The sequence below is a fragment of the Nicotiana tomentosiformis genome, chromosome 4 (assembly GCF_000390325.3).
Source record: "Nicotiana tomentosiformis chromosome 4, ASM39032v3, whole genome shotgun sequence".
NCBI lineage: Eukaryota > Viridiplantae > Streptophyta > Magnoliopsida > Solanales > Solanaceae > Nicotiana > Nicotiana tomentosiformis.
The window spans coordinates 128,109,909-128,254,087 of NC_090815.1; the positions used below are offsets into that span (position 1 = coordinate 128,109,909).

The window sequence follows — 144,179 nt, forward strand, 5'->3', positions numbered from 1 at the left end:
GAGCCGATATAGCAAAATTGGCAAATCAGATGAATAGAATGACAACACAACAAATGCAACATGTACAGCAGATGTCTATTTGTTGAGAACTATGCGGAGACAGTCATATGATTGACATGTGCCCCACGAATCCTGAATCTATATACTATGTGGGACAACAAAACAGAGGTCCTATGAATCAACATGCGCAATATGGGAACACTTACAACCCAAACTGGAGGAATCATCCTAACTTCTCATGGGGCGGAAGTCAACAGAATCAGTATAGGCCTCAAGGGAATTTTACTCAACCTCAGAAGCCACCCCAACAAATGGAAGAAAGTACGAATGACTTGCTGAAAAAGTTGTTACTAGACAATCAACAGCTCAGGACCGATTTCAGAAATCTTGAGAGGCAAATGGGGCAGTTAGCAGCAAACCAAAATACTAGACCTACAGGCTCACTTCCCAGTGATACAGAGAAGAACCCTCAAATTAATGCAGTTACACTTAGAAACGGGAGGGAACTAGAGGAAGCGCCAAGGAAGATAAAAGAAAAACCTATACCTGGGGGGAGTTGACACCTAAGGCAACACAAGAGTCAAAGGAAGATGATGCAAGTTCAGAGTGAATGGAGGTTACAAGGCCACCACCACCTTTCCCCCAAAGATTGCAGAAAAGGAATGACGATCGCATGTTCAACAAATTTCTCTCCATGTTGAGTCAGGTTCAATTAAATATTCCATTAGTGGATGTACTTCGTGAAATTCCAAAGTACGCTAAGTACATAAAAGACATAGTGGCTCATAAGAGGAAATTGACTGAGTTCGAGACGGTTGCACTTACTGAGGAATGCACATCAAGGGTCCAAAACAAGCTTCCCCAAAAGCTTAAGGACCCTGGCAGCTTCACTATTCCAGTACAAATCGGTAATATTAACGTGGGACGTGCTCTGTGTGATTTGGGTGCAAGCATAAATCTGATGCCGTTATCCTTGTTTAAGCAATTAGGTCTGGGAGCTCCGAGACCAACCACCGTGATGTTGCAATTAGCTGATAGGTCCATAGCCTACCCCGAAGGAGTGATTGAAGATGTGCTGCTGCAAATTGGAAAATTCATCTTCCCAGCTGACTTCATTATTCTAGACTTCGAGGCTGATGAACAAGTTCCAATCATATTGGGACGACCTCTCTTGGCTACTGGCGATGCAATAATTAAAGTGAGAGAAGGGAAAATGATTATGAGAGTGGACAACGAGGAGGCAGTCTTCAATGTCTACAAAGCAATCCAACTCCCCCGCCACTATGAGGAGCTCTCTATGATATCTGTGGTGGAGGTGGATGAGAAACTTCTTAACACGAGTGTATATCTAGGCGACTGTTTAGAAAAAGCAATCATGTTGTTTGATAGCTTGGAGATGGATGATGAGGTTGAGGAGATGAAGGGAATCCTAGATACATCATGTGGTTACATGCAAGGAATAATCCCGTTTGAGCCCCTGAATAGGCCAAGTGGCCCCCACCAAAGCCGTCAATTGAAAAAGCTCCAAATTTGGAACTTAAACCCCTACCCCCTCACCTTCAATATGCTTATTTGGGAAGTTCTGACACTTTACCTGTTATTATTTCTGCTCACTTGTCTAAATTACAGGAAGAAAAGCTATTAAGGGTGCTACGTGAGCACAAGCGAGCAATTGGGTGGACAATGTCTGACATTAAAGGCATTAGTCCAGCTTTCTGCATGCACAAAATCCTCATGGAGGACGGACACAAGCCGAGTGTAGAACACCAACGCCGACTAAATCCAATCATGAAAGAAGTGGTAAGGAAAGAAGTGATTAAGTGGCTTGATGCAGGTATTGTATTTCCAATCTCTGATAGTAAATGGGTAAGCCCCGTTCAATGTGTGCCGAAGAAAGGGGGGATAACCGTAGTAGTTAATGAAAATAATGACTTAATTCCTACAAGAACTGTAACTGGATGGAGAATTTGCATAGATTACAGAAAACTAAACAATGCCACCCGGAAAGACCACTTTCCCCTGCCTTTTATTGACCAAATGCTTGATAGATTAGCTGGCCAGGAATACTACTATTTCCTGGACGGTTATTCGGGGTATAATCAGATTGCTATAGCCCCAGAAGACCAAGAGAAAACTACATTTACATGTCCTTATGGCACGTATGCGTTCAAGAGAATGCCCTTCGGTCTTTGTAATGCACCTGCGACTTTTCAAAGGTGTATGATGGCTATTTTCACTGACATGGTTGAAAGATATGTAGAAGTATTCATGGACGATTTTTCTGTGTTTGGATGTTCTTTTGATAGTTGTTTGATGAACCTTGATAAAGTGCTAGCTAGGTGTGAAGAGACGAACTTGGTGCTAAACTGGGAAAAGTGCCATTTCATGGTACGTGAAGGTATAGTTTTGGGGCACAAGGTTTCAAAAGATGGTCTACAGGTGGATAAAGCAAAGGTGGAGACGATCGAAAAATTGCCCCCGCCGACATCCATCAAAGGCATTCGCAGTTTCTTGGGTCATGCAGGTTTTTATCGTCGTTTCATTAAAGATTTTTCGAAAATTTCTTCCCCTTTGTGCAGGCTTCTAGAGAAAGACGTTACCTTCAAGTTTGATAATGCATGTCTGAAAGCATTTGAGGAGCTGAAGGGAAGATTGGTGACTGCACCAATTATCATTGGCCCCGATTGGGCACAACCATTTGAGTTGATGTGCGATGCAAGTGACATAGCAATTGGAGCGGTGTTGGGGCAAAGGAGGGATAAAATCTTTCACTCCATTTATTATGCAAGCAAAACTATGAATCCAGCTCAGATGAATTATACAGTGACTGAAAAGGAGTTGCTTGCAGTGGTGTGGGCGTTTGACAAGTTCAGATCCTATCTAGTGGGAACCAAAGTCATCGTCTACACAGATCATTCAGCTATCAGATACCTATTTGAAAAGAAAGACGCCAAGCCGAGGCTGATTCGTTGGGTCCTCCTCTTGCAAGAATTTGACTTAGAGATCCGAGATCGAAAAGGGACAGAAAATCAAGTGGCCGATCATTTGTCCAGATTAGAGAGCCGGAACCATGTAGCTGAAGGAGGGTCAATTAAAGAAACATTTTCGGATGAGCAAATATTGGCAATCACCTCAGGTGAAGCCCCATGGTATGCAGATTATGTGAATTTTATCGCAAGTGGGGTAACGCCACTAGAATGGACAGCTGACAATAGAAGAAGATTCCTACATGATGTAAGGTTCTACGTGTGGGATGAGCCATTCCTATATAGGCAGTGTGCAGATCAGTTGGTGAGAAGGTGTGTTCCTGAGGAAGAGATGAAGGCTATACTACATGACTGCCATGCGTCACCATATGGAGGTCATCACGGCGGGGATAGAACCGCCCAAAAAGTGCTACAATCAGGTTTTTATTGGCCAAAATTGTTTAAGGATGCACATGCCTTCGTTAAAAATTGTGATAGATGCCAAAGAACTGGAACTATCACGAGGAAGCACGAGATGCCCTTGCAAAATATACTGGCGGTAGAACTTTTTGATGTTTGGGGGATTGATTTTATGGGACCATTCCCATATTCTAACGGACACAGATACATCTTGGTGGCGGTCGACTATGTTTCTAAGTGGGTAGAGGCCATAGCTCTTCCTACTAACGACGCAAAAGTTGTGGTAGGCTTTGTAAAGAAGCACATCTTCACACGTTTTGGGACCCCAAGAGTGTTGATAAGCGACGGGGGAACTCACTTTTGTAACAAACTGCTGAATAATATTCTTGCAAAATACGGAGTCAAGCACAAAGTTTCCACTGCCTATCATCCCCAAACGAGTGGTCAAGTAGAAGTTTCCAACAGAGAGGTCAAGCAGATTTTGGAAAAGACAGTAAGTATGAATAGAAAGGACTGGGCCGGGAAGCTGGATGACGCATTATGGGCATATCGCACTGCGTACAAGACCCCAATAGGCACTTCTCCGTACAGGTTGGTTTATGGGAAGGCCTGCCATCTGCCCGTCGAGCTTGAACACAAAGCATATTGGGCGATTAAAAAGCTAAATATGGAGATGGACTTGGCCGGTGAAAAGAGATTGCTACAACTCAACGAGCTTGATGAGTTTCGATTGCATGCGTATGAAAATGCCAAATTGTATAAAGAGAAGACCAAAAGATGGCATGATAAGCATATCCAACATCGTGAGTTTGAACCAGGTCAACAAATTCTACTGTTTAATTCAAGGCTAAAGCTTTTTCCAGGAAAGCTTAAATCTCGATGGTCGGGTCCGTTTGAAGTGGTTAGTGTGAAACCTCATGGTGCGATAGAATTGTGTGATAAGGGGTCCAATACGACATTCTTGGTAAATGGCCAAAGAGTAAAACACTATTGGGGTGGTGACATTGCACGTCACAAGACCACAATGGATTTAGTGGAGGCATGAAGAACATGTTGCGTCGTGCCGCGACGTTAAATCAGCCGCTTCTTGGGAGGCCACCCAAGTTAGTTAGTTTTTTATTTTTATTTTAATTTTTTTCTCCTTTCTTTTCGTAGGACATAGATTTTATTCAAGAAAACGAGGCGGATGCGTCGCGTCCCCCTCAGCAAAAAACAATTGACGGGTTTTTTTTGACGGGCCAATTGTTCAAGGCAGTGAAGTCTGCCTATCGCGCCCGTATCGCGTCCGAAAATTTTTGAAGGAAGACAAGGGGATGCGTCGCGTCAAAGCTCGCACGCACAGGTAAGTAATATATATTTTAACACATCTTAAGATAACCTATTCGAACAAAAACGTTTCTTGCGACGCATCCACTCGTCTCGTTTTGGCGACGCCTACGAACGCAGAACAGAATTCTCTCATCGAAATTGTAACGCAATAAGCTCAAACGCGACAGGTACGCATCATCCTCTTCGTTCTTCCGTTGGCTTCTCTCCTAATTCGTCTCTCCTCCCTCCTTCAATGGTAGCAACAAGTAGGTTTTGCAATTTCAAGATTTTTAGGGCTGTCGTTCTTGGTAGTTGTAATGGTTGAGAGATGATAAACTATAATTCCCTTCATCTCGTCCAACTTTGGGAGGGTAGTTGCACTGCTCAACTGATAGAATGAACTAGGCACACTTGTTGCATACCACATGTTCGACGAATTGTCCCTGAGAAAAATTTAGGCGTCGGTGAAGTCTGAGTAACCGAGCAACATTGGTGTATGCTTGAGAATAAGTGTGGGGTCGAGTGAGGGGCTATGTGAAATTGAGTTTTTGAAGAGAGTTATCACATACTTGCTGAAAGTCATGAGCTACAATTCCATGAAGAGTGAATGGCATGACTTTACGAATAAATTGAAGTCTGCAAGCTGTCGCAATTGCTTTCAAGCTGAACTTCGCTGTTTCATCTGCTAATTGTTGAATTCTTTGCATTGCAGGTACTTAGATTCGTAAAATGACAGCAGCGAGTAAACCATCCAAGCAACAAGACAAAGATGGTAACAAGCAACCGCCCAAAAAGCCTACCGGAAGGGCAGCGGGCGGTCCAAATCCACAGAAAAAGAGGAAGCGGACGGAGAAGGAAATGGAACTGCTGCCTAGGCAGTTAAGTGATGATTCAGAGCAAGAGGAGGAGGAAACATTGGTCCGGAGGACAGTGAAGAAGGGTATTACACCAAGCAAAGGAATAGAGATACGAGAGCCTGTGACATACCAAAGAAAAGCTTCGAGAATGAGTGCTCCAACTGATAAAGGGAAGGAGAAGATTACTACAGAATCTGAATCCGATTCCGATTCGGACAATGACCACCTACAGATCAACATGAGTGATGAAGACGAGGGTGAACCCATAGACCGAGTTGATTGGGAGAAATACTTTGTTAATGAGAAGGCATTCCGAGCCTATAAGAAGATATTGGTTTCAAAGAAGTACATTCCGGAAAAGCTGATAAACATCGGACCACTTAAGACAAAGTACTCAGAGTTTCTCAAGTCAATTCGAGAGGTGCAAAAATGGGGACCCATTCTGAAAGGTCATGGCAAAGCCAACCTCACCATTGTTAGAGAGCTCTACGCCAATTGGCGTCACGCACGGGGAAACATTGTGCGAGTAAGAGGGGTAGATATTAATGTGTCAGCTGAAGCTCTGAATAACTTCTTAAGGGTGCCACACACACTCACTGACAGGTTTGACGCCATATGCAAAACACCAGATTATGCACACATTAAGTCTGTCCTATGCCCTACCAGGAAGGATGCAGAATGGAAGCATGGGAGTATGGAGTACCACTCTATAGCAAAGGAATTCATGAGTGCGTTAGCACGTGTGGCTCTAAATTTCATTTGTAACCGACTGCTGCCATGCCAACATAAAACTGATGTCCCTCGTTACCGCGCACTCGTATTATATGCTTTATTAGAGGGGATACCACTCAACTTCGGAGCCATCATGCATGATCAAATGCAGCGAACCAGGATGAATTACAAGTGGAGGCTGTTCTTTGCTAATACCCTAACGGCTTTTTAACAGAGAGGGGAGTACTATGGGACAAGGAGAATGATGACATTGAGGCTAAAGCTCCAGGACCATATGATATCACTCATGTTCTAGAGCCGAACAAGGGAAGGTCTTCTAAGCTCACCGTCCAACAATTATTTGAGCATATGCAAGCAGATATGCAAGAGAACAGGGCTGAGCTGATAGCGACTCGTGTCGAGTTGAGTGCCACCAGGGATGAGTTGAGACAGACTCGTGCAGATCTAAGCCGAGTTCAGACCGAGCAGGCCACGATGATGAAGGAGATATCATTACTCCTCAGAGCTCTGGTTCAATGTGCAGGTACAGACATCTCCCAGCTGATTGCATCATCCACTGCCGGACCATCCACTCCTGTTCCTCCCATAGTCACCGAGGCTCCACTCAACAGGCCTATTGAGGTCGCTGTAACACCTGATACAGAATCAGCACCAGTTGTTGATGATAGGAATGCTATGGATGCAGATGCTCCTCCACAGACTGCGGATGAGCCCTCCACCTTGACTTAAGGGAGTCCTTCTCACCCTACTTTACCTTGTTTGTGTGCGTTGGGGACAACGCACAGTCCTAAGTGTGGGGTGGGGGTGATTTATGTTCGATGTATGGATGAATGTACTAATATATTCACTGGATTAATGGCATAAAATAGCAGTAAATTCATCTATATGGAGTAACTATCAGTTTATTTATTAGTTTATTTATTCAAAAAATATATATATATATATATATATATATATATATATATATATATATATAGTATCTTTGTAGATAGTAATAATCCCCTGTGGTTTTTCTTTGTGCCTCGGTTCTTTTTCATGGGATGTAGTTTGAACCGGGTAATTTTGTTTTCTTTTTAGAGTAGAGTAGGAATGTAGGGAATAAAAGGAGGAAGAATGATGAACCTAGGTGACCTTGACTTGGTTGATACTGGCATATTTAAGCTTTTACATATGTAATATCTTCCCTTCTCACTCTGAAACTATTGATGATGCCTTGTTAAAACGGATAGCATGTTTTGTTGCAGCCTATTTCTCATTTTCTTGACTTGTGTTCACCTTGTGTTTAATGCTTAATATCTCGTTGCTCCGTGAATACTTGCATTGTTTGAGAGTCGGAATGTGACCGTCCTTAGCGAGTCATGTGCCATGTGTGGTGAGGTTTTTGTGTTGTCCATGTATTGTACTTGTGTCTAGAACTTGCCCGGTATGTGAGTTGAAGCGAAATTTTAGGTGATGCTCGGTTTGAAAAATGATTTTAGGCTTTCTTTGATCTTTTTGAGCTTATTGCTTATCACAAATAAAATCTATCCCTAGTTAAACCTTTTGAGCCTGTAGACCTTTTATTTGGTACCCACATTACAAGCCTATACCCTTTTTATTCTTAATTGACATTGTTTTGATCCTTTTACCTCTTAAAGCACTTTAAGTGTTAGATGAGCGCTAAAAGAAGTAAGAAGGGACTAAGTGTGGGGTGACTTTTGAGTGGAACCAATGAAAGAAAGAAGGGTGCACTTATTTTGTAAAATAATACACCACTAGCGAAAATTGAAAGAAAGAAAAATATAAATGAATAAATTGTTGTCTTGTTCTTGCTAGTGGGTATGAATTAAAGTAGTGCTTAAAGAAAGAGGAAATATTGTTGGGGTGATATTATTTGTGAAATTGAAGTGGTGTTGAAGAATTTGCGCTTAAGTTATTTGATGATGTGTTAAAGTGCTTAGGAGGGTGAATCACTATTCCTTAAATATATCCTACCCGTCCCTTAGCCCACATTACAACCATGAAAAAGTCCTAATTGATTTTAGATCGAGCGAGCTTACATTAGTAGAGATTTACATTAAGGGCAAGCCTATGGTACCAACTGCATGCATGCGACTTCTTTTGTGAGAGTGAGCGATTTTCTTTGTGAGCATGAGATTCGAATGTGTGGATTGATTTTACTCTCTCTGCTTTTGTTGTGAGGGCACATGGTTTCACGAGGGATAGGTAACGTTATTAGACTTCTCTATGATGTTGGTTGTTCAAGCCATGAGTGCATTGTGACATTGAGTCGGTTTTTGAGGTTAGGATTGTTATGAGCATGTTGTCTTTGTTCGAATATGTTTAAAGAAGGGCCTAAGAAAAGGGAAGTGTGTTGATGCATAGTCTAGAGCCTAATTGTAGCAAATAACCATGGTCATAAATGTAGTGTGCTTTGAATGATCAGAGCTTAATTTTGTTTCGTCTACTATAGGATGGTTTGTTCGAGGACGAACAAAGGTTTAAGTGTGGGGTAGTGATGTTTGGCATATTTCGATGTGTGTTGATGTTACTTTGCCCATGCTTTAACCACTTTTTGATGTTATTTAATCTTTAAAACACCCAACATGGTATAATTATTGGTTTGATGACTAATTAAGTTATGTGTGACGATTTAAGATGTTCGGAGTGCAAAATATGAAGAAAAGGTGGTTTAGCTAGAGGAAGAAGGGTTGGATGCGTCGCATCCAACCTAGGAAAACATCATCCTGCATGCAACCTTAGCAGTGAAGTTGGGCCATCGCGTCCGCCATCGCGTGCGAAATTGGGAAGTAGAAGTGAAGCTGGATGCGTCGCGTCCACCATCGCATGCAAGCTGAGAAATAGAGGACAAGGTGGATGCGTCGCATCCACCTTCGCAGGCAAAAATTGAAATGGAGGACAAGGTGGATGCGTCGCATCCACCTTAGCATCAATCCCTGAAGCCGAATTGGACTAGGAATAGGAGAGCTTTGGCCCACGACTTTTGTACGCAATATATAAGCTAAAAACGCCTCTTTTAGGTTATCTAACATATTGGGAAGGGGGAAAAAGCCACGACAAAGCTGTGGAGGCCGGAATTCATCAAGTTTCATCTTTCTCCTACCAAACTTAGTAATTTTTATGTTTCTTTGTATGATTTGTTGTTTGGCTACTATGTCTATGTGGAGCTAAACTTCACGTTCTAGGGTTGTGGTTCTTTCATGACTATTGTTATTCGGATATTGATTTTGACTTCTTGATTTATCATATTAGTTTATTTATTCAATCTTGCACTTAATTATTTAATTGCTTGATCACCAATTGAATATTATCTACGAATCTAGAATTGAACTCGAAAGTGGGAATTCTATATTGCATATAGGATTGAGTAGGGCAAGTTCTTGAACTCGGGCATCGGGGAACGGATTCGTGGTTAGGATAGACATATACCTAATTGCCTTGCTTGGTTGATTTACAGGAATTATAAATGCGTTCTTGTTGATTCTAACTCCATAGACATATAGGCGTTAGGTTAGCTTGAATAGGCGAGTAAGAACTCGACAGATTCTTATGAGCAATATTAACCCTGTCAACCAATAAGCTAGATAAATTAGTCGGTCAATTCAATTGAAGAATACAATAGGATTGTTAGATAGCCCATAACCCTAGATCGTTTTTCTTACATTGATATCATAAAAATCTGCTCTTTCTCTGTTCAAAGTTCATTATTTATATTTTCTTATTTAATTAGTTTAGAATAAAATATTTTTAGGTTTAATTCTTGTTTAGATAATTAGGATAGTCTAATTTAGTTAATAGTTAATCATAAGTCCTCGTGGGTTCGACATCCGACTTTTAGTCACTTTATTACTTGACGACCGCGTATACTTGCGTGAGTGTGTTTGGTCGCAACACATAGCCTAATTATAATTTATTCGGTCTAAAGTTCAAATGATGCTGTATAAATGCAAAAAATATCGATACTGCAAACTATATTTATGTTTTTTTTTAAAAAACAAATTGCTGAGTAGTCGCGGAAAGGGAAAAAGAAAAAGTAGAGTAGAAGCTCACGAAAATAAAAAGCGGAAGTTAATCCTCTTTCTTCTATCCTCTATATTCTGGCGCCCAACCCATTTTACCACTACTATGGCGTCTATGCTCTCTCACTCTTCTTCTTCCTTTCTGAACCTTAACTTTACTAATGATTTATCGCTCTCCTTCTCCCCTCCTTTGCCACAACTCCCAAAAAGGTACGATTTTTAGCTTTATCTTGGAGTATTCCACATTTGATATATTTGATAAAAAAAAGTGTAATATAAATGATGCTTATTTAAATGCTTATTTAAGGATTTGCCGCTTTTGTACTCTTGGTGTAAGCGTGTAATTTTAAGCTGAATCATGATGTAAATAATACCTTTGAGAATTTTTAGAATTCCCTCCATATTTAAAAGGAATCTTTAGTCCTTTGTACATATTAGCACCTTCTTTGTGCAAATAAATGAAATACTTGTCAAGAAAAGTAAAAATTATGCTTCAATTTTGTTAATTTATACCGTGAACTTCTGCTGAGATATGAATATTCTTTTGACATTTTGCTATTACCGCTCAATCATTTCATGGATTTGATTGTTTTTGTCATTTGTTTTGGTTAGCTCGTGTTCTGATATATTTTTACATTTTTTTGTGTTCTTGTTGCTATAATGTATATTGGTCCTTTTTCTACAGCGCTTCTCGAAAATGGAACAGTTATGAAAATTATAGAAGCTATACTGTAAATTGTGCACTTGCAAAAGCCAGAACGCCTCCTTCGCCCGCTTCTGATGCATTCATAAGAGAACCCCACAAATATTTCGATGAGGTGGTTATCACAGTTCGTGCTGGAGATGGAGGGCATGGTGCCGTTCTTAATATGCCCAACATTAAAGCTCCATCTAAGTCACAAGGAAAATTCGACAGAGAAAAGACTAAGAGGAAACCCTCTTATAAAAGGGACTTTGATGGCTCATTAATCCTTCCAATGGGGGGACATGGTGGCGACGTTGTAATTTATGCAGATGAGAGCAAAGATACACTATTGGAGTTTCACAACAAGAGCAAGCACAAGGCGAAGCGTGGGGGGAATGTTGATGCCATGGGTGTGTTAACATCTTACTTGCAAAATGGACTTGCTGCACCAACATTGCGAATTCCTGTTCCACTAGGTTTGTTCTTTCTCTGGCTCTTCTCTAGTTTAATAGCTCTAACGCACATGGGAAACTCCAACGACAATTTAGACTTATGGATGGTTACCCTGAGATTATGCATCGATATCATCTATTTTCTCTACTTAGACACATCATTTGGAGCTGTTTAAGAATGGTGATTTTGGTACTTTGAAAGGCATATAGCTGTGTGATGCCAACTGTTTTCATCTCATGCTTTTCCATATTTTCCAGGTACTGTTGTGAAACATAAAAGAGGAAAGTTTTTGGCAGATCTAGCTAATCCAGGTGATGAAGTTCTTGTTGCAAGGGGAGGACAAGGAGGGGTAAGAAATCTTTGGGTCTTAAATATAATTACCATGCTTGGCATTTCATGCTTCTATCTATTTTTTTTAGTAGTCGGTATCTTACTTCTACATTGTCCGCAATCAAATATAGGAAAAAGGAAAAAAAATGAAAAGAAAAAAGGAGCGAATTATTTAACTTTTTCTCGGATGTGCTCTTTGGTGCTTCAAGTATTTCATTGCAAGTAATAGATACTGTATCACTTATTTGGAACTGCATGCCTGGTCTTTAATTCTGTATTATGTGGTTGTGGCAGATTAGCTTGTTGGAAGTTCCGGAGCACAAAAAGAAACAAATGACGAGTTTAACCACAAATATGATGAGAGATGACAGCGATAAGGTTTGTGTAAGCCTAATCTTTAAGAGACATCTGATTTTGATATAATCCTTTCGTCGTGTCTGAACCTTATGATGCATGGTGAGGAGATTAGGGAAAATTAATTTTATATACTCAGCTGATACTAGCTTTCTAGTGTTAGTTTCATGTAATCCCGCTAGGGGAATCCTGTAGACTGTCATGCTATATGCTATGCTGCTGCTACTGACAGCTTACTGCACTTAGTGTCAGTTTTGCTGGCAAAAGGTCTCCTTTCAAGTGACTGTATCTGGATGAGCTCAGTGTTATCAAAGGCGAAAAGCGCAAAAAAGCTCTAAGGCCCGTTGGGGCTTTAAGCGCAAAGGGAAAATAAAGCGTGGGCTTTAATAAAAAAAGGCGCAACCGGAGGAAAAAGTAAAAATATGTATATGTAGTCCAAGACCAATAATTATAAGCATGAATAACAAATATATGGACAAAAAAGTTGAAGAAAAAATAACGATAAAGTGAAATATCAATAGTTTAGTGTCGCATTTTCAGGATTACACTCATGGGCAAGGAAAGTATGCCTTAGAGCCTTGATGCGACACTGAAGCGCCCGCAAAGCAAGGCGAAGCGCTCAACATGTTTTGAGCCTCGCTTTAGGGCTTAAGCGCGCCTTTGACAACACTGGATGAGCTAACATGCTAAACTTACTTGGTGAACAGAAAGAAGTGGGCTGAGAACCCAGTATGAATATTGGTAGTGGTTTTTGGTCTTAATACGCTGTAGCTTTCTTAAGCAAATAGCAGCCTTCCTGCATGTTCGCAGTTGGCATGTATTGATTTGTTTCACTTTCTCGCAGGTTTTAGCTATTGGCCAGCCTGGAGAGGAAGTTAGCCTGCAGTTGATACTGAGAGTTGTTGCTGATGTGGGTCTTGTTGTGAGTATCATTATTAAACTTGAAACTTTTTGTGATTTGCAGATATGTGCATAAGCTTTACTAGCATTCTGATATCCATGATTCACTTGACATGTACTAATATATGCTGGTATACTCTGATGCATATTCAAATTGATATTTCATTTCAACCATTTACACATTTAGCTAGGTCGTTTACTCAATTAGTCTGCGAAATCTCCTATAACTTGGTTCGTCACATTGTAAAATGAAATTATGTACCTTCTGAATGCTGTATGGCAGAATTTGAACTGCTTTCAGTCAAAATTGGCTTCTTTGTTGTAAGGAAGGGATTTTGCAATGTTTGTGGCATATCTTTTAGAAACTTTTAAATAATTGTTGAGAGCACCTAAGGGTGTAGCTAAGCTATCGATGAAGTGGAATGAAAACCATAAGAGGCCATGGTTCAAATCCCAACACAGGTAGAAAATGCTAAATGATATCCGGTACCTGTTTGGGTGGGAGGTAGCAGGTACCCAACGACATAGTCGAGGTGCCACAAGTTAGCTCGGACACCCATCACTATCGAAAAGAAATCTTGAGAAAAAAAGAGAGTAATTCTAGAAACCTTAACCCCTTAATCAATTTAAGCATTCGTTATTGCTATTTGTGAACTATATTCATGGATGTTGTGTATGCTTAGATGTCTATGCGTCTTTGCTATTTTTAGAAGTGAAATGATCTCTGAAACGGAGGCTGTAAGAAAAACACTCATTTTGCTTTTTAGCTCTTACCCGTTTGACCTTCTTCATTTCCTTAATTACGCATGTCTGTTTTGCTTAAGTGCGAGGATGGCATGATGTTAGTTTTTTCGATGACTTTTTAGCTTTTAGATCCCCAACAACATATATTGTCATTGGGACAAGTACAAATAAGTAATAACATGTAATAGAGTTTTTGGCCAATATTGTCCCTTATCTTTGAAGGTAGGTCTATTTTGGTCCTACAAATATAGCCCTGAGCATATTTAGTCCCTTAAGTATGCTAAAGTGGATCACCTTTAGTCTCACTGACACAATGTGTTCAAAAACTAACGGTGTTACCCAACTCTGATTCATGGAGCAAATCTTCTGCTCTGAAGCAAAACGTTTTCTCTTCTTTTATTGGATAACGTAAATTATCACTTTAATTCCTCATTTTTAGATAATGTCTTCTAAAATTTTGACCTTGAAAATATCCCTTTATGTGCCAATTTTCAATGAGAAAATGACACTGTATAGCCGCTCTAAAAATAATAGCCGAAAAATGTATAAAATTTCTATATTTTTTGTATATATATATATATATATATATATATATATATAAATACTTTTTCTGCTACCAAATGTATATAGTGTCTGGCACGGGTTAAAAGTGATAATACAACCTGGTTATTCGTTTGCTTCAATAATATGCCTAGAAGTGATCCTGACAACTCTATTTTTTTCAAATTTTAACTTTTCTTTTTGGAAAAATCAATCAAAATTTTTAAATGTATATATATACAAAAAAATATACAAATTTTATACATTTTTTCGGCTATTATTTTTACAGCAACTATACAGTGTCATTTTCTCATTGAAAACTGGCACAGAAGGGGATATTTTCAACGTCAAAATTTTAGAAGACATTATCTAAAAATGAGGAATTAAAGTGAAAATTTGCGTTATCCAATAAAAGGAGAGGAAACGTTTTGATTCATGAATCGGAGTTGGGTAACACCGTTAGTTTTTGAACATATTGTATCAGTGAGACTAAAGGTGCTCCACTTTAGCATACTCAAGGGACTAAATATGCTCAGGGTTATATTTGAGGGATCAAAATACGCCTACCCTCAAAGATAAGGTACAATATTGGTCAAAAACTCACATGTAATATGTGGATTATGAAGGAAAACCTTGGCACAATGGTAAAAGTTGTCGCCGTATGACTAGGAGATCATGGGTTCAAGCGGTGGAAATAACTTCTTGCAGAAATGCAAAGTAAGGCTACATTCATAAGACCCAATGTGGTCCGGCTCTTTCCTAGACCAGTGCATAGCGGGAGCTTAGTGCACCGAGCTACCCTTTTTTTTTATGTAATATGTGGATTATAATGGTCGATCGTAGAATTTGTCTGTAGTGATAGATCTAGATGCTATAACCTGATTGGTTCATCACATTAAATGATCAAATACCGATGCAATTCTGTCTATTATTCTTCAGTTATCTTTAGGCTCTTTGAGTTTTATTTTGAGAATGGTAAAATTTTATAACATAAGCACACAGTTTGTGCCAAAATACACGCAAATTGGTTCCTTTAAATCACTGTAGGAAGCTGAGAAAGTCTAACATCCTATTAACACCATCTAGTCTACACCAAAAAGCCAAAAAAGATATACATCTATATTTCAATGTATGTATACTTTCATATTTGCTTTCAGAACATCGTTGATTCCTTTCCTTCCAAATCTCCCACCATGTGCAAGAAGGAATGATCTCCCAGATTCTTCTTTCTCCTTCCGATACCCTTCTTTGACTTTGCTCTTTCAATTTTCCTCAGGGACTTCCAAATGCTGGAAAATCGACCCTATTGGCTGCCATTACACATGCAAAGCCCGATATTGCTGATTATCCATTCACTACGTTGATGCCAAACCTTGGACGTCTTGATGGCGACCCAAGTTTAGGGGCAGACAAATATTCATCTGAAGCAACTCTAGCGGACCTGCCTGGTCTCATAGAAGGTGCACATTTGGGGAAGGTACTTGTACTATATTCAGCAGTCACTCTAATAATTTGAGGTCTCAAACCTTGTGGTTTTCTCTTTTACTTATTTCGCTCTCAAAAATGAAATCTAGCTATGCATGTTGTCCTAATTATCTTTCAGGGTCTAGGGCGTAATTTCTTGAGGCACTTGAGGAGAACAAGATTGTTGGTCCATGTTGTTGATGCAGCTTCCGAGGACCCAGTCAGTGATTACAGAACTGTGAAAGAAGTAAGTCTAACCCCAATCACCGAACATATTTTTTTGCTCGAGATAGTTATAACACCTTAATTGCTTCTTAACAAAAGAAAATGAGTCTGGAATCACACAGTTGTAAGTTTCATCTTCATTGACCCGGTTTGGTCTGACAAGAAAATAATAACTTTTAAGGATCTCTTAATTTGACCAGTTTACCACAGATGCATCTAAAGGCTAAAGCAACTCTTGATTACTATTGTAGTATTATGGCTTCCGAAGATCATAGGTGGGACGATTGAAAGATCAACTTACCTTATGTGCAACTTTTTCCTACTTATTTCCTTAGAATTATTTCACCATGCAAGTTCCTTCATCTTCATTTTTGGATTGCAACATGATTTTTGTTAATCGTTTTGGACTGATTAAGCGCTAAGGTGGACAAGGAATAAAGTCTCTGGAAGTTACGTGTTACATGAATTCATATGTCCATCTTGGTATTGGTTACCGAGCTGCTATTTTATCTGTTTTTCCAACTAAGAAACATTTTACATTGCAGGTATAATAACCTTTTTCTTTGTTAAATTCCCTTTTTTACAGATAGATCCATGTGATGTGTTTGTCTTACTGGGTAATATTTAATGCCTCATCATAGAGAGATCCAATTTTTATGTTCTCTAACTCATGTCATTCATTAATGTCTTGCCTAATTGCTTTGGGCTTAGCACTTGAGTAGTTTTTACCTTGGTCTGTTTACAACACCATAAAGTTGCTTGTATCACGTGATCGTTTTGTAGTTTGCCTAGTTGTTATAGTATAATTTTGCTGGAGAATAAGTTGTTTCAAAGCTACTTCTGTTGTAGCAAAAATTGCTTACTCTGCTAATCCAGTCTCTGTGTTTTATGGTTAATTCCCAAATGCCGGAGGTTTTTTTTTCTGTAGGGGGGTGGGTCACCTTTCTGAATAAGTCGTCTGACCTATCTATACCCTGGTGTCTTCTTTCCTTAACATTCTGCTGAGGAAAATGACCTCTGATTTTGCAGGAACTGCGGATGTACAATCCTGAGTACCTTGACAGACCATACCTTGTAGTGCTTAACAAGATTGACAAACCTGAGGTATCTGGCTCTTATCTTCTCTGTTTTGCTGTCAGGTTCCTTCTCAACAACTTACTTTCACCTGCAAAAATTGTTGTATCTTAATATGCATCTTGTCGAGGATTATCAAGTTGGTTACATATGAAGGATATGATTATGCTGTTGACAGGCAATAGACAGGCTCCCTACCTTGACTGAAGAAATATGGAGAATTGGGTGTGAAAAAATATCTACCGAGCCCGACTCAAGCTCTGGAGCTGTGGCTGAGTCCATTTCTGTTGACGGGAGCCAAAACAGTGAGCTTTCTTCTGGGTTATCTGCTAGGGATCAGAAGGTTAAAGAACTTGAAGAGTATCCATGCCCTCTTGCTGTTGTTGGTGTTAGTGTACTGTAAGTTCCTCTGTTATCTCTCCTTTTCCAGGTTTACTGTACTCGATGACCTCAATGTTACAGTATTTCTATGCATCAGGCTTTCCTTGAGTAACACATTATTTCAGTCAACTTCTATGCTGCATCAGTGAATTGCAATAGGTGGTATTGTTTCTCGTGATGTATGTTAAGCTGGTTTTAACTTTTAAGCACCTTTTAGTCAGTAGCGGTTTTCAGAAATTCACGCCTCAAAGATCATACACTCTCAGTATGATTTTTAGGCGGTGTGACTGGTGTCTTACTTGGGTTTTAACTTTAAAGGAAAGTTCGTAGAGAGCTCACCTAAACCTGTCCTCCAAATTCTGAGGTTTTCCTGTATAAATGTATGAAGTAGTCTTTACAAACATATCCTGGTAAGAATTGTCTTTTCTGTTGATAAAGATCCTTGTAAAGAGCCCATATGATAACTTTAGTTTTCCTGTTTATTTTTACGAAGTAGTTTTTCTTACTAAGAGTTAAAATCTAGCATAGCAACCCGTTTGGAAACTGTTAAAGCTATTCTCAAACTCCCTCATGTTTTTCCTTGAAATTTTATGCGATAATACGTATTAGGAATATTACATCTAGAAACGCAGATTTGTGCTGCTTATTTCTGGTGTTTCTTCTTAACACAGAGAAAGATGTTTTTGATATGCCCTGTGACTTTTCTCAATCCTGGTTGAGACGTGAATAAATGGTCTTCATGTTGCTAATTGAAAGATATTCTTTTTAGTTTTTACATTTGCAAAGGAAGAAAAAGAATGTCTGCAGTTCCTTAAAAGAGCTTGGTAGCTCAGTTGTCAAAGCTAGTAACACATAAAGAATTCATGGAGTAATGGTAAAGCTTTCGCTTCTTTCCTAATACTTATAAACCCCTTGCATAATATGTAACTAGGAAGTGTATGAATCTTATATGCCTTACTAAAAAGTATAAACCCCTGGAATACGGCGTAACTAGAATGGTCTGTAACAGACACACAGATGTCCCTTCATTTTGGAAATTTAGACATGCGTGTGTGACTTTTGGCCGGTAAAATAAGTTTCTTCCTCCAAATTATTTGTCAGGCACTTAATTCCAAGATATATCTGATGTTGCTGTCATAGGAGAAGTATTTAGGAAGACACTAATATGACCCTCCAGTTTGGAACTTTAGATATCCCTACATACCTTTCTGTGTTTAAGAGAAGTCTTGACTGTCCAAATAATATGTCAGGTTCATTATTTCCATTTATATGGTTGACGCTGTCATATCTGTAATTATGTCATGTCACAACCAAGTTTTCAGGAATTAATCTACTCCATAACACAGAAGAAAAAGAAGGAAAAAAGAAAAAAAGACACTTCATTGTTATATTTTATTTTGTGCTCATCACATATACTTTGCATATTTTATGGATCCCATATTTGATAAATAAATTATGTTATTCTCCAAGACAAAAGAACGGCGCTGGTTTCAGCCAAACCTCTTCAGCCTATATATAGTTATATGTTACTTTGGGGGGCAAATGGTGAAAGTTCTCTTATGTCGTTGCTTGTAGGAAAGGGATTAAAGTCAATGAGATGTTGAAGGAGATACGGACGGCGCTTCGCAAATCCCTGTGATGCAGCATTTGCTACTGTCAAAGTATTTTGTCAGGATTGATGAAGTTTTAAACCGTTAAAATGATTGGCTGCCTTGACATATCATATGCTGTTGTTGCCTGGGTTTTGGATGCATTAAAGACTATATAGAGGCAAAATTTGTCAGCCTACTCTTCAAGTTATCAAAGATTATACTATTACACTGCAGTCTTTGGGATCTGTACCTCGGCCATCTCATGCTGGAAATTAGCGGCTGTGCGCGCGCGAATATTCTTGAGACCCACCTTGATCCTTGCCGCTCATTTGTTCAGTTTAATATTCAAACACCTCCAGCTCCTTAGGCAAGAAGAAGAAGAAGTTGTCTGTTATGATATGATCTTTTCTCTAGTGTATTATAAAGGTAAAAGGAATGCATAGTTTTGCGTTTTAGATTCTCTCACGACTTATGAAGGTGTATGCATCTTTTATCTTGTGATAAAATTCAGGCGTATGAAAAGCCTCAAACCATGCAAACCTTGTACGATGTCAACTATTTTTATAGGCAAGAGCGTGACACATTACGTCTCAGCAATTTAGTTTGATGAAAGTTTAGTCTCAGTTAATTGATGCCAACTTTGTTAGGGATTGAAGCGTAAATGATCAGGACATGACCCGGTATGTAACTTTCATTTTCTTTTCTCAAAAAGGAAAACAGAAACTTATTTTTTAGCTTGTGACATCATATGTCGTGGGCATGACGCATTAAATTTTTTTTTTAAATGACGCGTTACGTTTTTGTTTTTTTCCCTCTTCCGATGATCTTTACAGCCATTTAAGGCTCCTTTTGTGAATAGTGTTCACATGCATGTTCTTACACGATGCAAATCCGAATTAGTCAGTGTTTTCCTATTATGACTAGTGGCCAATCTCATACTACATTTTCCATTATTCACACAGTGCTGTTATTTTGCTTGGGGGGTTTGGGGGGGGGGGGGACAGTAGTACGAGATTTTGTACTTAGCGACAGGAAGGTTCCGACAGGAGGACATATTTTCCTCGGACTCACAAGACTCGTGTGAATAAAAAGAAACTCTTTGGAAAACTGCACTTACTATACCCACAGTCCACAGACTTCAGTTTGTTAATTCTTCAAAGCTTTCTAATCTTCTCTATTTGGCCCATTCATTAGTTTTCCTCTTTTCTACTTTGCCATGAATACCACAAATGAATCTGGACTAACTTCCAATTCTACACAACTGTTATCCATCAGACTTTAAACAGCCACGTATATAAAAAGCTACCTCTTCTTAATTGTCTATATCTCCCCTGCTATGTTTTTGGAGTGATTCCGTACTTATCCACACTCAATTTTTTCCCGGATTTGACGTAAGGATTTACTTCATCCTATTTTTTAATTTGGTTTTCTACTTGCCAGTTTCAAAACAAGGAAAAAAACCTCACTTTTTCTTCAATTTTATATTCACACTCATTCATTTTTAATTTGTTTAAAAAACATGAAACATTTTCATATATTTTAAAAAAAAATTAGAACTTATTTTTATCCTTGATTAGATATTTTCACAACTATAAAAATATTAAGGCATGTTTAATATTATAAATTTCGATAATACTTTTGGAAGGCAACAAATTAAAAGTTTTGTTCTCCTTGTACTCGGAGTTCACTTAACACTGTCTACTCATACACTCTTAATATGAAACGCAGGTTGAAATGAGAAAACTTTAAAAGGAAAAAGAATAAGAAGAAGAAAACCTAAAACAGCATTCTGAGGTGTAACACTCTTCTCTTCGACACCTTTGCTTCAGAACAAAAAAAACGCATAAGCATTTGTATTAACTAGAGACACAAAACATGATCTTCTGAAAACGTAAAAAAATACAAAAAAATTCAAACATGATCAAAAGTTTCACTTGACAAGTATCAACAAGCTAACCATGTAAACAGACACGTATCTTATACCAGTTTCCTCCATTAAAGCAAACCCATTTTCACCTTTCCTCAACTATAAATACTCTCATCTAAAACCAATGTCAATCTACCCAAAAACTCATTTTCTCTTCTGAAAAACTCAGTCCCATTTTCCCTTACAATGTCATCAACTTACTCTGTTGAAAGAAAAACCAAAAAAATAACTCAAGCTACTTCAAGAAAAGGCTGTATGAGAGGTAAAGGCGGGCCTGAAAATGCTAGCTGCACTTATAAAGGTGTCCGTCAGCGTACTTGGGGTAAATGGGTCGCGGAAATCCGCGAGCCCAATCGCGGAGCCCGCTTGTGGCTCGGCACTTTTGAGAATTCTTATGACGCGGCCGTGGCATACGATGCCGCGGCCCGTAAACTCTACGGAGCCGATGCTAAACTCAACTTACCTCATCTCTACAACAAACAGGCCCAGGCCCAAGCTCAGGCCCATAATTCTAGGCCCAATACCATGGGCCTGGACAATGCTGGAGGCCCAGTTTCAGCTCCTCCCACATGCAATCCAGCTGCTGTTTATAATGTGGCATCACCATCAACTTGGAGTATGGGAAATGATCACACATCTTTCTATTTCAACAATGATTTTGGTAACAACAATTTTTCTACTGGGGATCAAGATCTAGTTTCGTTTCAGTTTCTGGACATTAATCAAACAGCTGAAGAGTTTGGTGAAAACAATATTAATCAAAATGAAGGAATTGGTGGAGAAATGTGGAGAGATTTGAATATGAATTTGCCAGAAATTGATGATTCTTCAATATGGGAGGAAGCAAAAGCAACAACTTCATTTCAGGAAGCAGTGAGTGATCCAGGAATATATGCATGCAACTTAGATGATGGGATTAATTATCCTCCATGGTGTGGTTAATTAATTACTTAATTATTATTTTGTTGTTGTTTAGTTAGCTCTTTTTATATGGTAAAGAAAGAAAAAATATGCATGCATGTAAACTTGTAAAGGTATAATTAGCATGTATAGACCTAACGTGTACTATGGTGTGTTGATAGAGTATATGGACTGCAAAATGTTCAGTTATTTTATTAAACAAAATTAACAAAAAAATAAAATAAAAAATTATAGCTCTCTATATATAAATAAACTTAGTGGTTTGTCATTGTCTTTTTCTTCATCCTTTTTCTTGGAATATTTGGCTCAAGCATGTGCTAAGCACATTCTTTCTTAAAATAATCATAGAAAACCTATATAAAAGTATTAACATTCACAAAGCTAATATGTGGAATGTTATTACTTAATATATATATATATATATATATATATATATATATATATATATATATATATATATATATATATATATATGCGCGCGCGCATGTCTATGTCGGAAAACAAATTGATTTGTGCTTAGTTACTAGAATTTTTGTTTTTTAAGTTTAACTTTTGGTTGAGATTGGAAGTCTAAAATATTGACATGCATTCACTAGCTGTGTCTTTTAAAAGCCTTCATGTCAGTATGTCACTATTTTGAGTTTTTGACTGTTTCTTTTTATCTTTATCTTTTCCTTTTCCTTTTCTTCTTCTTCTGGGGTGGGTTCGGGAACTTATGAATTATCACATTGATTATTTTACGTACTACGTAGTAAAAGTACTACTTAGTTAAAATGGTATAAATATCGAAACTAATGTAAATCATACTCTTATTATTTTTTATCATTCAGTTATCAACTTCTTATTTATTATGTCATTTATACAATTCATTTTTTTTAATTTCTAATACAGCAAGTATCTTCTAATAAATGTCTCTTCTGAAACGTACGACACGTCTTGATCTTTGGCACCTTCTCCTTCTTCTCAGATTTGACCGCAACCACCATCTCTCCTCCTCCTCCTCCTTCATTAGATCCAATTTCCATCGTCGTTATCATAGCCGCCACTGCTATCACCTGCTCCTATTTTAGATTCAGCCTCAACCATCATCACCACCATTTCCTTCTCCAAAGTCGCCTATTACCACTAGCACCTCCTCCTCATTTTTATTCTTCAGATTCGTCCGCCACCACGTCATCTTTATTCTTCTTGATATCCGGCCACTACCATTAGTACATCCTCCTCATTCACTACTAAAAACAAGGCAAAAACCGACCACCAAAATCAACCGATGTTGGTCGATAATTGGCAAAAATCAATCAAAAACTGACCGATTCGTGGCGGTCGGTAGAGACAATCGATTGTGACCGACCGACGGTCAATTAAATTTCACAATCGGCCAAAAATATGTATATATAATGGTCCGACTTCGGTAACGTTTTTTAAATTATTATGTAATTAAAATGTACCATTTGGGAATTGAACCGGTGTCAATGACGTGATAAAATACTATTCTACTACTAGACTATTAGTGTGGTTTAAGACTTTATTTTATTTTATTTATACTATTTAATTATATTTTTGCGCGAAAATAACCGATTGATCGGACTATTTTTTACAAAAGAATTTACCGACCGAAATCGATCGATTTTTTTAAAATTACCAACTAAAATAACTGACCAATTTTGGTCGGTTGTTTGAATAATAATTTTATAATGAAAAACTAACCGAAGTTGGTCGATTCTTAAAAATTAAATTTTTTGGAACGCAAAAATAATTTTTCGCATTTGGCGCCAAAAGAACATGACCGAATTCACTCGGTTTGGTAAAAAAAATAATAAAAAAATATCTTTTTTAAGCCGACCGACTCAGGTCGGTTTTTCGGCCGATCGATTGCTATCGATTTTGGCCGAATTTCTAATCGTGCTTCTTCTTTTGACACAGACACCACCACCAGCTTCCCCATTCATTAATGTATGTTTGATCGATACAAATCATACTTTTACTCCTTTTTTAATTCACCTACCGCTTACTCATTTATTACGTCATTTATACCATTGGTTTTTCTCGTGTCTAATAAGTATTTCCTACATTTTTTTTCTACACTTCAACACTTTAATCATAATTCAAGGGATGCTAATAAGGAAAACAAGCCAATATAAACTTTATAACGACGTTGTTGTTTATTTACATACTCTTTATTATTTGTTAATATGAATTTGATAACGAATAACCAGAATGTAATATACGTGCAACTTACGTGTTAAATGAGTCGAAGATAAATTTAGAAACTATTTAGTTAGATTTTTTATTCTTGTTAACATATTTGAAAAGTGGCAAGTTGATATTTTTGTCCCTATCTCAAGAAACTCTACTTTTTCATAGTTTGCTCCCTTTTCCTTTATTACATATCATCAATTTAGTTTCCAAAAGGGTTAAAAAATACATTTTACATGCATTAATCTTTGGTTCGTAAAGTTTATTGTGTAGCATTTACATTGTTTAATGTACGTGCAACACACATGCCAACTATCATAACATAATTTAGGGCATCATTTGTGTTGGCATCTTTTTAATTTCTTGTTCTAGTATTTATTGTACATATAATTGTTTCTTCCTGACAAACATATTTTCTTGCTCAATAGCAGTTGACTAATAATAAGATAGAAAGAGTTTTCTTTCTTTGCGTTCTCGATATAAATATTATCGATCTCTATAACGTCATTCAGAATAAATATTCAATTTTCTCTCCTATTAAGTATAAATGGTAACTTGCGACTTAGGTAAATTGAGAAGCTCTATTAATCTCATATTCGATGTACAGTAAGTTTTCAAAATGACAAGTTCATTATCATAATGGACAGTACAAATTCTTAAATAAGAACAAGTGAAGTCTATTACGTAATCTTTATAAAATACTCTAAGATATTCCACATGGCAATTTTTACCATGAAAAAAATATCAAAAAATGCATAAGCTAAAGTTAAAATTATACATTTTAATACCATCATGTCATCTTTCTTCTTCTTCTTCGAATCCGACCATCACTATCAGTACATTCTCCTTTTTTCTTCAGATTTGGACACTACTAAAAAATCAGGTTTTAGCGACGGACAGATTTTGTAGCTAAACAGAAAAATCCGTCGCTAATCTTAACTAGCAACGGATTATCGAGAAATTCTGCTAGTTACAAGCGTTTTAGCGACAGATTAGCGACGACGTTCGTAGCTAATTCTAGTTTTTTTTTCTTTTGTAGCGGGAAGCCATCAATTTCTCCTCTATGAATGTATTTGTCTTTAACAATACAAATCATATTTTTACTCTTTTTCCTACTTACCTACCGCTTACTCATTTATTACGTTATTTATATCATTAATTTCTTTTGTTTTTCGTGTAAGTGTTTCATATATAGACGCCTCCTATAATTACCGCCTTTTCTAAATTTTTAAATCTTTATTAAAAATTTAAGGGATACTAATAAGCAAATATGAACTTCATAATGACTTTATTGTTTATTCATATACTCATTATTATTTTTAATATAAATTTCATAACGATCGACCTGAATGTAATATACGTGCAACTTACGTGTCCAATAATCAGATAATTAAATTGAGAGACTAATTAGTTAGATTTTTTATTCTTGTTAGCAAATCTTAAAAGTGGCAAGTTGATTATTCCGTCCCTATCTCAGGAGTCACTTTACTTTTTTATCTCTTTTTTTTTCTTTATTACATATCATCGATTTACTTTTCATTAAAAGGGTTAAAAAAATATTTTTCATGCATTAATCTTTGGTTCATGTAGTTTATTATATAGAATTTACAATGTTAACCATTTTATGCGATGACCGTAACAGATTAAGTTGCACAAAATTTAATTTGATGGAAGTTTGGTCTCAGTTAATTGATCCTAACTTGATTTGGAATTGAAACATAAATGATCATGATCAATGACATATGCATGAAGCGGTAACTTTCATTTTCTTTTCTAAAAAGGAAAAAAAAAAAGAAACTTACTTTATAGCTTGTGACATCATCTCACGTGGGCATGACACATTACCTTTTTTTTAAAGACGTGTTACATGAGTCGCGTTTTTTGATTTATTTCTTTTCGGATTATCTTTAAAGACATTTAAGGCTAATCTTTTTGTAAAGCGTTCGCATGCATGCTCTTACACTACTTAGTTACGTAAAAATGGTATAAATATCGAGACTAATGCAAATCATACTCTTATTCTTTTTTATTATTCTGTTATCGACTTCTTATTTATTCCAATGTCATTTATACAAGTCATTTTCTTATTTCTAACACAGTAAGTGTCTTCTACATATATAAATGTCTCTTCTAAAACGTACGACACGTCTTGGCCTTAATCGTTAGAACTTTGATTAATAAGATAGAAAGATTTCTTGTGCGAAGGATGCTAATAAGCCAATATGAACTTCATAATGACTTTATTGTTTATTCATATACTCATTATTATTTTTGTGCAAGACCGTAACAGATTAAGTTGCACAAAATTTAATTTGATGGAAGTTTGGTCTCAGTTAATTGATGCTAACTTGATTTGGAATTGAAATATAAATGATCATGATCAATGACATGAAGCGGTAACTTTCATTTTCTTTTCTAAAAAGAAAAAAAAAGAAACTCACTTTATAGCTTGTAACATCATCTCACGTGGGCATGACACATTACCTTTTTTTTTTTTTTTACAAGACACATTACACGAGTCGCGCTTTTGATTTATTTCTTTTTGGATTATCTTTAAAGACATTTTAGGCTAATCTTTTTGTGAAGTGTTCGCATGCATGCTCTTACACTACTTAATTAGTTACATAAAAATGGTATAAATATCGAGACTAATGCAAATCATACTCTTATTCTTTTTTATCATTCTGTTATCGACTTCTTAATTATTTATTATATCATTTATACAAGTCGTTTTCTTATTTCTAATGCAGTAAGTGTCTTCTACATATATAAATGTCTCTTCTAAAACGTATGACACGTCTTGGCCTTGTTCGTTAGAACTTTGAATAATAAGATAGAAAGAATTCTTGCGCGAGGGATGCTAATAAGCCAATATGAACTTCATAATGACTTTATTGTTTATTCATATACTCATTATTATTTTTAATTTGAATTTCATAACAACTGACCTGAATGTACTATACGTGCAACTTACGTGTCCAATGATCTCGACTCAGATAAATTGAGAGACTAATTAGTTAGATTTTTTATTCTTGTTAGCAAATCTTAAATGTGGCAAGTTGATAATTGTGTCCCTATCTCAAGAATCATTATAGTTTTTTATAGTTTGCTCCTTTTTTCCTTTATTAAATATCTACGATTTACTTTTCATTAAAAGGGTTAAAAACATATTTTTCATGCATTAATATTTGGTTCGTACAGTTTATTATATAGAATTTACAATGTTAACCATTTTAAGCGCAAGACTATAATAGATTAAGCTGCAGAAAATTTAATTTGATGGAAGTTTGGTCTCAGTTAATTGATACTAACTTGATTTGAAATTGAGACGTAAACATGAAGTGCTAACTTTCATTTTCTTTTCTAAGAAGGGAAAAAAAAAACTCAATTTATAGCTTGTGACATCATCTCTCGTGGGCATGACATGTCACCTTTTTGTTTTTACAAAACGCGTTACACGAGTCACGTTTTTTTTTACAAGACGCGTTACACGAGTCACGTTTTTTGATTTATTTCTTTTAGGATTATCTTTAAAGACATTTAAGGCTAATTCTTTTGTGAAGTGTTCACATGCATGCTCTCACACTACTTAGTTACGTAAAAATAGTATAGATATCGAGACTAATTCAAATCATACTCTTATTCTTTTTTATCATTTTGTTATCGACTTGTTATTTATTATGTCATTTTCTTATTTCTAATACAGTAAGTGCCTTCTACATAAATGTCTCTTCTAAAACGTACGACACATCTTGATCTTGTTCATTAGAATCTTTTTCACTAATAAGATTAGAAAGATTTCTTGCGTGAGGGATGCTAATAAGCCAATATGAACTTCATAATGACTTTATTATTTATTCATATACTTATTATTATTTTTAATATAATGTAATATACGTGCAACTTACGTGTCCAATTATCTCGATTTAGATAAATTGAAAGTAATTAGTTAGATTTTTTTATTCTTGTTAGCAAATCTTAAAAGTGGCAAGTTGATAATTGTGTCCCTATCTCAAGAGTCACTTTGCTTTTTATAGTTTGCTCTTTTCCCCCCTTTATTACATATCATCCATTTACTTTTCACTAAAAGGGTTAAGAAATTTTTTTCATGCATTAATCTTTGGTTCGTGTAGTTTAATATATAGTATTTACAATGTTAACCATTTTATACACAAGACCATAACAGTCAGAAAATTTAATTTGATGAAAATTTGATCTCAGTTAACTGATGCTACCTTGATTTGGAATTGAGACAAAATGATCATGATCAATAAAATGAAGCGGTAACTTTTATTTTCTTTTCTAAAAAGGAAAAAATAGAAACTCAATTTTTAGCTTGTGACATTATCTCTCGTGGGCATGACACATTACCTTTTTTTTTTTTTACAAGACGCGTTACACGAGTCACGTTTGGTTTATTTCTTTTCGGATTATCTTTAAAGACATTTAAGGCTAATCCTTTTGTGCAGTGTTCACATGCATGCCCTTACACTACTTAGTTACGTAAAAAAAAAAAAGGTATAGATATCAAGACTAATGCAAATCATACTCTTATTCTTTTTAATCATTTTGTTATCGACTTTTTATTTATTATGTCATTTATACAAGTCGTTTTCTTATTTCTAACGCAGTAAATATCTTCTACCTAAATGTGTCTTCTAAAACGTATGATACATCTTGATCTTGTTCATTAGAACTTTGACTAATAAGATAGAAAGATTTCTTGCGTAAGGGATGCTAATAAATCAATATGAACTTCATAATAGCTTTATTGTTTATTCATATACTCATTATTATTTTTAATATGAATTTCATAACGGCTGACCTAAATGTAATACACGTACAACTTCCGTGTCCAATGATCTCGACTCGGATAAATTGAGAGACTAAGTAGTTGGATTTTGTAATATTGTTAGCAAATCTTAAAAATGACAAGTTGATAATTGTGTCCCTGTCTCAATAGTCATGTCATTTTATTTTTTATAGTTTGCTCTTTTTCTCCCCTTTATTACGTGCATATTATCGATTCACTTTTCATTAAAAGGGTAAAATATTTTTCCACATTTTTGGTTCGTGTAGTTTATTATATAGAATTTACAATGCTATCCATTTTATACGCAAGACCGTAACAAATTAAGTTGTAGAAAATTCAATTTGATGAAAGTTTGGTCTCAATTAATTAATGCCAACTTGATTTGAAATTGAGACGTAAATGATCATGATTAATGACATGAAACGTTAACTTTCATTTTCTTTTCTAATTAAAAAAAAAAAAGAAACTCAATTTATAACTTGTGACATCATCTCTCGTGGGCATGACAAGCCAGTTTATATCTTGGTCGATAATTGGCAAAATCGACCAAAAATCGACCGGCTCATGGCAGTCAGTAGAGCCAACCGATTGACTTTGGTAGGTTGTGACCGACCGATTTTGGTTGGCCAATTAAATTCCACAATCGGCCAAAAACAAACTGGCCGACTTCACCCGATTTTTTTAAGTTATGAAATTAAAAATGCATTATTTGTGAATCGAACTAGGGTTTGTGCTGTGACAAGATACTATTCTACCATTAGACCATTAGTGCTTTTGGGTCGACTTCATTAGTTAAAATCGATCGACTTCATCAGTTTTTTGGTTGGTCGATCGCGGTCGAATTTTTGCCGAATTTTTAGTAGTGGTTCTTCTTCTGACACGGACGACACCGCCAACTCCCCTCTTCATTAATATATTTATTTTGATCGATACAAATCATACTTTTACTCATTTTTTCACTCACCTACCGCTTACTTATTTATTACGTCATTTATACCATTAGTTTTTCTCGTTTCTAATGTAATTTCCTACACTTTTTCCTACACTTTTATCTCTTTGTTCAAAATTCAAGGGATGCTAATTAAGGAAAATAAGCCAATATAAATTTCATAACGACTTTGTTGTTTATTTACATACTCTTTATTATTTCTAATATGAATTTCATAACCACTGACCAAACTGTAATATACGTGCAACTTACGTGTTCAATGAATCTCGACTCAGAAAAATTTAGAAACAAATTAGTTAGATTTTTAATTCTTGTTAACATATCTTAAAAATTGCAAGTTGATAATTGTGTCAATACCTCAAGGATGACTCTACTTTTTTTTATAGTTTGTTCCATTTTCGTTTATTACATATCATCAATTTACTTTTCAAACGGGTTTAAAAAAATATTTTACATGCATTAATCTTTGGTTCGTGAAGTTTATTATATAGCATTTACACTATTTAATGTACGTGCAACATACGTGCGACATACATGTCAACCAGTTATAACATAATTTAGGGCATCATTTGTGTTGACATCTTTTTTATTTCTTGCTCTAGTGTTTATTGTATAACTGATTCTTCTAAAAAACATATTTTCTTGCTCAATAGCAGTTGATTAATAATAAGATATGTGTACGTACAACATATGTGTCAATCATTATGACATCATCCATTGGCATCATTTTTATTTCTTATTCAAGTGTTTATTGTATAACTTGCCTTTTCTAATAAACATGTTTTCTTGCTCGTTATAGAAAGAGTTCTCTTTTTTGTTTTTTTGCTTTCTTGATATAAATAATGTTCTCAATCTCTATAACATCAATCAGAATATATATTCAATTTGCTAGCTAACGCACATTGCGAAAGATATTTTACATTACAAGTTGGGAGATCTTTTATGCATACTTTCCAGAGAAGTATTATTCATAATTTTCTACAATCTCCTTATACCAAAGTAGAAAAGATCTGTGAATTATGATGCTTCTCACAAAGTACTCCCTCTTAATCATACCAAAGTAAAACTCAATTGTTTTCTCAAATTAATCAGTCCTATTTTCTAAAATGTCCATCTTTCTGCGGAAAAAAGGTCAACTGTGAAATTCAAAAATAGTCAGATTTACAAGTGATAATTAAAAAATAGTCACAATTTCAAAAGTAATCGAAATTTAGCCACTTTTCATGTAAAGATAAATTTGAACAAAAATACTGTTTAAAATTCATAAAATATTTCAGCATAATATACTGGACTTATACACAAGTGCTCCAATCTCCAGTATATTATGCTGGAACTTTCTATGTGTTGGAGTTCCAGCATAATATGTTGGAAGTTCATACACAAGTGCATCAATCTCCAGTATGTTATGCTGGAACTTTCCGTGTTGCAGCAAAATAGTGGCTATTTTTCAATGACTTTACAAACGCTGACTATTTTTCAATGACTTTACAAACGCTGACTATTTTTCAATTACCAGTCCGAAAACTGCTAGCCCGTGCTATTTTCACAAGAAAATCGCCCAAGCAATTTCCAGGTCCTCGTTATCAATTAATTCCCACACATATTAATACTATCTTATCGCGATTTTGTGATTGTCAAATTCAAGGAATTGAGGTAATACAGTAAAGTTAAGCAACAGACGGTTTACCCTATCAAGTAAGCATTTGAATTATGCCGTTATGCATGTTTTATGTTTTCATATTTGATTAGTAGAAAATATGGATTCGTTCTATGACAAGTGATTGCGTGGGTATATACCATCAGCAGCTTTAAACATCATCAAAGCTTGAAATATGAATATCAAATCAAATTTCTGAAGTCTTCGAAGTTGTACAGATTTATAAAATAATACTGTACAATTATTAGCAGATTAACAACAACTCCAATTTAATCACACAAGTGAGGTCTGAGAAGGATAGTATCTACGCAAACCTTACCCATACCTGATTATTAGCATTAGAGTGTACCATTTTGTAGTCCTGTGTCTTCTGTCGGGCAGCTCAGCGTCGCAAAGCGGGGCTGTTATTACTCTTCTCTAACCATTTGATAATACCAAAATTTTGATTAACTAAACTAGTCTGTCTTCCACCATATTTGCCTTGATTTGACAGGGCCGATCGTATTAATTTAGTATGACATCAAACTTTGATACTGTGCAAAATATATGACACAATCTGCTAATAATCAGTGTAAATATAATGAAAGAGAAATAAGAAAATAAAAAGATACAGCAAGTAACTTGTGACTCCACTTAGATTTCAAAAGATGCAGTTTCACCTATTCTTACCAAGTCAAAGTGAGATAAATTCTATTTACCAAAAAGCGGACAAGCAGAACCTTAAAGTGGCAGAGCCAAATCAAAGGTAAGTTCCATTTTGTAACATAGATAAAATCTCTTACTTTTGATGAGCTATATTGTAATATGGCCAAATTTTCATGACATTTGTCATGACATAATATCCATTATATTAAATTTGTGGATCATGATATTTGCCATGACATAATATTCATTATTAGGCCAAGGATTTCTTGCTATAAATAGAGGAGTTTCTCCTCATTTGTAAACACACCAATTCAAGAGCTTTTCACTCGTCTTTCTTTCTCCTCATTTATTTCATTATAGAGTATTTTGTAAGAGAGTAAGTGTTGGAAAATATTTGTGTGAACCCTTTCTTTGGAGTGATCTTGTGAGGTTATTCTCTTAGGGTATTTGGGATTAATTAGAGTGTTTACTCTAATTTTGTACTCTCTTTTGTACTCTTATTGTTATAGTAAATTGCTCCTCTCCGCTTGTGGACGTATGTCACTTTGACCGAACCACGTTAAATTTGTGTCTTCTTTATCTACTTTAATTGTCGTTGTTATCAACTTTCATTGTCTTTGTTATTGCCATTATATCGTTGTTTGGCTATATTCCGCACTACCCGGGTTCCAATCCTAACATATATATATATATATATATATATATATATATATATATATATATATATATATTTGGCAGTCGTTTTTCATGAAAACAACCACTGATGCATGTGACTATTTTCCCACAGCGTCAATGCATGGGGCGTCAAAATACAAACTTTGTACTGGAGATCAGCCTGTAAGGTTTAAACTTGATATCATATCAGACCAAGCAAACTTGCAGCAGTAAGTAAAGTATATATGCTATAAAAAATGGAAGCCTTAATCATACACATGCTTTAAACCTGGTAATCACCTACAGTAAATTGAACAATTTGTTTAATTTTTTAACTTCTTAATTTCTAGCTTGCTCCGTGTTGGCCCAAGAAAGTGAATAGTTTTGAAGATTGACAAAGGAACTCAGATATGAACCAGGCCCATCACTGGCAAATATAGACACCGGCAGAGTCAAGGCACGTGAGTTGCACATGCAGAAGATAAGAGTATTCTGGCAGATTGAGATATCTCCTGATCGAAAAGATTGCAAAAAACGATAAGGAGAAGGACTCCTTATTCAGTAAGAACACTATCTAAGATAAGGAAGGATTTAGGAGTTGAGTTTAACTAGAACTCTTCCACCAAAAAAGAGTAGCATTAGGATTCTAGTTAACTCTTTATCTACTAACTCCTATATATTGCAGAATGTTCTTATTGTACAGGGACACACAAAAGCATAAGTTAAGCAAGAATTGAGAGAAAAATAGCGAGGCAATTTTGCAAGCAGTTCGAGTGATATTTGAGTGTGAGAATCTGATGCTACTTGAACCAGCTAGAAGAACCAGTTCTAACTATTGTCTTTTAGTCTAGTTATTTGTAGTAGGTGGTTTTAACTTATACCTTTTTAGCTTTATCTAGAAGCGTCTGTAATAGGTACTTTCAAGTTAGAGTTAACTTGAAGTTTGTCGCAAATAGCTAGAGGCTAGTTTGCTACAAGGGGTTAGAGGTAATCCTAGGTTTACAAAAGAGTTTTGTTAATGCTATTTTGGCTCACTGATTTGGTAAAAAGTTTTGAAAAAATCCTACTGGGAAGTAAGTCGTGATTTTTTCACCTTTTGAGCCATGTGTTTTCCACGTAAAAATCTCTGTGTTCTTTATTTTCTATACTTATTATTCCGTAACAGTAGCAGTTGCAACACATAGAAGAACTATGTCCTTCTGTAATCTGTGCACGCGAAAAATTAGACACCACACAAATCACCTCCCCCCCTCTTGTGTGGAATTGACGTATAAAACATCAATTGGTATCAGAGCAGGTTATCCTTGAAGAGGCTAACACCTTAAGAGAAGATCAAGATGAGTGCACCACCTGGAAACTGGGAAGAGCAATCCACTGCTTGGCCACATCTTCAATGGCCAGTACTACTCCTGGTGGAAAAACAGAATGAGAGACCATATCATAGGAGAAGACTATGAGTTATGGGACATTGTCACAGATGGTCCATTGGCTACCATGAAGATAAATGCCGAAGGAGAAGAGGTGCCAAAGACAAGAGCCGACTGCACTGCTGAGGACTTGAGAAAGTGGGAGAAGAATGCTAAGGCCAGGAAATGGCTTGTGTGTGGACTTGGTCTAGACGAGTACAACAGAATTCAAAGCTGTACTACTACTAAGAAAATTTGGGACACCTTGCAAGTGGCTCATGAAGGAACTGCTCAGGTGAAGAGGTCTAGAGGTACTTTACTATATTCTCAATATGAGAATTTCTCTATTAAGGAAGGAGAGACTATCCAAGAGATGTATACAAGGTTCACCACACTGACTAATGAACTGAAGTCTCTTGGAAGGACTCTTATTGAAGAAGACAAAGTTGAGAAGATTCTGACTAGGGTTCTACCAGTTATTTGGGAGAGCAAAATCATTGCCATTCAGGAATCAAAGAACATTTTCATTCTTAGGTTGGATGATTTAATTGGAAATCTCACTGCTTATGAACTTAGAAGGCAAACCATGAAGATGAATGTACCCAAGAAGGAAATGAGTCTGGCACTCAGAATCACTGAAGGTGCTGATCTGGAGGAAGATGAAATGGCTATGATCAACAAGGACTTCAAGAAATACCTTATGAGAGGAAAAGGTTCTTCAAGAGGTAAAAATTACAACAAAACAAGGGTTCTTGAAAAAATGACCAATGAGGGCTGCTACAAGTGTGGGAAGACTGATCATGACATCAAGAACTGCCCTCAATGGGAAATTTAATGGAAGAAGGAAGGATATTAACGAAGGAACAAGTTCATCCCAAGAAGAACAAAGGATCAACAAAGGCTATGGTTGCTTCTTGGGAGAAAGTTCAGATGAGGAATTAGATGATGAAGATGGAGACGAACAAGCACTTATGGCAATTGGAGAATCAGATGGGGAATCTCATGAGGAATCTGAGGTAAGTATAATTCATCTCAAAGACAAGATTAAGTTTTTGTCTAAAGAAACACTCTCTGAGTTATTGCTAGATTTCATTGACGAATCTGAGGTAATAAATAAAGAAAAAGAACGACTGTCTAAGGATTGTGTGATTTTAAAAGCAAAGTGTAAGAACCTGGAACTCAAAGTTAGTGAGACTATGATTGAAAATACTGCTCTGAAGAACCAGGTTCATACACTTGAAGCAAATATTCTTGAGTTAAAATCTGAAAATCTAAAACTGAAACTAGGAACCAGTAAGAAGACAACTGATTGCACACAACTCACTTTAGAAGAAAATGTAGGCAAACTAAAAGATGAGTTGTATAGGAAGGATGAGCATGTAAGAGTGCTAAAGGAGGATCTAGTCAAGGTCAAGCATGAACTAGACATAACTAGTAAATGGAACAGGTCCTCCGATGCTTTGTCATGGCTACAGGAATATCACAGTAGCAGTAGAAGATGACTTGGCTTTGGGAATCAGATACCTAAGTGGGAACCTAAAAGCAAGTACCTCACTCTTCCTGAGAACAAGATTTGTACTCATTGTGGTAAGACTGGTCACTATAAAAGTGAATGTAACACAAAAGAAATGGCCAGTCAAAAGAACAAAATTTTTGTTCAAGGGAAGAATTGGTTACCAAGTTGGGCTAAAAAGAATTTAATTCATCATTTTGCTTATAGAAAGGGACCCAAACTAGTTTGGATTCCTAAGACTAACCCTTGATTTCCTTTTTTAGGTTCAAGTGAAGGGAAGCAACCAAATATGATACATGGATAGTGGCTGCTCAAAGCATATGACAGGGAACAAGGACCAGTTCCTTTCACTTGAGGACCTCAAAGGAGGAATTGTCTCCTTTGGAAATGGAAAGAAAGGTGAAATCATTGGGGTTGGTAAGGTAGGTAAGGATGACTCTCATTCCATTGAGAATGTCTACTTGATAGACGGCTTGAAGTATAGCCTAATCAGTGTGTCACAATTGTGTGATAGAGGTAACTTGGTAGCATTCACCTCTACTAAATGTTTTGTGATAAATCTTATCACTGACAAAATTGTTTTGCAGGGTAAAAGAGTGAATAATATATATATTATAGATATGTCGACACTCTCAGAGAATGAACTAACTTGCTTAAGTGTGCTAGATAATGATCCTCTCCTTTGGCATAAGAGGCTTGGACATGCAAGTCTAAGTCAACTCAACAAATTAGTCTCCAAGTACTTGGTGATAGGACTGCCTAACATTAAGTTTAAGGAAGACAAAGTTTGTGAGGCTTGTCCAAGGGAGAAGCAGGTAAGATCCTCTTTTAAATGCAAGAAAGTGGTAAGTATCACCAGAACGATGGAACTGGTTCATATGGAACTCTGTGGTCCAATGAGAACATTAAGTAGAGGTGGTAAGAGATATTTAATGGTGCTTGTTGATGATTATTCTAGGTTTACCCAGACACTATTTTTAACATCTAAATATGAAGCATTTGACATGTTCACTTTCTTTGTTAGAAAAACTCAGAAACAATAAGGAAATCAACTTGTATCAATTAGGTCTGATCATGGTACTGAATTTAAAAATGCTAAATTTGCTGAATTTTGTGATGTGCATGGTATAGATCATAATATTTCTGCCCCTAGAACTCCACAACAAAATGGAGTAGTTGAAAGAAAGAATAGGACTCTTGAAGATACGGCTAGGACTATGTTTCTTTCTAGTAAGTTGTCCCATAGCTTCTGGGCAGAAGCTATAAATACTGCATGCTATATAATAAATAGGTGCATGACAAGACCTCTAGTAGAGAAGAATCCCTATGAGTTACTTAAAGGGAGAAAACCAAACATATCCCATCTTAGGGCATTTGGATGCAAGTGTTTTGTGCACAACAATGGTAAGGACTCCCTAGGTAAGTTTGATCCTAGAAGTGATGAGGGAGTATTCTTCACATAGTAAAGCTTATAAAGTGTATAACAAAAGAACTATGTGTGTTGAAGAAAGTGTACATGTGGTATTTGATGAAACTAACATTCTTTCTGAGAGACATGAATAGGATGATGAAGCAATTGGACTGGTTAAACACTTAAATGAAACCACAGCCCAGACTAAGGCAACTCTGGAGGAAGGAACAAGTGATGGAACGGGTTCATCTATCCCCGGCAACATGACAGGGGGAATAGAACAAAACAATTCTCAAACTTCAATGGAACCTGTACCTGAACCTATTCCACAACAACAAAACATTGAGGGAACATCAAGGGGAAACTAGTTGGTTGTGAAACCTTATAAGTATCAAAGTTCTCATCCCATTGAGAACATAATTACTGATCCAACCTTTGGAATCAAAACCAGATCTTCATTAAAGAATCTCTGTGCTTTTGATGCCTTTTTATCTCTTATTGAACCTAAAAATGTTGCTGAGGCTTTGCAGGATGCAGAGTGGGTAAATACAATACAAGATGAACTCAACCAATTTGAAAGGAGTCAATTTTGGCATCTGGTACCAAGACCCAAAGATAGATCAGTAATTGATACAAAATGGGTCTTCAGAAATAAACTTGGTGAAAATGGAACAGTTACAAGGAACAAGGCAAGATTGGTGGTTCAAGGATATAGCCAAGAGGAGGGCATAGACTATGATGAAACCTTTGCTCCAGTCACAAGGTTGGAAGCAATATGACTCCTCATAGCCTTTGCTGCTTACATGGAATTCACCCTTCACCAGATGGATATCAAGAGTGCTTTCCTTAATGGCTATCTAAAGGAAAAAGTGTTTGTCAATCAACCTCCGGGGTTTGAAAGCAAGGAAAGTCCTGATCATGTGTACAAACTTGACAAAGCAATTTATGGGCTCAAGCAGGCGCCAAGAGCATGGTATGAAAGATTATCAAAGTTTTTGCTTGAGCATGACTACAAGAGAGGTAAAATTGACAATACTTTGTTCTTGAAAGAAAAAGGTAAAGATCTCTTGGTAGTTCAGATATATGTTGATGATATAATCTTTGGAGCAACTACTGATAAGTTAAGTAAAAATTTTGCTAAATTAATGGGGAGTGAATTTGAAATGAGCACGATGGGTGAGCTTAATTTCTTTTTAGTCTTACAAATTAAACAAAATTCAAATAGAACTATGATTTATCAGCAGAAGTATGTAAAAGAGTTGCTTAAAAGGTTTAAAATGGAAGATTCCAAAGAAATCGACACTCCTATTGCAACATCTACAAAGTTGGATATAGATGAACCTGGTTCATCTGTTGATCAGAAGTTGTATAGGGAAATGATTGGCTCATTGTTGTATCTCACTCCTAGTAGACCTGGCATTGTTTTCAGTGTAGGCCTTTGTGCAAGATTTTAGGCAAATCCGAAGGAGTCTCACTTGACGGTTGTCAAGAGAATTTTGAGATATCCAAAAGGCACCACTGATCTTTGTCTTTGGTATCCAAAAGGTAGTAATTTCAATCTTGTGGGATATGATGATGCTGATTATGCAGTTTGTCTTGTGGATAGAAAGAGTACCTAAGGTATGGCACACTTCCTTGGCTCATGTCTTGGACCACCCAAAAGCAAAATTCAGTGGCCTTATCTACTGCTGAAGCTGAGTATGTTGCAGCTGCCTCATGTTGTGCTCAACTATTGTGGATTAAACAACAATTGAGGGATTTTGGAATCGATGTTGGATGTATCCCTATATTTTGTGATAACACTAGTGCTATTAGTATGACAAAGAGCCCCGTTCATCATAAAAGAACAAAGCACATAGATGTTAGACATCACTTTTTAAGGGACAATTATGAGAAGGGATTGATCACTATAGAGTTTTGTGCTATTGATAAACAGATTACTGACATCTTTACAAAAGAACTAAGTAGAGAGCACTTTGAAAGGAACATGTTAGAATTAGAGATGATTAAGATCACCTAAGTGAACCAGTTCAGATTGTACATGAAAAAAAAAAAAAGAAATGAAAAAAAATAAATTTGGTTAGAAAATCTGGAACTTGTTTAAATAACCAGATTAATTGTTGCTCAGTCTCATACTGTAAAAAGTATACTCATATTCCATGTTTTAATATGAATCACTGGTCTCTAATGAAATTTTCTCTATTTTTGCAATTTGAGACATGGTTGAGAGGATTCTTAGTGAAGAACCTGGTTTATCAGTGCTGGTTATCTGAAAAATGAGGTATGTGTTCTACACTATGCATATTTTTAAATACTAATATTCAAATCATGAGTATAACTCTACCCAAGTCCAAAATTTTCCAAAGCTTATCCAATAAAAATTTGAACCAGTTCCGGTTCAACTAAAGAATCCTCACCGAATTAAAACACCTAGATTCTAGGGGAGCTGTAACCGTCATTCCAAACTGAAAAACTGCAGAGTGATTAGACTTCTAATTGGCCACAAAAAGCTGAAGTTGTGTATTAAATACACTTCTCCTTTAAATCCCTCATCAACTCTGCAAACTCTTCATTATTTCTGAAAAAACCGTCAAAACCCTTTCATCTCTCCTTGCCTTCGAATTCGATCCAAGCTTTTTCCTTCATCACAAAACCATAACAAAAATGTCTAACCCTTGGAATAACCCTGGTACTCCTCCACCCCCTACTCCTTCCTCTTCCTCAACAACCCCTCAACCTAGTTCTATCCCCCAACCTAGAAAAAGGAGAGTCAAAATGCTTGCTAGAAAAATAGTGGCCAGTGGTGCTTTATCTCGATAATTAAATGTCCAGCTTCAAGCAAGCCAAGCCCAACACTCACAAAATTTGAGTGATTCCTTTAAATCAGTGACTGAGGGGGAAGAAACCGGGTCTTCCGATTCTGAATAGGTAACTTATGTCCCAAATCCTTCATCTGAGGTTATTTCTGAGAATGCTAAAAATTTAGAAATTAGGTTCATCCTGGTTGGGTCTGTGAAAGATGTGGAAATGCCTGAGACAAGAAGGAGAGGTGGTAAAAATAAAATTGAAAAAAAAAAAGAGAGAGAGAGGGAGTACAGAGTGAAAAGAGGGGAAAAGGGAAAGAAGTAGTTGATTCTTCACCCACCTTTGAATCTGTTAGAATGGATGTTTGTGGAGCTGAACCAGAGAAGGAGGAAGAAGGTGGCAGGCACACAGGGGGAAGTGGATCAGGAGAAACCGCTAAAGGGCTAGTAAATCTTGGCAAGCAAGCAGAAGAACCTGGTTCATCTGCTGAGGAAACCTGGCTGATCTCTTGAAAAGGTTAAGTGACAGTTACCAACCCAAGAAGAAAAGAACTCCTAAAGCTACAACCTCTGGGACAGTAAGATCCAACCAGAAATGGAAAGCTGCTCCTTCTGAGACCTCTGATATTCCTCTTCCAAGAGGAAGAACTATAAGGAGCAAGCTAAAGCAGAGTGAGGAGGAGTTGCAGAGAGCTTTAGAGGAGAGTAAGAAGAAAACAGTGGATCAAGGGAAAGAAAAAGTGGTTGAGCCTGTTGAGGCTGTTGAGTTGGATGAGATGGACCTGGTCCATCAAAGTGAAAAGGTGGCAGAGGTAGAGGTTCATACCCCTAAGACAAAGAAAGCCAAGACTTCCTCAAAGAAGTCTTCATCTGTTTCTAAGTCTACTGAACCCTCTATCTTGGCTAAGCGAACCAGGTCTGCAGTGAAAGCCAAGTAAGTAAAAATTACTGAAGACGATGATTGGAGTGGTGAAGAGGAGGATGTGTCTGATGGTGAGAAGGACAAGCTGTCAAAGTTTGGTAAAAGAACAATTCTGAAGGGGAGATTGTTGAAGGACTTGGAAGAAGAAGGAATGATTTTGCTGCTGGAGAAGCTTGAGATACAGGGATGGAAGGACATGGTCCTTCAGTTGGATGGGAGAATGGCTAGGAATGAGATTGTGGAATTCATGGCCAATGCTGAGGTCAAGGAAGGAAGAGTCACCTGCCTAGTGAAAGGGGTCCAAATCTCTTTTGATGCTAAAGAACTGGGTGAAATCCTTGGCATATCCTCTGAAGGCTATGATGACTATACTAGACAGAAATGGCCCAGTCTGGATTCTCTTCCAACTTCCCTGGCTATCACAAGGAAATTTTGTGATAATGAAGAAGAGAGTGAGACCAAAGCAGTCTATAAGAGTGAAATGAAGTCACCCCACAAGGTGATCTTTGAATTCATCAACAAGTGCGTGTTGCCAAGGCAGGAAAGGAGACATATTGCAAATTACATGGACTTAGTCTTGATAGAGTGTATGGACAGTGAGAGGTAGATAAACTGGCCTGGGTTCATCATTCAGCTTTTGCACAGAGTTGTCAATGGCTCCAAAGCCCATGCCATTCCTTATGGTTTCATCCTCACTTCTGTTCTTGCTCATTATAAGGTTCCATTGAAGAAGGCGGAGATGGCCACAAGCAAAGACCATTTTGGGATCAATACTCTTCTTGCTTGTGATTATGAGATCCATGCCGTCCCCCATGAACCTGGTTCATCGAAAAGGACACATGTAAACAGCAAGGTCAGAGCCCTAGTGCAGGAGAGTGGGGAAAAGGATGCTGAGATAGCAAAGCTGAAGACTCATTTGGCTGAGGTTGAATCTGAGAGGGATGTTCTAAGAGTTGAGCTTACAAAGGAAAGGGAGAAGAATGAGGGAATTCTTCACGATATGTTGAATCTTCTCCAAGCCAAAACCCAAGCCCCTAGTTCTTCCAAGCCTTAGTTGCCTAGCCTGCCTAGAAATTCAGTGACCCAGATTCGGGACTTTTTCTTTTTGTTGCTCATGCTTTAAATGTTTTTGTTTCATTTTGTGGATTGTGGAAGAACCGTACTTTCTATCAATGAAATTTGTTGCTCTTGTTCTCATGCACTATCTATATTTCTTTGATAGTTTTAATTCTTAGTTGATTACTGATGATTGATCCATGAATACATTTGCAGTTGCCCCAGTTGCCATGAGTAATTTTTATGAAATCTGGGACTCACACATCTTTTTGCAACTTTTTGATGATGCCAAAAGGGGGAAGATGTGCTCTGAACAAGTGATATTTATAATCTAAATGACCCTGGTTCTTTATGATAAGTGCTTAATACTCTAATATATGTCAATATTGGATTAAGTTAAAACAGGCCTAAGCTTATGGATGCACAAAGTTTGTCATCATCAAAAATTGAGAATTTGTTGGCCCAAGAAAGAGAATAGTTTTGAAGATTGACAAAAGAACTTAGATATGAACCAGGTCCATCACTAGCAGACATAGACACCGGCAGAGTCAAGGCACGTGAGTTGCACATGCAGGAGATAAGCGTATTCTGGTAGAATGAGATATCTCCTGATCGAAAATATTGCAAAACCGATAAGGAGAAGGACTCCTTATTCAGTAAGAACAGTATCTAAGATAAGGAAGGATTTAGGAGTTGAGTTTAACTAGAACTCTTCCACCAAGGAAGAGTAGCATTAGGATTCTAGTTAACTCTTTATCTACTAACTCCTATATATTGCAGAATGTTCTTATTGTACAGGGAAACACAAAAGCATAAGTTAAGCAAGAATTGAGAGAAAAATAGCGAGGCAATTTTGCAAGCAGTTTGAGTGATATTTGAGTGTACGAATCTGATGTTACTTGAACTAGCTAGAAGAACCAGTTCTAACTGTTGTCTTTTAGTCTAGTTATTTGTAGTAGGTGGTTTAACTTGTACCTTTTTAGCTTTTTCTAGAACCGTCTGTAATAGGTTCTTTGTGTTTTCAAGTTAGAGTTAACTTGAAGTTTGTCGCAAATAGTTAGAGGCTAGTTTGCTACAAGGGATTAGAGGTAATCCTAGGTTTACAAAAGAGTTTTGTAAATGATGTTTTGGCTCACTGATTTAGTAAAGAGTTTTGGGAAAATCCTATTGGAAAGTAGGTCGTGGTTTTTTCACCTTTTGAGCCAGGTATTTTCCACGTAAAAATCTATGTGTTCTTTATTTTTTATACTTATTATTCCGCAACGGTAGCAGTTGGAACACATAGCCAGGTCCTTATATGATTTGTGCATGCGAAAAATTGGACACCACACAAATCACCCCCCTCTTGTGTGGCATTGACGTATAAAACATCACTCCGTCAGACAAACTAGCAGCGTATCCCTTGGTCTGAATTACACACTCATAATGTAAACTACTTCGTCCTTTCCAATTTATATGAACTTATTTTCACAAATACCTATGGGTTATTTAGACTACAAGTTTCAAAAGTCTTCCACTATTTCTTAACCTCAGTGCCCAAATCAAATAGGTTCACATAAATTAAAATGGAGGGAACTCTATTTAGCAAGAAAGAAGTAGAGAAGGAAGACATCTATCAGTTGGGAACTATTCTACTAGAAGTAATAACATGGTAGATCAATGAACTCATAAAATGAAAAAGAAGACCTGAAGCTTCAGGTAACAACAAATCCATTACTTGAATACTAGAAAATCATTTTTTTGCTAATAAAGAATACTTAAAAATAAGTTAGCTTAATAAAATTGGTCCTCTTGTGCAATGCAGGCGGAGAGCTATAGCAGAATCACCATCAAAGATAAGATTTGTATATTTGGGGTACCTTTTTGCAATGATACATGATTTATTTTTTGCTAAAGAACCAGTGCATTTTATAGTAAATCAGAAAATTAGTTTAACTTAATAATGGTGTTTACTGACTCGGCAAGATTTACTCATGGAAGCTTTTAATAAATCTTGAATCAAACCAAGAATCTATAACTGAGATCATGGGCAATGTTAGTCAAGCTCTACTAGTTTGCTACATATTGTAAAGCCATAATCTTAAACATAGTGGTGACATAGTAAGGAAGACAAACCTCTACATAAAAATGTAAATAGATTCAATTTGGTTACAACAATTTTGAATCTTTGGCTATAATCGAAGCAAAGCATGAATGACTAAACTTGTACTGGGGAAGACTTCAAGCAAACAACTTAAAACTTTACAGTAACAAGCAAAGTAGTTCACGACTATTATAAACAATTTGGAAATCTTTTCATAACCAATGTAGGCAAATAAATTATTTTTACAGTTTCCTGCATATATGACCATATTTTAGGAAAGAAAAGGGTCCAAAAACATTACCCTAATTGTTGGCTGGAACTTGAGATTGGTATGTTAAGACATGCATCCGAATAAAAAATCTCAGCCTCTGGAGATACACGCGGGAAACTCGTCAACTTTGTGGTGATATTACTTTCTTCGCAGGAACAAAAGTCTCTCAATGGCTTAATTATGATCCTTACCAAAGATGGAGTGCGAGCAAGGAATAACTTTATAAAAAGCAGTTCAGTTTTTGAACCCTTAAAACAACGTATGACCACACGTTTGAGCTTGTTGAGCGATCGGTCCAAGCAGGCTGGTGTGTTCAAATATTTTGAAACTGCTTCAGCATTGTCACTGGTAGAACGGACCTAATGGTGTAAAATATTTGAGCTTCTGAGTTTCACATATATGAAGTTGCAAAAATGAATCAAACTCACACATGTATCTAGTGTATGACCACATAATGTTTCCTTACTTACCGTAATATCAAGTTCACTCAATATGGGGAGACTCTTAATTAACTGTAGAGCGCCAGAAGTTGGACTGAATTTGTCAAAGTTCACATAGAATGATAGAGGCCACAAGCAGTTGAGCGCGCGAGAACGCATTTTAGGAACCGTATCTGCACCACAAAGCTTTGGAGAAATAAAACAATAAGAAACACATCACTATAAGATATCCAAGTAAATAAATTATCTGTTTCTTACCTGGCGCTAGCCCTAGCACTGGGATGTTTAAAGGTACTGTAAATAGCGCCACAGGCAGCGCCCCACGCTACCCGTGACGCCCGAAACAGCTGAGGCTCTATAAACGGGGATTTTCTACCATTTTTGACAAAAATAGAGTTGGGGAGCTCGATTTGGGCGATTTTCATGGGTAAACATTGGGGTAAGTGTTCCTTATCCTATATTGATTATATTTCATGATTCCATACTCATTTACATCATGAATCCGTGAATTTATGGAAGAAAAATCAGATTTTTTGTAAAATCTTCCAAAAATATAAAATAAAAATTTGAGGGTCAATCCGATATCGGAATTTGATAAAATTGGTATGGGTGAACTCGTAATTGAATGGGTTACCGGATTTTGTGCTTTTCATCTGATTCCGAGACGTGAGTCCCACAGGCAATTTTTGAGTTAAATTTCAGATTTTGTTGAAAAATTTATATTTTCATATGGAATTAATTCCTACGATTCTTGTTGAGTATATTGAATTATTTGTAACTAGATTTAAAGCTTTCGGACACAAATTCGTGATGCAAAGGTTTATTGAAATCTTGAAATTGGTTGTGAAACGAGGTAAGTATCCTGCCTAACCCCGAGTGGGAGAATTACCCCTTAGGCATTGAGTCTTATGTGGAAATTGTATAATTTAAAACAATGTACGCGAGATGACGAGTACGTACTTGGTTTGTACGTGCAAATTATATTGGTTGAAATTCGTATACACCCTTAAGTATTAAGTTGGAAAATTATTGTAACTTATTAAATCCCTTATTTGTCATGCCTCATTCTTTGTTTGCCGAGGTTATTTTTATATGATAATTTGGTGTGATTGTCACTTGACTTTTATGTGAACTTTGTGTTTGTTTGAGTTGCCATTTTTATGGAAAACACTTTCATTATTGATTTTACCTACAAATAATTTAAATGAAAAATTTAGTTAATAAGATGAATTACTTTTCTGTTCACGTTGTTGAAAATTTGGAATTGAATTATAAAGGCCATGAATCATATTGAGGCAAAGTGACAAATTGTGAAATATTAGTCGGTTGAGTTGTTCACTCCCGAACATTTTGTTAAGATGTTGTGCACATTATGATCGAGTCATGGCTCTTTATTGTGGAAAAATAATGTGTTGTTGATTTCTGTGGCAAGTTGAAATATTTGAGCACTTGATGTGCAATTTATGATATGTTATAATATTTGAGCACTTGATGTGCAATTTGTGATATGTTGTAATATTTGAGCACTTGATGTGCAATTTGTGATATGTTATAAAATTTGAGCACTTGATGTGCAATTTGTGATATGTTGTAATATTTGAGCACTTGTGTCACGATCCAATTTCCCCTTCGTGTGATGTCGTGACGGCACCTAGTCTCTACAACTAGGTTAGCCTAATATTTTTGCGGAATAATGAAATAAAAATATAAATTTAACCAACTATTCAAAAATATACAAAAATCTCAAAACCCGGAACATCATGAATCACAAACTACAGAAGGAAAAATCTAGTGTCTATATACATCAGAGTCTAACAAGGAAAAATACAGAAGATAATGGACATGAGAAAGAGTAGAAGGGGACTCCGAGGTCTGCGGACGCGGCAGATATACCTTGAAGTCTCCAAAGCTGTCCCGGCTCACTGATAGTGCAGTTGATAAGGTGCACCTGGATCTGCACACGAAAAATATGTGCAGAGAGAAGCAGGGCAGGCTATGTGCATGAAAAGAGCTATCCTGAACCAAACATGTGCAGAGAGTAGCAGGACAAGCTATGAAGCACTCGAAACACACCCGAGGCCCCCAGGACCTCAACCAAATATACCAACCAATCCTAAAACACCATACGAACTTAGTCGAGCCCTCAAATCACATCAACTAACGCTAAAATTATGAATTACACTTCAATTCAAACTTAAAGAACTTGAAACTTCAAATTCCTACAACCGATGCCGAAACCTATCAAACCACGTCCGAATGACCTCAAATTTTGCACACAAGTCATATTCAACATTACAAACCTACTCCAACTTTCAGAATCGGAGACCTACCCCGATATCAAAAATTCCACTACCGGCCCAAAACTCCAAAAATTCGACTTTCGCCATTTCCAGCCTAAATGAGCCACGAACCTCCAAAACACAATCCGGACACGCTCCTAAGTCCAAAACTACCCAACGAAGCTAACGGAACTAACGAAATTCTACTTCGGAGTTGTCTTCAGATAGTTCCGACTACGATCACAATCTTAAGACTTAAGCTTTCGTTTAGGGACTAAGTGTCCCAAATCACTCTAAAAAAGCCAAAACGAATCCTCCCGGCAAGTCACAATAGCAGAAATAGATATGGGAGAAGCAGTAAATAGGGGATCAAGGTTATTACTCTCAAAACGACCGGCCGGGTCGTTACATCCTTCCCCTCTAAAACTAATCGTTCGTCATCGAACGAGCATAAAGACACACCTGAAGTGGTGAAAAGGTGAGGGTAACGGTTGCACATAACATGCTCGGTCTCCCAAGTCGCCTCCTCGACCGGCTGTCCCCTCCATTGAACCTTCACAGAAGCAATGTTCTTTAACCTTAGCTTTCTGACTTGTCTGCCTAAAATAGCCACTGACTCCTCAACATAAGATAGATCCTTGTCCAACTGGACTGAGCTGAAATCCAACACATGAGACAGATCGCCGTGATACTTCTGGAGCATAGAAACATGGAATACTGGATGAACTCCTGCTAGACCGAGAGGCAAGGCAAGCTCATAAGCAACCTCCCCAACTCGACGCAACACCTCAAATGGACCAATGAACCTTGGGCTCAGCTTGTCTTTCTTTCCAAACCTCATAACGCCCTTCATAGGCGAAACCCGGAGCAAGAATCACTTTCGAACCATGAATGCCACATTGTGAACCTTCCGGTCAGCATAACTCTTCTGTCTGGACTGGGCTGAGTGAAGTCTATCCTGAATCACCTTCACCTTTTCCAAGGCATCTTGAACCAAGTCCGTACCCAATAATCTGGCCTCGCCGGGCTAGAACCAACCCACTGGGGACCGACACTGCTTACCATGCAGAGCCTCATACGGTGCCATCTGAATGCTGGACTGATAACTGTTGTTGTGAGCAAACTCAGGAAGTGGCAAGAACTGGTCCCAACTCATGTTGTACAACTCTCCAGAACCGTGATGTAAACTGCGTACCCCGATCGGAGATAATAGATACTGGTACTCCATGAAGCCTGACGATCTCACGGATGTAGATTCGAGCTAGCTGCTCGGAAGAGTATGTAGTCATCACAGGAATGAAATGAGCCCACTTGGTCAGCCTATCCACAATCACCCAAACTGCATCAAACCTCCGCTGAATCCGTGGGAGTCCAACAACGAAATCCATAGTGATCCTCTCCCATTTCCACTCTGGAATATCTAACCTTTGAAGCAATCCACCTGGTCGATGATGCTCATATTTTACTTGCTGGCAATTCAGACATCGATCCACATACTCTACTATGTTCTTCTTAATTCTCCTCCACCAGTAATGCTGTTTCAAGTCTTGATACATCTTTGCGGCACCCGGATGAATAAAGTACCAAGAACTGTGAGCCTCCTGGAGAATCAACTTATGCAAACCATCTACATTGGGCACACATAGCCTCCCCTGCATCCTCAATGCACCAAGGCATGAACAATAGCTTCTAACTCAAGGTCGAGGACATGATAGTTATTTTCGTACACCTTTAGATGTCTGGACGTGTAGGCAATCACCCTATCATCCTGCATCAACACCACACTGAGACCAATCCGCGATGCATCACAATATACAGTATAAGACCCCGAACCTGTAGGTAATACCAATACTGGGGTTGTAGTCAAAGTTGTCTTGAGCTTCTGAAAGCTCTCCTCACATTCCTCTGTCCACCTGAACAGAGTACCCTTCTAGGTTAGCCTGGTCATAAGTGCTGCAATATATGAGAATCCCTCTACAAAGCGACAGTAATACCCTGCCAAACCAAGAAAACTTCTGATCTATGTAGATGAGGACGGTCTGGGCCAACTCTGTACTGCTTCAATCTTCTTCGGATCCACCTGGATCCCCTCACTCGATACTATATGGCCCAAGAATGCCACTGAGTCTAGCCAAAACTCACACTTTGAAAATTTTGCATATAACTTCTTTTCCCTCAAGGTCTGAAGTGCAGTCCTCAGGTGCTGTTGATGATCCTCCCAACTCCGGGAGTATACCAGAATGTCGTCAATAAACACAATAATGATTGAGTCAAGATAAGGCCGGAACACACTGTGCATCAAGTGCATAAATGTTGTTGGGGCATTGGTCAGCCCAAAAGACATAACAAGATACTAATAGTGACCATATTTGGTCCTAAAAGCAGTCTTCGGGATATCTGGCTCCCGAATTTTCAACTGATGATAAACTGAACGTAAGTCAATCCTGGAAAACACTCTGGCACCCTATAATTGATCAAATAAATCATCAATACGAGGCAATGGATACATGTTCTTCACTGTGACTTTGTTCAACTGGCATTAATCAATACACATCCACATAGAACCATCCTTCTTCTTCACAAATAAGACAGGAGCACCCCAAGGTGACACACTGGCCGAATGAAACCCTTATCAAGCAATTCCTGTAACTTCTCCTTCAACTCTTTTAACTCAGGAGGAGCCATGTGATATGAAGGAATAGAGATGGGCTGAGTGCCCGGCAACAAATTAATGCCAAAATCAATATCTTTGTCGGGCGTCATGCCCGGAAGATCAGCTGGGAACACATCTAGAAAGTCCTTCACTACTAGAACTGACTCAACTGTAGGGGTATCAATACTGACATCTCTCACATAAGCTATATACATGTCACACCCCTTCTCAACCATTCGTTGAGCTTTAAGAAATGAAGAATAGCATAATGGGGCGACAACCAGTCTATGCCCAAAATAATATCAAAGTCCACCATGCTGAGCAATAATAAATCGGTTCTGGTCTCGAAACCACTAAGAGCAATCAAACATGACTGATACACGCGGTCCACAGCAAGAGAATCTCCCACAGGAGTAGACACATAAATAGGGTAACTCAAAGAATCCCGAGATACGCCCAAATACGGGGCAAAATAAGAGGACACATAAAAATATGTAGAGCCTAGGTCAAATAATACCGACGCATCTCTATGACAGACCAGAACAATACCTGTAATGCCAGAATCAGAAGCAACTGCCTCTATACGAGCAGAAAGTGCATAATATCTGGCCTGGCCTCCCCCTCTAGGAAGACCTCTACCTCCCCGACCTCTACCTCGAGCTGGCTGAGAAGGTGGGGTGGTAGCTGGTGCTATAATCATAGCCTGAGGACCCGGTGGAGCACGTTGTGGCTGAGAAGTCTGTGGAGGTGCACCACTCCTAATCCTGGGGCAATCCCTCACCACATGGCGAGTGTCACCGCACTCAAAACAAGCTCTGGGAGGGCGTGGCTGCTGGGACTGGCTCGAGCTAGGTCTGCTGGACTGACCACTAGGAACACCCCGTGCAAGAGGCACACTAGATACTGGCGGTGCATAATAAGGCTCCTAGGGCCTAGGAGGAGCTGGAACACCGCTGGAGACTGGAAGAGCTGAATGAACGGGGCGGCTCACATAACCTCTACCATGGCGAGCTGCTGGGGCACGAGCTCCAGAATAATAACCTGCCTCTCGAAACCTATTGGCCTCCCTTTCCTCTCTGTCCCGGGCAAACATGCCCTCAAATCTCCTGGCAATATTCACAACCTGCTGATAAGAAATATCCATCTCTAAATCCCTGGCCAAACTACTCCGGATGCTGGGATGGATTCCCTCAATAAACCGTCGAACCCTCTCTCGAACTGTGGAAACTAAGGCCGGTGCATGTCGGGCCAAATCACTAAAACGGACTGCATACTCTGACACAGTCATAGCACCCTGGCGTAGCTGCTCAAACTTCACGCGCCTTGAGTCCATGAGGCTCTGAGGGACATACTCTGAGTCCATGTAAATGAAGTTGCCTCAGCCTACTCAACTCATAAGCACGCTACCACTGATAGGCTGCTCCTCTAAGTTGGAATGTAGTAAAAGAAACCCCGCTCGTCTCCGCTACGCACATAGTATGGAGAATAAGATGACACTCCTCTAGAAAACCCTGAGCATCATCTGTAGCCAATCTGCTGAAGGTAGGTGGGTGGTACTTCTTGTACCTATCAAGTCTGAGCTGCCCCACCTCAGAAGCTGCTGCCCTAACCTCGGGCTGAGCTGGAGCTACCGGCTGTATTGGTACAATTTTTGGAACCTGGTCGACCTGAAGCCGCTGCTCCGGAGTACCGGCGATGGGAGTCTGTGCTCCTCCCCCAGCCTGAAGTGTGGCAGGAGCAAGTAGAATCAATCCAGCCTGAGCTAAGGTGCTAAACATGCTTAGAAAATGGGCTAGAGTCTCCTGGAGGGCTGGTACAGAAATAGGTACCTCAGGTGTCTGCCCTCCAGCTGGAGCTAGTGGGGGCTCCTCTATAGCAGCTCGTGCGGGTGCTCTGGCTGCACCACGTAGATGTCCTCGGCCTCTACCCTGACCCCGACCTCTCACGGCTCTAGCAGGAAGCGCGGATGCCTGGTCATCAGATCTACTTGTATGTGTCCTCACCATCTGGGAGAGAATAGAATACAGAAGTTTAGAAGTTTTTGAAGTCAACAATTTTTGTACGACAAGGAATCAAAGTAATGAAATTTTTCTAACAGTTCCATAGCCTCCCGAAGATAAGTACAGACATCTCCGTATTGATCTGCGAGACTCTACTAATTCGATTTGTGACTCACAATACCTATGAACCTAGAGCTCTGATACCAACTTGTCACGACCTAATTTCCCCTCTGTGTGACGTCGTGACGACACCTAGTCTCTACAACTAGGTAAGCCTAACATTTTTGCGGAATAAAGAAATAAAAATATAAATTTAACCAACTATTCAAAAATACACAAAAATCCCAAAACCCGGAACATCGTGAATCACAAAATACAGAAGGAAATATTTAGTGTCTCTATACATCAGAATCTAACAAGGAAAAATACAGAAGATATTGGACATGAGAAAGAGTAGAAGGGGACTTGGAGGTCTGCGGACGCGGCATATATACCTTGAAGTCTCCAAAGCTGTCCCGGCTCACTGATAGTGCGGCTGATAAAGTACACCTAGATCTGTACATGAAAAACATGTGCAGAGAGTAGCATGAATACACCGCAATCGGTACCCAGTAAGTTCCAAGCCTAACCTTAGTCGAGTAGTGACGAGGTCAGGTCAGGGCCCTACTAGTAAATATATAATAAAACAATACAGAGTGTAATACCGCAATAAAATAAAGGCTGGAATTTAACAACAATGAAATCATAGAAGATAACAGCTCAGTACACAGAAACACAACAGGGGATCTCCCGAGCTACCATCTCGTAGTCCTAAATGTAAATGTACAGTACAAGGGAATCTCCCGGAATACCGTTCCGTAGTCCCAAAGTAAATATGCAGTGCAGGGGGATCTCCGGAATACCGTTATATAGTCCCAAAGTAAATATGCAGTACATGGGATCTCCCGAAATACTGTTCCGAAGTCCCAAAGTAAAGATGCAGTACAGTGGGATCTCCCGGAATACCGTTCCATAGTCCCAAAGTAAATATGCAGTGCAGGGGGATCTCCCGCAATACCGTTGTGTAGTCCCAAAGTAAATATGCAGCAAAAACAATAGAATTCAATAGTTACTGCACAAATTCTACAGTTCAACCTAAATACCAGTTAAGAAAAGTCAGATAAATTCACTAAACATGATGCACATAGTTCAAGTAAATGGTTAAGGCAAGTAGGCATGCTATTCTAAATCTAGCAGGATACTACATATGTTGATGAAACTCAAATGAGAAAGAAATCAGGTTATTACTTAGTAAAAAAATCAAGTTTTTACACAATTAGCTCGTGTACGTACTCGTCACCTCACGTACACGACGCTCATATATCAAAAATAGTACAAAATCTTACGGGGAGTCCCCCTCCACAAGGTTAGGCAAGCCACTTACCTCGAACCAAGCTAAATCAATCGGTAAGAATGCTTTTTCCACGAATATCCAGCTCTGAATGGACCAAATCTAGCCAAAAGCAATTACATATCATAAATACAACCATAATAGACTCATCTAATTAATGAAATCTATACTTTAACAAAAGTTCTGAAATTAACTCAAAAATCGATCGTGGGGTTCACGTCTCGGAATCGGGTAAAAGTCATAAAATACAAAAGCCAGTTCACTCACGAGTCTAACCATATCAAATTTACTAAAATCCGATACCAAATAGTCCTCCAAATCCACAAATCAAATTTCCAAATCCCTAGCCCCCAATTCCCAATTTCCACCTTAAATACACACTAACTAGGTGAGAAAATACATGGGGAAACAAGATTATTGACCAAAATAATCACAAGGGACTTACCTCAAGGAAATCTCTCGAAAATGCTCTCAAAAATAGCCCTAAACGAGTTTGCAAAGTCCAAAATGACAAAAATCGCGAAGCCCTTCGGTTTTAACCACTGCCCAGGTATTTCCACACGTGCGGAGCCTGGGCTCACACCTGCGGGTGCGCTTGTGCGGCAAAATGTGCGCATCTGTGCAAATCACTTACCCCCCTATGCCTTCTTACCTGCGATGAAAGGGCCGCACCTGCGCGTGTGCGCCTGCAGAAATCCCTTCCGCTTCTGCAGACCTTGTGCACCTGCGATGACCCTAACACGTCTGCGGGCATCGTAGATGCGGAATTTACCTCGCACCAGCGACCCCTGGCACTCCTCCATTTTTCTGCTTCTGCGCTTAACTCTCCGCACGTGCGATCCCGCACCTGTGGTCTCTCCACCGCAGCTGCGAAAATACCAGAAGCCTCAAGACTTCAGCAACAACACAAATCCAACTTTTGATCTGTTAAGCACTCGAAACACACCTGAGGCCCACGGGACCTCAACCAAATATTCCAACCAATCCTAAAATACCATACGAACTTAGTCGAGCCCTCAAATCAAATCAACTAATGCTAAAATCACGAATCACCCTCCAATTCAAACTAAAAGAACTTGAAACTTCAAATTCCTACAACCGATGCCGAATGAACTCAAATTTTGCACACAAGTCATATTCAACATTATGGACCTACTCCAACTTCCGGAATCGGAGACCGACCCCGATATCAAAAAGTCCACTACCGGCCCAAAACTCCAAAAATTCGACTTTCGCCATTTCCAGCCTAAATGAGCTACGGACCTCCAAAACACAATCCGGATACGCTCCTAAGTCCAAAATCACCCAACGAAGCTAACGGAACTGACAAAACTCCATTCCGGAGTCGTCTTCATACAGTTCTGACTACGGTCAAAATCCTAAGACTTAAGCTTTCGTTTAGGGACTAAGTGTCCCAAATCACTCCAAAAAAAACCAAAACGAAATCTCCCAGCAAGTCACAGTAGCAGAAATAGATATGGGAGAAGCAGTAAATAGGGGATCGGGGCTATTACTCTCAAAATGACCGGCCGGATCGTTATAACTTGATGTGCAATTTGTGATATGTTGTAATATTTGAGCACTTGGTGTGCTTATATGTTGTAATATTTGGGAACTTGAGGTGCAAGTTATATTATGATGTGATATTTGGGCGCTTGAGGTGCGATTTGTGAAATATTGTGATATTGATACGCATGCGGTGAGAAAACGGTGGCTTGTAACGCGTGGCTAGCAGGGGAACTACTAGAAGTCATGCGGTGATATAATGTCAGGGTGTTGAAACATATGCGGTGAGATAAGGGTGGATTGAAATGCGTGGCTAGTAGGGGAACTACTAGAAGTCATGTGGTGTGATAAGGGTGGCTAAAATGTGGGATGCTATTTCGGAAAAAAAATAATTTTTTTAAAATTTAATGTGAAGGCTCCCGCGGTGATATAAGGAAATGAAAGATTGTGAATTTATTTATGATTTGGGACTATGAGGAGGTACCTCGGGAGTTCCCTTTTGTTGATATTTCTCTATGGCTGCACTTGCCTTTGGTTATTTTATTTTTTTTCGTAATTTATAAATTCGTGTATTTTTCGTGATGTATTATTTCACTTGATATTAAGTGTTTTGTATTTCTTGATGTATTTTGTTGATCTTGACTTTTTAGTACGAGACTTTGAGGATTTATATTTTTGGGTTATACTTGTTTTTGATGATTGATTTGTTTTAAATAAAAGAAAAATTCTAGTATGTTTTAATTTAATAAATTTTATATCCAAATCAGTAGTTTATCTGATGTTTTATTTTTATTGAAATGTTATTTTCTCCACCCAAATTATTTCTAAAATAACTTCATTCCTTTGTTGATTTCTTACTTGATTTAAATATTTTAACCTTATTTTATTGAAAATAAATTGATCCTGCGGATCTTATATACATTCATATTTTGGTACGTGAGTTGTCCGTGGAGTTATGAAAATAATATGGGCATGTGGTGCAAGGGAAAATATGATGATTTTATTATTGACACGTGAGTTGTCTGTGCGATGGTGATAGAAATATAGGCACGAGGTGCCGTGGAAAATATGAGAGTGGGCTGAGACTCGTAATTTTTATGATTGTGAAATGAGGTGTCACATTGTGACTTTTACTTGAAAATATATTAATTGGAAAGTATTATATCCTCAAGATTATTATTTGAAAAACATATAGGTGAAAGAATTTATATTTGAAAGACTTGATTAATTGGTTGTACTTGTGTTCCTTATTCGTCTGAGCAATAATTATGATGTTCTTGTTGCATTGTTGTTGTATCACTGGTTGATTTTGTTATTATCATTGCTAGTTATTTTTTAGTATTATTTTGTATACTATATTGCACAGGTTATTAGACTAGTGAGTGTCTTGACTATACCTCATATCTACTCTACTGAGGTTAGTCTTGATACTTACTGGGTACCGACCATGGTGTACTCATACTACACTTTTATACATTTTTGTGCAGAGCCAGGTATTGGAGGTATCGTACCCGGACAGAGTTAGAGTGTGATCGCAAGGATTCAAGGTAGAGTTGCTCGATCATCGCAGTCCCTTGGAGTCTGTTCATTTCATTGTACTATTAATTTTTAATCAAACAGTATTGTTTATTTGGTCCTCGTAATCATTCTATGTATTCAGTTCTAGTTCGTGACTCATTATTACTAGTCTTGGGAAGGTGTTATAATTATTTTCGTTGTTGGTTTTGTTTATTACAAAAACAAATAGCTTGTACTGTAATTAAAATTGGCTTACTTAGTCTTAGAGACTAAGTGCCATCACGACGTCTGTGGTGGGATTTTGGGTCGTGACAAGTTGGTATCATAGCTCTAGGTTCATAGGTTCTACGAGTCACGAAAGAGTCTAGTAGATTCTTTCGGATCGGTACGGAGACATATGTACTTATCTTCGAGAGGCTATTGAACTATTAGGAAAGTTCCACTTCTTTCATTCCTATCATGCAGAATTTGTTGAATTTGGAATTTGAGCCTTTATATCTCTATTCTCTCACTGATGGTGAGGACACGTGCTACCGGGTCAGATGTGCAGACACCCGCGCATACTGATAGGGCCGCAAGAGGTAGAGGCCGATGAAAGGCATGTGCCGCAACTAGAGCACCTGTCAGAACAACAATTGAGGAGCCGCCAGTAGCTCCAGTTGGGGGATAGGTGCCATAAGCACTTGTTGTTACCCCCGAACTTTAGGAGACTTTAGCACAGTTCCTGAGTATGTTTGGTACATTAACTCAGGCGGGATTGATCTCTGTTGCATCAAATATTTCGCAGATTGGGGGAGTAGCTTAGACTCCTACCACGACTCCAGAGGAGCAGGTTCACATTGGTCAGGTTCCGGGTGTAGTACCGGTATAACCTGTTATTCCGGTTCAGCTTGAGGTCAGGCCAGGGGCATCAGAAGAAGAACAAAAGAGAATTGAAAGGTTTAAGAGGTATAGTCCACCTACTTTCAGTGGCACAGCTACAAAGGATGCCCAAGGATTTTGATAAAATTGTCACAGTATTCTCCGCACCATGGGTATTATGGAAATGAACGGAGTTGCCTTTACTACATTTCAACTGTCAGGCGCAGCGTATCAGTGGTGGAAAATCTATAAAGAAGGTAGACCAGCCGATGTAACACCACCAACTTGGACTCAATTTTCGAAAATGTTCTTAAAAGAATTTGTTCCTCAGACTCTCCGAGATGCGTGGCGCACAGAGTTTGAACGGTTGCGTTAGGGCACTATGACAATGTAAGAATATGTTATCAAGTTCAGTGAGTTAGCTCGTTATGCACCTATCTTGGTTCCTACAGTCAGAGAACGGGTCCGCAGATTCATTGAGGGGCTCTATTATGATATTAAAATATGCATGGCTCGAGAGTTGCAAACTGATACTCCATTTCAACAAGTAGTGGAGATTGCAAGGAAAATTGAGGGTGTTTTAGGCGAGGAAAGGGAGTATAAGGAGGCCAAAAGGTCTCGAAGATCTAGAGGGTTCATTGAATTTTACTCTTCAGCTAGGACCCATTATAGAGAAGGCTCGAACAGTCGGCCAGCTCAGTCTGCACATCAGATTACTTGGGGTGCTCCAGTAAGTACTTATAGTGCACCACTGACACGAGATTATTATAATAGTTATTCCAGTTATCTAGCACAGACTCAGTACGACCAGTCGCGACCTCAGAGGGACTGTTATGAGTGTGGTGACACTAGGCACATTATGAGAGATTGTCCCAGACTCGGGAGGGGTGGATTTTATCAGAACACTCAGACTATGGGCCCCAGTGCAGCTACTACCCCACGTGCACAGCCAGTTAGGGTAGAGGAAAGATGTGTAGAGGATGCCTAAGAGGTGGAGGCCCGACCCGTTGATATAATCGCTATGATTTGGCTGAGGCCGATACACTAGATGGTGTTGTTACATGTATGATCCTGATTTGTTATAAAAGGATAATTCTCCTTAATTTGATTCAGTTCTGAATATTGAGGTGAGTCATCCTATTATGCTCTGCTTATGGGTGAGCATCATAATTTTGTGAACTACTTATATGTTTATCCATGTTGGGAGGTTTGATTATGTTAGCCCGTGTCTATCATTTTATTTTTGGGCACCATTGAGGACTATAAGTCCAAAAGTAAATTTTATTACTCACTACAGTGAGTTTTGATGTGATTTCGGGATATTTGATTTCAATTTTATGAATTATATGCCCTACCGGTATGAGGGTTCATTATGTATTGTGAAAATTGTTTACAAAATTTATTGAAAAGAAGAAAGAAAAGAAATTGAAAATTTCAGTTGGCACAATGTGCAAAATACTTGTGATTCGAAGTTGAGGATGAGATCCTCGTATTTTTATATGATGTGAAATATTTAAACCAGACTACAAGCCGCAGTGGAAGTTATATAAGGACGAGGTCCTTGTGGTGAAATATTTATGAGTTTAAATTCTCCCTTTGTGAAGTTAAATTTGAACTATGGTACTAATAGGGAGTTATGCCTGATAGGCTTATGTGATAATTCTTTTATGTGTTTCTGTGCCATAATTGTGCTATAATTATTGAGCTTTAGCCTACGAGGTGAGTGCCCAGGTGGCGTTAAATGTGACTCGTTAAGTCGGGTAAATAGTTACGAGGTCTTCATGCCTCACATTCTGTTGTCAGTGTTGTTAAAATTCAAAACGAGGTGTTAGTTAATATGAGATTAATTGATGATGCTGGAATTAATTATGAACAGCTTTTAAGACCAGATATGTGGTGATGAGCATACATATGATGTGCTTCATGTCCTGATATCATTATGTTAATGCAATGCTTGTAATGCTGAGATTAGTGTTATGGATATATACCTTGTGATGTTTTGTTGGATTGTGGAGGTGCTGTTAGGAGTTGTTTTGGTGTTACTCTGGCAGGTGGATAGGACCAATTAAAGGGGAGACTATGCCAAAATTTCTGAAAAATTTGGGAGTTAGTAAATTTTTGGGGAGTGAGATTTGCAAAAGAAGGGATAAGTTATGTTATGTGTTTGAGGGCGAATGATCCTAAGTGGGGGAGAATGTAACACCCCGAATATTGTTTGAAGTACCTCAACACTATCAAGAAAGTTGATGTGTGCGTAGGCACGAGTTGCTAAATCCAGTTGACACTAATACCATGCGTTCATGTGAAAATCAGGCCTTTTGAAAATGTTTAGAGTGTAAGAAATTTAGTCTTAAAGTTTACAAATATGGATAAAAGGAATAATCTCAATTGAGATGGTGTTGCCGGGCTTATGTCGAATAGGGTGACGTGGGATCACCCCCGGGTATGTGCGCGGTAAGATGGAATAGTGATTTGATGGCTTGGAAGACAATTCTTGGCACGTTCGAGGACGAACGTATGTTTAAGTGGGGGAGAATGTAACGACCTGACTTGTCTAATTGAGTTATTACTCTCCTTTATACTATTTGAAGTCTTGAATAGCTTCATATGATGTATTATGACTTGTGTACAAAATTTGAGGTCAATCGGACTTGATCTGCTATGTTTCGGCATCGAACCTAGGATATTTCGACATTGATTCTTCAAGAATACGTGGTATCAAATTATCCATATTAACTCCAAATTCAGTTTTGATTGAAGCAGTAGATCCGTATTGAAAATTTGGAGCCATAGCAAAAAGAATCGTCGAATTCGGACATCGTATGAGAAAGTTATGCCCATTTCAGTGTCAGGAATAATTTGTCGTCGCCGTCAGCGCCCAGGGTAGCGTGGGGCGCTAGCCCTGGTGCTGAGATGTTTAAAGGTATTGTAAATAGCACCACAGACAGCGCCCCATGCTACCTGTGGCGCCAGAAATAGCTGAGACCCTATAAACGGGTGTTTTCTACCATTTTTGACAAAAATAGAGTTGGGGAGCTCGGTTTGGGTGAGTTTTGGGCGATTTTCATGGGTAAACATTGGGGTAAGTGTTTCTTATCCTATATTGATTATATTTCATGATTCCATACTTATTTACATCATGAATCCGTAAATTTATGAAAGAAAAATCAAATTTTTGTAAGATTTTCCAAAAATGTAAAATGAAGATTTTAAGGTCAATCCGATATCGGAATTTGATAAAGTTAATATGGGTGAACTCATAATTGAATGGGTTGTCGTATTTTGTATGTTTCGTCGGATTCTGAGATGTGGGTCCCACAGGTAATTTTTGAGTTAAATTTTGGTTTTTTTTGGAAAATTTGTATTTTTATATGGAATTAATTCCTACTATTTGTGTTGAGTATATTGAATTGTTTGTGACTATATTTGAAGCTTTCAGGCACAAATTCGCGAGGCAAAGGTTTATTGGAATCTTGAAATTGGTTGTTAAACGAGGTAAGTATCTTGCCTAACCTCGAGTGGGGGAATTACCCCTTAGGCATTGAGTCTTATGTGAAAATTGTGTAATTTAAAACCATGTGCGCGAGGTGACGAGTACGTACTTGGTTTATATGTGCAAATTATATCGGTTGAAATTCGTAAACGCCCTTAAGTATTAAGTTGGAAAATTGTTGTAACTTATTAAATCCCTTATTTATCATGCCCCATTCTTTGTTTGCCGAGGTTGTTTTTATATGATAATTTGGTGTGATTGTCACTTGACTTTTATGTGAACTCTGTATTTGTTTCAGTTGCCATTTTTATGGAAAACACGTTCATTATTGATTTTACCTACAAATAATTTAAATGGAAAATTTAGTTAATAAGATGAATTACTTTTCAGTTCACGTTGTTGAAAATTTGGTATTGAATTATAAAGGCCATGAATCTTATTGAGGCAAAGTGTCAAATTGTGAAATATTATTCGGTTGAGTTGTTCACTCCCGAACATGTTATTAAGATGTTATGCTCATTATGATCGAGTCGTGGCTCCTTATTATGGAAAAATAATGTGTTGTTTATTTTTGTGGCAAGTTGTAATATTTGAGCACTTGATGTGTAATTTGTGATATGTTCTAATATTTGAGCACTTGATGTGCAATTTGTGATATGTTGTAATATTTTAGTACTTGATGTGCAATTTGTGGTATGTTGTAATATTTGAGCACTTGATGTGCAATTTGTGATATGTTGTAATATTTGAGAACTTGATTTGCAATTTGTGATATCTTGTAAGATTTGAGCACTTGATGTGTAATTTGTGATATGTTGTAATATTTGAGCACTTGATGTGAAATTTGTGATATGTTATAATATTTGGGCACTTGAGGTGCAAGTTGTATTATGATGTGATATTTGGGCACTTGAGGTGCAATTTGTGAAATATTGTGATATTGATACGCATGCGGTGAGAAAAGGGTGACTTGAAACGCGTGGCTAGTAGGGGAACTACTAGAAGTCGTGCGGTGATATAAGGTCAGGGTGTTGAAAAGCATGCGGTGAGATAAGGGTGGCTTGAAACACGTGTCTAGTAGGGGAACTACTAGAAGTCATGCGGTGTGATAAGGGTGGCTAAAACGCGGGATGCTATTTCGGGAATATAAAATGATTTCTTTAAAATTTAATGTGAAGGCTCCCGCGGTGATATAAGGAAATGAAAGTTTGTGAATTTATTTATGATTTGGGACTACGAGGCGGTATCTCGGGAGTGCCCTTTTGTTGATATTTCTCTATAGATGCACTTGCATTTGGTTATTTTATTTTTCCGTAATTTGTAAATGCTTGTGTTTTCCGTTGTGTATTATTTCACTTAATATTAAGTGTTTTGTATTTCTTGATGTATTGTGTTGACCTTGACTTTTTAGTACGAGACTTTGAGGATTTGTATTTTTGGGTTGTGTTTGTTTTTTATGATTGGGTTGTTTTAAATAAAAGAAAAATTCTAGTATGTTTTAATTTAATAAATTTTATATCCAAATCAGTAGTTTATCTGATATTTCATTTTAATTGAAATGTTATTTTCTCCACCCAAATTATTTATAAAATAAATTCATTTCTTTGTTGATTTCTTACTTGATTTAAAGATTTCAACCTTACCTTATTGAAAATAAATTGATCCTGCGGATCTTATATACATTGATATTTTGGTACGTGAGTTGTCCGTGCAGTTATGAAAATAATATGTGCATGAGGTGCCGGGGAAAATATGATGATTTTTGTAACGACACGATTTATCATTTAAGAATTAACGCCACGTTCAGTGACTTAAGGTCTCGAGCAACTTCGTAATATGTATTATGACCCGTGGGTGTGGTAGAGTTTAAGTTTCGGAAGATTCGGAAATAAATTGAAAGAACAATTCTTATTTAGAAGCTTAAATTGAAAGAGTTGACCAGAGAGTTGACCTTTTATGCAAACAACACCGGAGTAGAATTTTGATGATGTCAATAGCTTCGTATGGTAATTTCGGACTTAGGCGTATGTCCGGATTTGGAAGTCCGTAGGATAATTCGACGCATTTTGGCGAAAGTTGAAAAATAGATGATTTTTGGAAAGTTCGATCGAAGGTTGAATTTTTGATAACGAGGTCGGAATCCGATTCTGAAAATTTGGAATAAGTCCGTCATGCCATTTATGACTTGTGTGCAAAATTTGAGGTCAATCGGACTTGATTCGATAGGTTTCGGCATCGAATGTAGAAGCTGAAAATTTCATAATAGACTAAAGTTTCAAGTGAGTTTGCACAAGACCTAAATTTCAATGAGCATAACTCTCAAAATATAAAGAGTTATATGGTGTACAACCTACAAATTAAAGCCCTTTGAGTCTAGGTTCCAACGCATCAAACCTTTCGTCATTTGGATAAGTAAACAGAAGGTTATGGCCATTTTACTATACCTGTATCATATGCGCGCCCAGATGCGCGGCCGCGCATATTTGAGACTTTCTACCTCAAGTGCACGGTCGGATGCGAGGTCGCTTGCCTAGCTGCGCGGCCACTTGCCGCGCACGTAGGAACCCATTAAATAACCCCAAGGCCGGGTAGGGAGAGGGGTTAAGTCATTTTTGAGGCAAAAACTTGATATTTTAGAGAGATGTAAGAGCATTTTAGAGAGAGATGGAGTAAACCTAACATTCCAATCATTCAATCTTGCACCAATCTTCAAGAATCAAGGAAGCTAATCACAAGATCTTCATCAAAGATGTACGATTCAACCCCTAGTCTTCAATTTCGAGTTTGGGATAAAAGATTGGTGATTGGGAGTATGATTCTTGTGTGTAAGAGTAATATGTATATATGCTTGTACCAATAAGGTTTGTGGGAAGATTGTTGAGATCAAATACATAAAGATAGGGTTGTGGAATAAAGAAATCTTGTAGAAGAACCTTGTAACCAAATTTGGACATCTAGTGTTTGATAAAATACTCAAATGAGCTGAAACCATGAAACTCTTCCTAATTATGGTTCACTTTTGTTATGTTTCTAAATAGATTGAAGTTTTTAGGATTTACGGAACCTCGTAGTAATGTAAGGAAGGCTCAAGAAAGATTGGAGTTGTCCGGAGGTCAATTCACGTGAGAAAGCTTTTTTGGAATATCGGCCTAAGTGAAAAAAGGTTAGTGTCTTTCTTAACCTCAAGTGAGGGAATTACCCCTTAGGCATCGAGTCTTATGTGCAATTTGTGAATTGTGAAAAGTCGTGTATGCGAGGTGACGAGTACGTACTCGGGCTTATATGTACAAAATTCATTGAGTTAAAGTCTTAGACATATTGTGTAGTAAATTGGATAATTGTTGGCATATATTTAATCATTTATTTATCGTGCCAAAATTCTTGTTGTTGAATCAGTTGTTATATGACAATTTTGATGTGATTGTTACTTGATTATTTATGTGATTCAGTGAATTTGTTGGTTTGATAATTATTGGAACTTAATTTCATTATAAATTTTTCCTCTGCAAATAATTAATTAAATGAGCTTAAGAAGAGGTGTTTATATAATTATTGAAAAATTAAGTTTTATGAAGACTTTGGTTTATGTTGAGTAATTTCTATCTCTATTGATTGTTTTGGGGTGTTGTACGCATTGTGTGGAGCTTTTGGCTATTTGATGTGAAATTAATTGACTTGGTTGTAGCTTTGAAATTTGGTTGTGGCCATTAGGCAAATTGTGATATGAATTGATTTTTGTTATGTTGCTATGATAATTTTCCGTGTAAATTATTTTATTGTGTGAGTTATTATTTTAAGGAGATAAGGGTGCCATTTCACCGTTGATATTATGTGGGTATAAGGGTAGCATTTAACTATTGTAATATTTGTTGGAATATTGTCTGGGCAGAGCGATAAGGGTGGCTATTGATATTGCCAGGGCGGAGGGATAAGGGTGGCTATAGGAGAGATAAGGGTGACTATAAGAGCGATAAGGGTGGCTATTGATGTTGTAAAGGCAGAGGGATAAGGGTGGCTATTGATATTGTCAGGGCGGAGGGATAAGGGTAGCTATAGGAGAGATAAGGGTGGCTATAGGAGAGATAAGGGTGGCTATTGTCAGGGACGATATGTGATGATGTGGAGTTGTGATGTTGGTGATTTTCATGTGATGTTGTGATTTTTTTGTGTTTATTTTATACTTTGTGCAATTTGTCTTTTTGTTGGTAAATTGATAACAATCTGATTTATGTTGAAATTGAGAGCATGTGGCTATTGCCAGGCGGATTATAAAATAAAATGTGGGCACGAGGTGTCGTGAGTAAATAATGAGGATATTGGAACGTGAATTGTCCGTGCAGTTGTGATATGAAATAAGGGCACGAGGTGCCGGGAAAATATGATGATTTAATTATGGGCACGAGGTATCGTGGAAATATGAAAAATAGGCTGAGACCAATCTTTACGAAAAATATGAAAATGGGCTGAGACCCATATTTTTATGATTATGAAACGATGTGTCACATGGTGACTTTTTAATTGAAAGAATTATATTTAAAAATATTTATTTGGAAGCATTTTTATCTAGAAAGTATTATATGAAAGAATTGTATTTGAAAGATGTTTATATGAGAAAAATTATATTTGAAGAGATTTATTGAAAGAATTATATTTGAAAGATAATTATTTCAGCAAATTATATTTGAAAGAGAGTTATTCGAAAGAATTATATGTGAGACATTTATTTGAAGAACTTGATTTAATTGGGTGTATTTGTATTTATTAATTGTTGAGCGATATTAATGGCATTATTGTTGTCTGTTGTGCATATCACTGGTTGTTTTATGTTGCCCTTATTATTATTTGTTCCTATTATTTTGTATATTATATTGCGCAAGTTATTAGACTAGTGAGTGTCTTGACTGTACCTCGTCTTTACTCCACCGAGGTTAGTCTTGATACATACTAGGTACCGACCGTGGTGTACTCATACTACACTTCTGCACATTTTTGTGCAGAACCAGGTATTGGAAATATCGGGCTTGAGCAGAGTTAAAGCGGGATCGTAAGGATTCAAGGTAGAGCTGCTTGGTCGTCGCAGTCCTTTAGAGTCTTTTCATTTCATTGTACTGTTAATTTGTAATCAAACAGTATTGTATATTCGGTCCTCGTGTTCATTCCATGTATTCAGTTAGAGTTCGTGACTCAGTACTACCAGTCTTGGGATGTTGTATATTTATATTTGTTTCTCTATTAGTTTTGATTACTTCTTTATATAAAAAAAATAGCTTTAACAAATGTAATTGAAATCGGCTTACATAGTCTTAGAGACTAGGTGCCATCACGACGCCTGTGGTGGGATTTTGGGTTGTGATAATTTTATTATTGACACGTGAGTTGTCCGTGTGATGGTGATAGAAATATGGGCACGAGGTGCCATGAAAAATATGAAAGTGGGCTGAGACCCGTAATTTTTATGATTGTGAAATAAGGTGTCACATAATGACTTTTAGTTGAAAATATATTTATTGAAAAGTATTATATCCTTAAGATTATTATTTGAAAAACATATAGGCGAAAGAATTTATATTTGAAGGACTTGATTAATTGGTTGTACTTGTGTTCCTTATTCGTCTGAGCAATAATTATGATGTTCTTGTTGCATTGTTGTTATATCACTGGTTGATTTTGCTGTTATCATTGCTAGTTATTTTCCAGTATTATTTTGTGTACTGTATTGCATAGGTTATTAGACTATTGAGTGTCTTGAATGTACCTCATCTCTACTCCACTGAGGTTAGTCTTGATACTTACTGGGTACCGATCGTGGTGTACTCATACTACACTTCTTACATTTTTGTGCAGAGCCAGGTATTAGAAATATCGGGCTTGAGCAGAGTAAAAGAGGGATCGTAAGGATTCAAGGTAGAGTTGTTTTGTCGTCGCAGTCCCTTAGAGTCTTTTCATTTCATTGTACTGTTAATTTGTAATCAAACAGTATTGTATATTCGGTCCTCGTGATCATTCCATGTATTCAGTTAAAGTTCGTGACTCAGTACTACCAGTCTTGGGATGTTCTATATTTATATTTGTTCCGCTGTTAGTTTTGAATACTTATTTATAAGAAAACAAAATGGCTTCAAAAAATGTAATTGAAATCGACTTACTTAGTCTTAGAGACTAGGTGCCATCACGACGCCTGTGGTGGGATTTTGGCTTGTGACAATTTTATTATTAATACGTGAGTTGTCCGTGTAATGGTGATAGAAATATGGGCACGAGGTGCCGTGAAAAATATGAAAGTGGGTTGAGACCCGTAATTTTTATGATTATGAAATGAGGTGTCACATGGTGACTTTTACTTGAAAATATATTTATTGAAAAGTATTATATCCTGAAGATTATTATTTGAAAAACATATAGGTGAAAGAATTTATATTTGAAGGACTTGATTAATTGGTTATACTTGTGTTCCTTATTTGTCTGAGCAATAATTATGATGTTCTTGTTGCATTGTTATTATATCACTGGTTGATTTTGTTGTTATCATTGCTAGTTATTTTCTAGTATTATTTTATATACTATATTGCACAGGTTATTAGACTAGTGAGTGTCTTGACTGTACCTCGTCTCTACTCCACTGAGGTTAGTCTTGATACTTACTGGGTACCGACCGTGGTGTACTCATACTACACTTCTGCATATTTTTGTGCAGAGCCAGATATTGGAGGTATCGGACCGGACAGAGTTAGAGTGTGATCGCAAGGATTTAAGATAGAGCTGCTTGGTCGTCGCAGACCCTTGGAGTCTGTTCATTTCATTGTACTATTAATTTTTAATCAAACAGTATTGTATATTTGGCCCTCGTGATTATTCTATGTATTCAGTTAGAGTCGTGACTCAGTATTACCAGTCTAAGGAAGGTGTTATAATTATTTCCGCTGTTGGTTTCGTTTATTAAAAAAATCGGCTTACTTAGTCTTAGAGACTAAGTGTCATCACAACGCATGTGGTGGGATTTTAGGTCGTGACATTCGCATAATGGTTACTCCTTCCAGGTGGAAGGTTTCAAGATTTGGAAAGCAAAAAAAAGAATTAGATGGTTTGAAGACACCGTTGCAGAAGTACAAAGATGTCAGGGTTGGACAATTAAATACATAAGAATGCTTTTATAAGTACTATAAACAGGCAGTAAAAGAGATAGCTCCTTGACACCATTTCTGGGGACATAAAGCATCCATCTATCGATATCTGCATATGAAGTCGAAAGTGCTACTAGAATTTGAAGGTCAAAATTCAGAATGTCTCCAAGGCAGAGTAAGAGAATCTCATCTACTGTTTGTTTGAAGAAAGCTGGAGTTTGTATTGCTAAGCTATCAAAGAAGTAGTCATACAGCAGCAGACTTGGAACCATGACCCAAATAAATCTCCATTTTCTTGATAAGACACAAGTTCTTGCACCATCTTTAGGTGGCAAGAGCTCAACGATACTAGCTAAAATGTGTCTTGGAAGATCACTGATTCTATCTTGTTTGCCCCCTTCAACATCAGCTCTCTTTCTATCTGTTAGAAGAATTTAGAATTTAGTATCTAAAAAAAAAAAAAAGATGGAGAGAATTATATTGTATACCTTGGGTACTCATGCTGATTCTTACGGTTAGAACAGAGCAGAAAGTGCCTTTTTCTTCTGCTATTTGCTTTTCAACTTGCCCTAATCTGTACAACAAAGAGGCCCAATTCACCATCCTCGACATTAATCGAACAACTAAAGAGTATGTAAAATAATAAGAGTGAAAGAGTTATAGCCTATTTGCTCACGCTTCTTTTTGGCCAAAAGTGCTTTTTTGTTGCGAAATGTACTTTTTTCTAAAGTTAAGGTGTTTGGCCAAGATTTAAGAAGGATAAAAAGTGCTTTTGAGCGGGAGCAACAGTTTTTGAGAAGCATAAGAAATTAGCTTCTCCCCAAAAGTATTTTTGAGAAATATATACTGAAAAACACGGTATAAAAGCTCAACCAAATATTAATTACTGCTTAAAAGTAGTATTTTTCAAATTAAGTAGTCAAACACAGACTGTTTATCGCCAAAAGTACATTTTTGAAAAACGCTCTGATTTTATAAGCTTGGCCAAACAGGCTATTAGTGGGGAAATGTTGAGAAATGTGGATTATGGATTCTAAGAGATTGAGTTCAGTTAGAATCATAGTATTCAGATCATCAAGTGTCTTTTTCTTATGCTATCTGCCTTTCGAGGGGAGACAGTGTTGAGCAGGGGCGGAGCAAGAGCGCTACGTGCGGGTTCAGCCGAACCCAATAGCTTTGGTTCAAATCATGTATTTATTTTAAAAAATCTATTGAATATGTATAAATTACTATTTTATTACCCAGTAACTTAAAACAATTAAAATCCCTAATACATAAGCTTAAAATTATGGTTCTGCCTCTGGTGTTGAGTGGCAATTTAAGTGAAGACGCTAAGTTATAGCCTCAATTAGGGGAACCAGATGCTAATCTCATCTTGCCCTAATATGTACAGCAAAGACGCCCGAATGATACATTTTTTTTGAAAAAGAAAAAACGGCTAGTATTCTACAGGGGATCAAGCTTCAACTTTGTTCCTTTGACATTGGAGTATGGAAAATAATCAGAGTTAAAGACTTACTGAGGAAATGTGGAGAGATTTGAGTATGAAATTTACCAGAGATTGATGATTCCAGGAGGCAAGCAAGCACTGCAGACAACGAAAGCATAGTTCGGACAAGTTTGAACGACTGAAAGAGTTTCTAAGAATTTCCAGAAGTTGGGCCGGTGCAGTAAAAGATATGGGCTACGGACAAATTAATTGCACGGGCGCCTATTTGGTAGCCCCATTTAACCTATATCCACTTTCTTCTTCTTTTTCGGGTGACAGTGATTGTATATGGTGTTTGTGAACATATTTTAAGGTAGTTTATGATTTTTACAGTGGTGAGCTGTTATGACACTTTATTTTTTGCTATTGCTTAGGGTTTCTACTTCATTCTTTTTCTTAATTGCAAAATGGGTTTGTTAGATTTATTGTTGTTTTGACAAATTGATGATTGAGGTTTGTTCTTGATGGTATTTGAAGGTTATGTTTCAAATTTGAGCTCATTTAAAGTAGATTTAGGTATTAAATCGTATATTGAATTATTATTATTCGAAAAATAAATTTATGTTTCTGGGCAATTTGCACTCAGGCCTATTTGGCCTTAAGTGCATTGAATTGTTAGCTGCACTTCAGACCTTTTGGCCTTAAGTGCATCTTAAGTACGATTTTTTACTTCAGACTTATTGGACTTAAAAGCATGAAACCATTGGTTGCACTTCAGACCTATTTGGTATTAAGTGCATCTGAAGTGCAAATGTTTCACTTCAGACTAATTTTTTTAACTTCAGACGCGATAAGTTTGAAGTTGATCGTAAAGTGGGTAGGCTTGCAAAATATTTTGCAAAGTGGGTATAGGTTCAATTGTGACCTCAAAACCGGGTATACATACAAAAACGGGTCTGTAGGCCCAAGTTTGACAGTTTCTATTTATCACTTTCTTTATTTTTATTATGGAGTGGTTCGGGAACTTACGAATTATCGGGAGAAAATAAAAAATAGTCATATTTAAAAGTTGTAATTGAAAAATAGCCACAGTTTAAAAAATAATCGAAATTTAACCACTTTTCTTGTAAAGATAAATCTGGAAAAAAAATACTGTTCAAAATTCGAAAAATATTCCAACATAATATACTGGAGTTCCATTATAATATACCGGTCCAGCATAATATGCTGGAAGTTCATACACATGTGCTCCAATCTCCAGTATATTATTCTGGATCTTTCCGCGTGTTGGAGTTCCAGCATAATATGTTGTAAGTTCATACACAGGTGCACCAATTCCCAGTATATTATGCTGGACCGGTCCGTGTTGCAGCAAAATATTTTTATTTTTGAATGACTTTGCAAACCCTGACTATTTTTGAATTACCAGTCCGAAAACTAGCTAGCCCGTGCTATTTTTACCGAATTATCAGGTTGATTAAGTGTCACGACCCAATTTCACCTGTAGGTTGTGATGGCGCCCAACACTACAGCTAGGCAAGCCAACTAATAAATTAAGCATACATTGATAAAATTTAAAACCAAGAAAATATAAAACCAAACTCTACCAATGTGTGTGCCAAGACCTGGTGTCACAAGTGAATGAGCATCTAGTAGATTATACAAAAAAAAAACTCTAAATACTGTCTGAAATAAAATAGACAGAATATAAATATCAGAAGAGACACTGGTAGCTGCAGAACGGCTCAGAAAGGCAGCTCACCACTATGCCTCTGGATGACGTGGGTATGTGATGATAGGTCCTCCACTAGTACCTATCTCAGAACCTGCACAAAAAGTGCAGCAAGTGTAGTATGAGTACCTAAACAACGTGTACCCAGTAAGTATCAAGCCTAATCTCAAAGTGGTAGAGACGAGATGGCCGACTTTGATACTCACTATAGGTCAATAATAATTGAAGTAAAACTAAGATATTTAAATCAGCATGATTTACAAAATTTAAAAATAATTTATTTACTCAGCGGAAATAATCAAATTCCTTCAAATGTAACAATTCTCAATATATTAATTAAATTCCTTCAACTCAAATAATTTCCAATTTATCAATTAAATCTCATTTACAGGAGTAACAATTCATTCCTTAACAAGCAAGAATAATAATTCATTAAATTTCAAGGATTTTTCCAATTTATTAATTAGCTTCTCAATCTGAAATAAATTATTAAAGTATCGTGTAATTATTATTATTAAACACGATTTTTGCCGAGGACGTACGGCCCGATCTAGAGTGCCGTGTACACTGCCGAGGGACGTGCGGCGCGCTCCATAGATGCATCTATCCTGCCGAGGCGTTCGGCCCGCTCCACAAGAAAGGAGGACATTTTCTTATGTGCCTCCGGAAGGACAGTATGTTTATTATATGATAAATTTGGTAGGAGAACAATTTCTTTTGACAATTAATTGATTTAAAATGAAATCAAGCCTATGAGATTTTCATCCTTTAATATCTTTATCAAACAATTCACAATATATTCATATATTCACAATATATTCATATATATCAATTAATATTAATTAATCAAAGAATACAATTTATACAAGTAATACATGCTTTGAGTCCTAAACTACCCGGACTTTAGCATTAATAGTAGCTACGCACGGACTCTCGTCACCTCGTGCGTACGTAGCCCCCACAATTAGCAACAATTATTTAATCTTAATCACCTATGAGGTAATTTCCCCCTCACAAGATTAGACAAGAGACTTACCTCGTCTTGCTCCAATTTAATCCACTATAAGCCTTTTCCACGGCTATCCAACTCTGTCTGGCTCGAATCTAGCCAAAATAATTCGATACAATCACTAAATATTATAGGAATTAATTCTATAAGAAAATACTATATTTTTAATAAAAATCCCGAAATTAATTAAAAATTCGTCCGCGGGGCCCACATCTCGGAATCCGACGAAAGTTATGAAATCCGACAACCCATTCAATTACGAGTCCAACCATACCAGTTTCACTCAAATCCGACTCCGAATCGATACCGAAATCTCAAAATTTCGTTTCTATGAGATTTCTAATCTTTTTCAAATTTCAATCTCAAAACACTAATTAAATTGTGAAAACAATGATATATTCTTGTATATTGATCAAATCCGAGTTAGAATCACTTACCCCAATGTTTTTCCCTTGAAAATCTGCCAAAAGTTGTCTCTACTCAAGCTCAAGTTCGTCAAAAATGGCAAAATGGGACGAATGCCCTCTTTTTATAACACTGCCCAGCACTTCGGAACTGGGCCTCGAACAAGACTTCGATCGCGGCATCGAACATGTGCCTTCGATCAGGGCATCGAGCCTTGTCTTCGATCTCAGGCTCGATCATGGACCTCGGTCCATGGCCTCGATCAGGGTATCGAGGTTGGGCCTTCGATCATAGCCTCAATCATGGCATCGAGCTTGTGCCTTTCGATTGTGACCCTCGATCTTGGGTCTCGGCTGACTCAACTTGGGCCTCGAACGGGACCTCGATCGTGGCTCCTATCGTGATCCTCGAGCATGGTCCTTCGATAGTGACCCTCGAGCCTTGCTCTCGATCCTGTCCCTCGAGCCTTGCTCTCGATCTGTCCCTCGAGCCTTGCTCTCGATCATGGAATCGAACTGGACCTTCGATCCTGGCCCTCGAACTAGACCTTCGATCCTGGCCCTCGAACACGGCCCAGAATGCCCAACAGAAGAGGAAAAATTGCAGCAGCTTTTTAAGTCCAACTTTTGATCCGTTAACCATCCGAAACTCACCCGAAGCCCTCGAGACCTCAACCAAATATACCAACAAGTCCTAAAACATCATACGAAGTTATTTGAAACCTCCAATCACATCAAACAACGCTAAAACTATGAATCATACCCCAATTTAAGCTTAATAAAGCTAAGATTTTTCAACTTCTACATTCAATGTCGGAACCTATCAAATCAACTCCGATTGACCTCAAATTTTGCACACAAGTCATAAATTACATAATGGAGCTATGAAAATTTTCGGAACTGGATTCCGATTCCGGTATAAAAAAGTCAACTCCCTGGTCAAACATTCAAACTTTAAATTCCTATTTTAGCCATTTCAAGCCTAATTTCACCACTGACTTCCAAATAAAATTCCGATCACGCTCCTAAGTCCAAAATCACCATACAGAGCTGTTGGAATCATCAAAATTCTATTCCGGGGTCGTTTTCTCAAAAAAATGTTGATCGAAGTCAAACTTAATACATTAAGGCCAACTTAAGGAACCAAGTGTTCCGGTTTCACCTCAAACACTTTCAAATCCCGAACCAACCAACCCCGCAAGTCATAAATCATTACAAGCACCTACAGAAAATTTTATTTTGGGGAACGGGATTCTAAAAGTTAAAATGACCGGTTAGGTCATTACATTATCCACCTCTTAAACAAACGTTCGTCCTCGAACGGGTTTAGAATTATACCTGAAGTGCTGAATAAGTCTGGATATCTGCTCCGCATGTTTTCCTCGGTCTCCCAAGTCGCTTCCTCGACTGGTTGGCCTCTCCACTGGACTTTTACTACAGAAATCCTCTTGGACCTCAACTGGCGAACCTGTTTATCAACAATGGCAATTGGTTCCTCTTCATAACCCAAGCTATTATCTAGCTGAACTGTGCTGTAGTCTAACATATGTGATAGGTCGGCATGATACTTCTGGAGCATAGATATGTGAAAAACCAGATGAACTCCTGATAGGCTGGGAGGTAATGCAAGCTCATAAGCAACCTCCCCAACTTGTTTCAACACCTCAAATTGGCCTATAAACCTTGGGCTCAACTTGCCCTTATTCCCGAATCTCAAAATTCCCTTCATCGGCGAAACCTTCAAGAGAACTTTTTCACCTACCATAAATGATATATCACACGCTTTCTGATCTGCGTAACTCTTTTGTCTGGACTGTGCTGTATGAAGTTGCTCCTGAATCAACTTTACCTTTTCCAAGGCATCTCTTACCAAATCAGTACCATATAACTTAGCCTCACCTGGTTCAAACCATCCGATAGGTGAACGACATCGTCGACCATATAAAGCCTCAAACGGAGCCATCTCGATGCTGGATTGGTAACTGTTATTATAAGCAAACTCGGCCAAAGGCAGGACACGATCCCACTGACTTCCAAAGTCAATCACACATGCTCTGAGCATATCCTCCAAAATCTGAATTGTCCTCTCTGACTATCCATCGGTCTGCGGATGAAAAGCTATGCTGAGCTCTACACGGGTCCCTAACTCACTCTGTACTACTCTCCAGAAATATGAAGTAAATTGAGGGCCTCTATCTGATATGATGGAAATTGGCACACCGTGCAACCGAACTATCTCCTGAATATAAATCTGGGCCAACCTCTCTGAAGTATACGTAGTCACAACAGGAATAAAATGTGCCGACTTGGTCAACCTGTCAACAATCACCCAAACTGCATCAAACTTCCTCAAGGTTCGCGGCAACCCAACTACAAAATCTATAGTAATTCGCTCCCATTTCCACTCTGGTATGGTCATCTGTTGGAGTAGGCCACCTGGCCTCTGGTGCTCATATTTAACTTGCTGACAATTTAGACACCGAGCTACATACTCAACTATGTCCTTTTTCATTCGACGCCACCAATAATGTTGCCTCAAGTCATGATACATCTTAGTAGCACCTGGATGAATAGAATATCGAGAACTGTGTGCCTCTTCTAGGATCTTTTTCCTCAGTTCAACCACATTAGGAACACACAGACGATCCTGGAGTCGCAGAACACCATCTGCTCTAATAGTAACTTCCTTGGTATCACCTCGTAGTACCATTTCACGAAGAACCACCAGGTGTGGGTCATCATACTGGCGAGCCTTGATCTGTTCAAATAGTGAAGACCGGGCCACAACACATGCAAGAACTCGGCTAGGCTCTGAAATATCCAGCCTCACAAGTCTGTTAGCTAAAGATTGAATATCTAAGGCTAATGGCCTTTCCTCTGCTGAAATGAAAGCCAAACTACCCATACTCTTCGCCTTTTCTGCTCAAGGCATCTGCAACCACATTTGCTTTGCCCGGATGATACAAGATAGTAATATCATAATCTTTTAGTAACTCCAGCCATCTCAGCTGCCTCAAATTTAGATCCCTCTGCTTGAACAAATGCTGCAAACTGCAATGATCAGTGTAAACTTCGCAAGACACCCCATAAAGATAATGCCTCCAAATCTTAAGAGCGTGAACAATCGCATCTAACTCCAAATCATGTACCGGATAATTCTTTTCATGGGGCTTCAGCTGACGTGAAGCATATGCAATAACTTGCCCTTCCTGCATCAATACACAACCCAAGCCAACGCGTGAAGCATCACAATACACTGTATACATCCCCAAACCAGAAGGCAACACTAACACTGGTGTTATAGTCAATGATGTCTTGAGCTTCTGAAAGCTCACCTCACAATCATCGGACCATCGGAATGGAACACCCTTCTGGGTTAATTTGGTCAAAGGTGCTGCAATAGATGAAAAACCTTCCACGAACCGATGATAATAACCTACCAAACCCAGAAAACTCCTGATCTCCGTCGCCGAAGTGGGACGATGCCAATTTTGAACTGCCTTAATCTTTTTGGGATCAACTTTAATACCTTCGCCTGATACTATATGTCCCAAAAATGCTACAGACTCTAGCCAAAACTCACATTTAGAGAACTTAGCATATAACTTTTGTTCCCGCAATGTCTGAAGCACCACTCTCATATGCTGCTCATGCTCCTCCTTACTACGAGAGTAGATCAAAATGTCATCAATGAAGACAATGAAAAATGAGTCAATATATGGCCTGAATACTCTATTCATCAGATCCATAAATGCTGCCGGTGCATTAGTTAAACCAAAAGACATTACCAGAAACTCATAATGACCATATCTAGTACGGAAAGCAGTCTTTGGAACATCTGAATCCCGAATCTTCAACTGATGGTACCCCGACCTCAAGTCGATCTTAGAGAATACCCTAGCACCCTGCAACTGGTCAAATAGATCATCAATACGCGGCAACGGGTACTTGTTCTTAATAGTGACTTTGTTCAATTGGCGATAATCAATACACATCCGCATTTTCCATCCTTCTTTTTCACAAACAATATTGGTGCACCCCAAGGTGATACACTCGGTTTGACAAACCCTTTGGCTAGTAACTCTTCAAGCTGTTCTTTCAATTCTTTCAATTCTTTCGGAGCCATACGATACGGTGGGATAGATATAGGCTGGGTATCTGAAGCCAAGTCAATACAGAAATTAATATCACGATCAGGTAGCATACCTGGAAGATCTGACGGGAATACATCGGGGAACTCCCGAACTACAGGCACTGAATCAATAGCCGGAGTCTCTGCAGTAGTATCCCGAACATAGGCTAGATAAGCTAAACAACCCTTCTCAACCATGTGTTGAGCCTTTATAAAAGAAATAACTCGATAAAATGAATTAACAAGCGAACCCTTCCACTCCAGCTTAGGCAATGCTGGAATAGCCAAGGTAACAGTCTTGGCATGACAGTCTAGAATAGCATGATATGGAGACAACCAGTCCATACCCAGAATAATTTCAAAATCGGTCATCTCAAGCAATAGGAGATCTGCTCTAGTTTTATAACCACAGAATATAATAATACAGGACCAGTAGATCCGGTCCACAACAATAGAATCGCCCACAGGAGTGGACACATAAACATGAGTACTCAAGGACTCACGAGAAACGCCCAAGAATGGAGCAAATAGAGATGACACATATGAATACGTAGATCCCGGATCAAATAATACTGAGGCACCTTTGCCACAAACAAAAATAATACCTGTAATCACGGCATCTGAGGCCTCCACATCTGGTATAGCCGAAAAAGCATAAAATCGAGCTGGAGCGCCAACTGGCTGGTCTCCGCCTGGTTGACCTCCACCTCTAGGACGGACCCTACCCATCTGTCCTCCACCTCTGGGTGGTCGGACTACTGGTGGAGCAACTGGTCCGGTAAGCATAGGCTGCTGACCGTGCTGTACTGGTCTACCTCGAAGCCTGGGGCAAAACCTCCGCATGTGACTGGGATCCGCGCACTCGTAACAACTCTTCGGTGCGATGGGCTGCTGACTAAGTGTCTGGCCCTGGGGACCTGAGTACCCACTGGGAGGACCCTGAATAGCTAGTGGGCGGTAAGAACTCTCTGGGATAGCACTGAGATAAGGTCGCACTGGAGCACCTCGAGGAGGTGGTGGTGCTGGATATGGGGGTCTGCTGGACTTTCCCCTCACGAACTGACCTCTGCCCCCGGACGGAGCACCTCTGAACTCTCCAGAGTACCTGAACCGCTTATCTCTCATAATCTGCTCTCGGCTCCGCTGACGTACACCCTCAATCCTCCGGGCTATCTCCATAACTCGCTCATAAGAAGTACCTATCTCAACCTCTCGAGCCATAGTAGCCTGAATACCAGTATGTAAACCGGCTACAAACCTTCGCACTCTCTCCGCCTCAGTAGGGAGTATCATTAGTGCATGGCGAGATAATTCAAAAAACCTCGCCTCATAATTGGTCACTGACATCTGACCCTACTGGAGCTGCTCAAACTGAAACCGCAACTCTTCCCTCTAGGAGGGTGGAATATACCTGTCCAAAAAGATGCGGGTGAACCTGTCCCAAGTCATGGGAGGAGAATCTGCTAGTCTGCCAAGAGCATAAGACTGCCACCATCTACGGGCTCTACCCTCTAGCTGAAAAGTAGCAAAATCAACCCAATGGGACTCCAATATCCTCATATTGTACAGTCTATCCTTGCAACGATCAATGAAATCCTGTGGATCCTCATGTCGCTCACCCCCGAAGATGGGAGGATGTAGCCTAGTCCATCTGTCCAATAGTTTCTGAGGATCGGCGGCTACAGCCGGCCTGGGCTCAGGTGTAGCTGCTGCCACTGGCTGGACTCCACCCACGGGTAATGCACCCTAGGTCTGATATACAACAACTGCCTGTCCATGAGCCTGCGTAGTAGGGGTCTGTGCTCCCCCGCCCGCTTGAGATGTGGCTGGGTCTGCCGGAAATAAAACGTCCTGAGTCATATTATCCATGAATCGCAGTATACGACCCATAACATCCTGAAATCCCGGTGCAGATGTGAAGTCCACCGGAGCTGGCTCTGCCACAGGCACCTCACCCTGCTCCTCAATAATGATATTCTCTACTGGATCCACTGGCGGCATAACCAGAATAGTCCTGGGACGTCCTTGCCCTCTACCACGGGCTGGAGCCCTCCCTCGGCCTCGGCCTCTGCCTCGACCTCTAACAACTGGGGGAGAAGCTCTTCCCTGGTCTGGAACCTCATTAGAGCATGTTCTCACCATCTGTGAGATAATAAGAGAAGGATATTTAGTACTACATTAATTGCACGATGGAATATGAAGAAAGGTAGTTTCCTAACAACATATAGCTTCTCGAAGATAAGTACAGACGTCTCCGAACCGATCCGCAAGACTCTATTAAGTCTGCTCATAACTTGTGAGACCTACGTGAACCTAGTGCTCTGATACCATGTTGTCACGACCCAATTTCACCTGTAGGTCGTGATGGCGCCCAACATTACAGCTAGGCAAGCCAACTAATAAATTAAGCATACATTGATAAAATTTAAAACCAAGAAAATATAAACCCAAACTCTACCAATGTGTGTGCCAAGACCTGGTGTCACAAGTGAATAAACATCTAGTAGATTATACAAAAAAAACTCCAAATACTGTCTGAAATAAAATAGACAGAATATAAATATCAGAAGAGACACTGGTAGCTGCAGAACGGCTCAGAAAGGTAGCTCACCACTATGCCTCTGGATGACGTGGGTATGTGATGATAGGTCCTCCACTAGTACCTGTCTCAGATCCTGCACAAAAAGTGCAGCAAGTGTTGTATGAGTACGTAAACAACGTGTACCCAGTAAGTATCAAGCCTAATCTCAAAGTGGTAGAGACGAGATGACCGACTTTGACACTCACTATAGGTCAATAATAATTGAAGTAAAACTAAGATATTTAAATCAGCATGATTTACAAAATTTACAAATAATTTATTTACTCAGCGAAAATAATCAAATTCCTTCAAATGTAACAATTCTCAATATATTAATTAAATTCCTTCAACTCAAATAATTTTTAATTTATCAATTAAATCTCATTTACAGAAGTAATAATTAATTCCTTAACAAGCAAGAATAACAATTCATTAAATTTCAAGAATTTTTTTAATTTATTAATTAGCTTCTCAATCTGAAATAAATTATTAAAGTATCGTGTAATTATTATTATTAAGCACGATTTCTGCCGAGGACGTACGGCCCGATCCAGAGTGTCGTGTACACTGCCGAGGGACGTGCGGCGCGCTCCATAGATGCATCTATCCTGCCGAGGCGTTCGGCCCGCTCCACAAGAAAGGAGGACATTTTCTTATGTGCCTCCGGAAGGACAGTATGTTTATTATATGACAAATTTGGGAGGAGAACAATTTCTTTTGATAATTAATTGATTTAAAAAGAAATCAAGCCTATGAGATTTTTATCCTTTAATATCTTTATCAAACAATTCAAAATATATTCATATATATATATATATATATATATATATATATATATATATATCAATTAATATAAATAAATTAAAGAATACAATTTTCACAAGTAAGGCATGCTTTGAGTCCTAAACTACCCGGACTTTAGCATTAATAGTAGCTACGTACGGACTCTCGTCACCGCGTGCGTACGTAACCCCCCACAATTAGCAATAATTATTTAATTTTAATCACCTATGGGGTAATTTCCCCCTCACAAGATTAGACAAGAGACTTACCTCGTCTTGCTCCAATTTAATCCACTATAAGGTCTTTTCCATGATTATCCAACTCCGTCTGGCTCGAATCTAGACAAAATAATTCGATACAATCACTAAATATTATAGGAATCAATTCTATAAGAAAATACTATATTTTAAAGAAAAGATCCCGAAATTAATTAAACATTCGTCCGCGGGGCCCACATCTTGGAATCCGGCGAAAGTTATGAAATCCGACAATCCATTCAATTACGAGTCCAACCATACCAGTTTCACTCAAATCCGACTCCGAATCGATACCGAAATCTCAAAATTTTGTTTCTATGAGATTTCTAAACTTTTCCAAATTTCAATCTCAAAACACTAATTAAATTGTGAAAACAATGATATACTTATATATGTAGACAAAATCCGAGTTAGAATCACTTACCCCAATATTTTTCCCTTGAAAATCTGCCAAAAGTCGTCTCTGCTCAAGCTCAAGTTCGTCAAAAATGGCAAATGGGACGAATGCCCTCTTTTTATAAAACTGCCCAGCAACCTTCGGAACTAGTCCTCGAACTGGACCTCGATCGCGGCTTCGATCACAGGCTCGAGCCTGGACCTCGGTCATGGCCTTGATCAGGACATCGAGGTTGGGCCTTTGATCGTAGCCTCAATCGTGGCATCGAGCTTGAGTCTTCGATTGTGACCCTCGATCTTGGGTCTCGATCCTGGCCCTCGAGCCTTGCCTTCGATCATGGCCCTCGAGCTGGACCTTCGATCATGGCTTCGATACACAAGCTCGAGCCTGTGCCTCGCCAAACCTGGGCTCGATATCTGGGCTCGATCACAGTCCAGAATGTCAATAGAAGAGGAAAAATTGCAGCAGCTTTTTAACACAAATTTTTGATCCGTTAACCATCCGAAACTCACCCGAGACCCTCGGGACCTCAACCAAATATACCAACAAGTCCTAAAACACCATACGAACTTAATCGAACCTCTAAATCACATCAAACAACGCTAAAACCATGAATCATACCCCAATTCAAGCTTAATGAAACTAAGAGTTTTCAACTTCTACATTCAATGTCGGAACCTATCAAATCAACTCCGATTGACCTCAAATTTTACACACAAGTCATAAATTACATAACGGAGCTATGAAAATTTTCGGAACTGGATTCTGACTCCGATATCAAAAAGTCAACTCATCGGTCAAACTTCCAAACTTAAATTCTTGTTTTTAGCCATTTCATGCCTAATTTAACTACAGACTTCCAAATAAAATTTCGAACACGCTCCTATGTCCAAAATCACCATACGGAGCTGTTGGAATCATCAAAATTCTATTCCGGGGTCGTTTTCTCAAAATGTTGACCGAAGTCACACTTAGCACTTTAAGGCCAACTTAAGGAACCAAATATTCCGGTTTCACCCCAAACCCTTCCAAATCTCGAACCAACCATTCCCGCAAGTCATAAATCATTACAAGCACCTACAGGAAGTTTTATTTTAGGGAACGGGATTCTAAAAGTTAAAATGACCGGTTGGGTCATTACACAATCATTCTCTACTCAATTTGGGTTTGTATTCATTTCTTTTTACAGTCAATATTCGATATATCTCTAATTATTTTTTCAATTTGTACCAAATTATACAACGTATCCTTAAAACTATGTATAAATTCAACTCTATCCGTTTTTCGGGTAAACAGATAACTTGCGACTTAGGTAAAATGAGAAGCTCTATTAATCTCATATTCTTGATATACAGTAAGTTTTCAAAATGACAAGTTCATTATCATAATAGACAAATTCTTAAATAAGAACAAGTGAAGTCTATTACGTAATCTTTATAAAATATTCTAATATATTCCACATGGCAATTTTTACCATGACAAAAATATCAAAAAATGCATAAGTTAAAGTTAAAATTATAAGTACATTTTAATACCATCATATCATCTTTCTTCTTCTTCGAATCCGGCCATCACTATCGGTACATCCTCCTTTTTTCTTCAGATTTGGAAGCCATCAATTTCTCCTCTATGAATGTATTTGTCTTTAAAAATACAAATCATATTTTTACTCTTTTTCCTACTTACCTATCGCTTACTCATTTATTACGCTATTTATATCGTTAATTTCTTTTGTTTATCATGTAAGTATTTCATATATAGACGCCTCCTATAATTACCGCCTTTTCTAAATTTTTAAATCTATTAAAAATTTAAGGGATACTAATAAGCAAATATGAACTTCATAATGACTTTATTGTTTATTCATATACTCATTATTATTTTTAATATGAATTTCATAACGACCGACTTGAATGTAATATATGTGCAACTTACGTGTCCAATGATCAGATAAATTGAGAGACTAATTAGTTAGATTTTTTATTCTTGTTAGCAAATCTTAAAAGTGGCAAATTGATAATTGTGTCCCTATCTCACGAGTCATTTTACTTTTTAATAGTTTGCTCTCTTTTTTTCCTTAATTACATATCATCGATTTACTTTTCATTAAAAGGGTTAAAAAAATATTCTTCATGCATTAATATTTGGTTCGTTTAGTTTAGTATATAGAATTTACAATGTTAACCATTTTATGCGCAAGACCGTAACAGATTAAGTTGCACAAAATTTAATTTGATGGAAGTTTGGTCTCCGTTAATTGATGCTAACTTGATTTGGAATTGAACTATAAATGATCATGATCAATGACATGAAGCGGTAACTTTCATTTTCTTTTCTAAAAAGAAAAAAAAAAGAAACTCACTTTATAGCTTGTAACATCATCTCACGTGAGCATGACGCATTACCTTTTTTTTTTACAAGACATTGTTACATGAGTCGCGCTTTTTGATTTATTTCTTTTCGGATTATCTTTAAAAATATTTTAGGCTAATCTTTTTGTGAAGTGTTCGTATGCATGCTCTTACACTACTTAGTTACGTAAAAATGGTATAAATATCGAGACTAATGCAAATCATACTCTTATTCTTTTTTTATCATTGTGTTATCGACTTCTTATTTATTATGTCATTTATACAAGTCGTTTTCGTATTTCTAACGTAGTAAGTGTCTTCTACATATATAAATGTCTCTTCTAAAACGTACGACACGTCTTGGCCTTGTTCGTTAGAACTTTGATTAATAAGATAGAAAGATTTCTTGCGCGAGGTATGCTAATAAGCAAATATGAACTTCATAATGACTTTATTGTTTATTCATATACTCATTATTATTTTTAATATGAATTTTATAACGATCGACTTGAATGTAATATACGTGCAACTTACGTGTCCAATGATCAGATAAATTGAGAGACTAATTAGTTAGACTTTTTATTCTTGTTAGCAAATCTTAAAAGTGGCAAATTGATAATTGTGTCCCTATCTCACGAGTCATTTTACTTTTTTATAGTTTGCTCTCTTTTTTTCCTTTATTACATATCATCGATTTACTTTTAATTAAAAGGGTTAAAAAAATATTCTTCATGCATTAATATTTGGTTCGTTTAGTTTAGTATATAGAATTTACAATGTTAACCATTTTATTCGCAAGATCGTAACAGATTAAGTTGCACAAAATTTAATTTGATGGAAGTTTGGTCTAAGTTAATTGATGCTAACTTGATTTGGAATTGAAATATAAATGATCATGATCAATGACATGAAGCGGTAACTTTCATTTTCTTTAAAAAAAAAAAAAAAGAAACTCACTTTATAGCTTGTAACATCATCTCACGTGGGCATGACGCATTACTTTTTTTTTTTACAAGACACTGTTACATGAGTCGCGCTTTTTGATTTATTTCTTTTCGGATTATCTTTAAAGACATTTTAGGCTAATCTTTTTGTGAAGTGTTCACATGCATGCTCTTACACTACTTAGTTACGTAAGAATGGTATAAATATCGAGACTAATGCAAATCATACTCTTATTCTTTTTTTATCATTGTGTTATCGACTTCTTATTTATTATGTCATTTATATAAGTCGTTTTCGTATTTCTAACATAGTAAGTGTCTTCTACATATATAAATATCTCTTCTAAAACGTACGACACGTCTTGGCCTTGTTCGTTAGAACTTTGATTAATAAGATAGAAAGATTTCTTGCGCGAGGTATGCTAATAAGCAAATATGAACTTCATAATGACTTTATTGTTTATTCATATACTCATTATTATTTTTAATATGAATTTCATAACGATCGACTTGAATGTAATATACGTGCAACTTACGTGTCCAATGATCAGATAAATTGAGAGACTAATTAGTTAGATTTTTTATTCTTGTTAGCAAATCTTAAAAGTGGCAAGTTGATAATTGTGTCCCTATCTCACGAGTCATTTTACTTTTTTATAGTTTGCTCTCTTTTTTTCCTTTATTACATATCATCGATTTACTTTTCATTAAAAGGGTTAAAAAAATATTCTTCATGCATTAATATTTGGTTCGTTTAGTTTAGCATATAGAATTTACAATGTGAACCATTTTACGCGCAAGACTATAATAGATTAAGATGCAGAAAATTTAATTTGATGGAAGTTTGGTCTCAGTTAATTGATACTAACTTGATTTGAAATTGAGACGTAAACATGAAGTGCTAACTTTCATTTTCATTTCTAAGAAGGGAAAAAAAAAACTCAATTTATAGCTTGTGACATAATCTCTTGTGGGCATGACACGTTACCTTTTTTTTTTGACAAGACGTGATACACGAGCCATATTTTTTGGTTTATTTTTTTTCGGATTATCTTTAAAGACATTTAAGACTAATTCTTTTGTGAAGTGTTCACATGCATTCTCTTACACTACTTAGTTATGTAAAAATAGTATAGATATCGAGACTAATTCAAATTATACTCTTATTCATTTTTATCATTCTGTTATTGACTTCTTATTTATTATATCATTTTCTTATTTCTAATACAGTAAGTGTCTTCTATATAAATATCTCTTCTAAAATGTACGGCACATCTTGATCTTGTTCATTAGAATTTTTGTTGACCAATAAGATAGGAAGACTTCTTGCGTGAGGGAGGGTAATAAGCCAACATGAACTTCATAATGATTTTATTATTTATTCATATACTTATTATTATTTTGAATATGAATTTTATAATGACTTACCTGAATATAATATACGTGCAACTTACGTGTCCAATTATCTCGACTCAAATAAATTAAGAGACTAATTAGTTAGATTTTTTTATTCTTGTTAGCAAATCTTAAAAGTGGCAAGTTGATAACTGTGTCCCTATCTTAAGTGTCACTTTGCTTTTTATAGTTTGCTCTTTTCCCCTTTATTACATATCATCGATTTACTTTTCACTAAAAGGGTTAAGAAATATTTTTCATGCATTAATCTTTCACAACTAAAAAATCAGCTTTTAGCAATGGACAAATTTTGTAGCTAAACAGAAAAATTCGTCGCTAATTTTATTTAGCGATGAATTATCAAAAAATTCTGCTAGCTACGAGCATTTTAGCGACAGATTAGCGACGACGTCCGTAGCTAATTTCAATTTTCTTTTGGTTCGTGTAGTTTAATATATCGAATTTACAATGTTAACCATTTTATACACAAGACTATAACAAATTAAGTTACAGAAAATTTAATTTGATGGAAGTTTGGTCTCAGTTAATTGATGATACCTTGATTTGGAATTGAGACAAAATGATCATGATCAATAACATGAAGCGGTAACTTTTATTTTCTTTTCTAAAAAGGAAAAAATAAAAAACTCAATTTATAGCTTGTGACATCATCTCTCGTGAGCATGACACATTACTTTTTTTTTTTTTACAAGACGCGTTACACGAGTCACGTTTGATTTATTTCTTTTCAAATTATCTTAAAGACATTTAAGGCTAATCCTTTTGTGCAGTGTTCACATGCATGCCCTTACACTACTTAGTTACATAAAAAGGGTATACATATCGAGACTAATGCAAATCATACTCTTATTCTTTTTTTATCATTCTGTTGTTGACTTCTTATTTATTATGTCATTTATACAAGTCGTTTTCTTATTTCTAACGCAGTAAATATCTTCTACCTACATGTGTCTTCTAAAACGTATGATACGTCTTGATCTTGTTCATTAGAACTTTGACTAATAAGATAGAAAGATTTCTTGTGTAAGGGATGCTAATAAGTCAATATGAACTTCATAATAGCTTTATTGTTTATTCATATACTCATTATTATTTTTAATATGAATTTCATAACGGCTGACCTAAATGTAATACACGTGCAACTTCCGTGTCCAATGATCTCGACTCAGATAAATTGAGAGACTAATTAGTTGTATTTTGTAATCTTGTTAGCAAATCTTAAAAATGACAAGTTGATAATTGTGTCCCTATCTCAAGAGTCATTTTATTTTTTATAGTTTGCTCTTTTTCTCCCCTTTATTACGTGCATATTATCGATTCACTTTTCATTAAAAGGGTAAAATATTTTTCCACATTTTTGGTTCGTGTAGTTTATTATATAGAATTTACAATGCTAACCATTTTATACGCAAGACCGTAACAAATTAAGTTGTAGAAAATTCAATTTGATGAAAGTTTGGTCTCAATTAATTAATGCCAACTTGATTTGAAATTGAGACGTAAATGATCATGATTAATGACATGAAACGGTAACTTTCATTTTCTTTTCTAATAAATTAAAAAAAAACTCAATTTATAACTTGTGACATCATCTCTCGTGGGCATGACACGCCAGTTTATATCTTGGTCGATAATTGGCAAAATCGACCAAAAATCGACCGGCTCGTGGCAGTCGGTAGAGCCAATCGATCGACTTTGGTCGGTTTTGACCGACCGATTCGGTTGGCCAATTAAATTCCACAATCGGCCAAAAACAAACCGACCGACTTCACTCGATTTTTTAAGTTATGAAATTAAAAATGTATTATTTGGGAATCGAACTGGGGTTTGTACTGTGGCAAGATACTATTCTACCATTAGACCATTAGTGCTTTTGGGTCGATTTCATCAGTTAAAATCGATCGACTTCATCAGTTTTTTGATTGGTCGATCGCGGTCGAATTTTTACCGAATTTCTAGTAGTGGTTCTTCTTCTGACACGGACGACACCGCCAACTCCCCCCTTCATTAATATATTTATTTTGATAGATAAAAATCATACTTTTACTCATTTTTTCACTCACCTACCGCTAACTTATTTATTACGTCATTTATACCATTAGTTTTTCTCGTTTCTAATGTAATTTCCTATATTTTTTCCTACACTTTTATCTCTTTGTTCAAAATTCAAGGGATGCTAATTAAGGTAAATAAGCCAATATAAATTTCATAATAACTTTGTTGTTTATTTACATACTTTTTATTATTTCTAATATGAATTTCATAACCACTGACCAAACTGTAATATACGTGCAACTTACGTGTTCAATGGATCTCGACTCAGAAAAGAAAAATTTAGAAACAAATTAGTTAGATTTTTAATTCTTGTTAACATATCTTAAAAATTGTAAGTTGATAATTGTGTCCATACCTCAAGGATGACTCTACTTTTTTGTAGTTTGTTCCATTTTCGTTTATTACATATCATCAATTTACTTTTCAAACGGGTTTAAAAAAATATTTTACATGCATTAATCTTTGGTTCGTGAAGTTTATTATATAGCATTTACACTATTTAATGTACGTGCAACATATGTGCGACATTCGTGTCAACCAGTTATAACATAATTTAGGGCATCATTTGTGTTGACATCTTTTTTATTTCTTGCTCTAGTGTTTATTGTGTAACTGATTCTTCTAAAAAACATATTTTCTTGCTCAATCGCAGTTGATTAATAATAAGATATGTGTACGTACAACATATGTGTCAATCATTATGACATCATCAATTGGCATCATTTTTATTTCTTATTCAAGTGTTTATTGTATAACTTGCCTTTTCTAATAAACATATTTTCTTGCTCTTTATAGAAAGAGTCCTCTCTTTTTTTTCTTTTTTTTTTTGCTTTCTTGATATAAATAATGTTCTCAATCTCTATAACATCAATCAGAATATATATTCAATTTGCTAGCTAACGCACATTGCGAAAGATATTTTACATTACAAGTTGGGAGATCTTTTATGCATACTTTCCAGAGAAGTATTATTCATAATTTTCTACAATCTCCTTATACCAAAGTAGAAAAGATCTGTGAATTATGATGCTTCTCACAAAGTACTCCCTCTTAATCATACCAAAGTAAAACTCAATTGTTTTCTCAAATTAATCAGTCCTATTTTCTAAAATGTCCATCTTTCTGCGGAAAAAAGGTCAACTGTGAAATTCAAAAATAGTCAAATTTACAAGTGATAATTAAAAAATAGTCACAATTTCAAAAGTAATCGAAATTTAGCCACTTTTCATGTAAAGATAAATTTGAACAAAAATACTGTTTAAAATTCATAAAATATTTCAGCATAATATACTGGACTTATACACAAGTGCTCCAATCTCCAGTATATTATGCTGGAACTTTCTATGTGTTGGAGTTCCAGCATAATATGTTGGAAGTTCATACACAAGTGCATCAATCTCCAGTATGTTATGCTGGAACTTTCCGTGTTGCAGCAAAATAGTGGCTATTTTTCAATGACTTTACAAACGCTGACTATTTTTCAATGACTTTACAAACGCTGACTATTTTTCAATTACCAGTCCGAAAACTGCTAGCCCGTGCTATTTTCACAAGAAAATCGCCCAAGCAATTTCCAGGTCCTCGTTATCAATTAATTCCCACACATATTAATACTATCTTATCGCGATTTTGTGATTGTCAAATTCAAGGAATTGAGGTAATACAGTAAAGTTAAGCAACAGACGGTTTACCCTATCAAGTAAGCATTTGAATTATGCCGTTATGCATGTTTTATGTTTTCATATTTGATTAGTAGAAAATATGGATTCGTTCTATGACAAGTGATTGCGTGGGTATATACCATCAGCAGCTTTAAACATCATCAAAGCTTGAAATATGAATATCAAATCAAATTTCTGAAGTCTTCGAAGTTGTACAGATTTATAAAATAATACTGTACAATTATTAGCAGATTAACAACAACTCCAATTTAATCACACAAGTGAGGTCTGAGAAGGATAGTATCTACGCAAACCTTACCCATACCTGATTATTAGCATTAGAGTGTACCATTTTGTAGTCCTGTGTCTTCTGTCGGGCAGCTCAGCGTCGCAAAGCGGGGCTGTTATTACTCTTCTCTAACCATTTGATAATACCAAAATTTTGATTAACTAAACTAGTCTGTCTTCCACCATATTTGCCTTGATTTGACAGGGCCGATCGTATTAATTTAGTATGACATCAAACTTTGATACTGTGCAAAATATATGACACAATCTGCTAATAATCAGTGTAAATATAATGAAAGAGAAATAAGAAAATAAAAAGATACAGCAAGTAACTTGTGACTCCACTTAGATTTCAAAAGATGCAGTTTCACCTATTCTTACCAAGTCAAAGTGAGATAAATTCGATTTACCAAAAAGCAGACAAGCAGAACCTTAAAGTGGCAGAGCCAAATCAAAGGTAAGTTCCATTTCGTAACATAGATAAAATCTCTTACTTTTGATGAGCTATATATATTTGGCTGTTTTTTTTCATGGAAACAACCACCGATGCATTTACTTGACTATTTTCCCACAGCGTCAATGCAGGGGGCGTCAAAATACAAACTTTGTACTGGAGATCAGCCTGTAAGGTCTCAAAATACTTGATATCATATCAGACCAAGTAAACTTGCAGCAGTAAGTAAAGTATAGATGCTATAAAAAAAATGGAAGCCTTAATCATACACATGCTTTAAACCTGGTAATCACCTACAGTAAATTGAACAATTTGTCTAATTTTTAACTTTTCCCGCTTGCTCCGTCAGACAAACTAGCAGCATATCCCTTGGTCTGAATTACACACTCATAATGCAAACTACATCGTCCTTTTCAATTTATGTGAACTTATTTTCTTTTAAATTTTCTATTTTACTTTTAATGGGATGATTTATAGACGCACAAATACCTATGGGTTATTTAGACCACAAGTTTCAAAAGTCTTCCACTATTTCTTAACCTCAGTGCCCAAGTTAAATAGGTTCACATAAATTAAAACGGAGGGAGTACTATTCAGCAAGAAAGAAGCAGAGAAGGAAGACATCTATCAGTTGGGAACTATTCTACTAGAAGTAATAACATGGTAGATCAATGAACTCATAAAATGAAAAAGAAGACCTGAAGCTTCAGGTAATAACTGTGAGAAGGCACGAGAGAAAATATGTTATTGATATTGGATGATAAATACAATACAAGAGGTCCCTATTTATATCTATACACTACAAGGAGATATTACTCCTCTTCCAATACGTGACAAGACTACACTATACATATCTGTAAACTAACACTCCCCCTCAAGCCGATGCATACACATCATATGTACCGAGCTTGTTACACATGTAACTAATACGAGAACCAGTAAGAGATTTAGTGAAAATATCTGCTAGTTGATCATTCGACTTTACAAACTTTGTAACAATATCTCCTGAAAGTATTTTTTCTTTGACAAAGTGACAGTCGATCTCAATGTGTTTAGTCTTCTCATGGAACACCAGATTTGACGCAATATGAAGAGCAGCTTGATTATCACACACTAGTTCCATCTTGCTGATTTCTCCGAACTTTAACTCTTTGAGCAACTGCTTGACCCAAACTAACTCACACGTCGCCATAGCCATGGCCCGATATTCGGCTTCGGCGCTAGATCGAGCAACTACATTCTGTTTTTTGCTCTTCCACGAGACCAAATTACCTCCTACTAAAACACAATATCCAGACATAGAACGTCTATCAAAAGATGATCCTGCCCAATCAGCATCTGTGTACCCAACAATCTGTTCGTGGCCTCAATCCTCGAATAGTAATCCTTTGCCTGGAGCTGACTTTATATACCGAAGAATGCGAACAACTGCATCCCAGTGACTATCACAGGGAGAATCCATAAACTAACTTACAATACTCACCGGAAAAAAAATATCACGTCTAGTCACTGTGAGGTAATTTAATTTGTCAACCAACCTCCTATATCTCGTAGAGTCTCTAAGAGGCTCCCCTTGTCCAGGCAGAAGCTTAGCATTCGGATCCATAGGAGAGTCAATAGATCTGCAACCCATCATTCCAGTCTCCTAAAAAATGTCTAAGACATACTTCCGCTGTGAAATAACAATACCTGAGCTAGACTGAGCGACCTCAATACCTAGAAAATACTTCAATCTGCCCAGATCCTTAGTCTGGAAGTGCTGAAAGAGATGTTGCTTCAGATTAGTAATACCATCCTGATCATTACCAGTAATAACAATATCATCAACATAAACCACTAGATAAATACACAGATTAGGAGCAGAATGCTGATACAACACAGAGTGATCAACCTTACTACGAGTCATGTCGAACTCCTGAATAATTGTGCTGAACTTACCAAACCAAGCTCGAGGGTACTGTTTCAAACCATATAGTGACATGTGCAATCTGCACACACAACCATTAAACTCCCCCTGAGCAACAAAACCAGATGGTTGTTCCATATAAACTTCTTCCTCAAGATCACCGTAGAGAAAAGCATTCTTAATGTCTAACTGATAAAGAGGCCAATGACGTACATCAGCCATGGACAAAAAGAGACGAACAGATGCTACTTTAGCCACGGGAGAGAAAGTATCACTATAATCAAACCCAAAAATCCGAGTATATCCTTTTGCAACAAGACGAGCCTTAAGCCGATCAACCTGGCCATCCGGGCCGACTTTGACTGCATAAACTCAACGACAACCAACAGTAGACTTACCTGCAGGAAGAGGAACAAGATCCCAAGTGCCACTCGTATGTAAAGCAGACATCTCGTCAATCATAGCATGTCGTCATCCTGGATAAGATAGTGCCTCACCTGTAGACTTAGGGATAGAAACAGCGGACAAAAAAGATATAAAAGCATAATGAGGTGACAACAGACGATGATAACTTAAACCGACATAGTGGGGATTAGGATTAAGTATGGATCGTACACCTTTGCGGAGTATAATTGGTTGACTAAGAGGAGACAAGTACGCAGTAGGTGCAGAATCTGATGCGGGGCGTGAATCACCTGGGCCTGATATTGGATGTGGACGACGATGATAAGTCAAGAGTGGTGGAGCTGCAGAAGGTTGAACTGGATTATGCGGAGGAACTGGAGCTATAGGTGGTGGAGCTACAACAGGAGCTGTAGGTGGTGGAACTGGAGCTATAGGTGGTGGATTTACAACTGGAACTGTAGGTGGTGGAGCTGGAGTGACTGAATCTCCAAAAGATAAAATTGGTAGTACCTCAGAAATATCTAAGTGATGACTTGAACCTGTGAAGTATGATTGGGTTTCAAAGAAGGTAACATCAGCGGACATAAGGTACCGCTGGAGGTCAGGAGAGTAGCATCGATCCCCCTTTTGTGTTCTCGAGAAACCTAGAAATACGCACTTAAGAGCACGAGGAGCTAACTTATATGTTCCTGGAGTAAGGTTATGGACAAAACAAGTGCTTCCAAAGATACGGGGTGGAAGAGAGAACAAAGGTGTTAGTTTATAGCATATATTTAGTGTAGTATTGTCCCACATTGGTAGAAGAGTAATATGTCCTTGTATAGTATAACTATAAATAAGGACCTTTTGTATTGTATTGTTCATCTAATATCAATAACATATTTTCTCTCGTGCCTTCTCACATGGTATCAGAGCAATTGTGAGAGACTTATCACTGTGCATAAATTCCAGCGATTCCGGGAAAGAGAAATCGCTGTGCATAAATTTCAGCGATTCCGGGAAAGAGAAATCAGTACTTTTTTAAGGCTGTTTTCTATTTGCTTCATTTCTGTCAGTGTTGTGCAAAATCCAACACTACCACAAGAGTCGTCACTGTCCAGCGACCAAACCCCAGTGAAAAACTCCAGCAGCAGCCTCCTCACGCGCCTCCACACGCCACCAGAAGCTCACGTGCGTGAGCTCATGCGCCGGCGCGTACGACCACTTCCGGCTATTTTTTGAAAATCTTCCTTCAGAACAGTTGGGTCGCCTAGTAATTCCGATCCTACCCCTACTGTTTTTATTTCATTCCGAAAACTTTGAGTTTTTCCGGTAGCTACAGTACTATTCCGACAGCTACAGTAGATTCCGGCAGCTACAGTATTTCAGTATTCTGTTTCTGTATTTCCGTACACTGTTTCGGTGGATTACAGTTGATTCTTTCTCCTATTTGGTAATAATTTGCAACAATGTCTTTGGAATTTTATGCTTTTGGGTCTAGAAATATGAGTTCTGGAAGCTCTAGTGCTATTATTACCTCGGAACCTTTAATGGGAGGTTTAAACTACTTAGCTTGGGCTTCATCTATCGAGCTATAGTGTAGAGGTCAAGGTGTTCAAGATCATCTAATCAAACAGTCTAGCGATGGAGATGAAAAGACAATAGCACTTTGGGCAAAAATCGATGCTCAGTTATGTAGCATCTTGTGGCGATCTATTGATTCCAAGTTGATGCCCTTGTTTCGTCCATTCCAGACATGTTATTTGGTTTGGGAAAAGGCACGGACCTTATACACTAATGACATATCTCGCTTCTATGATATGATATCACGGGTGACAAACTTAAAGAAGTAGGAATTGGATATGTCTACTTACTTGGGTCAAGTACAGGCAGTCATGGAGGAATTTGAGAAGTTGATGTCAGTTTCTACTAGTGTGGAAAAATAACAAGAGCAGCGACGGAAGATGTTTCTCGTTCTTATCCTCGCTGGACTTCCTAATGATCTTGATTCAGTACGCGATCAAATTTTGGCTAGTCCATCTGTCCCTACAGTTGATGAATTATTCTCTCGATTACTCTGCCTTTTTCTATCCATGGCTGCGGTTTGTCATTGACCCCTCTATCAGCTGGACATTAAAAATGCTTTTATTCATGGTGATCTTGAGGATGAGGTTTATATGGAGCAACCACCTGGTTTTGTTGCTCAGGGGGAGTCTCGTGGCCTTGTATGTCGCTTGCGTCGGTCACTTTATGGTCTAAAGCAGTCTCCTCGAGCCTTGTTTGGTAAGTTCAGCACGGTTATCCAGGAGTTTGGCATGATTCGTAGTGAAGTTGATCACTCTGTGTTTTATCGGCACTCTGCTTCAAGTCTCTGTATTTATCTGGTAGTCTATGTTGATGATATTGTTATTACTGGCAATGATCAGGATGGTATTACCAATTTGAAGCAGTATCTCTTCCAGCACTTCCAAACTAAGGATCTAGGCAGATTGAAGTACTTTCAAGGTATTGATGTTGTCCAGTCTAGCTCAGGCATTGTTATTTCTCAAAGAAAATATGCTTTAGACATTCTTGAGGAGACGGGGATGATAGGTTGCAGACCTATTGACACTCCGATGGATCCGAATTCTAAACTTATGCCAAGACAGGGGGAGCCGCTTAGCGATCCTGCAAGCTATAGACGGCTAGTTGAAAAATTAAATTATCTCACAGTGACTAGACCCTACATTTCTTATCATGTGAGTGTTGTAAGTCAGTTTATGAATTCTCCCTGTGATAGTCATTGGGATGCAGTTGTCCGCATTATTCGATATATAAAATCGGCTCCAGGCAAAGAGTTACTCTTTGAGGATCGAGGTCATGAGCAGATCATTGGATACTCAGATGCTGATTGGGCAGGATCACCTTCTGATAGACGTTCTATGTCTGGATATTATGTTTTAGTAGGAGAAAATTTGGTGTCCTGGAAGAGCAAGAAACAGAATGTAGTTGCTCGGTCTAGTGCAGAAGCAGAATATCGAGCAATGGCTATGGCAACATATGAGCTAGTCTGGACCAAACAATTGCTCAAGGAGTTGAAATTTGGTGAAATCAGTCAGATGGAACTTGTGTGCGATAATCAAGCTGCCCTTCATATTGCATCAAATCTGGTGTTTCATGAGAGAACTAAACACATTGAGATTGATTGTCACTTCGTCAGAGAAAAGATACTTTCAGGAGAGATTGTTACAAAGTTTGTGAGGTCGAATGATCAACTTGCAGATATTTTTACCAAGTCTCTTACTGGTCCTCGTATTGGTTATATATGTAACAAGCTCGGTACATATGATTTGTATGCACCTGCTTGAGGGGGAGTGTTAGTTTACAGCATGTATATAGTGTAGTATTGTCCCACATTGGTAGAAGAGTAGTATGTCCTTGTATAGTATAGCTATAAATAAGGACCTCTTGTATTGTATTGTTCATCTAATATCAATAACATATTTTATCCTGTGCCTTTTCACAAAAGGTAAGTGGGGAAATATGACAGAGAATGTAACTTGGTTCTGGATAGCTGAACATGGCATACGATTAATAAGATAGCAAGATGTAAGAACAGCATCCCCCCAAAAATGCAACGGAGCATGAGATTGTATGAGTAGGGTACGAGCAGTTTCAATAAGATGTTTATTCTTTCTTTCAGCTACCCCATTTTGTTGAGATGTGTACGGACAAGATGTTTGATGAATAATCCCATGAGATTTCATAAACTACTGAAATGGGGAAGACAAATACTCTCGAGAATTATCACTACAAAATGTGCGAATAGAAACCCCAAATTGATTTTGAATTTCAGCGTGGAAGGTCTGGAAAATAGAAAACATCTTCGATTTTTTATCAAAAATATCCAAGTGCACCTGGAATAATCATCAATGAAATTGACAAAGTAGCGGAATCCCAAGGTGGAACTGACCCGACTAGGACCCCAAACATCTGAATGGACTAAAGTAAAAGGTGACTCTGCTCGATTATCAAGACGCCGAGGGAAATGGGAGCGGGTATGCTTACCGAGCTGACATGACTCACACTCTAGAGCTGACAAGTGAGATAAATCAGATACCATTTTATGAAGTTTTGACAAACTGGGATGTCCCAACCGTTTATGTAATAAATCTGGTGAATCAGTAACAGGACAAGTTGTAGAAGGAAGACAAGATGTGAGTCCATGTGATTTAGCAAGGATAAGGTAATAAAGTCCGTTTGATTCACGCCCAGTACCAATGATCCACCCCGTACTGTGTTCCTGTATAAAAATACGGTCATCAAGAAATAAAATAGCGTATTTAAGTGATTTGGCTAAGGACTAACAACTATGAGATTAAAAGGACTATTGGGAACATAAAGGACTGAATCTAAAGGTAAGGAAGGAAGTGGGCTTGCTTGACCTATTGCAGTTGCCATGGTTTGAGACCCATTGGCCATTGTGACTTTTGGAAGAGATTGAAAATATGAAATAGTGGAGAAAAGAGATTTGTTACCAGAAATATGATCTGATGCACCTGAATCAATGACCCAAGACTCAGAGGATGAAGATTGGGAGAAACAAGTCACGCTATTACCTGTTTGAACAACATAAGCTATCTCAGAAGATGTCTACTTACATGCTTTATACTGAATGAACTCAATATAATTTGCTAAAGAAACCATCCGACTATTCAAAGTATCGGTTCCCATGTCGCTATAATTTGTAGTAGTAGGGTTAACTTGAAATAGTAGAAATAAGTAACTCCTGTGAAAAAACTAAAGAAATAGCTTGAAAAACACTGTTTACAGCAGAAAAACAAAACACTGTTCTGCGTCGGAAACACTGTTCACGCCGGAAACACTGTACCTCGCCGAAAAATTCTAAAGTTATCGAAGTTTGTCGTAACCGGGATGGATAGACTCAGAATTCCTTTGCGAGCAAGCTGTCCTGAAGAAATGTTTTCAAAAAATGGCCGGAAAGGTCACTGTTCACGCCGCAAAAATATAAAAGTGGTCGGAATTTGATTTGAATTAGATGGGTAGGTTCGGAATTTTGAGAAGAGCACACTGTCCTGAAGAAGCTTCGCGAAAAAATGGCCAGAATCCTCGCCGAAAAAGTTGTTGCCGGCGCGTGGAGGAGCGTGGCGGCTTTTCTGCCGGATGAAATTTCAGGGGTTGGTCGTCGGAGGGTGATCTACCTCGTGGTGGTGTTGGTTTTAGCACAACACTGACAGAAAGTGACTTTCACTTAGACAAGCCTTAGGTCACCGAAAAAATTACACGATGACTAAGTTCTTTCTTTCCGGTTAACGCTGGAATGACGCACAACGATCTTTTCTCACTAATGCTCTGATACCATGTGAGAAGGCACGGGAGAAAATATGTTATTGATATTTGATGATAAATACAATACAAGAGGTCCCTATTTATAGCTATACACTACAAGGAGATATTACTCCTCTTTCAATGTGGGACAAGACTACACTATACATATCTGTAAACTAACAACAACGAATCCATTACTTGAACACTAGAAAATCATTTTTTTGCTAATAAAGAATATTTAAAAATATGTTAGCTTAATAAAATTGGTCCTCTTGTGCAATGCAGGTGGAGAGCTATAGCAGAATCAGCATCAAAGATAAGATTTGTGTACTTGGGGTACCTTTTTGCAATGATACATGATTTATTTTTCGCTAAAGAACCAGTGCATTTTATAGTAAACCAGAAAATTAGTATAACTTAATAATGGTGTTTACTGACTCGGCAAGATTTACTCATGGAAGCTTTTAATAAATCTTGAATCAAACCAAGAATCTATAACTGAGATCATGGGCAATGCTAGTCAAGCTCTACTAGTTTGCTACATATTGTAAAGCCATAGCCTTAAACATAGTGGTGACATAGTAAGGAAGACAAACCTCTACATAAAAATATAAATAGATTCAATTTGGTTATAACAATTTTGAATCTTTGGCTATAATCGAAGCAAAGCATGAATGACTAAACTTGTACTGGGGAAGACTTCAAGTAAACAACTTAAAACTTTACAGTAACAAGCAAAGTAGTTCACGACTATTATAAACAATTTGGAAATCTTTTCATAACCAATGTGGGCAAATAAATTATTTTTACAGTTTCCTGCATATATGACCATATTTTAGGAAAGAAAAGGGTCCAAAAACATTACCCTAATTGTTGGCTGGAACTTGAGATTGGTATGTTAAGACATGCATCAGAATAAAAATCTCAGCCTCTGGAGATGCACGCGGAAAACTCGTCAACTTTGTGGTGATATTACTTTCTTCGCAGGAACAAAAGTCTCTCAATGGCTTAATTATGATCCTTACCAAAGATGGAGTGCGAGCAAGCAATAACTTTATAAAAAACAGTTCAGTTTTTGAACCCTTAAACCAACGTATGACCACACGTTTGAGCTTGTTGAGCGATCGGTCCAAGCAGGCTGGTGTGTTCAAATATTTTGAAACTGCTTCAGCATTGTCGCTGGTAGAATGGACCTAATGGTGTAAAATAAATACAAAGTTATTTGAGCTTCTGAGTTTCACATATATGAAGTTGCAAAAATGAACCAAACTCACACATGTATCTAGTGTATGACCACATAATTTTTCATTACTTACTGTAATGTCACGTTCACTCAATTTGGGGAGACTCTTAATTAACTGTAGAGCGCCAGAAGTTGGACTGAATTTGTCAAAGTCCACATAGAATGATAGATGCCACAAGCAGTTGAGCGCGCGAGAACGCATCTTAGGAACCGTATCTGCACCACAAGGCTTTGGAGAAATAAAATAATAAGAAACACATCACTACAAGATATCCAAGTAAATAAATTGTCTGTTTCTTACCTCGAGGAAAAATGAATCCAAATTAAGTTCCTCAATTGTAGGTGCCAAGCTAAAAAGAAGCTTTTCCAAAGTTGATCTTTCATCATGAATCAGATTATCCACCACTTTGTCATATCTAAGGATTAATACTCTCAATTTTTTACAGTTCATAAAGCAATTTAGCATGAGATAGTGAACATCATGAGCAGACAATAACTCCAACGATGGTGAAACAATGTTCAGGTATTGAGTACCATCACAGTGTAACAAGTCCAAACAGACAAGACAGGGGGCTTTGATAACACAACACTCAGTGCTTGTGGTTGGCATAATGGTTACTCCTTCCAGGTGGAAGGTTTCAAGATTTGGAAAGCAAAGAAAAGAATTAGGTGGTTTGAAGACACCGTTGCAGAAGTACAAAGATGTCACGGTTGGACAATTAAATATATAAGAATGCTTTTATAAGTACTATAAACAGTCAGTAAAAGAGATAGCTCCTTGACACCATTTCTGGGGACATAAAGCATCCATCTATCGATATCTGCATATGAGGTCGAAAGTGCTACTGGAATTTGAAGGTCAAAATTTAGAATGTCTCCAAGGCGGAGTAAGAGAATCTCATCTACTGTTTGTTTGAAGAAAGCTGGAGTTTGTACTGCTAAGCTATCAAAGAAGTGGTCATACAGCAACAGACTTGGAACCATGACCCAAATAAATCTCCATTTTCTGGACAAGACACAAGTTCTTGCACCATCTTTAGGTGGCAAGAGCTCAACGATACTAGCTAAAATGTGTCTTGGAAGATCACTGATTCTATCTTGTTTGCCCCCTTCAACATCAGCTCTCTTTCTATCTGTTAGAAGAATTTAGAATTTAGTATCCAAAAAAAAAAAAAAGATGGAGAGAATTATATTGTATACCTTGGGTACTCATGCTGATTCTTACGGTTAGAACAGAGCAGAAAGTGCCTTTTTCTTCTGCTATTTGCTTTTCAACTTGCCCTAATCTGTACAACAAAGAGGCCCAATTCACCATCCTCGACATTAATCGAACAACTAAAGAGTATGTAAAATATTAAGAGTGAAAGAGTTATACCCTATTTGTTCACGCTTCTTTTTGGCCAAACGTCCTTTTTTTTGTTGCCAAATGTATTTTTTTCTAAAGTTAAGGTGTTTGGCCAAGATTTAAGAAGGATAAAAAGTGCTTTTGAGCGGGAGCAGCAGTTTTTGAGAAGCATAAGAAATTAGCTTCTCCCCAAAAGTATTTTTGAGAAAAATATACTGAAATGCACGGTATAAAAGCTCAACCAAATACTAATTACTGCTCAAAAGTAATATTTTTCAAATTAAGTAGTCAAACACAGACTGTTTATTGCCAAAAGTATATTTTTGAGAAACGCTATGATTTTATAAGCTTAGTCAAATAGGCTATTAGTGGGGAAATGTGGATTATGAATTCTAAGAGATTGAGTTCAGTTAGAATCATAGTATTCAGAGCATCAGGTGTCTTTTTCTTATGCTATCTGCCTTTCGAGGGGAGACAGTGTTGAGCAGGGGCGGAGCAAGAGAGCTACGGGCGGGTTCGGCCGAACCCAATAGCTTTGGTTCAAATCATGTATTTATTTTAAAAAATCTATTGAATATGTATAAATTACTATTTTAAAACCCAGTAACTTAAAACAATTAAAATCCCAAACACATAAGCTTAAAATCATGGCTGTGCCTCTGGTGTTGAGTGGCAATTTAAGTGAAGACGCTAAGTTATAGCCTCAATTAGGGGAACCAAATGCTAATCTCATCTTGCCCTAATATGTACAGAAAAGACGCTCGAATGATACATTTTTTTTGAAAAAGAAAAAACGGCTAGTATTCTACAGGGGATCAAGCTTCAACTTTGTTCCTTTGACATTGGAGTATGTAAAATAATCAGAGTTAAAGACTTACTGAGGAAATGTGGAGAGATTTGAGTATGAAATTTACCAGAGCTTGATGATTCCAGGAGGCAAGCAAGCACCGCAGACAACGAAAGCATAGTTCGGACAAGTTTGAACGACTGAAAGAGTTTCTAAGAATTTCCAGAAGTTGGGCCGGTGCAGTAAAAGATATGGGCTACGGACAAATTAATTGCACGGGCGCCTATTTGGTAGCCCCATTTAACCTATATCCACTTTCTTCTTCTTTTTCGGGTGACAGTGATTGTATATGGTGTTTGTGAACATATTTTAAGGTAGTTTATGATTTTTACAGTGGTGAGCTGTTATGACACTTTATTTTTTGCTATTGCTTAGGGTTTCTACTTCATTCTTTTTCTTAATTGCAAAATGGGTTTGTTAGATTTATTGTTGTTTTGACAAATTGATGATTGAGGTTTGTTCTTGATGGTATTTGAAGGTTATGTTTCAAATTTGAGCTCATTTAAAGTAGATTTAGGTATTAAATCGTATATTGAATTATTATTATTCGAAAAACAAATTTCTGTTTCTGGGCAATTTGCACTCAGGCCTATTTGGCCTTAAGTGCATTGAATTGTTAGCTGCACTTCAGACCTTTTGGCCTTAAGTGCATCTGAAGTGCAATTTTTCACTTCAGACTTATTGACCTTAAGTAGGGGTGGCATGTAGGCCGGTCCGGGCCCTAAATGGGCCAAGTGGGTCGATCCAAATGGTTCTGGTCCCGGTCTCGAGTCAGTCCCTAACTAAATGGGCCAAACGGTTCTTTTTTAGGAACCGGCCCGGGATCACGAACTCATGGTCCCGGGTTAAACGGGCTAAGTGGGCCCAATGGCTAAAAATATTAATTTTTTTTAAAAAAAAATTATAATTAAAATTAGGGTCAGAAGGGAAACTATAGGATAAGCACATAACATTTACTATTTTTGCCAATTCTTCCCGAATTTTTTTTTGGATCATAATATAAAATATCACCTGTAATAGTGTTAATTTTCGGTTGAAATTGATTTGAGTCGGGACTAGGATCAACCTGAGTAGGACTAGGTACACTTTTTCCCTCGGCCAAAGCTTTCAGACGTTCATATCTGATTCTATCTTGAGGGTGTTTTTTTATGTGTCTAGCTAAAGTTCCTCCCCCTCTCCCCCCGCGATCCAAAAATTTTAAAAGTTAACTCCGTACCACAAGTTTTACACTTAGCCTTATTTTCTGGAGCTAGTTGAGTAAAAAATGGCCAAACAAGAGATGTTTTCGTCCGTTTGATAGGTTGTCTAGAAAAAGTAGGGGCGGTAACATGAGTATCAGATGGGGCATCATTTGGATTAGCAGGGTTATCACTAGTTAGGTTAACATCAGGAGCAGGACTAGTGGGTGTATCATCATCCGGTTGAGTTTCATCAAGATCAATTTCCTCATCATCATTTTCATCAATAATATTATAATTATTAGAATAAACAGTATTCATTAATTCATGGTCTAATTGTTCATCGGGTGCAATATTAGGCAAAATTGACTCTCGATAAATTGTAATAAACTATTACCGCAATCAAAAATAGCAGGTGTAGGACAGATATGGGGTTTGGTTTAGAGAGCCGGGGGCAGGGGAGGAGGAACAACATGACCACTAGATTCGCCACTCTTGGATTTTCCCTTATATTTACTAAAAAAGTTTTTTTAAGAAAGTCATCTTAATAAATCAAGTAATAGCAAATAAATAAAACAAACATAACTATAATATTAAAATTTAAGAGTTGGAACGAGTTTACCGAATTGACAAATAACTTGTTGAAAATTGATTCTCGTTGAAGACTTAGAAAGACTTCAATTCACTAACTTCACAATTTTTTCACAAATTGTAACAATAAAGTAAGCAATAGTAGCAAGAATAGAAGAAAATTAGAGAGAGATTGTGATAGATTAATATTGATTTTATAAGAAAAATAAAAGAATGAGGGGGTATTTATAGTTGAAAATAGGAAAAAGTGTAATTATAAAAAGTTTGGAGTTAAAACAAAGTTGTGGGGTTAAATGGCTATTTTGTAAATAGCCGACGGCTATTTTTGACAGCCCAACGACTATTTTTTATTTTTTATTTTAAATTTGACCATTGGGACTGTTTGGCCCGCCAAGGGACCGGTCCGGTCCCCGTTCCTAGCGGTCCAAACGGTCCCGGTCCCTAGGCCAATTAAAATCGGTTCTACCGGTCCTGGCCCGTTTGGTCCGCGGTCCCGGGTCGGTCCCGATCCCGGACCGACCCACTTGCCACCCTTAGCCTTAAGTGTAGGAAAACGTTTGTTGCATTTCAGACCTTTTGGTCTTAAGTGCATCTAAAGTGCTATTTTTCACTTCAGACTTATTGGCCTTAAGTGCATGGAACCATTGGTTACACTTCAGACCTATTTGGCCTTAAGTGCATTTGAAGTGCAATTTTTCACTTTAGACTTATTGGTCTTAAGTGAAGGAAAACGTTTGTTGCACTTCAGACCTTTTGGCCTTAAGTGCATCTGAAGTACAATTTTTCATTTCAGACTTATTGGACTTAAGTGCATGAAACCATTGGTTGCACTTCAGACCTATTTGGTATTAAGTGCATCTGAAGTGTAAATTTTTCACTTCAGACTAATTTTTTTTTAACTTCAGACTCGATAAATTTGAAGTTGATCGTAAAGTGGGTAGGCTTGCAAAATATTTTACAAAGTGAGTATATGTTCAATTGTGACCTCAAAATCGGGTATAGATACAAAAGCGGGTCTGTAGAACCAGGTTTGACTGTTTCTATTTATCACTTTCTTTCTTTTTCTTATGGAGTGGTTCGGGAGCTTACGAATTATCGGGAGAAATTAAAAAATAGCCATATTTACAAGTTGTAATTGAAAAATAGCTACAGTTTAAAAAATAATCGAAATTTAATAACTTTTCTTGTAAAGATAAATCTGAACGAAAATACTGTTCAAAATCCGGAAAATATTCCAGCATAATATACTGGATTTCCATTATAATATACCGGTCCAACATAATATGCTGGAAGTTCATACACATGTGCTCCAATCTCCAGTATATTATACTGGAGCTTTCTGCGTGTTGGAGTTCCAGCATAATATGCTGTAAGTTCATACACAGGTGCACCAATCTCCAGTATATTATGCTGGACCGGTCCGTGTTGCAGCAAAATAATTTTTATTTTTCAATGACTTTGCAAACCCTGACTATTTTTGAATTACCAGTTCGAAAACTGGCTAGTCCTTGCTATTTTTATCGAATTATCAGGTTGATTAAGTAGTATAAATATGGACACTAATACAAATTATAGTCTTTTTCATGTTTTCCTATTCAGCTATAGACTTTTTCATTTATTACGTCATTTATGCCATCAGTAGTTCTTACTTCAAATATAGGCGTCTCCTGTATACATAGCATTTTCTATTGGACATGTCTTTTTTTCAATTAGCGCTTGCAAATAAAATATTTTTTTTTTTGCTTATGTGTTAAATTCTAGCTTGAAGACTAATAAGTTGCAATATCATCATTGCATGTATAGTCAATTAGTTAATCAGAAAAGATCATGTCTCACCTACGATGTCAATCAGAAAAGATCTTCAATTTGATTGGCCTATAAATTAATGAGAAAATTTTATTATAATCACCATTGAGTCTATAGTCAATTAGTCATAGGCGTCTCTAATGTTAAGAGGTAAGGACTAAGGCTTATGCTTTCTTTAGGCCCCAAATTTGGGAGCTCCATTTTAAAAAAATTAAGTTTATAGGTGTTTAAAAAATAATATTTAAATTTTTAATATAAAAATAGAGTTTTTAATATAAAAGAAAAGAAAACTCTCTCTATATATATATATAATTTTTTATTTTTTACTCCTTCATTGGATAACGTGTAAAAATTTTACTCTCCATTTCTTAATTTGTTCAAGTCAATATTTCTTTTTTCCTAGTCTCTTCATATTCAAAACCCCCATGTATTTTTGTCTTTCTCTTTATTATTCTTACTCACATTCTTTCTCCAAGATTTTATTAGTTTAAGTGTTCAAGAATACTTTTAACCGTTCAATAGTTATACACTTCTATTGCTCTATAATATCTCATCTAAACTCAACAATATCTCAAGAAAGACTAAATGAGTTGTCTATAATATCAATTGAAAAAGAATTATTAAAAAAATCGATTATAAAAAAGATCATTAACAACTTTATATCTCAAAAAGCTAGAAAATTAAATTTCAAATAAAAATATATCGTTAACTTCCTTTTAAAAATTTAGGCCTCGTATTAAATTTCACGACATAGCCGCCCCTGTTAGTCACCTCCAGTCCTCCTAACAACCCTTTATTCCACTCTTAACAAAAACATTTGTGCTCCCCAAATCCAAATATCCAGGTTCTAGACCACCGGAAAATGAAAACCGGATAGTAGCACAAAATACATTATATTTTTACAAGTCTAAATATGCACATATGATCACTGCCAAAGTATAAATGACACGCTGAGAGTGCATCATTTTTGCATACTTTCCAAGAGTAAATTAACATTGAAAACTTTCTGGAAATGATCTGTTGAATATAGCATTGCTCACAAGTAGTCTCTCATCATTCACAACCTTCTAGTTCGTCGACACGGTTTGAGTAATGCTATGAAGAGGCAATCTCATTTCACGACAGAGCTACAGATGGTTCCTCCAGTTTCCGGTATCTGTTAAGAAGCCATAGCGAGTCTGCTTCAACAGCATATCCATCATCGTTACGATGCCAACCAAAATAGGCATGTGTTCTGTTCTTGATATCCAATATCCCATGACCGAAGCTTGCTTCTCGATAGGCGGAATACCTTGGCTGTGGTTGTGTCATCCTGCAGCAAATGAAGGCATTAGGTAAGATATAGGATCATCTCTTCTCTATGATTTTCAATCTTAAGCAATTCATATTTAATTTGACCAGCTAAATAATGTTCTTGTATTTGAAGCATACTCTGTAGCTAATCCCTCTTGATTTCCTCCATCTCCAATGGTAATATACATGGGGGCAGACTCGTCCCTGACAGGACTGCACTTCCTATTTATGATGTTGTAAGCAACGTTTGATACCCGCTCCTGAGACCAGATATACCAACGACATTAGTTAATCAGAGACTTAGGGAAGCTGTTAAATTTTAGACCATGATTACATGTATGGCATGCGGAGACTTACTGATCGTTCATAGGCATGAACATGACCAGCGAAGATGACATCCACCTTGTAATTCACAAACCATGGTTCATACATGACTCGCATTGTTTCCCCTTCCATATAGTGATGTACATAACTACTATACATAGGACAATGCATGAGTACAATGAGCCATGGTGTCTCGCTCCTGTTAACTTTAGGCAACTCATTCTTTAACCATTTCCATTGAGGAGTGTATGTACCTAAAAAGAAAGACAACAGGAGAAACTAAAATTCACCACTATCCACAAAAGTAAAATGAAGAGTTTAGTCACAAGTTCTTCAACATAGCAGTGTCCCTCGAACACTTCATTGGAAGATCTGCTCAAATATCCAGCTTACTTGCTTATCCAAATGGTGATTAACCCTGAATAACATAGGTATGTGGATTCGTATTTTCCTTAATCCCATAAATTTTGGACAATACAGTCACATAATCTTCTTTTCTCTTGCTACCATCAATCATAAGATCTCAGTTATAGAGTATTAAGCGTTTACTTTCCTAATACTATTATTTAGTTAAAACTATATTTTCTATAGCTTCATCAAATTATCAAGTAATGCAGGGGAAAGTACATTCTATGCGTTTATCATGTTAAAAACTACATAGTTTTATCACATGCTAAATTCTTACCAAAAGCTGAATAAGAAGACATGACAATAATATAGGCTGAAGCTCTCTTTATAGAGTACCAAAGCGGAGAAGTACTGTCTGATGCTCTGTAAGGTGTAGAAAATCGGTGCTTGTAAGGTACAAAAGGTTTGGATTCGCCCTGCAATGAAGTGACTATAGCATTACCCAGTTATCACTAAGAACAACAAGTGTGAAGAAGATAAGTCAGTTATCATTGTTCCTATAAAGTTAATATATTTTACATAATGCCTTTTCTCTTCTAAGAAATTTTCAATTAAGCCATGTATTCTTAAGTCTTCTAAGCTAAACCGATTTGGCAAAATATTTAGAAATACATGCTTAGAAACTGTCATTATCTAGATAGTTATGAATAGGATGCTTACAATTTCAGGAACAAAATCAAGTTCATGATTTCCGGCTGTCCAAATCCAGGGTTGATATGCTGCACTTCTCTCGATAAATCTCCCCCATGTGTCCCATCGTATGTTGTTGTGAAACGGATAATTATCAGCATAAGAGAGGTCACCGACAAAGAGAATCGTTTGGCCCTTTAGAGGGTTCAACTCATAATGAGTCAGTGTGCTATTGGAGTCATAGGTCTGACCAAGATCCCCTGTTCAATATACAGAATGAGCCTAAGCTAAACTAACGTAAGTCCAAGCTACATGGCCTAAAATGAAGGAAATATGACATCACCATCTCGAGGGACCTGATCCTAAAAATGGAAGTAATTTGAGAGAACATCTAAATTAACGATTCACCCACCAGAATTAAAAGAAAATGTAAGTAGTAATTGGGACGTTACCAATGAGACCAAATGTATAAGGAACATCAGGTCCAGGTTTTGGAGGAGTTACAAACCAAAACTGTCTGGTTGTATTTCCTAACCCCACTTCGTAATAGTACTTTGCATCAAACTGCAACAAGAACAAAATATAGTTTTCTTAAGAACTTGTATTATTTAGTACAAAAGGGGGTGAGTGAAAAACATGCACCATAAGATGTATTTGAGGTCAACGTGTGGATATAGAATTACACCGTACCTCCAGATCCTTGATGGTACAGTGATGTATATATCCGGAAGTGTAATTGTAATACTTGTAGCTAACAACAAAGCCCTCAGCAGAGCTCTTAACATTGCTATTTTCGGCCCAATAGAGGACTGAATTTGAGCCAGGCTCATCAGGTGTGGTCCAAGACACAATCACACCCTTTCCTTCAAGATCCCCTTGTGTTATATAAACCTTCAAGATCCACATTCACTTCACCGGATGAGCAAAACCAAAATACACAAGGTGGCATAAAGCAACGCCAATAATATCCGCTCTAAATGACGACGACGACAACAACAACAACAACAAACCCAGTGTAATCTCACAAAGTAGGGTTCTAGTACTACATTTTCATATTTCATTGGAATGACATTCAAGAAACAATGAGATACATCAAAGATGTGTGGATGCTAAACACAACAAAGCTGTGGAGACACTAAAAGGAAACAGAATAGGAGTCAACTTTCAAAGAAGATTTGGGTTTATCTAGAAGGAACAAAATTGTGATATTTACAGAAAGTATAGTCCCAGTCTCCCAGAAAGCATTTTTTTTCTTTCTGAAAAACCTTTTATTAGAATTCAGCTAAACTTCTTCGAAACAACAATTATTTCACTATTACGATTAAAAAAATATAGTACTTAAGAGGTTCAAAATATTCCCCCACAAAACTGATTGTTGACTTCAGTTAGCTAAACAAAGAATTTTGTTGTGTAAGTTAGGAACCAAAAAAGACAGAAGCTTGAAAATAGGAATCAACAATTTAATCAATTACACCTCAATCCCAGATCACTATTTTTATACTGACGATCAAATTATTACAATCATTAAATTAATCTTTATCCAAGCTGGATTATACTTTGCTAAGCTCATACAGAGGGATTTAAACTTGAAGTAAGAATACAGAACTTAAAAAGACGAGGAAAGAGTAGAAGAACCTGATGGGGAGCATTGTAACCAGGTGGAACTCGAAACACATCACTGTTTAATGGCATATCAACATTAGAATTATATTTTCTCACATAATTACTGGTAATTCCACCATCACATAACTGAACACTGCTACTCAAAATCAAGACTGTAAGTAAACATAAAAATCCAGTACAAACCCGCTTCATACCCATTTTTTTTTATTTGAATTGAAGCTCAAGAGAGCTTGTTGGTTTCTCTTAATTTTTTCAAAATTTATTTTATTTGACTGATTATGTTTATGGTTTTAATTGAAATGGAGCTCCACGTATAGGTAAAAGTACCCACAGCTTTGATTTACGTGGCGATAGTGTGGTTATGATATAAGCAGGTGGAAGGAATATTCAGTATTCGGTAGGAATATCTGGTGACTCTACAATTTACTTGCCGCCATTGAATCGAAAATCTCAGACACCTTTGGTAAAATAAAGATAGTTATTTGGGTGAGTTAAACAATTCTTTTATTTGATTATGTCTTTTTAATATATTCGAATTGTATAGTGTAATGTGTTCGTAATATTTTTACTGTCATGTAGACTTTAAGAAAAACAGATAATTAATTCATACTTAAGTTGAAAATTATATGCATTGATCAGCACACTCTTAATTGTGCTTTTTTATAACTTGAACTGAAAGTTTGATTGATAATTTTAGTATAATGCTATGACTTATCTTATATTATTGTGTTAGTTTTTTGAAAAATATATTATATAGTTGTATTTTACTAGGACTTAAGAAATATTTGGAGCACATGTTGCATATTTTATGTTATGAAGACTTTACCCGGAAAAAACCCAAAAACCGAAAAACCGAAATTGAAAAACAGAATCAGAATTTTAAATTTATAGGTTTGAGATTTCAATCTTTTTAAATTATTAAATTTTTATTTAATAATTAGTATGTGTTCAGCAGATTTCTTAAGAATTATTGGGTTCCACCAAACCCGTAATCGAAAAGCTTGCTCCGCCTTGCAAACACCAAAATGAGTTTAGCCCAATTTTCCTCTTATCTGTAAGCTCTAAACATCGCAATGGCCTTGGATCTATTCACTTTTCGGACCCATTATAGAAGAATTAATCCATATAACCTGTCACACCTCTTTTTTACCCCCAAAAGATAAAGTATGTTATGGATTGTGGATTAAAGAGTTTTTTTTAATTAAAGTGATAAATTTGAATAGTGATTATTTTATTTACAGAGTCGCTACTTGGAATTGATTTTTGGGTGTTCCAAGTCACCTTTTATTTGAATCCCTAGTCAAAGAAAGGTTTGACTCTATTATTATTGGTCTGCGAAAACAAAGTTCGGGTAAGAAATTCTGTTGACCGGGGAGAAGGTGTAAGGCATTCCCTGAGTCCCGTAGTTCTAGCACGGTCGCTTTTATTGACTAAAATTGGCTTGAATTAATTTTTGGATAATCTGTGCTTTATTTGATTTTTCATGTTTTACTTATGTCCGCTTTTATTGTTGATGACTTTATTAATCTCAAACTAGGACGAGTATCCCGACCCTAGCTTACACTAACCAAGACGAATATCCCCGACCTTAGTTCGTGCGTCGTATCCAAAATTGGAGCATACTGGAAGTTAATTATATAACAAACTTTTATTTATTTGAAAGAATTAAAAACAAGACGCGTCCTCACAACTTTGTCATTTTATTTATGTCTTTATTCCGAAGCGACTCTTCCCGACATTGGTTAAGACGAAATTATTTATCTTTATTAAAAAAAAATGCTTTGAGGGTTTAGATTATTGAAAAAATAAAATTTGTTCATCCGTATTGTGAAAAGATAAATTTCTTTATAACCATATACAGATAACTAGTGGATATTAGGCGTACCTAAAGCTTGATTCTTACTATTGTTATTTGTTTTTTAAAAAGTACTAAATAGTATAGGCTAAATATTTTAAGAAAATTATTTCTAATATTCGCACCTAAAGTTTGCCTAACGATTAATTTATTTGAAAGTGATTAGACTAGATAATTATTAAAAGAGTAAAATAATTCTTGAATCTAGTCTTCATGACCCCACTCTATTAATCTATTACGATTCAAAGCTGTTAATTACATTCAAAAGAAACTGAAACAAATATAGTAAAAATAGGCAAGTAAAAGACAAAAGAAAGTTAAAAAGCATGAGATGGAGCAGAAGGAAAAGAGAAAACGTTTCTTTGGCATATGAATTTCAACAAAGATCACTGTTAAAAATGAGGTCTTTATCTTTTTCTTAAACTAAGTAAAGGGATGCAATTTCAATCACATATATAAAGAGAAAAAGATAATTTAACTAATTTTTAACAGATTTACATGATGATAACATTGATATAACATTCATCTCGAAACAAAAATCAGATCTTAACATGTTCCATCAACCAAACTCGGATCAAATCCTTCTTATTATCATCAAGAATCTGCAATATATGAATTTGAAAGTTATCTGGTTTGTAGAATAATAAAATACAGTAGTGTAGCAACAGAAATTCAACAGCAAATAAGATAGAAACAACAACAACTCAAGTGTTAAGACAACCGAGAAAACTCAACAAAGATGCTTGAAACCAGTAGCTATCAACTTCACAAATTGGCTAAGGGATCTTTCTATTTTTCTCAAAGTTTTTGCACTCAACTAATACTCACAAAGCTATGAAGTTTCAGCTTGCTATATGTATTTAGTTGCTGATTTTTCTCACAGATATGTCTTTAAGCAACTCTCCAGATCCTTCTTTTTTTTCTAAGTGATAGAGGATGTATCTTTTATAGGAGAAGAAACCATGCATTCATGATTAAAAATCAGTCTTTTTTGACAGATTGTTTCACAAAATCTGCTCTAAAATTCAAAGGGCAAGACTTTCTTGTTCAATCTTGTCCAAAAGAGAGTATTTCAACCAAAATCTGCTCTTCACTATTCAAAGACAGATTTTTGTTCAAAAACTGTCCTAAAGTCTATATTTTCTTACCAAACAAATGACTTTTGAGTTTTGTACTCAAAAAATCTCTGAAGCAGTAAATAAGCAATCAAGCAAGTACCCTATACTTTCAAATATTCCTTCACTACCTCACTTTTATTAATACAAAATTATTCTACTACTTCAACAAGTGCAAAAACAGAAAATTTAGCATTTCAAGCTTTAAAAACTAATACTAAAATAATTAATAAGAGACAAAATAAAAATCTGGAAAAAAAAAACCAGCCATGAAAACAAAGAGAAAAAAAAAGAATAAGTATGTTTACCATTTCACAATTCAAGTGGCCGAAATTTGGCCGGATTTTTAGTTGCCGGATTTTCGGAACGGAATTGACATTAATAGGTAGGTTTTGAGGAGCTCTATCCGTTGATATAGGTATTGTGAGGGTGATAGTCGACGGAGCTTCAAATATTTGGGCAAAAAAGTGGCGACTAAAGTTTTCTAGATCTAAACTTCAAGGAGTTTGAGGGGTTTTTGAAGGAATTGGTTTGAAGATATAGAAAGAGGAGGTTGTAGAGATTACATGGTGTGAATTTGGAGGTGTTTGGAGGTGGTCCGCCGCCGGTGGGTGATTTCAGGCGGCGACGGCGGAGAGAAGAGAGAGAGAGAAGAGGGAGGAAGAAGAAAGGAATTATGGGGGAAATGGGGGTAAAATTTCAGCATTTCTAAGTCTTAAATACCTAGTTGGGAGATTGATTGTGCACTATTGGATGAGGGAGAGATGAATGGATGAGATTTAATCTTGATTTACTTAATAAAATGATATGGTTTGATGATGAAACTACGCCGTTTTGGACAAAGTCTTGGCCAGCCATTTTGGACTGGGTATGGCCAAATTGGGCTCAAAATTTGGGCCAATTTTGGCTCAATTTTAATTAAAATATATTAGCCCAATCTCTTTTCTCTTTAATGAAATTATAGTCTTATTTAGTCCTAAAGAAAATGTACAAGTAGAAAGAAAATCTTTTTGGTATATATAATTTAAAGATACAAACTAAAATATACAAATAAAAGGTAAAAAACAAAAAACAACTAAAATCATCCAAAAGTTATTATTACTATTTTTTTTGGGAAGAGCGTGCAAAAATTAGGTATTCACAGTTGCCCCTCTTTGCTCGAGAACATGAAAAGTTTTCGTGCAAAGATAGTGAATGCCATGATTAACTCTTGCTTGCCTATGACTCTAATGAAAGCATTTTTGAAAAATGTGGCCGAACTTTGCTTCCGAGATTGCCTACATATCCTTGACTATAAAAGGATCAGGTCCGTGTAGTTTTGGGAAAATTTGGTAGTTGGGACTACCGGACACTGGAGTTAAGACTACTGTTATTGCTGTTGTTGTTGTTACCGTTACTTGCTGCTTACATCAAAAGAAAAAGAGAAGATAACTACATATGTCTCCAAGCTAAGAGTTACAAAATTCCTATCTATTTGTCTCGCGGAGTCAAATCTTGATTCTTGACCTACTTTCTTATGTTGACCTTAGATTGGATCTTGATGCTCTTTGAAGAAAAGATTAAGGCTCATTTTCGATTGCTTGCTTTCTGGATCAGATTTCGAGAAGATGAAACTTGAGAAGTTGGGCTGCTAACACATTATCCAAGCTAACTCCAACTATCTTGTGATTGAAAGACTTTTTTCTTGTGATGAGAAAACTGAAACTGCAAGCTTTAATCGTCACTTGTGCTATGCGGCGGGGCCTGCAAAGCCATCAAAGATGAACAAAACGAACAAAATTTTTCTATCCCAGTTTGCATTAGGAAACTTTTGAGAGTAATTAGAGAAAGCTATAAACTATCTAATTTACTGAAAAAAGACAAATACAGTAATATAAACTAGCTATGTAAGGATATGCAACCACGAGCTAGTACCCTAGGTTACCAAAAGGAGTGTTACCAGGGGTTGGCACCCTGTAATACTGAAGGAAATGTAACCAGAGGTTGGTGCGCTGCATTACTGGAAAGGAACGTAACCAGGGGTTGGTACCCTGTATTACTGGAAAGGAACGTAACCAGGGTTGGTACCCTGTATTATCCAAAAGGAAATGTAACCAGGGGTTGGTACCCTGTATTACTGAAAGAAAAGTGTAACCAGGGGTTGGTACCCTGTATTACTGAAAGGAAATGTAACCAGGGGTTGGCACCATGTATTACTGAAATGAGTGTAACTAGGGGTTGGTATCATGTATTACTGAAAGGAGTGTAACTAGGGATTGGTACCGTGTATTACCGAAAGGAATGTAACCAGGGGTTGGTACCCTGTATTAATGAAAGGAGTGTAACCAGGGTTTGGCACGCTGTATTACTGAAATGAGTATAACCAGGGGTTGGCACCCTATATTACTGAAAGGAAATGTAATCAGGGGTTGGTACCATGTATTACTGAAAGGAGGCGTAACCAGGGGTTAGTACCCTGCATTACTGGAAGGAAATGTAACCAGGGGTTGGTACCCTGTATTACCAGAAGGAATGTAACCAGGGGTTGGTACCCTGTATTACTGAATGGAGGCGTAACCAGGGGTTGGTACCCTATATTACTGAAGAGGAATATAACCAGGGGTTGGTACCCTGTATTACCAGAAGGAATGTAACCAGGGTTTGGTACCCTATTTTACTTAGAAGGAATGCAACTAGAGGTTGGTACCCTGTATTACTGAAAGGAGGCGTAACCAGGGGTTGGTACCCTGTATTACTGAAAGGAGGCGTAACCAGGGGTTAGTACCCTGTATTACTGAAGAGGAATGTAACTAGGGGTTGGTACCTGTATTACCATAAGGAATGTAATTAGGGGTTGGTACCGTGTATTAGTGAGAAGAGTGTAACCAGGGGTTGACACCCTGTATTACTGATAAAACGTTGAATCCCCAGGGCGAAAAGATTCTACCTGGGTTAAACTACGAAAATCAAGCCTGGGCGAAAAGTACTTCTACCCGAAAATATGAGATGAATCCCCCTAGGAAAAAAGGTTCTACCTCGGTTAAGCTACGAAAAGCAAGCATGGGTGAAAAGTACTTCTACCCGAAAATATGAGTTGGATCCTCCTAGGCGAAATGGTTCTACCTGAGTTAAGCTACGTAAAATAACCAGAGCGAAGAGAACTTCTTCTCATAATTATGAACTGGATCACCCTAGGCGAAAATGTTCTACCTCGGTTAAGCTACGAAAAACAGCCTGAGCGGAGAGTACTTCTACCCGAAAATATGAGCTGGATCCCCCTAGGCGAAAAAGGTTCTACCTGGGTTAAGCTACGTAAAACATCCTGAGCGAAGAGTACTTCTACCCGGAACTATGAGCTGGATCCCCCTAGGCGAAAAGGTTCTACCTGGGTTAAGCTACGAAAAACAAGCCTGAGCGAAGAGTACTTCTACTCGGAAATATGAGCTGGATCCCCCTAGGTGAAAAGATTCTACCTGAGTTAAGCTACGTAAAACAACCTGAGCGAAGAGTACATCTACTCGGAACTATGAGCGGGATCCCCCTAGGCAAAAAAGGTTCTACCTGGGTTAAGCTACATAAAACAACCTGAGCGAAGAGTACTTCTACCCGGAACTATGAGCTGGATCCCCCTAGGCGAAAATGTTCTATCTGGGTTAAGCTATGTAAAACATCATGAACGAAGAGTACTTCTACCCGGAACTATGAGCTGGATCTCCCTAGGCGAAAAGGTTCTACTTGGGTTAAGCTACGAAAAACAAGCCTGAACGAAGAGAACTTCTACTCGAAAATATGAGCTGGATCCCTCTAAGCGAAAAGGTTCTACCTGAGTTAAGCTACATAAAACACCCTGAGCGAAGAGTACTTCTACCCGGAACTATAAGCTGTCTATAGTCAAGTGAAGGAAAATATAAGAGGTTACATGCCTTGAGACAATAAAAGAGTATAAGCCATAAAGTCATATCCCCATTCCGAGAAATGAGTTGGTGACTCTAACGTGATTATCAGAAGGAAAAGTTAGACCACCGGAGTAATAGAAATCAGTATGGGCTACTGAACAAAGGATTTGATAATAGTCGATATCATGAGAATTTCAGAGATCGCGTTCCGGCGATAATAAAATGGACAACAGAAGAATAACCTTTAAAGATCATTTAGGAAGACGCTTCCTTAAAGAAAGCACTGTGAGCAGAGTTAAGCTTAAGGGACTACGTGTGCCAGTTACACTAGGTGTCACCTTCAAGAGACTTTTGCCATCTGTACCAACCCTGATTGTATTTGTGGCTCAATCAGCCTTTTCCCAACGGGAGATCTTTACTTAGGTGACCTTTTCTGATATCTTGAATGATATATTGCTTTTTGAGCAATATGTTTGTCAGAGAGAATCGCAACTGGGTATGCACCTTTTGCATGATGTGCACACTTCATAGTCTTTGTTTAGTACTATAGGGAACCCGTAATCAATCTTGCGGTATTTTCTTTGCTTATTTTTGACAAGTAGGCAGACAGAAATATCTTTCGGGGGAACCTTTGTACTGCACGAATCCTCAAGACTTGTCAACTATAACTACTGTGTGTGCATGTTACTTCTCCGATAATGTTATCTTGAATGTTCTGGCCAGAATTTGCTTTGTGCAACTAAAAAGCTGGTAGCAGATTTTGAAATCCTTTCTTACTTATTCTGACAAGGACTGACTCAAAGCAAAGGATATAATGATGCGAAGAAACAATATTTACAAGATATCCCTTCATCAAGTAGGAAAGAAGGAAGGTTTTTTTTAACGAGGTAACTAGCCATAATGATCATGACATGCATTTTGGATTCAACGGCCTGATCTATCAAACTGATCTAATCATTCATTTCGTTATTCCTTCGGGCCTTGAAGTCGGGCTTGTTTGTGTTAATTCATTGCATCAATTTCACGACTTACTTTCGACTAGTGGTGCCCCGAGAGATCTTTACCAATAAGTCTCTCTCATTTATTTATCTCTACTTATCATCATCTTACAGTGCATGTGAGGGTTTTCACTAGTAAGACTTTCTTATTTATTTATCTCTAATTACCGTCATCTTACAGTGCCTGTGAGGGTTTTCACTAGTAAGACTCTCATTTTTTTTTTTTTCTTGATTCCTTGAGTGAGAACTATGACCATGTCCTCCATATGACAACCATTGCTCATTGCGGATTTCCCTTGGCATTCTCAAAACTGATCAGGAGGTCTTGTTTGGAAGGCTTTTGGATATGGTTAGAAAGAAAGGACGGCATAGAGGCTTAAAGTAGGCTCAATATGATGGGTTTTACACTTACAACTCTTGGAATCGACCATTTCAAAAAATCTAAAACAAACTCATGCCCTAGTTTTAGATACTCGATTTTTTTTTGGAATTCTTATTTGGTTGGATCGAACCGTGTAAGACTGCCTACATATCCCAGGTCAAACATAGTTCAAACATCTAACCTAACTATTTATTTTTTATCTTTCTTTCTATTTTATTTTTCTTTAATTCTCTTTTCTTTTTTTTTTCTTTCAAAATAAGTTGCCCCAGCTTTTATTTCCTTGGGGCATGGATCTTTGTCTGTTCTTTTCTTATTTTTTTTTCACTTGAATTTTCTAAGAGTTGCCCCAGTTTTTACTCTTGGGGCATGAACTTTTCTTTTTATTTTTTTTTCTTTCATTTTTATTTTGACTTTTGACTCTAAACTTGATTCCAAAAGAGGGTGGTCAAAGAAAATAACAGAGGCTCAAAAAGGATAACAAAGGGTATAAAGTGTTTGGATAGCCGAAAAAAGGTCTCCCAGCCTTGAGAACGCCAAACATAGTATCCTTTCTTGATCACAACATTGATGAACATGTCTGTCTTCTTGGTGTGTCATGGTCAAAAGACACTTTTCATCCATTAATATAAAATTTTCTACCAACCTTCAATTAATTCTTTCTCAAACTCGATCTTCACAATAATTTGAAGGTAAAGATTATTAAGCCAGCAGGTATGACTATTCTAGTTCCATATAAATTTGAACCGAGCTTAATTCTAAAGTGTTTCGACTATGTATCCATCCTCAAAAGTGTCTTGTTCTCAGTTAACTAGTTCAAGACTTAATCATTTTTTGTAGGATCTGGCCAAAATTCTGCATGCATGTTATGTCACTAGAACTAGCGTGAAAAGAACTATGCACAAAATGACTGACTGTTTTCTTTTATTGAATAAAGGATAGCAAAGTCCGATAACACAAAAAGAAGAAGAAAAGACGACAAAATAAGCTATCATGTCTCCTTAATGGATAAAAGAGGAGTGACTTTCCAGTTACTAAGCGACATCTTAGCCACAGACTTGCACATCAGCATTACTACGGCATTCAACCATTTTTATTGCTATGGATTCAGCACTCAAATTTTGACTTGTGATCATACCGCTCCCCATATTGGCTATCGGATTTTAGAACTTACAACATGAGAACTTTCACAGTAACTAATTTGCCAAAGGACTTGGACGAATTCTGGTGTCTCCCTATCATCACAGATCATCCAAGCAGAGCATGTCCTGTTGCTCAAAACTGGTAGAAGTCAGCCAACATTTACCTCCGTTTTTACCACCAAACTGTGTACTTGCCTTTTCGTGACCTTAGTCGAATCAACAATAGCGGTGCTTATTCCCTTGGTTGAGAAGATGATAGAGTGATCCTGTATTATTTTCATGATTCACCATTGCAAACCAACAAACCAACCACCTTTAACCAGCTTTTATTTCAAAATAACAAGTATGTTAGAATGAACACACTTTTCCTCTCTATCTTCTTTTTTTCTTCTTCTTTATTTTTCAAAATCATTCGATCGAACCTGATGTGAGTTGCCTACGTATCATGAGAGACCATGAATCAGATCTTGTATAGTTCGGGAAGATCAAAAATAAAAAAGATAAACTAACTCTTTTTTTTACTCATATACAAATAATCCGACAAAATCTCCTAGCAAAGAAAATATTTTCAATTTTGTTTTCCGATTTTTTTTAGAATTGGTGAAAGAAAGACTTCTAAAAAAGAAAGAAAATATTTTTGAATTTTGAATTTTTATTTTTTGTAAATTTCAAAAAAAAGAAAATATTTTTTTTGGATTTTGATTTGTTTTTAATTTTTTTTTGAATTTTGGGAGAAAAACTTTTAAAAAAAGGAAGAAAATATTTTTGGATTTTTGGTCTCAAAATAAAAAACTTCTAAAGAAGGAATTAAATGAAAATATCTTTTTGGATTTTGAAAATTGGAGGCCAGAACCGATGAGGTTTGCCTACGTATCTCACATCCGGTGAGAATCAGACCCGCGTAGTTCTGTCTAAGACTTGATTAGATTTTGACCATTTTTTTTCTTTTTTGTTTTATAGTCAAAACAGATTATTTGTACTAAACTGGGGGAATGAATTTTTTTTCAATTCTACTCAAACTAATTTTCTAAAGCCAGTCAACAATGCAAGAAAGCATTCCAAATAATGCAGCAAGTCACACATAAGTGAACATGATGGTCTCAAAAAGGATACCTGTCTTATATGGACTCGGCCATTGTGCCGAGTTTCGCTAAGTCAAATGCACATGAAGCAACAAAACGATCCTATTAGGGATAAACATACATGTGAATTTTTCTTCTAGGTTTTAAAAATCATAGGGGATGAGGTGTATCTAGACTGGCCATAAAATGAGCGGACAACTCGAGTTGGGAAGGGGTAGCGTACCGGGAGCAATACTTCTCCGGCTTAACTACTGGACCCTCCCCGTTCTTAAACATGAGTGACTAATAATCCTTTACCGGGAGCCCTGACCAAATAAAGTCAATGTACAAGCTCGAATTCTTGAAAGTCCCCAGCAGAGTCGCCAGAGCTGTCACACCCCCTTTTTACCCCCAAAAGATAATGTATGTTATGGATTGTGGGTTAAAGAGTTTTTTCAATTAAAGTGACAAACTTGAATATGGATTATTTTATTTACAGAGTCGCCACTTGGAATTGATTTTTGGGTGTTCCAAGTCACCTTTTATTTGAATCCCTAGTCAAAGGAAGGTTTGACTCTGTTATTATTGGTCTGCAAAAACAAAGTCCGGATAAGGAATTCTGCTAATAGGGGAGAAGGTGTAAGGCATTCTCCGAGTCCCGTGGTTCTAGCACGGTCGCTTTTATTGACTAAAATTGGCTTGAATTAATTTTTGGATAATCTATGCTTTATTTGATTTTTTCATGTTTTTACTTATGTCCGCTTTTATTGTTGATGACTTTATTAATCTCAAACTAGGACGAGTATCCCGACCCTAGCTTACACTAACCAAGACGAGTATCCCCGACCTTAGTTCGTGCGTCGTACCCAAAATTGGAGCCTACTCGAAGTTAATTAAATAACAAACTTTTATTTATTTGAAAGAATTAAAAACAAGACGTGTCCTCACAACCTTGTCATTTTATTTATGTCTTTATTCCGAAGCGAGTCTTCCCGAAATTGGTTAAGACAAAATTATTTATATTTATTTAAAAAAAATGCTTTGAGGGTTTAGATTATTGAAAAAACAAAATTTGTTCGTCTGTATTGTGAAAAGATAAATTTCTTTATAACCATATACAAAAGCTTGATTCTTACTATTGTTATTTTATTTTAAAAAAAGTACTAACTATTATAGGCTAAATATTTTAAGAAAATTATTTCTAATATTCGCACCTAAAGTTTGCCTAACGATTAATTTATTTGAAAGTGATTAGACTAGATAATTATTAAAAGAATTAAACAATTCTTGAATCTAGTCTTCATGACCTCACTCTATCAATCTATTACGATTCAAAGCTGTTAATTACATTCAAAAGAAACTGAAACGAATAAAGTAAAAATAGGCAAGTAAAAGACAAAGGAAAATTAAAAAGCATGAGATGGAGTAGAAGGAAAAGAGAAAACGTTTCTTTGGCATATGAATTCCAACAAAGATTACTGTTAAAAATAAGGTCTTTTATCTTTTCCTTAAACTAAGTAAAGGAATGTAATTTCAATCACATATATAAAGAGGAAAAGATAATTTAACTAATTTTTAACAGATTTACATGATGATAACACTGATATAACATTCATCTCGAAACAAAAATCAGATCTTAACATGTTCCATCAACCAAACCCGGATCAAATCCTTCTTATTATCATCAAGAATCTATAATATATAAATTTGAAAGTTATCTGATTTGTAGAATAATAAAATACAGTAGTGTAGCAACAGAAATTCAGCAGCAAATAAGATAGAAACAACAACAACTCAAGTGTTAAGACAACCGAGAAAACTCAACAAAGATGCTTGAAACTAGTAGCTATCAACTTCACAAATTGGCTAAGGGATCTTTCTATTTTTTTCAAAGTTTTTGCACTCAACTAATATTCACAAAGGTATGAAGTTTCAGCTTGCTATATGTATTAAGCTGCTGATTTTTCTCACAGATATGTCTTTAAGCAACTCTCCAGATCCTTCTTTTTTTTTTCTAAGTGATAGAGGATGTGTCTTTTATAGGAGAAGAAACCATGCATTCATGATTAAAAATCAGTCTTTTTTGACAGATTGTTTCACAAAATCTGCTCTAAAATTCAAAGGGCAAGACTTTCTTGTTCAATCTTATCCAAAAGAGAGTATTTCAACCAAAATCTGCTCTTCACTATTCAAAGACAGACTTTTGTTCAAAAACTGTCCAAAAGTCCATATTTTCTTACCAAACAAATGACTTTTGAGTTTTGTATTCCAAAAATCTGTGAAGCAGTAAATAAGCAATCAAGCAAGTACCATATACTTTCAAGTATTCCTTCGCTACCTCAGTTTTATCAATACAAAACTATTCTACTATTTCAACAAGTGCAAAAACAGAAAATTTAGCATTTCAAACTTCAAAAATAAAAATCTGAAAAAATAAAAAAAATAAAAAAAAAACAGCCATGAAAACAAAAAGGAAAAAAAAAATAAGTATTTTTACCATTTTACAATTCAAGTGGCCGAAACAATGGTGGTATGCCAAGTGAGGGCATTCGGGGAGGTCACCGGAATTTGGCCGGATTTTTGGTCGCCGGATTTTCGGGGCGGAATTGACATCAATAGGTAGGTCTTGAGGAGCTCTATCCGTTGATGTATGTATTGTGGGGGTGGTAGTGGACGGAGCTTCAAGAATTTGGGCAAAAAAGTGGCGGTTAAAGTTTCCTATATCTAAAATTCAAGGAGTTTGAGGGGGTTTTGAAAGAATTAGTTGGAGATATGGAAAGAGGTGGTTGTTGAAATTATATAATTTGGGGGGTGTTTGGAGGTGGTCCGCCACTGGTGGATGATTTTCGGCAGCGGCGGAGAGAAGAGAGAGAGAGAGAGAGAGAGAGAGAGAGAGAGAGAGAGAGAGAGAGAGAGGAGGAAGAAGAAAGGAATTATGGGGAAAATGGGGGCAAAATTTCAGCATTTCTAAGTCTTAAATACCTAGTTGGGAGATTGATTGTGGACTATTTGATGAGGGAGAGATGAATGGATGAGATTTAATCTTGATTCACTTAATAAAATGACATAGTTTCATGATGAAACTACGTCGTTTTGGACAAAGTTTTGACCGGCCATTTTGGACTGGGTATGGCCGAATTGGGCTAACAATTTGGGCCAATTTTGGCGTGGAATTTGCAGCCGTACCCTATATGTGTGTGTCACCTTTTAACTTGTACCATATTTTTTAAAATTATCGATTTGGTAGACATCTTACAAAAAATCCGTAATAATATGACAATTACACCCCTGACAAAAAATATAAAACGATATCCTCTTCTCCTCTCATCAACTTTATAAAAAAAATTAGAAACTTATCCAGATTCATCTTCAGAGTCACACTTGCATGAAGTTGTTTCACCTTGAAGCTAAAACTTCATGCTAATGTAGCATGAAGTTGTTTCATGTTGGAGCTAAAACTTCATGCTAATATAGAATTAAGTTGTTTCACATTGAAGCTAAAACTTTATACTAAACATGCTTAAGTTATTTAGTTCATTTGCTAAAACTTCAGACTAAACATGCTTAAGTTATTTAGTTCATTTGCTAAAATTTCAGACTAAACATGCTTAAGTTTTTGTCTTGTAGTATGTAATTTTCTAATGAATTTTTTCTAATGCATGTTGAAGTTAGTTAGTTCATTTGCTAAAATTTCAGACAAAACATGCTGAAGTTATTTAGTTTATTTGCTAAAACTTTAGACTAAATATGCTGAAGTTTTTTAGTTCATTTGCTAAAATTTCAGACTAAACATGCTTAAGTTTTTGTCTTGCAGTATGTAATTTTCTAAAAAGTTTTTGCTAATGCATGCTGAAGTTATTTAGTTCATTTGCTAAATCTTCATACCAAAACATGCTGAAGATTTGTAACGCAGTCTACAGTTTTGTCCTGAGTTTTATCCGAAACTTCAGTCTAAACAAGCTGAAATTTTTTAGTTTATTTGCTAAAACTTCAGCCTAAACATACTTAAATTTTTGTCATGCAGTTTCTCAATAGTCTTTTATTAAAAAATGACAAAATCGTCTTTTTAAAATATTTTTAACAAAAAAAGAGGTACGGATGCAAACGGAAAAATAAAACGGGTATAAGTTAAAAAAGGGACGACCAAATAGGGTGCCCCCATGTAATTTTTACATTTTGGCTCAATTTAAATTAAAATATTTTAGCCCAATCCCTTTTCCCTCTAATGAAATTATAGTCTTATTTAGTCCTAAAGAAAATGTACAAGTAGAAAGAAAATCTTTTTGGCATATATAATTTAAAGATGAAACTAAAATATACAAATAAAAGGTAAAATTTATTTTTGGTACTTTTTAATTAAGGAATTCACATAAAAATGCGCAAATAAATTCAAAGAAAAATAAAAAAATAGCTAAAATCATCCAAAAGTTATTATTACTTTTTTTTTTTTTTGGGAAGAGCGTGCAAAAATAAGGTATTCACATAGCCTCCCACCTAATTTCTTAAACTATAAATAGCTGATGAATATATAATATATGTATAACTACGTATAATCAATGTATAATGTATATATATGTCACGACCCAAACTAACCCCTGTCGTGATGACGCCTATCGTGGAACTAGGCAAGCCGACTCATTTCCAAAACAAACTGATGTTTTCATTTCAAAGATAATTTCAATGTTATTTAATATAAAAACCTTCATAAAGGAGTTCAAATCAAAATAAAAGTGCGGAAGGAAAAGCCCGACATCGGGGTGTCACTAGTCATGAGCATCTACTACAATCTGTCTAACAATATCAAAACTAATTCAGTATGGAAAATAGCTAAATACAACTAAAGAAAGATAAGAGGGAGAAGAGCAGGGCTGCGATTGCCAGGGAGCTACCTTGCTATTCCCGGGAAAATTTGCAATCAGAATAATCAACAACCGCTACCGTCTCCAGCTACACCTGGATCTGCACACAAGGTGCAGGGAGTAACGTGAGTACGCCAACTCAATAAGTAACAACAATAAAAAAAGACTAAGCCGTAGTGACGAGCAATAAAGCATATAACGTTCATATCAGGAAATCTCAGTAAAATACCACATGCTTTTAAAATCAAGATTTGAATCAAAACATCTCATTTAAACCCGGTTCTAGTAAAAATCATTTAAAGATAATTTTTTTTTCAACAGTTTTTCAAACAGAGGAAAAATGCAAAGGTGAGCAAAATGAAGAAATCATTAACAGCCCCTCGGGCAAACCTCACAATCACTCTTGCCACTCGGGCATACCTCACAATCACTCTTGCCACTCGGGCATACCTCACAATCACTCTTGCCACTCGGGCATACCTCACAATCACTCATGCCTCCCAGTTACTCAGCACTAGGCACTCGACACTCGCACTCAGTAGGTACCTGCGCTCACTGGGGTGTGTACAGACTCCGGAGGGGCTCCTTCAGCCCAAGCGCTATAATCTGCACGGACAACTCACGTGCTACACGGACAACTCACGTGCTACACGGACAACTCACGTGCAATAATAATAAAGTATGTTGCAGGCGGGCAGCCCTGATCCACACTCATCCTCACTAATCAGACCCTCGGCCTCACTCAGTCATAAACCTCTCAAGCCACTCGGGCATTTCAGTAAAACAGGGCATTCAGACCAAAACATTTATATGCATCAAAATAGAGTAATAAAACTGAGTTACGTGGTAAACAAGTATAAAAATAACTGAGTATGGATTTTCAATCGAAAACAATAAGAGGATGGTAAGAAAAAAAGGCCCTAAGTGTCCAAACAGCACTGGCGCAAGGCCCGAACATGGCATTCAGCCCAATTTACAGAAACTCTTTCTAAAACATATAAGTATCATATAGTTTCAACAAAATATGCAACTTTACTGTTGCTACGGGACGGACCAAGTCACAATCCCCAACAGTGCATGCCCACACGCCCGTCACCTAGCATGTGCGTCGCTAAAAATAGTAGAATGATACAAACTCTTGGGTTTCGTACCCTCAGGACTAGATTTGCAATCGTTACTTACCTCAAACCGGTCAAATCTCTACCCCGCAATGCTCTTGCCTCTGGACTCGGCCTCCAAATGCTCCGAATCTATTCACAATCAGTACAATACCATCAATACGCGCTAATGGAATGAATTCCACAAGAAAAGCTACAAAATTAAACCAAAACCCGAAATTGGCTCAAACCCAGCCCCGGGCCCATGTATCAAAATATGACAAAATTTACAAAACTAGAAATCCCATTCACTCATGAGTCTAACCATACCAAATTCATCAAAATCTGACATCGTTTGGTCCTTCAAATCCTTAAATTACTTCCCCACAAATCTCAAGCCCTAACCCCTCATTTTCACTAATTACAATGACTAAACAGCGAAAAATCACTATATATACAAGTATTAGGGCTCAAGTAACTTACCTCAATAAAAACCCCCTTGATTCCCTCTTCAAATCTCTCCCAAATGCTCCAAAACCGAATAGAAATGGTGAAGAATGCACCAAAATTCGCGAAGTGTGCAATATGTACCCACTGCCCAGGCTTCTCGCACCTGCGGCCATTTACTCGCACCCGAGCGACCGCATCTGCGGTCCAAGGAGCCGCACCTGCGCAACTCACTTATCCGCTCAGTCTCCGCTTCTGCGGCAAATGCGTCGCACCTGCGCGTGGCGCGCCGCATCTGCGAAGCCTGCCCAACATCCCCTTTTCCGCATCTACACCCCAGGTTTCGCACCTGCGGGCTCGCAGATGCGACCTCCAACTCGAACCTGCGCATCCTGCATAGCCCAGCACTGCCCGCACCTGCGAACTCCCCACGCGCACCAGCGGCCTCGCACCTGCGACTCTTTCTTCCGCAGGTGCGAAAATAGCAGTAGCAGCAGCTTCACCAGCATTTTCCAACTTCGACAAATCCGTTAACCACCCAGAATCACCCAGAGGCCCTCGGGACCTCAACCAAAATACCAATAAGTCATATATCAACACACTAACTTAGTAGAACATTCGAATCACTCAAAACAACATCAAGTCATCAAATTACCCTCGGATTCAAGCCTAAGAACTTCTAAATTTCCAAATTTGGCAACCGATGCCGAAACCAACCAAAACCACGTCCGAATGACTTAAAAGTTTATACATACATCACAAATGACGCTACGAACCTACTCCAACTTCCGGAATTCCATTCCAACCCTGATATCAAATTTTCCACTGCCGATCGAAATTGCCAAATTTTCATTTTCACCAATTCAAGCCTAATTCTACCACGGACCTCCAAATCACATTCCGGACGCACTCCTAGGTCCAAAATCAACTAACGGAGCTAACGGAACCATCAGAATTCAAATGCGAGATCATTTACACATAGGTCAACATCCGGTTAACTTTTCCAACTTAAGGTTCTAAATAAGAGACTAAGTGTCTCATTCCACTCCGAAATTACTCCGGGCCCGAACCAGCTAACCCGGTATATCATAATATAGCTTAAGAGCATAAAGGAAACAGAAATGGGGGAAACGGGGCTATAACTCCCGAAACGACCGGCCGGGTCGTTACATCCTCCCCCACTTAAACATATGTTCGTCCTCGAACTTGCCGAGAGTTGTTCCAAAAGCCAAGAAATGGCTGTGTAACTTTCCCATGCACATACCCGGGGGGTGATCCCACGTCACTCTATCCCATACAGGTCCGATAGCACAGCATAACTGAAATTCCTCAATTCAACCTAGCCCACAAGCCTTCGAATCAAATTTTCGACATCCGAAATTTCTTATAAGATTAGAAGTTCGCATCTACATACTGTATAAGTCTGAACAAGTTGTACCAAAAGCTGTAACCATAACTCAAATACTCAAATTCAAATACCGCATAGCTCGAATGCTCGAAGCAATGATTTCAAATCACAGTATCGACTCAAATCAACCCAATGTTGGTAATAAACCTCATATCAGACAAAACCTCGTTCTAAAACCTTCGTACACTGCTGATGATGAAAGAAACATACCGAATTCATAACCATTCATTAGACCAACAGGTCATGGAGCTCCCGTTCCTTCTACAAGAACTATAGCCAATTTCAAAGCCGACTTCCAATATTATCCTCCCAATTATACCACAATCAAATCTGATAGCATCCATTATAAGCCCAATGACCTCGTCTCATCCAACACGACCACGCTAGTGACATGACACATCAATACAATCTAAAGCCACAACCCGTGCAATCCGTACACCAGATAGCAACATTCCAAATGTACCCAATCGTAACAATGACCCAAACAGGAGAACCGTTCCGCAAGCTCGACGAGTACGCAATCCTATGAACCTATCATACACCGCAGAACCATAACACACGAATCTTACACGAGGGATCATATTTCCACATAACTCTGCTGCAATACGCGACCCTATCCAAATACTGGTCCATATGAAACACTTCAAGCCACCCTGCTAAAATCAATAACCATGCGCAATTCGACATCAAATACCCAAAGTGCATTACCATAACCACGGAGAAGCAAACGACACCATGCCACAAAAACCCAAAAGAACATAACCAATACGTCATCAACCAAGCAATATCCAATACTATTCTCGCTCAAATTCCGCTATAAGGCCACAATAGAACCGCACCATATGTGCATATAACCAACGAATCACAACTCCTCGTAGCCTAGAAGAGTAACTCACAGATCATTTTAGAACATGAATAAGCTTCACATCAACTGAATGGAACATCCTTCAATAATAGCAGTGTGGAGCCAATCAATCCGGCTCGATGTAGAATACACATCCTAATTGAGCCTACCAATGGCCCCCAAATCAACTATGGTCAGCCACCAATAGATAAACAACCTCCGAAAGTCTACAATGACGGAATCATAATACCTTCTATCATCTGGCTAGCTCCGGCCACAACTTTACAGTCCACAACCATGAAACAATATGCTCCTAAGAACTCCCAATCTCCAATTCCATAGAACACATGAATCATCATATTTGATTCCACCTCCACCACCCGAATGCCTAACACCTCTCTCATACACAATCATTCCACGAGAAATACAAAAAAAAAATCTTCAGTGCCACCTCGCAAATATTTGAATATCAACAGTCGATCAACCAGGAGAGTGCCGCAATACCAGTGAAGTACCCATAAATCAAAACACACTGCCCCTTCTAAAATGTACACTCTCATCAAGCTATACCAGATAGTAATATCATTTACCTAGTCATCAGAAACCGTTCATGCTGCCTAAGAATTTATGTCCTTCCCTTCAAAACTGAACTGTGACCTTGTACATGTAAATCTTATTCTCGCATAACACACTACATCTATTATGCCATCATGTGACAAGCATAAGAATTTTATTATCAACTCTGAGTCACTAGCAAATTACATACCTTATTAGTCAGAAATCTCTTTCTTGCTTCTTTCTTGGAGGAAATCATAACACACAACACGTTCCATACATCGGTAAAAAATATCCGGTTCAAACCATGATAGAACCCATCATGAACACTTTGAAATCCATTTGCACATAACTAAGCTATCTGAACTGAATTCCTCTGACTCCACCAAGACACATAGGTTGTCAAATTCGAAAGCATTTAAACGAAACACCTGTAGATACTAGCCACATCATAAGTACCCAAAGAACCGATTATACCCATTACTATGCTAACCCAACCTACTACCAAGCTATCCTATTTCTCCAAGTTCTTTCTAAATTGCCTTCAAATTGCTACTTTTTTCTTGTTAGAACACTACTATCCTTAACTAAAACTTACCCCACGAACTCTAGCATAGAATCACACTGCCCTAAGGCTTATAAGCCACCAAATTCCCTTTTTATGTATCCCAAAGATTCCACAACCAAAAAAAAATGTTTTCTCCTAAAACTGCTTCCTTCACCTTCTTAATACTGAAATGCATAATTCACAATGATATAAGATGCCACGAGTTTCAACACCGTTCAATGCAACTCCCAGTTTTCTAGCCATATTTATAAATCTTGAATCCATTGGAACCATCCTCGAGAGTCATCCACTCTACTCAAATATCGAATAAACCGACCAAACGGACCGAAACGACCTGTGCCCCATTAGCACACCAACACCCAAGGGAATAAAGAGTAACCCACACTCCTATGCAACCGAGCAAATTCTCGCTCCATGTACACTACATTCTCTGTGAATAACCACTCAATTATTTTATGGTCCTCCTATAACCATAGAGTGTAATACAACTTCTGTCCAGAAATTCCTTTACCCGAGTCATCCTCGATATCGACCTCTGCAAGTCATAATTGATTCACCGGTATACCCCGAACTGAAACTAATACGACCCATAACCGTGCAATCAAGTCGTCGATAGAAAACTCCCCCACTTAGCCTTAAGCTGCAATTATATAAAATTAGAACCTATAAGGATTTCTCCTTATCAATTACCAAGGTCTCGCACCGTTAACTTGCCTGACTTCTCGAAGTCTTTTATTAAGCCTTTCATGAACATTCTGAATCTCCAGCCAAAATCACACACGCGACCTCCTACCGGGTAGCAAGTAATATTCCTCGCAAAAGATTCATCAATATCACGCCACCGCTAGCTGCCCATAGGAAATAACCCACATGTGGAATTTCTTACCGACATCTTCCAATGACACTGCACTGAGTGCAATGACCACTAAATCCATAAATTCTCCTGAGTTCATGCTCGCCCATCATTTGTATAAGTCTGGACTTTCCCTATTGACATCAACTGTACGTCAACAATACCTTCCGAACTCAAGTCATATTGCACCTGACACGATAATCTGATCTTCACGCCTCTATTCATTTCAAACACACTCCTTTCTGCCATATTCAATTTTCCTTTGTACACTAACCATCACTCCAGATAGATTCTGCAGGCCGATTCACATACTAACACAATTCCAAACCATTCTACACTTTCTCAAGGCGCACGACTACCCTACTAGTGAATTCATATGCTAATCTGTCACTCTTACTTCGGTTAAATCATCTCCTTTAAGAAACTTCTCAACCTCTACTTCTCCTGCTTGACCTGCTAGTACTTCAACCATCGCGAAACACTTTCCGTCATGTCTTCCCTCATACTTTTCTACCCAACTGCTGCATCAAATCGAAATGTATCTTTGTCACACCTGAACCAATAAAATGTTACCGACTCTAAGTCTTCGAAGATCATCTTTCTCGAGCCATCAACATCAAAAATACCCATTCGCAACCACAATTACTACACAATCACTTACTCTTCTTAAGTCCAAACTCATTGACAAGACATGAGTATTTAATTTTCCCCAAAATTTAACAACGTGAAAGATCCTTCAAAACATTCACACTCGTGACCGTACGTCACATCAAAATGAAAATCAAGCACCCAATGGACCTCCTTTACATTTCAAGGAAACAATTCTCGTCACATTCAAATCGTCTTAATACATCCCGCAGTTACATCATACTCATCACAAAGCCATTCCACCGCTTATCTAACTACGAATTCCACTCGTAGGGGCATTACCAGACATATGAGTCCAAATGTACAGGTTACAACTGAAGCTACCGAGCCAAAACTACGGTTTAATCCTGGCCTCAATACACATCTCGAACCTCATTCATAGAATCACAAGCCGGCAATGCACAACTGATATCGAGCGCTCATGTGCGCATACGAATGCGTGAAAGGAATTCAAAGAGTTATGTTTCAAGCTAAAACAATTTCGCATGATAGAATACAAGAAAGTAAAATTTTCTTAAGGGTTCTGCAGCCTCTCGAAGATAAGTACAGATGTCTCCGTATCGATCCGCAAGACTCTACCAAACCCGCTAATGACTCGTGAGACCTATGTAACCTAGGCTCTGATAAAACTATGTAACCTATGTCGTGATGGCGCCTATCGTGGAACTAGGCAAGCCGACTCATTTCCAAAACAAACTGATGTTTTTATTTCAAAGATAATTTCAATGTTATTTAACATAAAAACCTTCATAAAGGAGTTCAAATCAAAATAAAAGTGCGGAAGGAAAAGCCCGACATCGGGGTATCACTTGTCGTGAGCATCTACTACAATCTGTCTAACAATATCAAGATTAATTCAGTCTGAAAAATAGCTAAATACAACTAAAGAAAGATAAGAGGGAGAAGAGCAGGGCTGCGATCACCAGGGAGCTACCTTGCTATTCCCGGGAAAATCTGCAATCAGAATAATCAACAACCACTACTGTGTCCAGCTTCACCTGGATCTGCACACAAGGTGTATGGAGTAACGTGAGTACGCTAACTCAGTAAGTAACAACAATAAATAAAGACTGAGCAGTAGTGACGAGCAATAAAGCATATAATGTTCATATCAGGAAATCTCAGTAAAATACCACATGCTTTTAAAATCAGGATTTGAATCAAAACATCTCGTTTAAACCCGGTTCAAGTAAAAATCATTTAAAGATAAAATTATTTTCAATAGTTTTTCAAACATAGGAAAAATGCAAAGGTGAGCAAAATAAAGAAATCATAAACAGCCCCTCAGGCAAACCTCACAATCACTCTTACCACTCGGGCATACCTCACAATTATTCTTGCTACTCAAGCATACCTCACAATCACTCTTGCCACTCAGGCATACCTCACAATCACTCATCCCTCCCAGTCACTCAGCACTCGGCACTCACACTCAGTAGGTACCTGCGCTCACTGGGGGTGTGTACAGACTCCGGAGGGGCTCTATCAACCCAAGTGCTATAATCTGCACGGACAACTCACGTGCTGCACGGACAACTCACGTGCTGCACGGACAACTCACGTGCTATAATAATAAAATATGCTACAGGCGGGCAGCCCCGATCCACACTCATCCTCACAAATCAGGCCCTCGGCCTCACTCAGTCATAAATCTCTCAAGCTACTCGGGCATTTCAGTAAAACAGGGCATTCAGCCCAAAACATTAAATGCATCAAAATAGAGTCATAAAACTGAGTTACGTGGTAAACAAGTATAAACATGACTGAGTATGGATTTTCAATCGAAAACAATGAGAGGATGATAAGAAAGAAATCCCCTAAGGGTCCAAACAGCACAGACGCAAGGCCTGAACATGGCATTCAACCCAATTTACAGAAACTCTTTCTAAAACATATAAGTATCATATAGTTTCAAAAATATATGCAACTTTACACTTGCTACGGGACGGACCAAGTCACAATCCCCAATAGTGCATGCCCACTCGCCCGTCACCTAGCATGTGCATCGCTAAAAATAATAGAATGATACAAAGTCCAGGGTTTCGTACCCTCAGGACTAGATTTACAATCGTTACTTACCTCAAACCGATCAAATCTCTACCCCGCAATGCTCTTGCCTTTGGACTCGGCCTCCAAATGCTCCGAATCTATTCACAATCAGTACAATACCATTAATACGTGCTAATGGAATGAATTCCACAATAAAAGCTACAAAATTAGACCAAAACCCGAAATTGGCTCAAACCCGGCCCCCGGGCCCACGTCTCGAAATCTGACAAAATTTACAAAACTAGAAATTCCATTCACTCACGAGTCTAACCATACCAAATTCATCAAAATCCTACATCGTTTGGTCCTTCAAATCCTTAAATTACTTTCCCAAATATCTCAAGCCCTAACCCCTCATTTTCACTAATTACAATGACTAAATAACGGAAAATCACTATATATACAAGTATTAGGGCTCAAGTAACCTACCTCAATGAAAAATCCCTTGATTCCCTCTTCAAATCTCTACCAAAAGCTCCAAAACCGAATAGAAATGGTGAAGAATGCACCAAAATTCGCGAAGTGTGCAATATGTACTCTCTGCCCAGGCTTCTCACACCTACGGCCATTTACTCGCACCCGCACGACCGCACCTGCGGTCCAAGGAGCCTCACTTGCGCAACTCACTTATCCGCTCAGTCTCCGCATCTGCGGCAAACGCGTCGCACTTGCACATGGCGCGCCGCATTTGCGAAGCCTGCCCAACATCCCCCTTTTCACATATGCGCCCCAGGTTTCGCACCTGCGGGCTCGCAGATGCGACCTCCAACTCGCACATGCGCATCCTGCCTAGCCCAGCACTTTCCGCACCTGTGAACTCCCCACACATACCAGCGACCTCGCACCTGCGACTCTTTCTTCCGCAGGTGCAAAAATAGCATTAGCAGCAGCTTCAACTGCATTTTCCAACTTCGACAAATCCGTTAACTACCCAAAATCATCCCGAGGCCCTCGGGACCTCAACCAAAAATATCAACAAGTCATATATCAACATACCAACTTAGTCGAACTTTCGAATCACTCAAAACAACATCAAATCATCATATTACCCTCGGATTCAAGCCTAAGAACTTCTATATTTCCAAATTCGGCAACCGATGCTGAAACTAACCAAAACTACGTCCGAATGACCTCAAATTCTGCACGCACATGACAAATGACACTACAAACCTCATCCAACTTCCGGAATTCCATTCCAACCCTGATATCAAATTTTTCACTGCCAACCGAAATTGTCAAATTTCCAATTTCGCCAATTCAAGCCTAATTCTACCACGGACCTCCAAATCACATTCTGGATGCACTCTTAGGTCCAAAATCACCTAACGGAGCTAACGGAACCATAAGAACTTAAATCCGAGATCGTTTACACATAGGTCAATATCTAGTTGACTTTTCCAACTTAAGATTCTAAATAAGAGACTAAGTGTCTCATTCCACTCCGAAACCACTCCGGGCCTAAACCAACTAACCCGGTATATCATAATATAGCTTAAGAGCATAAAGGAAATAGAAATGGGGAAAACGGGGCTATAACTCCCAAAATGACCGGCTGGTTCGTTACAATATACCGTCTAGAAAAGGTAAACATTGAATCTGGCCGGCTATTTGTGTGACATTCCCCCAATTATACTCCAAATTACGGGTCTAGCCCAAGATGTTTCCTTAAAATTTGGGCCCCACAATCTACAGAGAAAAATCCTTTGCAGAAGGTCCATATAATTAGGATTTATTTCCATATGTATTTCGAAATTTTTAACTTGTTTACGCGATTTTAGCTAGGTTTTCCTAGTTACAGAAAGTGACTAATATTTTTTATAAAATATATACAAATTCGGTCAACATCTATAATCTATATACAATCTGAATACAATTTTTGTTATACAGTTAGGGATTCATCAATTCATTGGAAAGCAAATTAGATCCCGTTTAAATCACTCGTGGTAACTCTTTCTAAATTTTATAGTTTTGTTCTAACATATCAATAACTATTCCAATACTACATTGCAAAGGCATGTCGTCGCAACAAAAATAAATTTATATTGATAAGCCAAATCTTCATTTTAAAAATAATTTTCTTGTATTTCCAACTAGATCGAGTTTGAATCACTTATCAAATTCAAGGTCAATTAGAAATAAGCTTAAGAGTTTTTAGTCGAGCTATATATGAACTAATAACTTTCCTTCTGAATAGAGATCAATAGAACGAAAGAAATCATGTCCCCAAAGATGTAGAACTAATGTGGAACTGAGCGGCCGGCGATGAATTTTGCGATATGTACAGCGGGGCTGCGCGCGCAGCATTGTTTACATGAAGATTCATTTGAATCGATAGAATTCCACTGAAATAAAGTCCTACAATTTTCCCTTAACATTCGAAACTCGACGCTGGTAATTAATACTTTTTTCTTTTTAGTGGTTCAAAGTCTTGCAATTAAAATAATGAGCAAATTTTCCATCAAGCACGATTATGTATAGGTCCAAAACATATCTTACTTGATTAGACATGTTTTCTTTGTGCTCCTCTAATTTGTTCTCAATTTATTTCAGCTAAGTGAGAGGGGAAGTCTTTGTAGCGAATAAGCAACTGTAATATATAGATTTGCCTAACTAGGTAGTCAAATTAGAAAGAGGGATTGTGTTGCCCTGTTGGCCCAAGTAAAGAATAGTTTTGAAGATTGACAAAGGAACTCAGGGATGAACCAGGTCCATCACTAGTAGGCATAAACACGGGCAGATTCAAAGTACGTGAGATGCACATGGAGGAGATAAACAAAATCTGGCATAATAATAGATATCTCTTGATCAAAAAGATTGCATAATTGATAAGGAGAAGGACTCCTTACTCAATGAGAACATTATCCAAGATAAGGAAGGAGTTAGGAGTTGAGATTAACTAGAACTCTTCCACCAAGGAATAGTAGCATTAGAACTCTAGTTATTTTCTACTCTACTAACTCTATAAATCGTAGGATGTTCTTATTCTACATGGGACACACAAAAGTAGAAGTTGAACGTGAATTGAGAGCAAAATAGCAAGGAATTTTTGCAAACAGTTCGTGTGTGATTCAAGTGTGCGAACCTGAAGCTACATGAACCAGATAGAAGAACCAATTCCAAGTGTCTGTCTTTTATTCTAGTTCAATTGTAGTAGGTGTTTTCATATTGTACCTTTCAACTTTATCTAGAGGCAATTATAATAGGTACTCAGAGTATTCAAGTTAGAGTTAACTTAAAGTTGTCACAGCAGTTAGAGGCTGGTTGCCACAACGGGATTAGAGTTAATCCTAGGTTTGCAAAAGTATTTTGTAAATGCAGTTTTTAGCTCAGTGATTTAGTGAAGAGTTTTGGAAAAATCCTACTGGAAAGTAGGTCGTAGTTTTTTCACCTGTTGAGCCAGGTGTTTTTCACGTAAAAATCTTTGTGTTCTTTAATTTATGCATTTATTATTCCGCAACAGTAATATAAGGAATACATAAAAGAATCAGGTTCTTCTATAATCTGTGCACGTAAAAAATTAGACACCACACAAATCACCCCCCTCTTGTGTGATATTAAAGTTAAAACATCAATTAATATCAGAGCAAGTTATTCTTGAAGAGGCTAACACCTTAGGAGAAGATTAAGATGAGTGCACCACCTGGAAACTGGGAAGGGCAATCCACTGCTAGGCCACCACTCTTCAACGGCCAGTATTACTTTTGGTGGAAAAACTGGATGAGAAATCACATCATAGGAGAAGACTATGAGCTATGGAACATTGTCACAGATGGTCCACTGGCTACCATGAAGATAAATCCGTAAGAGAAGAAAGAGTTGACTGCACTGCTGACGACTTGAGAAAATGGGAGAAGATTGCTAAAGCCAAAAAATGGCTTATTTGTGGTCTCGGTCCAGATGAGTACAACAGAATTCAAAGTTGTACTACTGCTAAGGAAATTTGGGACACTTTGCAAGTGGCTCATGAAGGAACACCTCAGGTGAAGAGGTCCAGAGGAACTTTACTATATTCTCAATATGAGAATTTCACTATGAAGGAAGGGGAAACCATCCAAGAGATGTATACAAGGTTCACAACACTAACAAATGAACTTAAGTCTCTTGGAAGGGTTATTCTAGAAGAAGACAAAGTTGAGAAGATTTTGACAAGGGTTCTGCCAGTCTCATGGGAGAGCAAAATCACTGCTATTCAGGAATCAAAGAACATTGCCACTCTTAGGTTGGATGAGCTAATTAGAAATCTCACTACTTATGAACTTAAAAGGCAAACCATGAAGATGGATGCACCCAAGAAGGAAAGGATCCTGGAACTCAGAATCACTGAAGGTTCTGATCTAGAGGAAGACTAAATGGCTATGATCACAAAGGACTTCAAGAAGTACCTGATGAGAGGAAAGGGTTCTTCGATAAGTTGAGGCTACAGCAAACCAAGGGTTACTGAAAAACAGGCCAATGAGGGATGCTACAAGTATGGAAAAACTGATCACCACATCAAAAACTGCCCTCAATGGAAAATTGAATGGAAGAAAGAAAGAGCTGAACGAAGAAACAGAAAGAAGGAACAGGTTCATCCCAAGAAGAATAAAGGATTAACAAAGGCTATGGTTGCTGCTTGGGGAGAAAGCTCAGATGAGGACTCAGATGATGAAGATGAAGATGAACAAACACTTATGGCAATAGGAGAATCCGATGAGGAATCTGAAGTCCAAGTGAAGGGGAGCAGCCAAATGTGGTATATGGATAGTGACTGCTCAAAGCACATGACTGGATGCAAGAACCGGTTCCTTTCACTTGAGGACCTCAAAGGAGGTAATGTCTCCTTTGGAAATAGGAAGAAAGGTCAGATCATTGGGGTTGGTAAGGTAGGTACGACTGACTCTCACTCGATTGAGAATGTCTATTTGATAGATGGCTTAAAATACAGTCTAATTAGTGTATCATAACTGTGTGATATAGGTAACTTGGTAGCATTCACCTCTACAAAATGCTTTGTGATTAATCTTACCACTAACACGATTGTTTTGCAGGGAAAAAGAGTGAACAATATATATATTGTAGTTTTGTTCCACACTGTCAGAAAATGAACTCACTTGCTTAAGTGTATTGGACAATGATTCCCTCCTTTGGCACAAGAGACTTGGACATGCAAGTCTGAGTCAACTCAACAAATTAGTCTCCAAGGACCTGGTGATAGAGCTGCCTAATATCAATTTCAAGGAAGACAAAGTTTGTGAGGCTTGTGCAAGGAGGAAGCAGGTAAGATCCTCTTTTAAATGCAAGAAAGTGGTAAGCACCACCAGGACGATGGAACTGGTCCATATGGATCTCGGTGGTCCAATGAGAACATTAAGCAGAGGTGATAAAAGATATGTGATGGTGCTTGTTGATGATTATTCTAGGTTTACTTGGACATTATTTTTAACATCTAAAGATGAAACATTTGACATGTTCACTTCTTTTGTTAGAAAAACTCAGAAACAAATAGGTAATCAACTTGCATCAATTAGGTCTGATCATGGTACTGAATTTGAAAATGCTAAATTTGCTGAATTTTGTGATGAGCATGACATAGATCATAATTTTTTTGCTCCTAGGACTCCACAACAAAATGGAGTAGTTGAAATAAAGAATAGGACACTTGAAGATATGGCTAGGACTATGCTTCTTTCTAGTAAACTGCCCCATAGCTTCTGGGCAGAAGCTGTAAATACTGCATGCTACATCATAAATAGGTGCATAACTAGACCTCTTATAGAGAAGACTCCCTATGAGTTACTTAAAGGGAGAAAACCAAATATATCCCATCTTTGGGCATTTGGATGCAAGTGCTTTGTGCACAATAATGGTAAAGACTCCCTAGGCAATTTTGATCCCAGAAGTGATGAGGGAGTATTCTTGGGATATTCTTCACATAGTAAAGTATATAAGGTATATAACAAAAGAACTATGTGTGTTGAAGAAAGTGTTCATGTGGTTTTTGATGAAACTAACATTCTTTCTGAGAGACAGGAACATGATGATGAAGCAATTGGGCTGGTAAGAAACTTAAATGAAACCACAGCCCAGACTGAAGCTGCACTGGAAGAAGGAACATGTGATGGAACAGGTCCTTCTACCTAGGGCAACCTGACAGTGGGAATAGAATAAAGAGGAAGTGATTCTCAAACCTCAAGGGAACCTGTCCATGAACCTGTTCCACAGCAACAAAGCATTTAATGAACATCAAGGGGAAACCAGTTAGTTGTAAAACCTTACAAGTATCAAAGTTCTCATCCCATTGAGAACATAATTACTGATCCAACCTCTGGAATCAAAACCAAATCTTCATTAAAGAATCTTTGTACTTTTGATGCTTTCGTATCTCTTATTGAACCTAAAAATGTTGCTGAGGCTTTGCAGGATGCAGACTGGGTAAATGCAATGCAAGATGAACTCAACCAATTTGAAAGGAGTTAAGTTTGGCATCTGGTACCAAGACCCTTGGATAGATAAGTAATTGGCACAAAATGGGTCTTCAGAAACATGCTTGATGAGGATGGAACTGTTACAAGGAACAAGGCAAGATTGGTGGTTCAAGGATATAGCCAAGAGGAAGGCATAGACTATGATGAAACCTTTGCTCCAGTTGCAACATTGGAAGCAATAAGACTCCTTATAGCCTTTTCTGCTTACATGGAATTCACCCTCCACCAGATGGATGTCAAGAGTGCCTTCCTTAATGGATATCTAAAGGAAGAAGTGTTTGTCAAGCAACCTCCGGGGTTTGAAACCAAGAAGAGTCCCGATCATGTGTACAAACTTGACAAAGCACTTTATGGTTCATTTGTTGAATAGGGGAATGATTGGCTCATTGTTGTATCTTACTGGATATAGATAAACCTGGTTCATCTGTTGATCGGAAGTTGTATAGAGGAATGATTGGCTCATTATTGTATCTCACTGCTAGTAGACCTGACATTGTTTTCAGTGTAGGCCTTTGTGCAAGATTTCAGGCAAACCCGAAGGAGTCTCACTTGACTGCCGTCAAGAGAATTTTGAGATATCTAAAAGGCTTCACTGATCTTTGTCTTTGGTATCCAAAAGGTATTAATTTCAATCTTGTAGGATATGCTGATAATGATTATGCAGGTTTTCTTGTGGATAGAAATAGCACCTCAGGTATGGCACACTTTCTTGGCTCATGTCTTGTGTCTTGGGCCACCAAAAAGGAAATTTCAGTGGCCTTATCTACTGCTGAAGCTGAGTACGTTGCTGCTGGCTCAAGTTGTGCTCAATTGTTATGGATCAAAGAGTAATTAATGGACTTTGGAATTGATGTTGGTTGTATCCCCAATTTTTGTGATAACACTAGTGCAATTAGTATGACCAAGATCCCGGTTCATCACAAGAGAACTAAGCACATAGATGTTAGGCATCACTTTTTGAGGGATAACTATGAAAAGGGTTGATCACTGTGGAATTTTGTGCTACTGACAAGAAAATAGCTGACATCTTCACAAAATCCCTAAGTAGAGATCACTTTGAAAGGAACGGGTTAGAATTAGGGATGATTAAGATCACCTAAAAGGATCAGTTTAGAATTCACAACGAAAAAAAATTGAAAAAAAAAATTGTTGGTTTTGGTTAGAAAATCTGAAAATGTGTATATAATTAGATTAATTTTTGCTCAGACTTATACTTTCAATAGTATACTCTTGTGCCATGTGTTAAAATGACTCATTAATCTCTAATGATATTTTCTCTATTTTGGCAAATTTAAACTTATACAAGAGAATTATCAGTGAAGAACCTGGTTCATCAAGATAACACGGTATGTTTTCTACACTCTGCATGATTTGAAATAATAATATTTGGATCATGAGCATAGTCCTACTTAATTCCAAACTCCTTTTGGACTTACCCGTTACAAGTTAACTAGTTTTGTTCAAAAGAGTCCCAACCGAATTGAAGTACCTAGATTCTAGGGATACACTCCAAAGTCTTTTCAAAACTGAAATTTAGTTTGATTAGACTTCCATACCCACTATCATACCTTCCACCACCCCAACCTCTAAGAAAAGAGTAAAGATGCTTGCTCGCAAGGTTGTTGCGGGGAGAGAACAAATTTGGAGAATAGGTTTATAGTAGTAGGGTCTAAAGCAAGTATTGAAACTACAGAGTCTGGAGAAATTGGTGGTAAAAATAAAAAAGAAAAAAGAAAAATAGAGCAAGGGTGTTCGAAGTGCTGTGAGGGGAAAGGTAAATGAGTGGTTGATTCTTCACCCACTTCTGTGAGTTTAACCAAAGACACAGGGGCAATGGTTGTTTGGGGAGAAAGAATCTGCTGGAGTAGAGGAGAGTGTAAAGAAAACAGGGGAAAGTGGGTAAAGGAGTGGTTGATATGCTGAAATTTCTCCAAGCAAAAAAAAAAACCAAGCACCTAGTTCTTCCAAGCCTTAAGCCTCCTAGCCTAGTGTAGATCAACCAGTGACCCAGTTCGGGATTTTCTTTTGTTTCTTTTGCTCATGTTTCCAGTATGTTTATTTCTTTTTATGCTTTTTGTAAGAATCGTATCAATTATCAATGAAATTCATTGTTTTTTGCTCTAACTGTTTGTTTATATTTCTTTGATGGTTAAAATTCTTAGCTTGATCTATGATGATTAATCCATGATTGCATTTGAAGTAGCCCCAATGGCCATGAGTAAGTTTTAAAATCTGGTTATCTCAAATGTTTTATGCAACTTTTCGATGATGTCAAAAGGGGAAAAAAGGTTGTGCTTTACACTTTGAACAGTGATGTTTATAACCTAATGAACCTCGTCCTTGATGATAAGTGATAAAAAGAAAAAATATTTCTAATATTGTATTGATGTTGAGCTAAGTTGAAACAGGGCCTAAGCTTATGGAAGCACAGAATTTGTCATCATCAAAAAGGGGGAATTTGTTGGCCCAAGTAAAGAATAATTTTGAAGATTGACAAAAGGAACTCAGTGATGAACCAGGTCCATCACTGGTAGGCATAGACACGGGCAGATTCAAAGCACGTGAGATGCACATGCAGGAGATAAATGAAATCTGGCATAATAATAGATATCTCCTGATCGAAAAGATTGCATAATTGATAAGGAGAAGGACTCCTTACTCAACGAGAACATTATCCAAGATAAGGAAGGAGTTAGGAGTTGAGATTAACTAGAACTCTTCCACCAAGGAAGAGTAGCATTAGAACTCTAGTTATTTTCTACTCTACTAACTCTATAAATTGCAGGATGTTCTCATTCTACATAGGACACATAAAAGCAGAAGTTGAACGTGAATTGAGAAGCTTAAGTCTTAGGATTTTGACCATAGTCGGAACTATGTGAAGACGACTCCGGAATGGATTTTCGTCGGTTCCATTAGCTCCGATGGGTGATTTTGGACTTAGGAGTATATCCGGACTGTAAATCCTAGGTCTGTAGCTGATTTAGGCTTGAAATGACGAAAGTCGAATTTTTGGAGATTTGGACCGGAAGTGGACCTTTTGATACCGAGGTCGGAATGCGATTCTGAGAGTTAGAACAGCTCTGTTATGTTATTTGGGACTTGCCTGCAAAATTTAACGTCATTCCGGGTTGATTTGGTAAGTTTCGGCACAGGTTTTAGAAGTTAAGAGATTTGAAAATTTATAAGTTCGATTCATGATGCGATTCATAGTTTCAACATTGTTTGATGTGATTTGAGATCTCGAGCGGGTCCGTGTTAGGGTATAGAACTTGTTGGTATGTTTGGACAGGGTCCCGAGGGCCCCGGGTATTTTTCGAACGAGTTGCGGATGATTTCCATAGTTTTGGGGAGGTCTGAGTTCTGGTGTAATCGCACCTGCGGACCTTGGGCGCAGGTGCGAAGATGCGAGAAGAGCTGGACTTGGCAGTCTATGTAGGTGCGGAGAATTTGTGCGCATCAGCGGACTCGCACGTGCGGAGATGGAAGCGCAGATGCGAGAATTGAGAGTTGGCCTGGGGTCGCAGGTGCGAGGAAGTTCCGCATCTGCGATACCCGCGGATGCGCAGAAGGCTCGCATGTGCGGAGACTGTGGGAGTTAGTGATTTCCGCAGGTGCGACTGGTTAGACCGCAAGTGCGGTAGGCGCAGGTGCGAGAAATGGTCGCATGTGCGAGGATCGCTAGGCAGAAGGGGGTTGAAATCGTGGGTTAGTTTATTTTTACTCCATTTTTGATTTTTAACTCGGGAGAAGGCGATTCTTTGAGGGATTTTCAGAGGAATCTTGTGGGTAACGATTTCTTACTCGAATTTGATTTTATTGCATTAATCTATAGTTGTTCCTCCATTTAATTTCAGATTTTTGGGGTTGAAATTGGGAGAAATTGGAAGAACTTATTCAATAAAGATTTTGAGTTTTGAAGGGGGATTTGTGGTCGGAATTGAGTAATTCTTATATGGTTGGACTCGTGAGTGAATGGGTATTCGTATTTTGTGATTTTTATCTGATTCCGATATGTGGGCCCGAGTCGACTTTTTAGGACAAATTTCGGAATTTTTGTTAAAATATTGATTTCATTGATTAGATGAGTCTATTATTGTTGTATTCATGTTATGCAATTGTGTTTGGCTAGATTTGGGCCATTCGGAGCCGGATATTCGTGGAAAAGGCATTGTGACCGATTGTTTGAGCTTGATTCGAGGTAAGTATCTTGCCTAACCTTGTGTGAGGGATTTCCCCCTTAGGATTTGAGTCTTCTATGTTGATTGTAGTCCAAGTACGCGAGGTGACGAGTGCGTGCTCGGAATTATTTGTGAAAAGTTGGCCTTTTAGGATTCTTAGGTCCTTATATTCACTGAGTATGGAGTTGTTCTTGATATGATTAAGTTCCTATTTACTAGTTTCACCTTTACATGCTTTAATTAGAATTAATCGTTTTCAGGATTTACTCTTATTGCCTATTTGACTTAACTGAAGATTTTACCTCCTCTATTGTCATGCTATCTTTTCATAACTGCTTATCTTTATTTGGAATTATTATTATCTCATCTTATAATTTGTTCAGTTTTAATTGAGATTATGATTATCTTTCCGTTGCTTATCCTTAATTGAATTGTTGAATATCCTTCAAAATTTCCTCAACCTTAAAAGAAGTTTTAGATATCCTACATCTTAGTTGACGTATTTTATTTGGATTTATTTGACTCGTGTTAGCTCTCCCTGTTATTGAAATATATATTGTGGGAACGTTACTACATATTAGTTTTTCCCTTGTTGAGTTGTTCTCAGTACGCCTAGCATTCCTTACTGTGGTTATTCCTTGTGAATTGGTTCTACCGTTCCTTGTGACTTAAAATTCTTGAATTGGTTTACTTGTCGTACTTTGTATTTTTGCCATTGTTGTTGTTGTACTTGTTGTGGTGATGCACGAGGTTTCTGCCGTGCGGTTGTTATTATTGTGATGCACGAGGTTTCTGCCGTGCGGTTGTTGTTATGGGGTTGCACGAGGTTTCTGTCGTGCTATTATTACTATTGATAATTGCACATGCGATGTGATAAGGCAGGATATATACACATATACACACACACACACACACACACACATATATATATATATATATATATATATATATATATATATATATATATATATATGGGGGAGAGGTTGCGCATGTGGCGAGACAAGGTGGGAACATTGTTATGCACGTGTGGCGAGATAAGGCGGGCATTTATGTTACTATTGCACACGTGACGAGACAAGGTGGACTGTGTCAGGGGTTGATTTGTGATAATTTGTGGCCTGGGGGCATTCTTGTTGTTGATATTTGTATAGTGGTATACGTACTTGTGTGAGCTTTATCTTGTGAAAGTAGTGAGAAAATATTCTACGTGATATCCGTTCTTTCTCCTTATGCTTAATTACTTATATGGACTATGGTAGTACACTTGCACAAGCATACACGTAGTTAAGCACTCTTATCGGACACGAGGTGTTCTTGATATTATTGAGCATAGATGCTCACCCTTGTTTACTTGTCTTCTATGTGAGAATGACTCTATTGGCACGTGAGTCGTCAGTGCGGTTATGAGATGTTATGAGGGCACAAGATGCCAAGTGTTAGAGTTCAGGT

The 144,179-nt window shown here is 37.5% G+C and overlaps 4 protein-coding genes and 2 long non-coding RNA genes across 11 annotated transcripts; 2 read left to right on the plus strand and 4 right to left on the minus strand.

Annotated features, from left to right (window-relative positions):
- Positions 1 to 10,329: 10,329 nt before the first annotated feature.
- LOC104093910 (probable GTP-binding protein OBGC2) lies at positions 10,330 to 19,637 on the plus strand. Its single transcript, XM_009599738.4, has 10 exons — positions 10,330 to 10,512; positions 10,988 to 11,463; positions 11,698 to 11,789; positions 12,065 to 12,148; positions 12,969 to 13,046; positions 15,585 to 15,785; positions 15,912 to 16,019; positions 17,027 to 17,101; positions 17,250 to 17,470; positions 19,028 to 19,637. The coding sequence occupies exons 1-10, from the start codon at positions 10,409 to 10,411 to the stop codon at positions 19,089 to 19,091; spliced, it is 1,503 nt and encodes a 500-aa protein (XP_009598033.1). The 5' UTR covers positions 10,330 to 10,408; the 3' UTR covers positions 19,092 to 19,637.
- Positions 19,638 to 21,157: 1,520 nt separating this feature from the next.
- On the plus strand, positions 21,158 to 21,913 carry LOC104093911 (dehydration-responsive element-binding protein 2D-like). The gene has a single exon (XM_009599739.4). The coding sequence runs from the start codon at positions 21,158 to 21,160 to the stop codon at positions 21,911 to 21,913; it is 756 nt and encodes a 251-aa protein (XP_009598034.1).
- A 10,993-nt stretch (positions 21,914 to 32,906) lies between these two features.
- LOC108944382 (uncharacterized) lies at positions 32,907 to 100,625 on the minus strand. Of its 5 annotated transcripts, none has more exons than XM_070200239.1 (6): positions 100,511 to 100,625; positions 99,488 to 99,573; positions 98,589 to 99,420; positions 44,743 to 44,898; positions 44,303 to 44,631; positions 32,907 to 32,987 (listed from the first exon to the last, which is right to left on the minus strand). In XM_070200239.1, the coding sequence occupies exons 3-6, from the start codon at positions 98,895 to 98,897 to the stop codon at positions 32,957 to 32,959; spliced, it is 825 nt and encodes a 274-aa protein (XP_070056340.1). In that variant the 5' UTR covers positions 98,898 to 99,420; positions 99,488 to 99,573; positions 100,511 to 100,625; the 3' UTR covers positions 32,907 to 32,956. The 5 variants fall into 5 exon arrangements, 2 of the variants coding, with proteins under 2 accessions (XP_070056340.1, XP_070056341.1); XM_070200240.1 differs by having other exon boundaries at positions 100,547 to 100,618; XR_011415644.1 differs by lacking the exons at positions 32,907 to 32,987; positions 44,303 to 44,631; positions 44,743 to 44,898 and adding exons at positions 89,211 to 89,594; positions 97,910 to 98,237; positions 98,361 to 98,503.
- LOC104093913 (uncharacterized) lies at positions 67,434 to 69,167 on the minus strand. The gene is made up of 3 exons (XR_011415645.1): positions 69,053 to 69,167; positions 68,022 to 68,107; positions 67,434 to 67,954 (listed from the first exon to the last, which is right to left on the minus strand). It is a non-coding gene; the product is annotated as an uncharacterized lncRNA (long non-coding RNA).
- A 4,206-nt stretch (positions 100,626 to 104,831) lies between the features above and the next one.
- Positions 104,832 to 108,706, minus strand: LOC104104820 (purple acid phosphatase 2-like). 2 transcript variants are annotated; one of them, XM_009613003.4, is made up of 8 exons: positions 108,345 to 108,706; positions 107,400 to 107,600; positions 107,162 to 107,273; positions 106,740 to 106,969; positions 106,357 to 106,495; positions 105,705 to 105,925; positions 105,486 to 105,607; positions 104,832 to 105,366 (listed from the first exon to the last, which is right to left on the minus strand). In XM_009613003.4, exons 1-8 carry the CDS (start codon positions 108,528 to 108,530, stop codon positions 105,171 to 105,173), a joined length of 1,407 nt encoding a protein of 468 aa, XP_009611298.1. In that variant the 5' UTR covers positions 108,531 to 108,706; the 3' UTR covers positions 104,832 to 105,170. The 2 variants fall into 2 exon arrangements, with proteins under 2 accessions (XP_009611298.1, XP_018629180.1); XM_018773664.3 differs by lacking the exons at positions 105,486 to 105,607; positions 105,705 to 105,925 and having other exon boundaries at positions 105,331 to 105,366; positions 108,345 to 108,664.
- A 1,871-nt stretch (positions 108,707 to 110,577) lies between these two features.
- Positions 110,578 to 111,991, minus strand: LOC104104819 (uncharacterized). Its single transcript, XR_004509265.2, has 2 exons — positions 111,611 to 111,991; positions 110,578 to 110,789 (listed from the first exon to the last, which is right to left on the minus strand). It is a non-coding gene; the product is annotated as an uncharacterized lncRNA (long non-coding RNA).
- Between the last annotated feature and the right edge of the window lie 32,188 nt (positions 111,992 to 144,179).

Bases quoted from the DNA above. Each gene is read 5' to 3' on its own strand.
- LOC104104820 (XM_009613003.4), bottom strand. From the start codon at position 108,530: ATGGGTATGAAGCGGGTTTGTACTGGATTTTTATGTTTACTTACAGTC. The intron at 107,601-108,344 runs GTTCTTCTACTC...TGGATCTTGAAG, and splicing joins GTTACAATGCTCCCCATCAG to GTTTATATAACACAAGGGGA. The intron at 107,274-107,399 runs GTACGGTGTAAT...TTCTTGTTGCAG, and splicing joins GTACCATCAAGGATCTGGAG to TTTGATGCAAAGTACTATTA.
- LOC104093910 (XM_009599738.4), top strand. From the start codon at position 10,409: ATGGCGTCTATGCTCTCTCACTCTTCTTCTTCCTTTCTGAACCTTAAC. The intron at 11,464-11,697 runs GTTTGTTCTTTC...CATATTTTCCAG, and splicing joins GCGAATTCCTGTTCCACTAG to GTACTGTTGTGAAACATAAA. The intron at 11,790-12,064 runs GTAAGAAATCTT...TGGTTGTGGCAG, and splicing joins CAAGGGGAGGACAAGGAGGG to ATTAGCTTGTTGGAAGTTCC.
- LOC108944382 (XM_070200239.1), bottom strand. From the start codon at position 98,897: ATGCCAACCACAAGCACTGAGTGTTGTGTTATCAAAGCCCCCTGTCTT. The intron at 44,632-44,742 runs GTAAGTAAGGAA...TTACACCATTAG, and splicing joins TGAGTGAACTTGATATTACG to GTCCGTTCTACCAGTGACAA. The intron at 32,988-44,302 runs GTAATGTTTTTG...TAAACCTTACAG, and splicing joins AGTTCCAGCCAACAATTAGG to GCTGATCTCCAGTACAAAGT.
- LOC104093911 (XM_009599739.4), top strand. From the start codon at position 21,158: ATGTCATCAACTTACTCTGTTGAAAGAAAAACCAAAAAAATAACTCAA.